We start from the raw sequence: 142,284 nt of genomic DNA on the forward strand, positions 1-142,284 counted from the left end.
CTTAATTATGGTGTTTCAGTGTTTCACCAATGCACATGATATATACTTACTGTATTGCTGGTTGGTTATTACACAGGGAGATAATGACCACTGGTATCATTTGTATGTACAGGCTAGGATTGGAAACAAATCACAAGTCTATACTCAACATGCTTATATGAGACCGCTGGGAGTAGGTTTGTTTCTTGTTCTCTTCTTTTGGTTCTGTATTTTTCTTCCTTTTCTCATCCTCTCGCTATAGATTTATTAGTCGTGTTTTTTTTTTTTTTTACTGATAGTATCAGGTTTCTACTATGTTATTTTTTCTTGAAGTTGCTATGGTGTTGGGTGTTGATGAAGAGACCGGACCTCAACTCTATAAGTGTGAGCCAGCTGGTCATTACTTTGGTCATAAGGTACGTGCAATGTTATTTTGTAACTTGATCTGGAGAACAAAGTATGTGAAAAATTAATGATAAATGCCATCAGATCCTGAGACGTTACTGTTTTTGTAGTTTCATGCATGGAGAAATTTATCTCTTATATTTCTTATCTGGAGGAGTAGTATGTCTGCTTTAGTTGTCTAAGATGGTTTCAAAGCTTTGGATCAATGTTGATTTGTAATGTGAAAACCAAGTGTGGGTTCAAGGAGCGATCATAGGTAATTGACTTTGGACGATTTGTTAGTAAACTAGGAAGTTTCACCATATATTTAATTACAATTGGCGCAACAAGATTTAGCGCAACATACAGGTGCATGAAACTATCTAAATTGTGTTTTGCTGCTCTTCTCCTCAAAAGCTTTAATAGTTTCTCATTTTCATTATTTCTTCGAACATTATAATTTGGATGCAAGAACTTGCACCCTGTCCCAATGTAGTATCTTTGATAATGTAAGGGATACTCTTCCTTTTATGATTGTGGTGGATGGTTACATTGTACATTTGTCTGGTCTGGAAACCTCCATGAATATAATGATTTATTTATGCTTTGCCTACAATTGAACAGGGAATTTCTGTCACTGCAATGGGAACATAACCTGAAGGATTCATGGTGGTCCAGAATGAGGAGATCAAATCACCTTTAAATTCACTCCCAGATAAGTGGCGAAGTGACTCAACATCAAAAGTTTTGGATCTGCTTTAGAGAAGTGACATAGTAGTTTTATTTTTTATTTTAGGGTCCTTAACCCAAAGCACCAAAATAACAAAAAATTATCCCACTTACCTCAGCAACAGATTTTTATTTCCACTAACCCAATTTACAGTAAAATGACTATTCTGCCCTCAACCTAATTAAATAACTACTATCCTGCCATTCTCTCTCTCACTCATCCTTCCAAGCTGCTCTCTCTCTTTCATTCTCCCATTCTCCGATCTGCAATCTCTCTCTCTCTCTCTCTCTCCCCGCCATGGAAGCTCTGGAACCGGAAGACAAATCTGATCGCCTCGCCTCGTCTCGCTTGACGGCCCTTCACCTCCCACTCGTACCAGATCGAGCTACTCTCTCTCTCTGCCATGGCTCCTACCAGATCGAGCTACGTATGCCAGCTCGTACTAGATTGAGCTACTCAACGGAGCCCCACATGGCTTCTCCTGAACTAGGCCGGAGTCAAATCGGAGAACCGAGTGATTGCCTGAGGATGACTCGACTGTTTCGGTGGTGATGGATGTGAAATGGAGTGAGGAACAGGGTTTGGAAAGCTTGGGGAGGAGTCCAGCCAGCTCAACTCAACTAAAGACCTCAGAGTTCAGTTCATGTATGAGGGATGGGATGGCGAGGAGCTTGGTTGATTAGCTGACTTTGCCTGTAGCATGCAGAAAGATGCTGAAAGCACTGGGTGCCCAAATTTTTTTTTTTTTGGTAAAATTGAGGCAGAAAGCCGGGGAGGAAAGAAAAAGGTAAAAACAAGAAGTTCTATTGGGGCAATAGACGTATGTTAAAGCGTCTATTGGACGGCAATAGACGTCTGTTGGAGGGTAATAGACACCTGTTGGGGGCAATAGATGTTTTGAATTGATATAATCTCCTTGTTTTTCTTCTGTAATGAAAGTTTTATTTGTCTAAATTTAGGAAGATTAGTTCCCATTCTGGCAACTGAAAGTCCTATTGGGGGGCAATACATGGCTGATAATCGTTTATTGGGGGGCAATAGACGTCTATTAAGGGGCAATAGACGTCTATTGCCCATCTTTTAGGGGGCAATAGATGTCTATTGGGGGCAAAAAGCTTTTCGGTGAGATTTTCAGCAAATTCCGGTGGGCGGCTGCAGGTGACTGGAATCCGGCGACCGGTGACCGGCTCCGGCGAAGTCTCTTATGGTTTCTCTCTCTTCCATTTTCTCTCTCTCTCTTTAAGTAACAAAGGGTGAGGGGTAAAATGGTATTAAAATTTTTTTTTTTTTAAAAAAAAAATCGTAATGGAGTATTAAAGAAGACTCCTTATAGTGTATTGGGTAAGAGGGAATTAAAAAAACTTCATGGGGTTAGTGGGAAAAAAATCCCTAGAAATTGGGTAAATGGACAAAAATCCTTTATTTTATTAAGATTTGTATCAATAGTACACAAGGTAGGAAAACTTGTTGGCTGAGACAATGCAATAGGTGTGTAATTTTATGAATGCCACATTGTTTTTTTTATTGCTTTTAGATTATTAAGAGTGTATTGTAAACATTAATGTGAAAAGTATAAGAGAATAAGCGAGCAACACTCACATAAGCGACAATTTGTTTGATGGGAGGCATACTTTTCAAGAGAAAAAAAAACCCTAGCAGAGCGCCGTGCGTTCTGAGCAAGTTGGAAAACGGCGCTTGACGGCGGCCGTGCTCTCCCATGGCGGCTTTCAGGATTCTCGCTTGGAACTGTCGGGGAATTGTGGGTGCTTACAGACGTAGGGCACTGGTCGACCTTATTAGACAAGAAAAACCATGTATTCTGTTTCTTGCTGAAACCCTATGTGATGCGAAACAAATGGAGACTTTGCGCATCAAGGTTGGGTTTGATAATTGCTTATGTGAACCAAAGAGTGATGAGTCGAGAGGAATTGCTATGTTATGGATGAACGATGTTCCTCTACATGTTCGTAATTATTCAGTCAGACATGTGGACGTATCGATTGGGGACAGAGGCTCTGCTGATGAATGGAGGTTGACTGGGATTTATGGATATGCACAGACGGGCGATCGTCATGCAACCTGGGCCTTGATGCGGCAACTTGCTGCTCAATCTTCTTTACCATGGTTAATCTGTGGAGATTTCAATGAAATTCTTGACAGTACGGAGAAATCAGGTGGAGGGGTGAGAAGGCCCCTACAAATGCAAACTTTCAGAGAATGTGTAGTAGATTGCTCTTTAATTGATATGGGATTCCGGGGAAGCCCTTTCACTTGGTTAGATTATCAAACGAAAGAGCGGCTGGACCGCAGTCTATGGACAAATGGCCTGCACAGTCTATTCAGTCATTCTACGACGACTCATTTGCACCCTAGTTCCTCGGATCATAGCCCTTTATTAGTAGAGATTTGTAATGCACCACCTGTGCAAACTGGCAGAAGGAAAAAGATATTTCGTTTTGAGCAATTTTGGGCGCAACACAGTGAGTGTGAAGAGGTTATTAGATCAAGTTGGCAAACAGAGGCTGAGGGGGACCCTATGAACAAAGTATGCCAGAAGATTAAGAAAACAGGTGCCGATCTCAATACATGGCAGCGTAATACCTTTCAATTCAGACAGGTTGAGATGCGAGCGGTCAGAGAACGTCTCAATGACCTAATGCAGGAGCCCTTTGATTCTAGTAAAAACCAAGAGAAGCAAGAGTTGCATGTCCGTCTTCAAGAATTATTGACGCAGGAGGAGACTATTTGGAGCCAACGTTCAAAGGAGTTGTGGCTAAAGTTTGGGGATAGGAACACTGCTTATTTCCACAGAAGAGCGTCGAATAGAAGGCAGAGGAACACTATTAAGGGGTTGCATGATGACCAAGGTAATTGGGTCACAGAGGCAGTTCATATTGAAAAAGTTGTGAGTAATTATTATCGCGACATGTTCTCTACTGAGGGTACAAATGAGACTGCAATGAGCATCATTTTGCAGACAGTCCAACGAAAGGTGACTCCTGAGATGAATAATGACTTGTTAGCTCCGTACACGGATGATGAGATCCGAGCTGCTGCGTTTCAAATGCATCCGTCAAAAGCCCCAGGTCCAGATGGCATGTGACCATTTTTCTTTCAGAAGTATTGGGATACAGTTGGCAACAATGTTTGTGCTGCTGTCAGATCTTTCCTAACTTCTGGGGATCTTTTACGGGAGGTAAACTTTACTCATATAACTCTTATCCCAAAAGTGAAAGAGCCAAAGGATATGACTGATCTACGGCCCATAGCCTTATGCAAAGTCCTCTATAGGATTTGTTCAAAAGTGTTGGCTAACAGGTTGAAGAAGTTATTGGGGACAGTGATCTCTCCATTACAAAGTGCTTTTGTCCCAGGGCGTTTGATCTCTGATAATACGTTGGTTGCAACGGAGGTAGCGCATTTTTTACACAATGAGAGAAGAGGAGATGCCGGGCACTTTTCTTTGAAATTAGATATTAGCAAGGCTTATGATAGACTGGAATGGAGTTTCTTGCAGAATATGTTACTGAAGTTGGGTTTTGCTGAGGAATGGGTAGAGATTGTAATGGCTAGTCTTCGAACGGTCAGCTATTCTTTTCTCCTTAATGGAGAAATTAGAGGATATGTGAGGCCATCACGAGGTATCAGACAAGGCGATCCTCTTTCGCCTTACTTGTTTATCTTGTGTGGTGAAGGATTGTCTTCTCTCATTACACACTTTGTAAATCAGCAATGGATACGGGGTATTCAAATCAATCACCATGCACCGGTTCTACATCATCTGCTATTTGCAGATGATAGCTTTCTGTTTGGAACTGCCATTGAAGAAGAGTGTCACCAATTTCGAAATATCTTGCATACTTACGAAATAGCTTCGGGACAAAGGGTTAACTTGCAGAAAAGTGAAGTGGCTTTTAGTAAAGGCATGTGTTTGGACCGACAGGAGGGCTTGGCTAGTTTGTTGGGTGTGAAGCGTGTTGATAAACATGATAGATATCTGGGTTTGCCCACACATGTTGGTCGGACGAAAACAGCAGCTTTCAATTATCTGAAGGAAAAACTTACTAAGAAGGTGATAAGTTGGAGATCAAAATTGTTAAGTGGGGCTGGCAAAGAAATCCTTATCAAAGCAGTGGGACAATCTGTACCAATGTATGTTATGAATTGTTATAAACTACCGTTGGGCTTGTGTGATGATCTGCATCAACTTTGTGCTAGCTTCTGGTGGGGGATTCAGAGGAGAAGAATAAAATACATTGGAGATCTTGGGAACGTTTATGTATTTCTAAACAGGATGGGGGAATGGGCTTCAAAAATCTCCACTGGTTTAATCTAGCTATGTTAGCTAAACAGAGTTGGAGGTTATTGACCAACCCTACCTCTCTTATAGCCAGATTGTATAAGGCTATCTATTTTCCAGATGGGGAATATAGTACTGCCGAATTGGGTCGTACTCCTTCCTTTTCGTGGCGTAGTATACTCGAAGCAAGACAGGTTTTGTTACAGGGACTCAGATGGTAGGTGGGTGATGGTTCCCAAATTAATATTTGGCAGCATAACTGGATTCCGGATGTGTATCCTCGAGGTCCATCATCTCCTCCTTCTCAAGATGCGCCTAAATTGGTCATGGAGCTGATTGATCCTTTTACGTGGACCTGGGATATAAATGTTCTACAAAGGTATTTCACACCAGCTGATATTGATTTAATTTTGACCATACCTTTGAGTCGTAGTGCAACTTCGGATCAACAAATTTGGCACTTTAATAAGAGGGGTTTCTTTACTACAAACAGTGCATATTATGTGGCCAAGGATTTAGCTCTTGGTTTGGTTTTGGCTCCAAAACCGCCTGTCGACCCGCTTCGAGTGGTCTGGAACAAGGTTTGGAGTGCCAAAGTCCCTAGAAAAGTAGCGTTGCATGCTTGGAGAATTATGGGAAATATTCTACCAACTCGGATCGGCCTTAGTACTAAGGGATATAATGGCGAATTGGGGTGTGTTTTCTGCAATCATCCTCATGAAGATAGCCTACACTTATTTGTGAATTGTCCGTATGCTAAAGAAGTATGGAATAGGGCTGGGATACCAATGTTGGGGGCTGCAAGTACTACCATTCAAGAGTGGTTTACAGGGGTTGTCAACAGATTCACCAAGGAGGAATTGTGTAAGATCCTTATGTTGATTTGGGGAATTTGGAAAAGTAGGAATTCACAAGTTTGGGAACAACAAGGAAGGCATGCCTCTGAGACATGTTTTCTAACGCTTGGCTGGTATGAAGAATTTAAAAAACATACTGCCTCGTCATTGGTTCGACAAGCGAGGTCAATAAGATGGAAGGCACCAAATCCGGGCAAGGTAAAGATCAATGTTGATGGTGCATATCAGGTGGCCTCTCGACGAGGAGGAGTGGGATGTGTAATCCGTGCTAGTGATGGTAGCTTTGTAGCTGGACAGGCTCGGCCATATACCCTTCTCACCTCTCCATTTCATGCTGAATTACTAGCTTTGCGCGATGGACTCTTTCTAGCTCAAACACTGTAGCAAAATGAGGTAATTTTTGAGAGTGACTGTGCACTTTTGGTACAAGCTATTCAGTCTCCAACTTATGACCTTTCTACTATGCATATATTGATTGGGGAAGTCAGAACTCTGTTACAGACCCATCCTGGGTTCAGTCTTACTCATGTAAACAGAGAAGCAAATGTAGTTGCACATTTGCTTGCTTCTCATGCGTTGAGAACTAGTGATAGTCAAATGTGGCTTGTAACAGCTCCCGAAATTATAAGGGATGCCATTCGAAACGATGTAATCGTTATCTGATTCAATGAAATCTATTTTCAAAAATTAATGTGAAAAGTACAGGACAATAACACCACTGAAATGCTATTAGATAATGAACAATAGCATTTGAACAAAGGCTATGGATTATTTAAGCATAGCAATTGACTAAATGCTACGAAAAGTCTAACAATAGCTTTTGTGAAGTGCTATTGAAGCCTGTACAATAGTGCTTCCAAAACGCTATGGATGTTGAATTTTCTATAGCTTTTGCAGAAATGCTATGACAAATCCTGGATCTATTATAGCTCGGGCAGACATAGCGTTTACTAAAATGCTATGCTATCCTATGATAGCGTTTTTTAAGCGCTATAAATGAAAGTTTATGGTGTAGTGAGTGTATGATATATAAATATAGGTTTATAAAAAAAATTAGTATCTTTAAAGATTATGATTATTATTTATTTATTTGAAACGTAGTATCTTTAAAGATTTATTTGTAAATAAAGTCTGCAAGACCCGACCCAAAAAAGCCCTCAAGGCCTGCTTTATATGGACGAGTTTGGATCATTCGATTTAAAATAAAGCCCGACCAGGCCCGTTATTATTTAAAAATGTAGTAAGGCCCGACCCAAGCTCGCCACGAATGGGCAAGGCCTAGCCCGACCTGTCCCTTTAATGAGGCCTAGCTGCCCTTAAGTATCGGATAAGGAAAGGGTTATTAGTCAAAATACAATTGTGCCTTCTTTTATTTCATAATGGCATAGCACGTAGCGGAAAAGTTAACCGCATGTATTGAATTCAATACTTGGGTTTTATAATCCAGGTACCAAAATATGATTAGTATAAACTTTGAGCATGGGTATTGGGTCAATTTACCTCCGGTATACAAAACAAAGTTAATGTTGATGTTGAGGAGGTAAGTTCTGCTGCTTCTTCTTTTTTATCTTTGACTGCTTCTAAGCATTCTATGGTTACCTCTGATACTGTTGACGACTTACTGGTTCATGACACCGAGTCTGTGAATTTTCCTGATTTATTTTACACTTCTGAGAATATAAATCATGCTTCTGTCCATTATGCTCAGAAGGTTGATGCTCCTGAACTAGACACTCAAGTGAATACTGCTAATATTCCTGCTGAAGACTCATTCGTGATGCCTTTCCGTAGTCCCAGGTGTTGAGCTTAAAGTCCTTTTTGGAAAACTGAAAAGTTTTGTATTGCAGCATGCTTTTACCTTTTGTTATCTCCAATGTTGTCTCAGCATGTTTTTACTTTTCCATTACTTCCAATGTTGCTGTTGTAGCATGCTCAGCATGCTTTATGTCTAGAACTTTCTTTAGTCAGTATTTTAAGTGTTTTTAGTTGGTTAGGAACTGCAGAACAACAGCTCGTGCTGTGCAGCACTTCTTTGTACCCAGTTCTGTTCTTTGAGCAGTGAAGTTTATATTCAGCCATATTGCTGTGTGTGTGTATCTCTTTCTGGTTTGTTCTTCTTCAGTGTGTTATATTAATCTTGGGCAAGAGACAGATCTCTCTTCTGTTTTCTTTATGGTATCAGAGCCCCAAGGGTGGTAGGTGCTGTGTCAATCCCTTGGTGAAGAAGATCAACCAGTGTTGCTGCAAGAGATGGAGTCTTCAAGTCGGAGTGCCGGACTTGGCATAGAGCTGCTCAACCAATCAAATTATAAGATGTGGAGATCTTGTATGCAGTCTTATTTGGTTGGTGGAGAACTGTGGGCTGTTGTTGGTGGAGCAAATACAGCTCAGCCTGAGGATAATGCAGAAAACGTTGAGGACTTGAAGAAGTGGACAACTATGAATGCAAAGGCAGAGTTCGTGCTAAAGAAATCCATTTCTCCTGCATTGTTCGATCATATTATGAAGTGCACCTCAGCAAATGATATTTGGGAGACTCTCAACAGACTCTTTAACAAGAAAGATATCGGTCGTCTCCAAATGTTGGAGAATGAATTGGCAAATTCAAGCCAAGGTGATCTTTCTATCTCTCAATTTTTCCTGAAGATCAAGAACTTGTGTTCGGAGATTTCAGTTTTAGATCCAGATGAACCTATCTCTGAGGCTCGTATGAGAAGACATATTATTCGTGGGTTGAGAAAGGAGTACACTCCCTTTGTTACTTCAATTCAAGGGTGGGATCGGCAACCCTCCTTGGAAGAATTTGAGAACCTCTTGTCTTCTCAAGAATCTCTAGCCCGACAAATGGCTGGAATTTCAATATCAAGCAACTCCAACAACACAGGGGAGGCACTCTTTGCTCATGGAAGGAAGAATTTCAGATTTGAGAAGAAAGAGTTTAAAAGGCATGTGAATGAAGGAGCTGGTGAACCTTCCCACAAGAAAAAGTTCAAGTGTCATCGATGTGGTAGGCCTGGTCATATCAAAAGGTTCTGCAATGTGAAGCTCAACTCCGGAAATTATGCTAGGAAAAATGGTGGCTTTCATGACTCAAGTCATGGTGAAGATGAAGACAGTTGGGGGAAATGTTTTATGGTGGAGTCATCAACTCTCAATGCCATGGCTTCTATTAATTTCCAAAATGATTGGATTGTGGACTCCGGCTGTGGCCATCATTTGACAGGTGATGAATCAAAGTTCTCCAAGTTACAACCACACATTGGCAATGAAGCTATGGTGACAGCAGATAATACAGTTCACAAGGTTGAGAATGAAGGCACGGTAGTCATTAACAATGGAGGTAACGATTCTATCACCTTAAATAATGTTTTCCATGTTCCTGGCATGAAGAAGAATTTATTTTCAGTTCCAAATGCTGTGGATGCTGGTTATAGTGTCTTGTTTGGGCCACATGATGTTAAATTTCTCCGAAATGTTAAATTTATAAAGGCAGATGTTATGCATACTGGTAGGAGGGTAAAAGATACGTTTGTGTTGTCTACCGCTTCATCTTATATTGATAAAGTGAGCTGCAATGAGAATGCATCCTTGTGGCATGCTAGATTGGGGCATGTGAACTTTGATAAGTTGAAAGTCATGGTTCGGAAGAATTTGGTGAAAGGTCTACCAAGCTTGACAACCTTTCCTAGCAAAGAAGTGTGTGAAGGGTGCCAATTCGGTAAGTCTCATCGTCTTCCATTCGGAATTTCTCAATCAAGAAGCAAGGCTCCCTTGGAATGCATTCATGGTGATTTATTTGGTCCTACTAGAACTCCTTCATTTTCTGGTCTTCGATATATGTTGATTCTTGTTGATGATTTTTCAAGATTTACATGGGTCTATTGTATTAAGCAAAAATCAGATGCTTTCTCAAAGTTTCAAGAGTTCAAAGAGATTGTTGAAGGTGTTCTTGGTTTGAAAATTAAGAGGCTGCGAACCGACAATGGGGGAGAGTTCATCTCTGATGAATTTTTTTCTTTTTGTCGTTGGTTTGGGATAAGAAGAGAGTTGTCTTGTGCAGAAACCCCCCAGCAAAATGGCATCGCAGAATGGAAGATCCGGCATCTCACGGAGACATGTAGAAGCTGGTTACATGCCAAAAATTTACCCAAGGCCTTATGGGCGGAGGGTATGATGTGTGCAGCCTATGTAATCAATCGGTTGCATTTGAGTCCAAATAACATGAAGACACCTTATGAGCTGATGTTTGGAGAGAAGCCTAGTGTAAAGCATTTCAAAGTGTTTGGCTCAATTTGCTATGTTCATGTGCCAGACTCTAGAAGAGGGAAGCTGGATGCAAAGGCGAAAAAATGCATATTTATTGGGTAAGATGAAAGGAAAAAAGGCTGGAAATGCATGGATCCTATCACTCACAATTTTGTTGTGTCCAGAGATGTTGTATTTGATGAAATCTCTTCATATTATGTTGCAGCTGGTGGTGGAGATACAAATTGGCAAGAATCTGAAATTGTTGAATTGCCTACATCCTCAAATGCTCCTAGTATTCACTTGCCTTCATCTGATTTGCCGCAAGGTGAAAGGGGGAGCATTAATTCTGAAAATGAAGAAGAAATTGAAGGTGGAAGAGTTCCAGAAGATGGTGATGCAAGTGTTGGAGCAAATCAAAGGCCAAGAAGAAATATCACCAAGCCGGCACGATATCGAGACGAAAACTTCACAAGCACTTATTCTTGCTTCTTTACAGGGCCAATTGATGATGAAGAACCTTCTGGTTATGAGGAAGCTAAAGGAAGTAATCAATGGAGGCAAGCCATGGATGAAGAAATGAAAGCTCTCATTAAGAATGAGACTTGGGATCTTGTTCCAAAACCAGATCATGTGAATCCCATCACATGTAAATGGGTTTACAAGTTGAAAAGAAAAGCTGATGGAAGTGTGGACAGATTTAAAGCTAGATTGGTTGCTCGTGGTTTCTCTCAAAGCTATGGAGAAGATTATGAGGAGACTTTCAGTCCCGTTGCAAAGATGACATCTGTTCGTGTTGTGATTTCCTTGGCAGCCTCTCAAGGTTGGAAGCTATGGCAGCTCGATGTGAAAAATGCATTTCTATATGGTGATCTTGACAAGGATATCTATATGGAGCAACCAATAGGCTACACATGAAAAGCTCATCCAAGTTATGTGTGCAAACTCAAGAAAGCTTTATATGGTTTAAAGCAAGCTCCGAGAGCATGGTACGGGAAGATTGCAGAATTTCTACAATTCTGTGGTTATCATTCTACAGATGCAGATTCAAGTCTTTTTGTTAAGAAGGATGGAGACTTGCATATGGTAGTCCTTTTATATGTGGATGATATGATAGTAACCGGAAGTGATGAAGGTGAGATTGCAAAGCTAAGGGCAGAATTATCTACTCGGTTCGATATGAAGATTTTGGGTGAGCTAAGCCATTTTCTTGGTTTAGAAGTGAAAAATATGAAGGATGGTGTTCTGTTATCACAAGAAGGTTATGCTAAGAAGTTGGTTGAGAAATATGGCCTGAAACTTAGCAAGAGACGATCTACTCCACTTGACATAAGTGAGAAATTAAGGCGAGATGTAGGATCTCTCTTGCCAGATCCTAAGTCTTATCGTTCTCTTGTTGGTGGTCTTCTTTATTTGACAATCACAAGGCCAGACATTGCCTTTTCAGTTGGGCTCATAAGCCGATACTTGCAAGAGCCTCGGAAGCCACATCTAGAAGCAGCAAAGAAGATTCTCAAGTATGTTAATTGTACTCTTGATCTGGGTCTCTTTTACAAAAGAGGTGGTGGTTTCTTGTTAAATGGCTATACAGATGCTGATTTTGGTGGAGATTTAGACAAAAGAAGATCCACTTCTGGTTATGTCTTTCTGTGCAACAATACAAGTGTTTCTTGGTGCAGCAAGAAACAAGATGCAGTGGTTTTATCTACAACTGAAGCAGAGTACAAGGCTGCTACACTTGCTGCACAGGAGTGTGTTTGGCTTCGAAGACTTATTACGGATGTTTATCATCAAATTCATAAGGCTACTGATCTGTTTGGTGATAATCAGAGTGCCATCAAGCTTGCTTATAATCCAGTGTGCCATGCTAGAACTAAACACATTGAGATTGAGCATCATTTTATTCGAGAGAAGGTTCTTGATGGAACAATTGACAACAAGGAGGTGAGAAGTGATCTTAATGTTGCAGATATCTTTACAAAGACTCTCTCCAAAGGTCCATTCGAGTTTCTTCGTGCAAGGCTGGGGCTGATCTCCAAAAACAACTTTAAGGGGGAGTGTTGAGCTTAAAGTCCTTTTTGGAAAACTGAAAAGTTTTGTATTGCAGCATGCTTTTACCTTTTGTTATCTCCAATGTTGTCTCAGCATGTTTTTACTTTTCCATTACTTCCAATGTTGCTGTTGTAGCATGCTCAGCATGCTTTATGTCTAGAACTTTCTTTAGTCAGTATTTTAAGTGTTTTTAGTTGGTTAGGAACTGCAGAACAACAGCTCGTGCTGTGCAGCACTTCTTTGTACCCAGTTCTGTTCTTTGAGCAGTGAAGTTTATATTCAGCCATATTGCTGTGTGTGTGTATCTCTTTCTGGTTTGTTCTTCTTCAGTGTGTTATATTAATCTTGGGCAAGAGACAGATCTCTCTTCTGTTTTCTTTACCAGGAAGAGGGGTAGAGATTATCTGGAGAATCTTAACACAGAACCCTCTTCTTCTCAGCTACCTGAATGACTTTTTGCTGTTGGAATTGCTGTGGCTGTGCTCGGCAAGGTTTTCTATCGCAAGCCACCTTCCTTTGCTCACTGTTTAAATTTGACGCTTTTTGTTTAGTAGATACTATGTTATCGGAGGAGGAAGCAGCTAACTTGTTAGTTAAAAAGCTGTCTTTTAGTAACTATGTTTGTATTCCTCCTCAAGGTCACTCTGGTGGTTTGCTTTTGTTGTGGAATGATTCTGTTTATAAAGTTTCGGTGATATTACCACATGCCCGTTTTATACACTGTCATATCATGCATGTTAGTTCTGGCAATGCTTGGTTCATGACTTTTGTGTACATGTATCCTCAAAAACATAGACAACAAGACTTGTGGAATCAATTAGGTAACTTGCAAGTACCTAATAATCAACCTTGGATTGTTATGGGAGATTTTAATTGCATTTTGGATTTATCGGAAAAATCTGGTGGTCTACGTCAAACTAATAAGTTTATGATTCAGTTTAGAGATTTTTTAAATTCTAAGGCTTTGGTTTCTCTTCCTTTCACTGGCAATAATTTTACTTGGTCGAATTGACAAAAATAAGAACATCGAATTTGTGAGCGATTAGATCGTGTCTTAGCTAATATTGAGGCTTTGTCTCTTTTCCCTTATATGAGTTTAAATAATTTATCAATAATGGGTTCTGACCATGCTCCTATTGTACTAGCTTTTCATCCTCCTATTATTAGGCAGCGTAGGTCTTTCAAGCTAGATGTTATGTGGCTTCAGAATAAGGATTTCACTAGGATTGTCAATACTGCTTGGCTCTCTCAGCCTATAGGCAATGCTGTAGAAACTTTTGTTTCAAAAGTACATGCATTTCAAGCATTAGCTAGGAACTGGAATTACTCTGTCTTTGGTAATTTGTTCCAACGAATGAAACAATTGCATGCTGAACTTCTTTTTGTTCAGAATCAACTTAATCATCACCCTTCTGCTGCTTTATTTACTCATGAGCAGCAGTTGCTTCTTCAATTAGAAGATCTTTTTCGACAAGAAGAACTTTTTTGGGCTCAAATGGCCAAAACTAAGTGGTTACAATTAGGAGATAAAAATACCAAGTTCTTCCAAATGCAGGCTACAATTAAGAAGAAACGTAATCAGATTTTACGTATCAAAGATGACTTGGATAATTGGACAAATGACCAAAATCAGATTGCTCATGTACTAATTGCATCCTTTAAAAAGCGTTTCACTGCATCCACTCCTCCCACTAAGGATGCATTGGCGCACTTTCTCTCTTTTATTACACCTTGTATTTCAGAACAGGATAATTCAACATTGTTGTCTTCTGTTTCAATGGATGAAGTGTTTCAAGCGGTGCAGATTATTGGACCTCTGAAAGCTCCTGGACCTGATGGTCTTCATGCAATTTTTTATCAGACATACTGGACTCAGGTCAGTGAACCTTTATTTCACTTTGTGTCCTCTTTCTTTGATCACAATATTGACATCTCTCTCATTAATAGAACTAATATAGTTCTTATTCCCAAAACGGACAATCTTGAAAATGTTAATCATTATCGCCCTATTAGTTTATGTAATGTCGCCTACAAAGTTATTACAAAGATTATTATAAAGAGATTACGCCCTCTACTAGAGAAGTGTATTTCACAAAACCAAGGAGCCTTTGCTCCGGGTCGATCAATTTATGATAATATTCTTATAGCTCATGAGGTCTTTTCTGTTTTAAATAAGAAAAAAGGTAAGACAGGATGTATGGCTGTTAAGTTAGACCTTGAGAAAGCTTATGATTTTTTAAACTGGGATTACCTGCTTGCTTGTTTGAAGGCATGTGGCTTTCATGATAGATGGATTCATTTAATTCATTCTTGTTTGTCTAAGGTTTCTTTTTTCATTTTACTCAATGGTTATCCTCATGGTATGTTTCAACCTACTCGTGGTATTAGGCAGGGAGATCCTCTGTCTCCTTATTTATTCATCCTTGCTATGGAACCTCTTATTAGATCACTTAATGCTTTTACTCAGAAATCTCGAAGTCAAGTGGGCATTCTTACTTCATCTCAGGGTTTTAAAGTTTCTAATCTTATGTTTGCAGATGATTGTCTTATCTTTGCTAAAGCTACTCATTCTGCAGCTAAAAATATTCTTAATACCTTGAATCTTTTCTTCGAAGCTTCTGGCCAACAAATCAACTATCATAAATCTATTGTTACTTTTCTAATAATCTTTCTGCATCAGTAAAACGGGATATTTCAGCTTGCTTGGGAATTACTCATAAGGCCTCTATCGGTAAGTACCTAGGTGTTCACTGTTCAGAATATTGTTTGTTGGAAAGACCCTTTAAATTTGAATGATCTAGTTGTTAAAGTCCAAAAGAAACTTGTTGGTTGGAAAGCCCATACTCTTTCTCATGCAGGTAAGTTAACTCTTCTAAAGGCAAATTTGTCTGGCATGCCGAATCATATTATGTCTTGTTTTAAATGTCCTAAGTCCCTCAGCACTAGAGTGAATAAAGAATTTAAAACATTTTTCTAGGGAAAGTCACATTCTCGAATTGCCTGGAATCAAGTTTGTTTACCAAAAGTTGGGGGGGGGTAAAGCAGCTCTTGCTAAGCTTGGATGGAAGATATTAACACAACCTGACAACTGGTGGGTTCAAATCGTTGCGAAGAAGTATTTAAAACATAATCATTTCCTTAATGTTCCTAAGAAATCCTCTTATTTTTTAGCTTGGAAAGGCATTCTTGATACTAGAGATATACTTACTCAAGGTATGCGCTGGATAGTTGGTGATGGTCGCTCCATACTTTTCTGGTCTTTTAATTGGGTTATGCCCTTTCCTTTGTGTTCAATTATTCCAAAAGACCAAAGATGTATCATTGATTGGTCCCTTACAGTGGATCATTTCATACAGAATATGTCTTGGAATAAGGATGCTCTCCTAGCTCTGCTTCCTGAGGAGATTGTTAATGAAATTATCGCTATTCCGCTACCTATTCATCCTATTCTGGATATTTTTGTTTGGGGTTCAGGTAAGTTTTCATTCAGACAAGTTTTCCTTCAGGTTCAGGTAAGTTTTCTATTAAGTCTGCTTCTTTCATTCAGACTCAATCGATGTCTCCACATTCTCGTACTTCATTGTTATCTAAGTTGTGGAAGTTAAACACACCACCTAAAGTTAAAATTTTTGCTTGGATTTTAATTCGTCACGGCCTCAAAACAAGAGATAAAATAGCCTACTATAATCCACATATTTCTCCTTTGTGCCCATTTTGTTCTCAACATGTAGAATCAGTTGATCATTTATTTATGCAGTGTTCATTTGCTAATAATGTATGGTCTCAGTCTTTTTCCCCTAAGCCTTTCAATTGGAATACTTCTTTCATTGATTGGCTGGAACATCTTTCACATCAACCCAATTATACAGAACATCTGTCTATGACCTTACTTATTGTTTGGTCCATTTGGAATTCACGAAATAAATTGATTTTTCAGAATCTTAATATCTCTCCTTCTCAGTGTTATGTGCAAGCTGTAATGTTTGGATCAAATTATGCTAGAGCAAATATTACTGGCTATCATCCAAAACTTTCGAAATATTTTCATATTAGGTAGTAGCCACCCAATGATAATCAGTTTAAACTAAATTTTGATGGTTCAGTTCGCAATGGTAAGGCAACTATTGCCTTTGTTATTAGAAATGCGGATGGTAACCCTCTGGTTGCAGCTCATAAGAAATTAGGAAAGACAAATTCTCTCGTGGCTGAAGCAACAGCGTTAAGAGATGGATTACATACAGCACGAATACATATGTACCAAGATGTAGTAGTTGAAGGCGACTCCAAATTACTGATCGACTCCCTCACGGGTAAATGTGAGGTTCCTTGGAGAATTTGGATCCTCGTGCAGGACATCAACACTCTGGCTCGACAATTTATGTCCATCATTTTCAGGCATATATATCGGGAAGCTAATTTTGTTGTCAATCATCTAGCGTAATTAGCTCATACAGCTCAGAACAATGTTGTTTGGTTTTTTTGTTTGCCCTTATCTGTGTTCCCAGCGTTCTAGTTGGATCAGCTGGGAGGCAGAGTAAATAGAGGGTTTGTGTTTTAGTTGTTTCTTTCTTTTGTCATCGAAAAAAAAAAAGTTAAGTATTTCGACCAAAAGAAATTTATTTATTTAAATTTTTTTTTTTTTTTTTTTGGGTCTTGTGAAATTTTTTTTGTTAAACCCAAAAGAAATATATAGAAATGTACAAAAGAAGGAAAAAACAGAAAGGCGCCACGTTTTACTTGTGCGGACACCTTTTCTGCTTTTCAAAGCTTCTCTCTCATTGTCTGTTTGCCAAGGAGGAGAAGAATCAAGACTTCCAGAGAGCTCCATTGGTAAGCTACCTGGCATTTCTGTTTCTACTATTTCAGATCATTTTCCGAAAGGAAACAGAAATCTGAGAAATTTAGGGAAAGGAAACTTCATTTGTTTACTAATTGTTTCAGTTGGGCTTTTTGTTGATATGCCTCTTCTTTGCTTATGTTCCACACTAGTGAAGTAGTGATTTAGTACGAAAACAGAAATATGATTTGGGAAGATGAAAGTTGAGTAAAAGCAAAGGGTTGTGCACTACTAGCATATGCCTTATAGAGCACTTTAATTTTTCTGTATCTTTTGCTCTAGAGAATATGGATAACCGTATCAAAAAGTCATTAGGTACGGTGCAGCCACGGAATGAAAAATGGTATCCTCTATTGCAGGCTCTAGTAAGCAAAAGCCACGCTTTTGACTTTGGTGTCTCTATTTTTTATTTTATTTTAAATGTTATATTAATGTTTTTCTTTCTCTCTCTTTATTTTCTTTTAATTTATATTTATATATTAATCAAAATATAAAAATACTGATTTTATACGTATACGATACAAAATACCTTAATATTTCATTTAATATTATAAATTTTTATCTGATGTTAATTAAGCAAAAAATCAAAGAATCTTCTTCAGTATCCATCATGCGTTGGATACCCTATGATAAAGGTATCATTTGAATTTTTATATTAAAAAAAAAAATTATTGAAACCTACCATTAATATTCAGAACAAATTTTTTTTTTTTAAAAAATCCGTTATTATGAAAATTCAAATTAGTAATAATCTAACATCTCATTATCAATTGTTTCATGATTACAACCATTATAACACCGCTGCAAAGAAGAACCTCAATGAAATATTCATATTTAAAATCAAATCCACTAACATTTAAATTTTACCAGAAGTACATAAATAGTTTTGTTATTTTAAATATGAATATTTAAATGTTTGAATAAATATGAACTGAAATCCTAATCTAGTACCGAATTGAAATCCTAACATGACATTGAATTGAAATCCTAATAGTCTTGAAGCAATGACCACCATCTCCACAAGATTAGCTCCCGTTCTTGTTGCATAATGGCTGATAGGGGCATGATTCCTAAACATATGGACCAAGTTAAAGACGAGTTACTACTCAGAGATAGCATATGTACAAAATCATAATATGAACTGTAAAAAAGTTCCAGATCCAATAAATATAGTCAAAATGCAAAGATAAATATATACTTACTTGATTAATCAATTTGCATATTGGGGCAATCAAATGGCATTGTAGGACGGTAAACATCATCATCTGGTGAAAAAACAACAGTCGACGGCCTTTGAGACGTGTCACGAGCAAACTGAGACATTGTTTGCATGACATCTTCTTGTGTATCCACTGATATTCCGCATTGTTTAAACATCTCTCCCATTTTTTGGAGTGCCATCTCTACGCATCTTACTTCAAGCAATTGTTCCATCCGTTTTGTTTGGTCAGCCATTTTGCTTTGTAGTTCCTCCATCATGTGTGCTTCTCTCTCTTGTGCCTTTTTCGCTTGCTCTTCCAATTGCTCTCGCAACAGTTTCACTTCTCTTGATACTCCTCGCTCTTCAACATGGATTCCAGGGACTTCATCCCAAGTAACCCCTGCTCCAACACCTCTCACTCTGTTCCCCTTCTCCTTACCAAGAACTTCAGCATACATTTCTTCACGGATTTCTGGAGCAGTGATGTCAACATTCAGGCTTAGCCTCTTTTGTTCAGCCTCTTCAAAATCCGCCTACAACAAATGTAATGGATAGACCATAAGGAAATGAGACACGAAATATCTACAAGTATAATAAAACTAAAGATAAATTAGCTTACAATTGCCTTTGCAGATGCCGCATCGATTGGTTCTTGGGACCCTTTCCTTTGATGAGTTAATTTAAATAGCTCCCACCTATCTGGCTCTTTACCATGGGAAATTTCCTGTGCAATAGATTGTATATATATTCAAAATATGGACTAGATATACAAGAAGGTGGGCAGGTAAGAGAGAGAAGAAACAAAGATACAAAGAGTTGAAAACAAATGTTATTGTATCTTGTGTCATAGAAGTTTTAAAATTACTACTTAGATTAATCCCAAAAGAGTAAAGCTAGATATCTCAAAAGTGCAGTAAGTATTGATTTTGATTTCAGTGACAAGATTTAAGTTAAAGTTTTGAATCAGTGGCGCAATCCCTAGAGCCTGCAAGTCAAGCTTTAAAGCTTCACACGGTGTATCAATGTTTTCTTCGAGTCTTATTTGGGTGATCAGTACTCTTTTAGCCATTTGCAGGTTGGATTGAGCTCCTCTGCAATAACTATGTGAATTTCATAAAATCATAATCCTCTAACTAATCCTATGGTTTTTTTTCCCCTCCAATTTGGTAGATAACGGAGTTTGACATTGGTTTGAGAAGGAAAAACCCAAAACATGAAACAAGCTGATGTGGCAGCGATCTGACCATTAGAATATTTCAATTATGAAGTTCATAACTTCACAGATATAATCAATGCAGATCCTTTCAGGCTACCTGATAATATCCTTTCAGATATAATCAATTAGGACATGCTCTAGCAAAAAATCACTTAAACTAAAGATTTTACCAACAGAAACAAAGAAAAAGAAATTATTACTGTCCATATATAGTCTTTGATATAGCTCTGTCCAGTGTTGAATAGACTTAAAGTTGTTCTAACATAACATTTAAGGTATGCACTGAAGTTTCACTTACATATTCATGAGCGACATTTGCATATGTTCGAGTCCCTGTTGATTGGTTCATCTTCTTTTGAGACCGATTTCTTTTGTTGATGCTTGCTATTCTCTGTGTTCCAACATATGAACACCAGTAAGTAATATTAAATCTAGCCTACATGAAGAAGATGAAATAATTGCTTTGTACCTGATGCTTCTTCTTGTCCATGTTTGCAACAAAAATTTTCCATTGACGCTCATTTACACGATCATCATTAGGCTTTTGAAACCTACGTGGTGTGTTCATGAATGGTTTATACCATTTTTTGCGCAACTCAGACTTCCATTGCTTCCACCGTTCATTTAACTTGCTCTTCACCCTTTTCTTGATTTTACCTTCCAAACTTGCAACCCAAGGATTAGACCAATCAATAGTTTCCTGCACAGATTGTTTACACGCATCAATATAATGGAAAGTCACATATAAGACAATGTTAACAAAGGATTGAAACATTCAACATATACCTTAACACGATTCCAAGCCCTTTCAAGATTGTCACTAGCATTGAAATGCCGGTAGTCAGGTGTACTAATTGGAAAAAGTGTAAAGTCTTTTGCCAAAATACCCAAGAATCTTGAGAATCTTGCCACCTTCAATCGTGGACCCTTAGGAAGTCCAAAACGATTCCACAAGAGCTTTTCCCGACCCTCCATTGCCCAATTCTTCTGGTTTGGACCACGGTGCTTCTTTATTCCCCCAGGCGCCTCTGATGAAACATTGACGTCATCTTGCTGATGAAACATGCCACCAACATCTTGTGTCTCGTTGTCGTCGTCTTGTTGAATATTAAAGTCACCACCAACATCTTGTGTCTCACTATCGTCATATCCATTTTCTTCGTAATCCTCTTCATCCTCATATAGGTGACTCATCTGTCAAAACCACAAAAATCAATAAAAACAATCATACCCATTCTCCAAACGAATAGTAATTAACAGAGATAAGCAAACCTCCTCCAACTGAGACCAGAGAGATGAGAGAGATGGAGAATTGATTGTTAAACCTGATAGGGAATTGACCTCCACTTCTACAGACGTGGTTGTTTTATATGCGTATCATAGCAGAACCACGTCTTATCCATTTGAAAGTTCGAAGGGATTTTAATACACAATTGGCGGCAACACAATCTTTTGTCCCTCTCAATTTCTCTTTTCCATTGTTTCCCTTTTGATTTCAGGCATTTTGCTCCCGCTCTCACTCTATTTTGTCCCACTCTCTGCACCCGTGAAGGTCCCCCAATTGAAAACGTGAAGTTGTGGTGGTTTTCTAATTGACTGCAAACTCTAAACAGCCTCTTTATATAATTCAATTTAGTTGATTTCTGAATAAAATAAAAGGAATATAGTTTCTACCTCATCAGGTTCTTTTTTTCCGCTCTACTTGAAAAGGCACAAAAGATTCTTCCATAGCCTTCTTCCCCATTAAGGTTACAACCAAGTTCCCCAATGTTGCAAGAGCGTTCTCAGAGATTTCTTGCATTGTCCAACATGGTGGATAGGTTGTGAAGTGCACCCAAACATCACTGTTTGGTTTCGACATTGCTCGAATCTGACTCTAGAATGCCAACTAGAAAAGGGACAATTTCAGATGAGGGCAGAGGATCAAATTTAATGATGAAGAACAATCTATAAACAAATAATTAAACAAATTGAGAATGTAATACCTTCATTCCCCAATACTCTTCCATTGCCTCAAAATCCATAACAATGCAGATCATAATCAAATTGAATCCAAACCAGATCATAACAAATAATAGGACCTGATACCGATACAATATTACAAATCTGTAAATCCCCAACCTTTAACAAAACCCAGGTAGGGGTATGAGAAACACGATGAATATCATGCACCATATACCCAGTTGTAAAATGCAAACAAAAACAGAGCTTCGTACCTCAATCAATTCGTTGTAGTACTGCGTTCTTCCTCTTTAACTCACAAAAGCTCCAGACCTGCTCATCATGTCCAAGGAAGCTATACACTCTCTCTCTCCGACCGATCTCAAATAGAAGCGATTTTACCGTCTCTCTCCCTCCAGCACCCTTACTGTCTCTGTGTGGAGCAAACACGTAGAGCTCCATCAAAACCACATGGCAGCAGGTAGAGGCTAGGGGGTAATTACGTAAATAGCAGGCCTGAGCTTCTTTTATTTTTTTTTCTTTTATATGCTTTGGAATACAAGAACAGGGCCACCATAATCACGTAGATCAAATAATGCATATTAAATAGCCAATGAAATCATTGCACACGAACAATTCAAAAGCTTTAAAAGTCTAAAGCTGATCATGAACCATTTCTGCCTGCTTAATAATCAACAGAACCTTATATACATAACTCAATGACCAAAATGGTAAAGACCTGTACCTCTAATCAGTCAATTATTTAAAAAGAGGTTACCAATTACGAAGGTTGCTAGATAACACCCTTTAAACAGTACCAAAGTTGCAACAAAATAATTACCAAAAAAAAAAAAATTTGTTAAAAAAAAAAACATCTACTTCAATTTCATTCTATGACATCATTCACTAGAACACCGTCCATGTCTGTTCTTGCTATTCCGTCATCGTTAATCCCTACAATCAAATTTTGGGCATCATAAGGCTCCGGTTCTATGTCTGTGCCCATATCAAATAAATCTCTGGGTCGGGTTCGGATCACTGTGTGCCAATTCGGTTCAGTTGGGTCTTGAACATAGAAAAATTGCACTGATTGTGATGCAAGAATGAGAGTGTCCGGTTTAGGAAGTAGATGATCAAAATTTACCAAAATGAAGCCATACTCATCCATTTTGACGGCTCTATTGCGAACTCTATTATCTGCCCAATCACAATCGAATAATAAGACTTTCCGACCATGGTGATAATCTAGCTCAATGATGTCTGTTAGTACACCATAGTAGTCTTTTACACCATCTCTTGGTCTACGATCTCCCGCAGTAGCATAGCTACTCACCCCAGCTTTAACAAACACACCGCAGTTTTGAGTATTTGATTGAGCATCAATAGATTTAACAAAAAAGCGAAACCCATTCATGATGTACTTGTTGAATCGCCTTGCCTTTTTATCTGGTCCTATAGCCAAGGCTCGAATGTCTGGGTCGACAAATTCTTTTCGTTGTACTCTTCTCTCAATCTGTATTATTAAAATATGATGCTTCATTTGTATATATGACACAAGTGTTATAAAAAGATATGCTTTATATAGAAAAAAATCTTACCAATTCCTGAAAATATATCGAAAATGTATTATTTGCTTGTCTTTCAGCCTCCATCAAAGTTGTGCGTCTATTCTTAGTCCGCTGTGTGTTTGCCACATGGTTGCTAACAATGTCAACAATGATTGGTTAGTGATACATGAATTATGTTTAATCAATGGTAGCACAATAATGAACAATTATTATTAAATAACTTACTCTAGATGTTGCTTAATCTCTGGGCAATTTATCAACACATGTGTATGTGCGCGTTCCCACTCAAGGTCAGTTAGTGTAAACTCGTGTCCTGGTTCTATAGATCGTCCCATCCCGACAAATAATGGTAATCCTTCACGAGGAACAATCCCAGGGTCATCAGCATTACGACCAATTCTTGTTCTTTTTGACTCAACTCCATCTGACAGATACATTGTGCAAAATGATAGGCATTCTTCAATTATATAACCCTCTGCGATGCTTGCCTCAGGCCGACTCCTATTGCGTACATACTTTTTTAAGTCATATAAGTATCTGGCTCAAAAGAAAATAGGAAAAAGAAAAAAGAAAAAAAAAGGTTAATTGTTAGCTATGATATCATTCATAGATTCACTCCTTATGATGAAATTAATTGTAGCTCAATCATAAAAAAAAAATATATGATATATATAGGGTAGCTATATAAATATAAATAAATATATATATATATATATATATTCACAAGCGTTAGTAAAGTAACTATAAAGTAAATTGAATGGCCTGTTAACAGTCAAATTGTTTATGTAATTAAATGCTAGAGTCGATACACATATATATCATGTTGTCAATATATCTATATAACTATAACATACGTCGACAACTAAATTTCTTTTTTCATATATAAATCAGAAATTAAAACGTATAAATGTTTCCAAAAAAAAAAAGCTATTTGACGTCAAAAAATTTATTTGACATACCTTTCGATTGGGTACATCCATCGAAATTGCACAGGTCCTGCAATTGCTGCCTCGTCTGCTAAGTGTATTAGAAGGTGTACCATGACGTCAAAAAAAGATGGTGGCATTATCATCTCTAATTTGCAAAGTGTTTCAGCAATCCGATTTGACAAAGCACGAAAATGGTCTACGGTGCCAACTTTGGTACATAATTGTTTGAAAAAAGCACTGAGTTCCAATAATACCTTGGTTATGTCTGGTTTTAGTGAACGACGGATGGCCACTGGAAGTAGATACTGCATAATTATGTGACAATCATGACTTTTAAGACCAACCAATTTTCTTTCATCAACTCGTACACATCTACGAATGTTTGATGAAAATCCATCAGACACCCTAACCGACTCAAGTATTTTGCACATTAGTGTCTTCTCGTCTTTGGATAAAGTGTATTTCGCCGGGGGTAGCCATGTTCGGTCACCACGTGCCTCAGGATGGAGCGAATGCTTAACACCCATTAAGACCATGTCAAGGCGTGCCTTTAAGCTATCTTTATTTTTTCCATCAATTCCAAGCAAAGTCCCAATGACACTCTCTGTAACATTCTTCTCAACATGCATGACATCGATATTGTGACGCAATAATAAGTCCTTCCAATAAGGTAGTTGAAAAAAAATACTTTGCTTCCTCCACGGTCCTGTGTATTTTGTGTTATCATTATTTTGAACTCGTTTCCTTTTACGACTAGAGCTTGTTTCCTTTCCCTTTCCAAACTGGAACTCCAATGCACTTAACGCCCTCAAACAATCTAAACCTGTCATTGGTTTAGGGGGTTTACGATGCTCAGTTGATCCATTGAAGTTATTATACCATGTGCGAAAAATATGGTTATCTGGCAGCCACTTTCGATGTCCCATGTAGATTTCTTTCTTACCGTGATGCAACCTAAAAGAATCAGTCTCTTCACCACAAGTTGGGCAAGCTTTAGATCCTTTTGTGCTATATCCAGACAACATGGCATATGCTGGGAAGTCATTTATAGTCCACAATAATGCAGCTCTCATCTGAAAAACCTCTTTTTTGAACGCATCATACGTAGGAACCCCTTCTATCCATAGAATTTTCAATTCATCTATCAAAGGTTGCAGGTACACATCTATGTCATTCCCTGGACTTTTAGGGCCTGGAATGAGCAACGATAACATCATGTATGACTTTTTCATGCATAACCAAGGAGGGAGATTGTAAACAGTAACGATAACAGGCCAAGTACTGTGGGACAAGCTCATCATACCGAAAGGATTGAATCCGTCACTGGCTAGACCCAAACGAACATTTCGACCATCAGAGCCAAAATTATTGTCAATTTTGTCTAATTCTTCCCAAGCAAGAGAATCGGCTGGATGACGTAGAACCCCATCTCGTGGTCTCTTTTCAGAATGCCAAACCATAAATTCAGAGGTGTGGCGAGACATGTACAACCTTTGAAGCCTTGGCCCTAATGGAAAGTAACGCAAAACCTTGGCTGGTACCTTCTTTGTAGGGGAGGTGTTCTCTTTGTACCGACATGTACCACGTGGTTGCTTTTCATGTAGGTATCAAATATAGTACAGAGATGAGAAGTTGTAATCCGTAGTCAATTGCTTTGCTCATTTGTAAGTTGTGAACAATTTATGGCTGATCTGATGAAAATAAACCATTTTCTTTTGTCATATCCTTTGTTCATCATGGGAAGCAGTTCTCAGTTAGCGAACCCATGTTTTGTTTTTTGGTTTGTGAAATGCATTTTAATTATGTGATAGTGACTTGTGAGGAAGGGAAAGGATTGCAATCTTAAGTTGGAGGAAAACATAGTAGTGGAAGTAGAGGGTTTTGTTTGAAATTTTGAATGCAGTCCTTGTTAATTAATTGGTAGGTTCTGTATCGAGTGTCATTGATCTTTATAGACCACAGAACTAACTGGGTTGTGTTTATGGGTTGCAGTTTGAAGATGGGCCACGCAAAATACATCTTTCCTGCTGTGTTGGGATCATTTGCAGTGGCATATATGGGCATTTGACCATTTTGTTGCTGACAAGAAGATATTTGGAGGCAAGTTTGTTGGTTTTCATTTTTGAAGAATCTTGATCCATATACTTACAGGCCCGCTCACCTACGGGACGAAAATAAAGGGACAAAACGGGACAAAACCATCCCAGCTGTTGGATCTTAATTCAGTTGATCAAACGGACAAAACGGCAAACCATTAAAACAAATTTTTTTTTAACCTATTATCCAATCCCGTTTAGTCTCAACCAAGACTCTACGTTCAGTTTTGGGTTCTTCCTCCTCCCTTGTCTCCACGTTCAGTCTTGAGTTCTTCCTCCTCCCTCGCCTCCCATATACCATTCTTGATTCATCCTCATCCTCATCATCATAAGATTGGCCTATCTTGAAGGTATTTTTCTTAGATTTTACTCTCTCTCAACTTTCACAAGGTGTAATTGATGAGGCGTCTCTTTCACAAGAAACAACAAAATATTTCACAGACGGACTCCATTCCCTTCGCCTTGGTATTAAAGAACTTCTCTCAAATCTGGGTGTTGAGGAACTTCCATCCACAAAAAAAAAAGAATACCTCAGGAAATACTCATTGAAGAACCATCTCAATCAAAGGCAAAAGGAAGTGGGAAGAGGTTGAAGTCATCCAAAGAAATTGCAATGAATAGGCAGAGAAACTGTGGAAAATGTGGTAAAACTGGGCACAACATAAAAACATGTGAGAAGCACAATGCTAATGGGTAATAACTTTATTTACTACTAACACTTGCTTTTATTTCTTGATGTGATCTATTTCATGCTTATTAATGTATCATTGATATTGTATATGAGCAGGTCAAGCATACAAATCAACCCCACTGAGCAATCAAATGAAGCACCACTTAGCATGTAAAGGATGAAGTTGATCTTTCTTCTGTTTTGTTTCAGCATAATCACAAGTTTTTTTATATGTAATGGATTGTAATATGCATCAGTTGGGTTGTCATTCAATGAATGTTTTTTCATTCATCCACTGCCCAGAACTTGTGTATATTCTTTTGCATTATGATTATAACTTGTGATTGTGAATTGGGATGTCTGTTACATGTTACTGACCAAGTAACTGACCATGTCACTGACCAAGTAACTGTAACTGGCCATGTAACTAGTCACGTAACTGACCATGTCACTGACCAAGTAACTGCCCATGTCACTGACCATGTCACTGACCAAGTAACTGCCCATGTCACTGACCAAGTAACTGGTCACGTAACTGACTATGTAACTGACCATGTCACTGACCAAGTAACTGCCCATGTCACTGACCAAGTAACTGGTCATGTAACTGACCATGTAACTGACCATGTCACTGACCAAGTAACTGACCATGAGACTAAACGGGATTGGATAATAGGTTAAAAAAAATTTGTTTTAATGGTTTGCCGTTTTGTCCGTTTGATCAACTGAATTAAGATCCAACGGCTGGGATGGTTTTGTCCCGTTTTGTCCCTTTATTTTCGTCCTGCAGGTGAGCGGGCCTGCATATACTTATTTCTAACAAGATACTACTGAGGTTGTGTAAATCTGGCTCAATTCTTTAATTTCTTTTGACTGCTTAGGTTTTGGTTGTGTAAGAGGTTCCTCCTTGTAATTTCTTTTCTTGTATTGAAAAGAAAAAGAAAAAAAGGAAGATACTACTTAGACATGCAGTAGATAGTATATGACATATCATTCATTCAGTGATAAAAGTTGTAAAGAGATTTGGTGGTTATAAAAAAATCTTGTAAAGAGATTTGGTGAGCATTATTGTTGCAGGAGATAGATATGTAATCGCTGCAAATAGTAGTCTAAACGTGATGTGGTTGTGTTGTGGATTTAGGAACTACTCCATCAACTGTTGCAAACAAAGAATGGTGGGAAGCAACTGACAAGAAGTTCCAGGCATGGCCTCGCACTGCCGGTCCACCTGTGGTCATGAATCCCATCAGTCGTCAGAATTTCATTGTGAAGTCGGGCACCGATGAATGAATCTTCAACATCTTCACTTACTTTATCTCTGTAATGTAATGTGATGACACTTTTTTAGTGTGGTTTGGTTGCTGTGAATTTTGAATCCTCTAAATCATAGTGTCACTTAAACAAATCCTGAATCACGAATAAATGATCTTTTTTATTTGTTTCACCATCAAATCATAGTTAGTCACCAGAAATTTTGCCACTAACTGATGTGGTAGATGACATGCATGATTGTATCTTAGGCTTTGCTATTTGTAGCATTACTTTTCTACCAAATTTTGGCACTTAGACTTGATGAGGAACTATGAGAAGGGGTGAAAAACTGTGCTTCCTTGTTGAAACCAGATGTTTAGTGATTCAACTTTAAACCATAAGAAATCTAAACCTTACATTGTTTCTTGAGTCGGTTGCCTCTAAGGCATGGATCTTGGAGCCCATGAACACAAAATTGTATTAAATCCAACTAATTGCAATCTTCTTCTTCAAACAGAACATGCCTTTCCAGTTTTGAAGACAAAATTTTCAAAAAAAAAAAAACAGTCCTCTGTTTGGACTCTCGTCACATGATGATCTAAATGATTTGAACTCAGGCCATACTAGTTTTTTCTTTTCATAAAAGTTTGAACTGAACTCAGGCCAGACTAGGTTTTTTATTTCATAAACGTTTGAACTTGATTTAAACACACTGCAAATCGTGGTTGGCATTGAGATTTTGAAACCAGGAATTACAATGATACAACAGGGGACCTAATATGTAACAGGAGAAACTCAGAGCAGTCCTTCCCTATGGGAGGAAGGACTCTCAGTGCATTAACCAACCACCTTTCAACTCAAATTGATTACTGCCACTTCTTCTGCAGAAGCAAGTGGATGGATGATCTGAAGAACCCCGCCTGAATAAACACTGAGGATAACAATTTTTTATGTCTTCGATTAGTTGTTCTAATCGAACTGTATCTTTGGAAGATTCTGCTTCATCATAGAGTTCATAAAGCTTTTTTGCTCTAAGCATGTTTACTGGTCTATTTAGATCAGTTTCTAATTCTTCTTCGGTGATAGGATCTGTTGGTTCTTCTACAACAAATTTAGTGCCACTAGTACTTGCTTCTCTAGTACTGCTGCATCTTCTAAAATTTCTGTTTATCCTGATATTTTCAAGACCTACATCACTTTTTCTGTGATCATCAAATTTTAGACTGATATCTCCACTCTTTCCGCTTTCATAAATTGCAGCTTTCGCACTTTCTGGCTGTTTCTTTAGACCAGATAATTTGCATTCACTAGGAAAGGTTACTTCATTCCAAGTAACTTTATGAATTTGTTGTGAATGGTTTTTTTGGCTGGTGAGGAATCCAGTAGTAAGACCTGGAATATTTGATTTTTGCAAGATTCTGCTTCATCATAGAGTTCATAGAGCTTTTTTGCTCTAAGCATGTTTACTGGTCTATTCTGATCAGCTTCTAATTCTTCTTCGGTGATAGGATATGTTGGTTCTTCTACAACAAATTTAGTGCCACTAGTACTTGCTTCTCTAGTACTGCTGCATCTTCTAAAATTTCTGTTTATCCTGATATTTTCAGGACCTACATCACTTTTTCTATGATCATCAAATTTTAGACTGATATCTCCAGTCTTTCTGCTTTCATAAATTGCAGCTTTCGCACTTTCTGAATATTTCTTTAGACCAGATAATTTGCATTCACTAGGAAAGGTTACTTCATTCCAAGAAACTTTATGAATTTGTTGTGAATGGTTTTTTTTGCTGGTGAGGAATCCAGTAGTAAGACCTGGAATATATGATATCCTTGTCTTAGGTTCTATTGTGGTGCTCATCTGTTTATAGTATATTTTGTGTACTATTGCAAGTTCTTGCATATTTTCTTTCATTGTAAATTTGTAATGCCATATGTCTTGACTCTCAATCTTAAATAGTGAGCAGCATCTTTCAAGATGGTTGAGAAATTTAGAAAGCAGTTGAAATATGCCACTTGATTGCATAAAGATGCTTCAAGTGTTCCCAACAGGCTAGGTTGAAAATATGTTAGTCTATTGTCTTGTAAGACACATAGAACTGAACAGTTTATGCCTTCTCGGACAACAAGTTTTATGCCTACTTGGACTGCTCTAATATGCATAAATTGATAATTTTTTTCCTTGGCTCTGGCAACTTCTTGAGGGGTGATCATTAAGAGATCTATTTCTCCTATTGTGGAAAGGGTTTGTGAATTCTAATAATTTGAAATGATGGCTATCCATTAATTCAAACTTTCCTCTTTTATAGATTTGTTTAAAATCTAATTTTGGAATTGCGAAGCTTTTTACCTCCTGTTCTATTTCATTGTATTCCAATTCTTCTGCCTTTAGGAGTTGTACTCCTTTCTTTTTCCCAAAGATGCTCATCATTTTGACATCTCTTGCTATCAAGTGTTTTGGTTTTTCATATTTGATACTAGTCAGACTAGTAGAGGGTTCTAGAAAAATCATGTTTGGGGTAGGATTCTTCTCAGGTTTCTCTAATGGTTTAAATCCATTAGATTTCTTGGATTTGACTGGAGGCTTTTTCTTATCCGTCAGTAAATTTTTCATAGAATCCAGCATTTCTTGCTGTTCACTGATTTTCATGCCAACACTTGTTAGTTGTTCTTGTTCCCTTTTTGGAAATTCTTTGATATAATATAGTTTGTATTCCAATTTTTCCAATTGGGAGATTATATCTGGTACTTTTGCTAGATGATCTTGACATCTAGATAATTCTTTTATCAGATTCTGATGCTTCTCATCAAAAAATTTTAATAGAGAATTCAACTTCTCTAATATTAATTCAGACATTGTCCCATTAGGGATTCCGTTTTTGACCTTTTTCAGCAAGCTCGAATACCAGTAAATTGCGAATCTAACTAATGCTCAAATAATCAAGAGGTTTTTGTTCCTCTTTAAGAGTATATTGGATATTTTCAATATCCTTTTCTATTTTATAAATTCTTTCTTGGACTGTGAAGATAATATCCCAGTAACCTGGAGTATCCCTTCTAAGTCTTGATCTAAAATTTTTAAACTTTTCTTTTTCTTCTGCTAATTCGTTACTAGTTCTGCTACAGATAGCAAGCAAATCTAATCTAGAAAGGATTGAAATTATGAATAGTGAAAATTAATTGTTTACCTTCGAGTATGGAAGATAGGTTTATACCTGCAGTATGTTAGATAAACAAATTCAAGATTATGGGCCCACTACGCTCCATCTATTTTTAATTTTACTAAAGACAAAGAAAAGGGTTAAAGAGGAAGCAAAATTACCACATAAGTAAAATGTCCTTTAGTGTAAAATTTTGTCCTTAAGTGTTTAAAGCCAAATGTTGTGGAGTTTTTTGTGTTTTGGAATTTTATCTAGGGGGTATTTGTAGTTTGCTAATTTTTCTACTATCTCGTTTTCTTTAGTTACATCAATTTCTAATAGTATTCCTTTAGAATTTAGTCTCAAAATTCTTAGAAGCATTATTGATAGTAAAAAAAAAATCTTATTAGAACGCCTTAAATTCAGCCCACTCCAAATATACATCCTGGAATATGATGACAAAAACCAACTTAGCTGTTAATAAAATATTACTTATAAGTTGACCAAAGTCAATGGCGAAAAAATTTACTCTGCTAGAGTTTTTTCTTTGGGTATTCTGGGTGGCCTTCGTCATTAAATGGAGAGATCCATGGCATGCCCTGGATTCCATCAAATTCGACGTTGACATTCTAATATTTCGTTTGCAAATATTGAATTTCATGCTCCTTTCGTGTTTGGTGGGGAAGAGGAGTTTGGCTCCACTTCGGTATCGAGCGAATTTGGGGCTTTTACATATTTCACCATAGTGTTATCCAAGTCAAATTCCTGCAATCTAGTTGTGGTTGATATCACCAGACGACAATTTTTTGCGACAACTGTGGTTGGATTCTTAGTACTTTTTGATTGGGTGAATCTCCTGAAATCCAATTTCTTTACCATGTGCCTCCTCAGCTATGTGCCACATTGTTTACGTGTTATTATATTCAAACATTCGATTGTTATTGTTACTACTACTGAGGATAACCTGAAGGACCCATTTGTTTTGTGAATTGTATCAATGAGGATATGTAGTTGGAATAGCCAGGGAAGTTCTTGGCCGGGTTTTCTTGCTCAAACTCAGTTTATATCACTAGTTTCAGTCTAGACATTTTGTGTATCCTGGACACTAGGATCTCAGATGAAAATCAAGCTAAGAAAATTGCTTCTCATTTTGCTTGCTACTTTGATCACTCTAGCTTTGTGTTATCTAATGGCCAATATGGTGGTATCCTCATTTTATGGAATTCCTCTACTGTGAATTTAGAAGTGATTACTTCACATGCTAGATTTATTCATTGTCAAATTACTGATGTTGCTAATGATGAAACTTGGATCACTACCTTTATTTACGCCTATCCTCATAAACCTTTACAGAATAATCTGTGGAATGATCTTAAGAACATTCATGCGCATAGTAATTTCCCAAGACTTTTGATTGGAGATTTTAACAATGTCATTGCTTCTGAAGAGAAAATTGGTGGGAATTCCCCTTGGAACGTATATATGCAGAACTTTATTAGAATATTTTTGAATGATATTCAAGTTACTTCCTTGAAAGCTGAAGGTCTCCCCTTCACTTGGTAACAAAGATCACACTATAATCTTTGAAAGATTATATAGAGCTATTGCCAACTCTTGTTGGCTTAATTTATTTCCATATTACAGACTTGAGAATCTGCCGATGGTGGGCTCTGATCATGGCCCAATTATTTTGACCACTTTGTCTAGCATTAGTATTAGAAAAAAGATGTTTAAATTTGAAGCAGCTTGGTTGTCTCTTCCTGACTTCATTGATATCACTAAAAGAATTTGGTCTAATAGAATTGATTCGGATCTAGAATTTTGTTGCTATTACTAGTGTCTTTGGTCACCAACTTACTCTATGGAACAGACATGTTTTTGGTTGCATTTCTAAGAAACTTAAACAATTGCATAATGATGTTAAGTTCTATCAGGATCAACTCATGCTTTTTCCTCATTCTTATTTCCTTCAGGAGAAGGTGTTTAAACTCAATAATGATTTATTAGAGATTCAAAGAAAAGAAGAGATTTTTTTGGGCTCAACGAGCTAAAGCTAACTGGCTAGCTCTTGGTGACAAGAATACTAGATTTTTCCAAACTAAAGCTACTATAAAGAAGAATACAAATAAGATTAGTAAAATCAAGAATGATGCAGGATTTTGGCTTGAGAACCATAACGATATTGTTGATCTCTTTGTGCAGGATTTTCTGAAAAGATACAAGGTTATTAACCAAGCTTCTGCAGAGGATATCTTTAACTTTGTCAATATTATAGAACCAATTATTATAGAGGAAGATAACAATAGATTATTAAAAGAAGTTTCTCAAGATGAAATTCTGAATGCAGTTAATTCTATTGGTGCCCTGAAGGCCCCAGGACCTAATGGCATTCACGCCATATTCTAGCAGAAACATAGGGAAGTAGTCAAGGGAAGTCTCTCTTCTCTTGTTTGTGATTTATTTTTGAACAAGTCTTCTTTAAACTTGCTGAATCATACTAATATTGCCTTAATCCCTAAAGTTGAAAAACCTGACCTAGTATCTCGTTACAGACCAATAAGCCTTTGCAATGTGGCTTACAAGGTGATTTCAAAAATTATAGTTACTAGATTGAGGAAGATCTTAGATAAATGTATTTCAAAAAACCAGGGGGCTTTTGCTCCTGGAAGATCTATACTAGATAATATATTAGTGGCCCATGAGATGTTCTCAATTTTAACAAAACCAAAGCGAATGATGGAGCAATGGCTGTTAAGCTTGATCTTGAAAAAGCTTATGACTATCTAAATTGGGACTATATTAGATGTTGTTTGGTTGTCATTCTAGTTGGATTGAGATTGTTATTGAGTGCATTTCTTCTGTTTCTTTCTCTCTTATTATTAATGGGAAACAAGAAGGACACTTTACCCCTTCTAGGGGCTTGAGACAGGGAGACCCTCTCTCCCCTTATATCTTCATTAAGTCACATTGGTCTCCTCTCCTTTGCAGGAGGATTAAGAATTTCTAATTTAATGTTTGCTGACGATTGTTTAATCTTGGCAGGGCCACTTCGTCAGATGCAAATAACTTAAAGACTATTCTAACCAGATTTGCCAAAGCCTCTGGACAGAAGATCAACTTAGATAAGTCTTCGATCTATTTCTCTAATAAAGTTTTGGCCAATAGAAAAGTTGTTATTTCCAATATCCTTGGGATCAAACACATATCTACCATTGGTAAATATTTGGGTATCCATAACATTATTTTTTGGAAAGATCCAGTGAATGCTAAGGAATTGTTACTCAAAGTAACTAACAAGCTTAGCGGTTGGAAGAGTTCTACTTTGTCTAGAGCTGGGAAACTAACCTTGATCAAATCTAATATTTCGGGAATTCCTAATCATGTTATGTCATATTTCAAATTCCCTACTAAGGTAACTAATGCTTTAGATAAAGAAGCTAGAAATTTCTTCTGGGGGAAGGATGTCCATTCTCCTCCAGTTGCTTGGAGTCAGGTTTGTCTTCCTAAATCTGCTGGAGGTCTTGGAATTAGACCTGCTGCCTTCTTCAACAAGGCTGCTTTAGCTAAATTAGGATGGAAAGTCCTCACCAGCCCTAACAACTGGTGGGTTGAGCTTGTCAGGAGAAAGTATCTTAGGAAACATTCGTTCTTTACTTTAAAAAATCAAGCCAATCACTCGTTGGCTTGGAAAAGTATTTTGGATTCTAGAGATCTTATCTTAGAGGGTATGAGATGGATTGTTGGAGATGGTCACGATATTATGTTTTGGACATTTAATTGGGATTTTCCTTTTCCTCTTATTAACCTTGTTGATACAAATGTTAGATATCGTGTTGATTTGAATGAGAAAGTGTGTGACTATATTCAGAATGGTTGTTGGAATGTTCCTAAACTTGGACTTGTTTTAGATCAGAATGCTATTAGTACTATTCTTAGTATTCCTATTCCTTTTAGTGATTTTATGGATGAGTTTGTTTGGCGCTAGCAGCCAATGGACAATTTTCTATAAAATTTGCTACTTGGATGCAATGTAGTGATATTCAACCTCACTTGAATGCCAAGATTATGAATGTTATTTGAAAATTAAATATCCCTCCCAAGGAAAAAAAATCTTTGCTTGGCTGCTTGTGAGGGCTAGATTGAAAACCAAAGTAAGAATTGCTCGTTTTAATAACAGCTTTGATACCAACTGTGATCATTTCGGTTTGGAAGATATTAACCATTTATTTTGCTCTTGCCCCTTTACTGCAAGAGTTTGGAATCTGTCTACACTCACTGTTGATTCCAATTAATCTTCCTTGCAATTTTAACAATATCTCTAATTGGTTTCATCAGATTTTTAACATTTTGAAAAATCTCACCTTTATTGAGAATGTTATTGTGCTTTGTTGGAAAATATGGCTAGCCAAAAATAATCTTATCTTCAGGAACATATCTGCTAACCCGAACATGGTGGTGCATGCTGCAGCTGCAGCTGGGAATTCTTATAGAGCTCACAATCCTTCCCAAATGAAGAGGTCTGTTAACAACTATGGACTAATCAGGTGGCTTCCCCCCTTAGAGAACAAATTCAAACTCAATTTTGATGGTTCTGTGAAGCATGACAGGATGGCTGCAGCTGGTTTCGTCATTAGAAACCATGCTGGCTCCCTTGTGGTGGCTGGAACTAGGAACATTGGCTCCATTACTGTTCTTGTGGCGGAGTGTAGCGCGCTCAAAGATGGTCTCCTCCATGCGCTGCATCTCAACTGCTCTAAGATTCTAGTGGAGGGTGATTCAAAGCTGGTGATTGACTGTGTTAACAAGATTAGTGATCCTCCTTAGAAAATTTGTTCTCTTGTTCATGACATCCAAGGCATCTCGAGTATATTTGAGGAAATCTCTTTCTCTCATATTCCTCGTGAAGCAAATTTTGTGGCGGACGCAATTGCCTCCCTTGGACATCAATCTTCGAATGCGATTATATGGCGAGACAAACTTCCTCTTTCAGCTAGCTCGGCTTTTAATTTAGACCAATTTAGTTTTGGTGTTGTTAGAGGCTTTGTGTTGTAATTTTCTTTTCCTCTTCAAAAAAAAAAATATATATATATATATATACACATCCTGGATCCACCACTGCCCACGAACCTCATCAGCATTTGGCCTAGTCATTCGACGTCTTGAAATTCCAGAAACCCTAAAAAGAAACAAACCATTTAAAATTCTCAAAAATTACACAAACAAAAAAGAAAATTACTTGAATTTAAAAACCCCAAGAGCTATTGAACTCCTAGGGAACACAATTAGTAGTCCTTGAAAGCACTAATACATATCATCGCGTAAAATTTAAGCAGAATAATCTAAATTTAACCAGGAGCTATTGTAACAGTTACCGCTGTACTAAGATTTTGATCTTTCCACGACTGGAAAGGAATATCCCTACAATGGAATGTAAATTCTAGGGTTTTCTTAGACAAACCTTTTTGACAGACGACCTCTGGAGAAAACGTTTAATTAATATGGACTGATTGAAATGTTTTAAACCATAATTCGGCCGAAATTGAACACCAATTGCCAAGTCGCCGGTCTTGCGAAATGACATCATTTGCTGTTGGGCCTCTATCCAAAAATCTAAATCGGTGCAAGTTGTGACGAGCTTGAGAGGCTCTAATTGTAGAAGAACCTAGCTTTCAGAAGAAATCGGACTGCTATGAACAATAGCACTTTCAAACACTGCGACTTTAGGAAGGTGAAAAGGAAAAGAAGGAAAAGTAAAGAAAACGCGTCTAATTACTTTCCTACACTGTAAAGTCCTGGAGTCCACACCTTGAATTGCCAACCGAAGGAGAGTAAATCCCTGCACACTTTCTTGTTACCATATACCACTTAAGTCCACACCCTGGCCAGTCAAAAACCTAAAGAAGAAAAAGGACATAACTCCACACCAATTGCTTAACAAACGTAACTATAGGACAGGGTTTGACATGTTTTCAATGTTAGTCTTCATTTTGAGAAGTCACTAAAATATCGTGGAACTAGTATACACCCCCTTATGTTATGAGACTGTCCTAAATTCCTGTGGGGGGTCTTAATCTGCACCAATTTTTAACCATGTTTGGTATTGCATGGCATTAGAAAGTAGGATTATCAAAATACTGATATTTAATGGTGTGGGATTGTATTGGGTTATAATATATTTTACAATACTCTATATTAATTTTAAAATTGTAAAGACTCACAGCTCAAGAGTTGAAAAATAGGGTGGCTAGTTTGTACATATTTTCTTCTAGCCTGATATGGCTAGCTGAAACACATTACAGTTTGAATACTGGTTGTAAGATTAAAACGTAAACAAATTAGAAACAAAGAGGAAAGAAAGAATGTGTAACTCCAAGCCACAACAAAGTTTCATTAAAAACCCTACTTTCAAAAGATTTACAAGTCACTACAATCAATTTAATAGATAATTTAGTAGTTACAAACTTACAAAAGCTCACAGATGAATGTGTCATCGAAAAAAAAAAAAAACGTTCACAGATAACTGTACTATGATCAAATGAGTCAGTCATACGCCAAGGCCCACAACTTTAGGAAGGCGAGAAGAAAATGTAGGAAAAGTAAAGAAAACGCCTACTTTATCACTACGCGGTTTTCCAAACTCTTTATCTCTACTTCCCTACACTTGGTGGCCATTCACTTTTCATTTTTCAGAGTTCATGATTTCCTCTGCAACTAGTTTTCATTTCCTCTTCCAGTTTCCACACTTCACAGTGGTTTTCCCTCAACCTTAATTTTTGATCTTGGTGGTTTCAATGGCTTTGAGCACCCACAGAGCCTCCCCATCTCTTGCTTGGGATGAATCACCTCCCCATTGGAAATTCGACGTCTTCTTGAGTTTCAGGGGTGAAGACACCCGCTGGGGTTTCATCTCCCATTTATACCGCGAACTGGAGTTCTGGCAAGCATTCAAGATATTCAAGGACGACAGAGAGCTTGAAATCGGAGCTAGTATCTCTCCGGAGCTCTTGAGCGCTATCGAACAATCACATCTCGCCATAGTTGTTCTCTCACCCAACTATGCTTCTTCCACTTGGTGCTTGGATGAACTTTCCAAAATTATCGAGTCCATGGAAAAGGGAAAAAAGAGAATTCTGCCTGTTTTCTTTAATGTGGATCCATCCGACGTTCGACATCAAAGGAGCAGCTTTGCTGACGCCTTTGCTAAGCACGAAGTGAAGTTCAGTGATCAAATAGAGAAGGTGGAGAGGTGGAGAGAAGCTTTAAGAAAAGTGGCCAATCTCTCTGGATGGGATGCCAAGAATTATAAGTAAGCTCTACAACTTCACCCCTTGTTTGTTGTCTTCTAAGTTTTGACTTGTCATAGAACTGTTCTACTATATACATATATATTATTAGCCTGATGATTGTCTATATTTCTGTTAGATGTGAAAGAGAGCTTATAGAAGTCATCGTGAAACGTGTGTGGGAGAAAGTGCGTCCTACAATCATATTGTCAGATTCTGAAGAAAAGTTAGTCGGAATTGATTTTAGACTTAGGCAGATGCGGTTGCTTTTAGCTCCTGAGGAAAAGGATGTTCGATTTATTGGAATATGGGGTATGGGTGGAGTGGGTAAGACTACCCTTGCTAGGCTAGTGTACGAGAAAATTTCCCATCATTTTGATGTGGCTGAGTTTCTTTTTGATCATGGTCCACTAATCAATCTTCAAAATCAGGTTCTTTCCCAAATCTTGAAGGAAAATATTTCCCCAGTTTGGGATGAGTACAAAGGAACCATTTTCATTAGAAAATGCCTGTCTAATAAAAAGGTTCTTCTTGTTTTTGATGATGTTGATAGTTGTGACCACCTAGAAAAATTGGCCGGACATAAATCTTGGTTTGGTGAGGGAAGCAGAATCATCGTTACAACTAGAGATAAACGTCTCCTCACCGAGCGTCGTATAGAATTATCATTTGAGCTAGTGCGGTTAAATGACAATGATGCTCTTGAGCTCTTTAGTCACAAAGCCTTCGAAAAAGATCAGCCAGAGGAAGGGTTTTTAGAGCTTTCCAAGTGTTTTGTAGATTATGTCGAAGGGCTTCCCTTAGCTCTTAAAATTCTTGGAAGTTCTTTGTACAAGAGAGATCTAGAGGCATGGAAAAGTGCATTGGACAAACTAAAGAAAGGCTGTGATGCAAAGGTTTTTAATTCACTCAAAATAAGTTATGATGCACTGGACTACATGGAGAAAAGCATTTTTCTGGACATTGCATTCTTCTACACAGGGGTGAAGAAGGGGCGAGTAATTGAATCGCTAGAAAGTTGTGACCTTAGTGGTCATTATGGGATAGAACTTCTCATTGAGAAATCTTTGATAACTATCGATCAGCACAACAATGTTCGGATGCATGGTTTGGTACAAGAAATGGCATGGGAAATTGTTCGTCAAGAATCTCGTGAGGAGCCCGGTCTTCGCAGCCGCTTGTGTCATCGTAATGACATCTTTCATGTATTCATGAGAAATACGGTAAGAAGTTATACAGATAATCCAAGTATAAATTTAAAAATAAAAAATACATTTTATTTTTGGATGCTATATATTAGACCTGTGTGGAACTAACTTTTCCTTTGTTCTAATGAATATCAGGGAACAGAAGCGATAAAAGGTATACGGTTATGTTTACCTCGTTTAGAAGAGGCAGATTCAAGCTGGAATTGTGAATGCTTCTCTAAGATGCCCAAATTAATGTTTCTTGAATTTCATAATTTAATAATTAGTTCAGGCCCCAAATCCCTCCCAAATTCGTTGATAATTCTCAATTGGAATCGGTATCCTTCCAAATCTCTTCCAGCTGGTTTCCGGCCAAATATACTTGCTGAACTGAAGATGCAAGAAAACAATCTTGTCCGGCTTTGGGATGGAAGACAGGTAACAATGTTGATAATGTTTTCTACTTCAAAACAGAGTTTTATGTTTTCCAAAGGTAATTATTACTTCCATGTGTTGTACAGGACTTGCCTAACTTGAAATATATGGATCTTAAGTGGTCCAAAAGCTTGAAGGAGACCCCAGATTTCACAGGTATTCCGAATCTTGAGGAGTTGGATCTTGCATGTTGTGACGGTTTAGTTAAGGTCCATCCATCCATTGCAGTGAACAAAAAGCTTAAACAGTTGACACTCTATGGATGTAAAAATGTCAAGGTGTTCCCAAGTAAGATAGAAATGGATTCTCTCGAGTTTCTCAGTCTTGAAGACTGCTCAAAAGTAAAGATTCCAGAATTTGGAGAAGGGATGAAAAATTTATCTCTAGTCTACGCATCTGGGACCGCTAGTGAGGAATTACCTTCATCAATTGAACATCTGGTTGGCCTTACTTGTCTGTTTATAAATGATAGCAAAAGTCTCCAGAGTCTTCCTGGTACCGCAATTTTTAAACTGAAGTCTCTTAGAGAACTCGGAATGTCTGGATGCCCAAAGCTTAAGAAACTTGTAGAAAATACGGGGGAGACTAAAGACAAGCCGCCAGCCTTGCGACAAATTTTTGGTGGATCATCTATGAAAAGGAAGCTTTACATGGGCTTTACGGGCTTATTTAAAAAAAAGGGTCCAGAGCCTGTGTGCTTGGCGTTGCCATCTCCAGGGGCTTTATCGTCTTTGCAGGGGTTATTTCTAGATTATTGTAATCTGTGTCAAGGAGGTATCCCCGACGATATTGGCTACTGCTTGCCGTCTCTAGAATGGTTGCATCTTAGTGGAAATAATTTTGTTAGTCTTCCTCCAAGCATTAAATGCCTTTCTAAGCTTCGGTTCCTTAATTTGAAGAGATGCAAAAGGCTTCAACAATTACCGGATCTCCCATCGAATGAGGAATTATCAGTATTTGCAGACGATTGCGATTCCTTAAAAATGTTGTCAAAACCATCACAGCAGGGCAGATTCACCGAATTGGTGTCCTTTCGTTTAACAACCGTCAATTGCTTTGGATTGATTGACAATGAAGGCTTGAATAATGGAATATTTTCAATGCTAAGTAGATTGGCCGCTCAGGTATGCTCTCTCTCTCTCTCTCTCTCTCTCTCTCTCTCTCTCTCCTATTAAACATGATCCTTTTGGTTTAGGGCATCTCTCCCTCGTCTCTCTCATTAAGCGGTGATGTTTTTCGTCCGCCATTCGATATTGTAAGTCCTGGAAGTAAAATTTCAGAGTGGTTCGATATTCAAAGCGAGGGAGATTCATTGACTGTGGAGCTGCCTCCGGATCGGGAATCAGAGTGGATGGGCATTGTGTTTTGTGTTGTTTTTGCCAATCAGAAAGATCAGTTTGATTATTTTCAAATTGAATGTTCATCGCCAGGGATTCGTAGAGAATACTCTGTGCCGATGGAAAAACCAGGGATTCGTAGAGATCATCTTTGGGTGTCTTTTATGCCTCGTGGTCAAATCCAGGATACCACAAGCTGCTCTATTAGGTTCTCATTCGTCGCGCATTTTTACACGATTAGTGGTTGTACTCCAAGCTCGAATTGTGTGAAGAGGTGTGGGGCTAGATTGTTGTACGAGCAAGATTTGAAAAACCTCCTCGATGGAAAAACCAACATCTTGAAGCGGAGTCGTGAATATTGTGACTCGGAGGAGGCCGAGCCAGGGGAAGGTCCAAGTGCAATTGCAATTGGTAGCTCTAACAAAGAATCGGTTTTTAAAAGACTCAAGGCATGAATACTAAGCAATCGATGGAGAGGTATGTTTTTGTGATTTATAAAAATGGTTTATGTCTGATGTAGGTTCCATTAACTGATTAACTCAGCCCCCTAATTTATATGTATATAAAAAGTTCATCAATCAGTGAAGCTTTTAGTTTGAGATTGTCTTTATATGTAGCTCAAATATCAAAAATAAATCAACTTGTGTATTTCTCAAAAAAAAAAATAGTTGGGTAAATTTGGCTAACAATACCATTTTGAGTAATACAATAAATTGTTTATGTTAAACATGTTTTTTCTCATTGACATGCTTATTCTCATTTAGACTCCTGTAACTTTTGTTTTGTTTCAGAAAGCATATCTTTGATTGGTGTGTATTTATCCATGCATGCAAGCCCTTTCCTTCTTAAGGAAAAAGCATTGACTCATCAAGTTTTGTTTTAAACCACAAGCATTGCTGCATTGCTACTTTGCTAGGTATATCAATGTGGCAAGGGTTCTTACATTCGTTTAAGTATTCTTTATTTATGGACAATCTACCCAAAACATCGTTGTCCAGTAAAAGAAAAGTTGTATGTAAAATTGCATCCACGAATAAACATGTCTTGGAGCCTTACAATCCAATAGTTGAGATTCATCACTCCCATATTCAAGGTTGATCATGCTACAACCAACATACTAACAATGTGATGACATCAATTCAAGTTGTGATTAGTTTATAGTTTTTACTTTATTTTTCATCTTTTGTCAAGGATTATTAGTTTGTACTCTATAGCAAACAGTATTTATAAGTTATGGGATATATATGTGGAAAATAAATTTGCCCGTAAAGAGTTGTATTCATCTCATGCTATAGGAACTACCCATTTCTTCTTCTGGTTCTTGTACAGCTGGGCTGCTAGTGGTCTCTTTGGCGACAATGGTCTTCCACTGTTCTTCCTTTGAGTACTTGAGGAGCCCATTCACAACAAGATTTGTGGCACATTGGCCAGGGCTATCTCTGATGCCATGTTGATGTTTTTAAGATGAGGCTGATCAAGATGTCGCTTTGATTGGTTTGAAATTTCTCTTCCATATTCCTTTTCATTTGTTGTCCTCATTCCTTCTACGCTCATATTCATTCCTACAAGTAGTAAATTATTTTTGCAATTTTAGTGTCCTGTAAATTAATTTTCTATGAGTAGTAGAAGATTAGAAGTAGAAGTCCAAGACCGTGATCCAATTCAATACTTTCTATGTTCTCTTTCGCAAAATGTTAATGCATAATGCCCGTGAGATATCATTACATTGGTTACTAACTTACTATTTTTATCGTTCCTCTTTTTTTTTTCTTTTTTTTTTTTGGATATTAATGAAGCGTCATTAATAATTACCAATGGGAGTAAACCCAATGGAAGGTGCCCAAAACAAGGCCCAAGTACAAATAAACCCAATAAGGAAAATTACAACTCAACCATAATCCACATGGATTGGGCAAAAAGTGTAACCCTAAAAATTAAATAAAACATCAACTCCTACAAAACTAACACAACCGCCGCCGCCCAAACTCTTCCGAACAATTGCCACCGCCGCTTCCAGAAGCCAAAAGGATGCGAGAAGTGCTAAATCGAGGTGATGAGTACCGAATAACCGTTGCCAGAACAATCCTAAAAAGCAGATCCAATCAAAACCAAAGTTAAAGGGGATGAGAGAAATGAACCAATACCACACCACACATTGACTCTCTCTTCTCCACCAAAGAGACTCAAACCGAGAAGGGAACAAAGCCACCGAAATGGGACAGAAGCCAATAGCAAAGAAAAAATCCAGTGGTGAATGGGGGGTGAAACACCCATGCGTGAGCACCCATACTCCTTTTGGTAAGTGATTCTCACTTTTACGAGGTAGCCACGAAATCCTTCATGGAACAGGTGTTTGGTAGATGGAGGGGAGCTGGTGTGAGGTGATGAGTGAGGGGAATCATGGAGTTTTTTTTTTTATCTGAAAATTTTTTGGGTTGATCGGCAAATAAAGGAGGAACAAAGTCCTCTAGAACTGGACATGAGCCAGCAAAATCACCACAGGGGTGTGAGAAAAGCAAGAGAAAAAGATGAAGAACAGAGGAATTGAGAAAACAGAGAAGCCAAACGAGAGAGGCCTCCCCCAACTCTCAAGCCTTCGATCTAGATCCGGAGGGATCAAGATCTGGCAAAAGAGAAGGGGGAGGGAGATGGGTTTTTTTTTTTTCAGATCTGTTTTCTCTCTCTAAGTTTTAGAGAGAGACGCTCTCGTTAGCATTATAACCACTTTGATGCGAAGAGTTTTTTATCGTTCCTCTTTGATAGCTGCAATATGTAAATCATTCCATTTTGTCTCAGTATTTCTAGAATTCTTTTTTCTGTTAGCAACGAAATATGGAGAATGATAGTACTATGGCATAGGACTAAAGGCAAGGGTGTAGGGAGCATAGCAGCAGTGTACTCTGCTGCACCCCCTGAACCATAGGAGAGGGCAAAAACATACATATAGCTACTGATCTTGAATGTAATTTGTAGTTCTACTGAGGCATTCCGAGGTCTAGTCTTTGGTCGAGTGCTTCTTGTTTCTTGTAATCTTGAAATGCATCTGTATGGCCAAATATGTTGCGTTCATATTCTTGTCTTCATGCTCACTAATTTCTTAATAATGTGTTAATTCAAGTCAGATTTCTTACTTCTTAATTGGACCTTAGAAGTCTTGTTTAACCTAGAAATTTTTAATCTTTCTGGTCCAGAGTTTGTGCTTAAGGACATAGTCTTACTTGTAGACATAGCACCAGAGTAATCACCATTGATTAGTTTTGTATCAAAAAAAAAATCAACATTTATTAGCAATGGAAGAGGGACCATGCTCTGTTTAATACTTATTATTTCAATAAGGGAGAATTTTTCGAACACTACATAAACTAAAGGTCACTGTAAATTAACGTGTCTCACTTTACACTACACTACACCAAAAATCGCTTCAGACAACGGCAGAAAACCGATGTGGGATTTGGAGTCCCACTGTTATAGAGTGAGCTGTTGTCTGATGAAAAATCAGACAACGGTGGAACACAGTTGTGTGAAAAACATTCAGACAACAGGTATGTGTTATAACTGTTGTGTGATAGCTCGGCAGATGGCTCGGCATATGCGAAGCACAGCTGCGCAGCAGTTGAGGCGCTGTCTTCAGACAACAGTGTCAGCTTTAAGCTGTTGTATGTTAACTTGTTAAGCGTGTCAGACAACATATTTTTATTCTGTCTGTTGTCTGATTGATCTTCAAACTTCAGTTCTTGGACTATATCTATTGTGTGATTAACTTTAGGACAATAGAGTTCAATTGATTATGTTATGTGATTAACTTTTAGGACAACAGAGTTCAATTAATTCTGTTGTCTGAGTATAAATTAGAAGACACTGATTTGTTAAAAACCGATGTGTGATATGATTGATTACAATGTGTTTTTGTCCTATTTTTGTTACCTGATCATTGTGTGATCAGAATTAGGCAAAATTAATGCTCCATTATTACCTAAATAATGGTACGTCTAGATCGTTGATCAATTGGAAAGAAAACACATTGCAAATGCTCAAATGAGTAATCAAACCTATTTCATATATCTCTTAATGTTAAAAGCATTTCCCAAAATCTGATACAACTACGTAAAACATTCCACATATAGAGTTTGTGCAGGAACTTGGTTTCAATAGCCAACATATTGATACAAACTCGTCTTCCCACTATTCCAGGAACTTAGTCTGTGCAGCCATGGTGTCAAACCTTTAAAGTTGAAGTGAGTGGTTTGCAATTTCTGTCCAAATGTCCAACCAAAGACACCTCAGCCCAAAAAGCTAGTCCAGAACCTATATACAAACAAATAAGCTTCAGAAAGTTGAAATTCCTTTCTATCCATCAGAACACAACCTTCTGCTTGCCATCCAAAAGTGCATATATCCAATAGTTATGCTTATGATTTAAATATTGAAAGTTGCTAGTCAAGTTGTCCAAATAGAAGTCATATACATCTTTGAGCTGTATATTAGTAATTTGCTACACTCTTAATATGATTTGATTGATACATGCTAATATATACCAACCAATGTCACTTACAAACTTCGAATCGATATAGTGATCATTTATGTATGAAACAAAAGAAGTATATAGAGTTAACCATTCTGACCACAGACATCAATCTTCAGAAATTTCTCATAAAGAAGTATATAGAGTTATTTTAATAATTGGAACACATACTGATATTATACAGCATATCTCATTATCAATCGTCTGAACTCAAAGATAATATACATTCAAGAACTACTAAAGTACTATCAAACATAGCAGTTTAGGTAATGTCTAAAGGTCCTTCACAAGACGAATAACATATATCATTCATAATGTTATATCAGAAGTAAATATTATCTCAGAAAATAACTATCGAAGATATCTTAGTAATATTAATATTATCTCAGTAAGCCATTATATCCCTGGAGAATCTGAAAAGGGAGCACTTTTTTGCTATATTCAACCTCATAGTACTCATAATATTACCTTCGGTCGAACAATGACCAGAAAGTGAATATTCCAACCCAACATCCTCACACAATCTTCATACAGTTTAAAATTTACCATTTCATCAATAACTTTTATTGGACTCATTACCAATCTCATTCCAAACAAACAAGGCATACAAGAAAATAGCACGAGTTACACAACGGAGAACTACAGGAAATGAAGAAGGCCCGAGCATTCACATCACAGATGAAAGAATACTTCATCAGGCTATGAAAGAAGAAGACACATTCACCGAGTAATTAAATGAAATTTAGGAACGATACCAAGTTTATCTTCCCTTGCACAAGCGAAAAATCCCAAGCAATATACGAATTTATCGAGTCCACAGACAGAGAAACCTAAAAGAGTGATGAAATTACAAAATGCCATAAGTTTGGAGCAGTATTGCAATAATATTTGATAGAGAAACTGAATAGGATAATTGCAGGATTGTTTCTATACCACAAACCAGCTAGTTAAGCAGGTTGTTTCTGAACCTATATTACTTACTAAGTTTCTTCACTGCCTACTATACTAAGCTTGAGTAAATCTTATAACACATTACTCAGTTTAGATGGACAAGTTTTCAGATTTTTCTTACTCTCAATGTACTAGAATTGAAAACTTGTAGTTTTTTTTTTTTTTTTTACAAACACCAACAAATCATAAATCAAATAACACATTACCCAGTTACTTGGGGTTTCAGTCACACATTCAAAATGATCCCTCAATCACATCTGGACTAGATAAAGGGTGATGCTGATCCGAATGAATATAAGTAGCATCCACCCAAAATTAAAGGAGTCCAATAGATATGAAACATACCCCATGTGTTTTACCGGCAGGAACATTTGTCTCTTTGTAATCATCATTATTCCTGTACAGGAAGCGAATAAATATTATATATTATATATGTATATACATATTTTGAATGTAGAGAAGTGAAGCATGATAAGGAGAAAAAGAAAAGGAAAGAAAGAAAAAGAACAGAATCTAACCCTCCATCTAATGCACCAACAACCTCTGCTGAAATAAAGAAGGGCGAATTCGCAAAATCTCACTGAAAAAAATGCATATTACATTAACTGATATAGAAATAAACAGCTGAAAGTCTAGCGGCAGTGGGCAGTACATTTGAAGTCAGATTTGTGGCCCAAGAAGACAACACAACTTCATTTTGGCATTTAGCTATCTCAGTTCATGCAAACTTAAATGATGCATGATTAGAAGCAGCATACCATGAAATCTATTTGTCAATTTTCACTTTTACGCATTTTTGGGATGAAAGGGTGTAAAGAAATAATCAAACACTAGCTACAGGGAAAGGGTAGATAAATTGAAACTTTGAAAGTAATATGCTTTTTTTAAGAAGAGAGGGTGAAAAGAATCATTACCATAAATAATAACATCAACGTCTAATGTTACCAAGTCAACAGAGGAAATAGCATTAATACTTGATAAACCTAATAAACTTTCAAACTCAGTGATGTAGACGTCAACAGATTGTTCCAAGACAGCTACCTCTTTCTTGTTTCTGCTCATTATATGAAACAAAAAGTCAATGCAAACAAAAGTGCAACAGGAAAGATAAATAGGAATATGGTTTGGATAGAAAAACTAGAGATAAAAATTATGCAAAGTGTCTCACAATTTTCTAGTTTCAAACCGCCCCCGAGACAGCAAAATAGCCAGACGTATAAGAAGCACCAAAGTTGTAAGGCCGTACAAAGGTGGTCCATAACGCTGTCGTTGCTCTTCCATGGGCCTATTAATAAAGGATGCAGAAAGCCATTATGTTCCTATCGAAGATGCTATAAACTCTACTCCCCCAAAATAACTTACCCATCATCATCATTTATTTGGCGAACAAAATCTAGTAAAACCTGCACCGAAAAGCAAGTGTGCCAGAATAGTTACAAATTATCATAGTCTCAATGTGTAATATTACTGAGGTAAAGCATGCATTTAAAAAATATCTCAGAATAATGTACACTCTGAAACTGCATCAAAAATCACCCTCTCACTAGATAAATACACGAACAACATGAGAGAACCACAAAGGGAACCCTAATAGTTGGCACACCAAATCGTGAAGTGCTAATCAGACATTAAGAACAGGTAACTGTTGCAATGGACAAAATAGGAACTAGAAATAAAGGTCCAAACAAGGATAGAGTAATGACCAAACCAGCCAAAATAAAAGTGGTAGGCAAATGCCACAAGAGCATACCTGTGGAACCCCAACCAAGTACTTGACAAGGGTTTTGTAGACACCAGTAGCAGAAACAAACTGTGCCAACAGTCTCCTCCTGAAAGGCCGTGAACAACTAGTATGTAAGGTGGATCACAAGAAGCAACCTGACTGGATAAACAAAAATAAAAAAGCGAGGAGTCTCACCTCTCCATTTGTTGTTTCCACAGGAGAGCATAACGATCACGTTTACTTGCCCCAGAACTAATCATAGCATCAATCTCTGCTAGCTTGCTTATTCCTCTCAGATCACTCCCATTCCTCTCGGATCGCTCCCTCTACAGTCTAATAAGCCTCCACCGAAAATCTTGAGGAATGTAAGTCATAACTGCAAACATATTCACAATCCCATCCCAACTCCAAAACCTCAACATTAACAACAGGGATCAAACAAACCTGTATTGAACACACGCTCAGAGTTCTTAGCTTGAAACGATTCCAATGACTTCAAGGTCGTATGGAACTTATGATGCAGGTGAGTGAAAAAAGTAGCAAGCTGAGCATCCTCAGGACTCGATCGAGAGGGAATGACATTTCTTTTAGCTTTAGCTGCTGAATCCCGTTGGTAGCATTTCCTTAGTTTTCCTTGATCTGGTTGATAAGTTTCCCCCTTAAAGCTCTGATGCTTCACAATAATTCTAGCTTATTTTTCTTAACAAGTCAACTGTCTTCCTAAATTTTAATAACTTCCTACAAGACCCTAAGCATATCCTCGTGAGTGCAATGTCTCAAAAGTATACTAAATCAAAAATGGGGTGTGTATTCACTAAATATAACTCTAGCACAAGTTCAAGTACTTACAGGAGCTCCTGAGCTGGATGCTCCCTGCAAGTCAAACAATTTGGTTTTGCTGATCATACACAAAGCAACAAAAGGTTCAAATCTAGAACAAAGTAAGCACCAAGTCATCACTAACCTTCCAAACAAGCATGGCATCTTGATTGGTTCCCTTCTTGCCCTACTAAGTATACAAGTAAGCAACTTTGCTGCCGCCATTGCTAATCAACCTGCCAGGAATCTCAACTGATGACCTGCATCTCCTCTATCACCCACCTTTTCACCTCTGGTTTTCTTCCTCGTAATTCATCTCTTTGAGCTCTTTGGAGGAGAAGAAGTACCAACATCCTTCATAATGCTAAACTCCAGAGTATCAATCCTCTTCCCTAAATCAACAATTACAAATTCTGGGTAACCTGGAAATAGCCAAGAACTTAAATCAAACCTTCAAAATCAATAATTTGCATCGATTCAATAAATTTCAAACAAAACCCCAAATTTTCTAATCTAACCCATCGACCTGGTATTGCATTTATCCCCAAATTTCAACATTTTCCGTTTCAATCCCAAATCCATAGCTCCATATCTAACTCCGATACTCAAAACCACAAAAAATCCAAATCCCAACCCCAATAGCTGATTTCCGCAATCAAAATTACTTACCAGAATGTTATCTCGCCCTGAATCGCTATCGAAATCGGGAAGCCTTGTAAAAACTGAAGCGAATCCCAAACCCTAATTTTATCCGACTCCGATTACAGACCCCAGGCAATCTATTGAGAGCAATTTCAACGGAGGAAAATGAATGCGAAGCGATGAGAATCGAGAGGAGAGTCGAGTTTGCCAGCCTTAACTGTAAAAACTCGGTTGGGGGTTTCCATAGAGCTCTTTTGATTTAGGGATCCATGTACTAGCAACTCAGACAGGAGAACTCCAATGGAGAATCCCGACCCAATCACCAGACAACGAATTGAAATGGAGTTTCTAGAGAAAAACTATAAAACTAGGAGAATGAGAAATGGTGATGGCCGATTGTTTTGACTTTTGAGAAGAGGGTGTTTTCAGAATGATAGTGTTTTGCTAGAAGAAAAGGCCGAGTGTTTTGTTCTAGTGCTTGGAAATAAATCAAGTGGGAGACAAAAGTTACAAAACTCTCTAAGCCCAGCCTAGATAAGTTGTCAAAGGCGTGAGCAGCTGACTCCTTTTATTTTGTATTCATGAATCAGACAACACATAAATGAAGTTATATTGTCTGATTCTGAAGACATTTAATTTGAGCTAAGGCAGTAAGGAGGGAACATTGCCGCCTGTGTGCAATCAAAAAATCAATTTTGGCGCTGGGATAAACATTTCTCATTCAGACAACACAGATAAGTAATTACGTTGTAGGAGTACATATATGTAACTTACATTTCAATCAAAATTTGCTCGTTTTGGAGGGAAATGAATGACAATTTAGATGCACCTTCCTCACTTGGACAACAGAAAGAAAAAAACTGTTGTGTGACATTTTATAATCTACATTCATACAACATATATAACTATTATGTTGTACTATGTAGCAAAAAATCAGTGCATGTGAGGTAGAATTTGGAGCTGAATTTGAGTGAAGGTAGGAGGGAAATGTGCCGCTCATTTTTCTTTTCATTCACACAACGAACCATCCTTATAAGTGTTGTACAATGTTCTTCTATCTAAAAAATTATGAATTGTAACATCTTCGCACAACGGAAGCTCCTTAAACATGTTGTATGAAGCAATTTCCATCAACACACAACAGAAATTTTTTTTTCGTTGTGTGAAAAGCGTAGTCTGTTGAGGTTTTTGGCGTAGTGCTAACTACACTTTGGTCCTTGGATTATAAAATCCGACTACATTTAAATACATGACGTTAACTTTTCCATTACGGGGAAGCCAACTGACATATTTAGGGGGGTATAATAGTCCGTTCAAGTTTTCCCGCCTGTTATTGTACAGAGTTGTTGCCAGCTCATCCTCTTTCCCTCCAAAACTTGAATCCCTCCTACAAATCAAGAAACCCTTTTAATTTTCCCTTCAAAAAACAGAGTGCTGTTACTTTGTATAATCAACTCCAGCATTGTTGACCATGGAAAAGATGCAATCTTGGTATGAAAATAAAATGATAAAAACTGGGAAACATATCCATTCCAAATTGTGAAACCAACACATAATAACCGATGGTAATGACATTGTTCAAAATCAAAACACCAATCTTTTACACAAAACGATGAAGAAAACAAGTAGATATTTTAAGTCAAGATTTGGAAAGTAGTTCAAATAAATCTAGGCTTTTATTATTAGGAATCTTATTATTATTTGGATTATTTTTTTAGGATTCTTTAAGCATAGGGATATTCCTAGTTATTGTAGAATTGTTTGAGCCTCCCTATGTATAGAGGCCTTTGTAGTGTTTTATTTTCAGAGTTTAGTTAATAAAAATTGAAAGCTTTTACTTCTCTCCAGTTTTGTGTGATGCAACCTAACCTTAGGTGTGATGCCTAAGTCCTCTGGGTGTGATGCCTAGAAACCCTACTAGTGTGATGCTAGTAGTTTTATCCTAGAATCTTACTGGTGTGATGCTAGTACTTCTATCTCTTTTCTTCTTAAGTTTCTTATTATAAATTCCTTTGCTTTATTGGTTCTACATCATTTTGGCGCCGTCTGTAAACAAACAGTTTGATCCAATGGCTACACGATCAGGGAAAAACTTCAGGGGCCTTCTGACTGATTATCAGCGAGATGGTTTGTTGCTGAAGATTTTGTAACAACTTGAATCAATGGACACTCGGCTCACAAAAGTAGAAAGATATGGGCAAGCTTCCGCAACTAAGAAGGCAGATAAAGAAAAGGATACTATAGTCCAAGACACCAACACTGGCGACAAAGAAGAGACGGAACACCAAAGTCCAAAAGGAAGGTGGGGATGACAGTACCTTCGACTACGGAACTTATGATCCATCTGATCTAGAATAAGACTTAGATACTTCATTCTGTTCTATTGTTAGACGCAATCTAGCACCTCTTACAACTCACGATAAGGATTGGCGACGAACAGATATATTCCAGATGTTGGTTCGTTGTGGGGACAAGATCAAAGGCTGAGTATTGATGGTGGACGTTGGGTAAGTGTTGTCTCAAGTTCTACAACTGAGCGCCTCAAATTTCAAATGCAGCCACACCCGCAACCATACAAGGCGACACATATTCTTTATGGAAGACCGTGGTTATCTGATCAAGATGCACCATTGTGGAAAGGAAAATACATATTCTTTGCTCTTTAACAAGAAAAGGTTGGCTTCAAGGACAAATACAGGAGAATGACGCTCAAGAAACCTAATGCTACCCAAAGGAAAGTTCTTCACATTCTTATGTTGAAACGGTTTCAGATAGAGCCTGGTGGTTTGGGAAGGGGCGTCTACACCTTTAACTCGGTGGGAACTGGGGGAGAATGATGAAGAGTACAAGCAGATATTTTAAGTCAGGATTTGGAAAGTAGATATTTTAGTTCGTCCAATTTGGCTGAAATTTTGCAGAGATGATCTATAAATTAGTACCTAAAAACTGAACGGTCGAGATGTGGATATGAAACAGAAAAGTGACCCTAAACTCCAACCTCACATGTTAATTTCAGAGTGAGGCCTCACTCTGGATAGGATCTATATATATATATATATATATATATATATATATATCTCCCTCTCTTGATCTCGACTACCATTCTTCCAATCTCCCTAAACTATATAATAACCAAATGACATACTGGAGACATGGACTTCATCTCCAAGAATTAATATTTTCTTGCATGGTTTGATTGATTCTGGTTTTGTATTTGTTCTTCAATCACACACACACATACACGTGTGTGTGTGTGTGATTGAAGAACAAATACAAAACCAGAATCAATCAAACCATGCAAGAAAATATTAAGGTGTGTGTGTGCGTGTGTGTGTGTGGAAGTTCTCATATTTCTATATAGAATATGTGCATATATATTCTACATATTATGACGACGGTTGACCAATTTAATTGGATTTGAAAATATGGTGAAATTGGCTAAATTTTTTATGACACTCATAATTTATTATAATAATCTCAACCAACGGTCGGGTTTTAAATTTTCTTTAAATTGATAGGGGTTGCTCTTTGGAGTATATGATATATAAATATATGTTTATAAGAGTAACTCATTTTAACTTAGTTGATCGAATTTGAAACGAGAACCAAATTGGCTGGATTTTTTTACAACCACCATAAAACATTATAATCTCTCTATCTAGCGGTTCGTTTCTCCAAATTCATTTTCCACTTCGTGGTTGCTTTAGAATGAACCTTAATAATTTAAATGCAATGTATAAGTCATACAACTTTAGGAGGCAAATTGGTATAGGCCAACGTCTTTGTAATTAAAATTGAAAATTTTATCTTATGTCCACAAGCATCCATCGATGGCATATTTACAGACGTGATGTGAAAAAATAAGCACGTTTCATGGTTGTCAAGCCATCAGTCAACCAAGAAGACATACAAGTGACGACGGTTGACCAATTCGATCGAATTCAACAAAATGGTGAAATTGGCTAAATTTTTTACCACACTTATAATTTATTGTGATACTCTCATCTAACGGTCCATTTTTCCATTTTCTTTGAATTGATAGAGGTTGCTCTTTGGAGTGTATGAGATAAATATAGGTTTACAAGAGTAACTAAGTTTGACCTAGTTGATCAAATTCGAAACGAGAATCAAATTGGCATGATTTTTTTCAATCACCATAAAACAATACAATCTCTCCATCGAGTGGTTGGTTTCTCTAAATTCATTTTCCACTTCATGGTTTTTTACAATGAACCTCAACAATTTAAATGCAATGTATAAGTCATACAACTTTAGGAGGCAAATTGGTAAAGGTCAACGTCTTCGTAATTAAAATTGAAATTTTTATCTTATGTATACGCACATCCATCGATGAGATATTTAAAGACATGATGTAAAAAAATAAGCACATTTCACAGTCGTCACACCATCGGTCAACTAAGAAGACATACAAATGACAACGGCTGACCAATTCGATCGGATTCGAAAATATGGTGAAATTGGCTAAATTTTATACCACAGTCATAATTTATTGTAATAATCACATCCAATGGTCGCTTTTCCATTTTTTTTAAATTGATAGAGGTTTCTCTTTGGAGTGTATGATATATAAATATAGGTTTATAAAAAAATTAGTATCTTTAAAGATTATATTATTATTATTTTTTATTTATTTGAAACATAGTATCTTTAAAGATTTATTTGTAAATAAAGCCCGCAAGTCCCTCCCTGAAAAAGCCCGCAAGGCTCACTTTATGTGAACAGGCTTGGATTCTTCGATTTACAATAAGGTCCGGCCCCGCCCGACCCGTTATTATTTAAAAATGTAGTAAGGCCCGGCCCAAGCCAGCCATGAATGGGCCTGGTCGGGCCCGGCACGTCCCTTTGATGAGGCCTAGCTGCCCTTAAGTATCGGATAAGGAAAGGGTTATTAGTCAAAATACAATTGTGCCCTCGTTTATTTCATAATGACATAGCACGTAGCGGTAAAGTTAACGACATGTATTGAAATGTAGTTGGGTTTTATAAATCAGGTACCAAAATGTGATTAATGTAAACTTTACGCATGGATATTAGGCTGGGTCAATTTACCTCCGATATACAAAAAACAAAGTTAAGTATTTCGACCAAAAGAAAATTATTTATTTATTTATTTTTTTTTTTTGGGTCTTGTGAAATTTTTTTTGTTAAACCCAAAAGAAATATATTGAAATCTACAAAAGAAGGAAAAAATAGAAAGGCGCCACATTTTACTTGTGCGGACACATTTTCTGCTTTTCAAAGCTTCTCTCTCATCATCTGTTTGCCGAGGAGAAGAATCAAGACTTCCAGAGAGCTCCATTAGTACGCTACCTGGCATTTCTGTTTCTACTATTTCAGATCATTTTCCGAAAGGAAACAGAAATCTGAGAAATTTAGGGAAAGAAAACTTCATTTGTTTACTAATTGTCTCAGTTGGGCTTTTTGTTGATATGCCTCTTCTTTGCTTTTGTTCCACACTAGTGAAGTAGTGATTTAGTACGGAAACAGAAATATGACTAGCAATATTGCCCGCGCTTTGCTGCGGGGCTAATTCTCCCATGCGATGGTGCGGGTTTTTTATTTTATTTTTTAGGATGATAATTTTGAGCAAAGATATAGTTCAAGATTAAACTAAAATCAACCACCAACCACTAAATAATGGAATAATTACTTGCTTGGACCTAAGACTGAGAGCATAGCTTGTATACATAAAAATATGATGTACATCATATTACAATTGAGCAAGTAGAGAGAGATTTCATGGATTGCAGCTTTAAGAAAATCAATGAAGCCCATCATATTTATCAGTGTTCAACCCTTCGGTCTCCATACCCTTGTAAGTCATTGCTATGTCCATCTACAATAAAAGAGTAAGTATGAGTAGTTAGTTTTTTTGTATCAGATTCAATATATTAACTTAAATGGTAACTTTTTTTAACATTTTCAATTATACTCGTATCTTTGTTAGATAAATACTTGCCATGATTACAAAGGCCAAAATCAAAATTTTGCTTTAACAAAGATAAACAACATTCTTTATGGGTCATTAATCCTAGAAGCAGAATTCACAACTTCTGTATCTACAGTTATGAATAAGAGGTGCACATGAGATGCAGTAAATTTATAGTTGTGCTTTGTGTATTTGACTCACACAGTCACACATATAACATAGCACATCATAATGAAACGAAAAAAAGTTGTGCTTAACAACATATAAAAATTTTATACAATCTAAGTTCATACAAAAAAAAAAAAAAAAGCATATATAAACTCTCAGGTCAGATGAACAAAAGAACAGATATTCATTCCTTTCCTTGGATGAACAAGGGACTTTAATGAAATTATGAAGTAAAACAATTCCAATATAGGTTCCACTTTTCAGAGCGCAAATTCCTCACTGTCATCTATCTGAGTAAATAGTTAGTAAATCAATGTTCAGCTGGAGTTCACATTTGAGAACAGGTAATTGAACTGGTCATTACTATAACCATCAGCATCATCATTAGATTTTGATTTATAAAAAATAAAAAATAAAGTAAAAAAATTAGTTCCAAGAATTGAAAATTTTTGTGGAGAGAATAAGAATTTGATTCAAATACAACTTTTTTCGTTGAATTTTTTAATATGAAGAGTGGAATTAATAACTATTCACTAAGCAGATGAAATATATGCTTATGAGCAGATCAAGTGTAACATACCTTTGTAATATTGTATCTAACTGTTTTTCATATTTTTTGTTTAACTAACATTATTAATGAGTATGTTCTTGTGTGAAAGCACGGATTAATCAGATTTTTTTTTGTGTTGGAACAATCTGTTTATCATTGTAAATAGTTTTAAATACCTAGATAAGGTCATTAATGTTGAAAACTGACTGAAAATTCTGAATAATTTAGATAAATATATAGACAGATGTATGTAGCAACATGTTTGGGGAGATATATATATATATATATATATATATATATATATATATGTCTTGGTTTTTAAAATGGGAATTTACCTCAGAGGGGGAGTCTTTAGCTTGGGGAGACTGAAGCAATGGAAACGGAGAGGTGTCGGCGGCTGCTTTGGCTTTAATCTTTATATATGAAGCGAGACTTCCATTGCCTGCAAAATTCATATCTTCCATTGCCTGCAAACACAAAAATATGAAAACCCTTTCAATCACCTATCGAAATTAATAAATTAAAATGTCAATCTTGATCAAAATCAAAATCAATTGTGGTCAAAATTTTGATGTTTTATTGATAAGTTTGAACCAAATATCCAAAATTGGCCAAAAAATTTATATAATGAAGTTAGCTGATACCTTTAAAGATTGAAACTTTGAATGTGAAATGGAAATTCCAAAATTGGGAACAGACTGAAATCGACCAAGACATCCATTCCTCCTCTTTAAACTTTTCCTCAGCAAATCTTTTTTTTTTTTTTTCTGATCGGCACGGAAAAGTCCCCTCCCTCTTTGCTTCTCACTCTGTGCAAGTCCAGCAAAAGCTCTTAGAGATTGAATCCAATTACAGAATTCGAATCCAGACCCTCACCTAATTTTACACTATCGATAAGAAAAACATGTTGCCTAGCTTTAACAACAAAATCGATAAGATTAGAAACAAAGTGATCTTGTTTTGCTGCTATACACTGCAGAGATTGGAAAAACAAAAAAAAAAAAAACCGTTGATTGAGCAGAGAGAAAGCCCTACCAAGTTTTGATGGAGATCAATTGGGGTGGATGAGGCTGAGATCATCCATCCCAATAGACAGAAACAGTAGGCGGTGGGTGAGTGGGTGAGTGGAGGCTTCTGGAGTAGATAAAATGTTCCAAAGGTTAGCTTTATACTCAGTTATTCAGGGTAAAAGGGTAATCATGAAGCTCATCCCTTTCAGATACTGTTTCTGTCTATTCTGGAATTATCTGCACTCTTCTTTTTTGTCTGGATGCATACTAGTGACAGGTTGGACTGAATTGAGTGCTTGAATGAGCGATGAAGGACACAGATTGATTATCTCTTTCAAATTGCAGCTGTTTTAAACTCTGTTTTTCACCTTGATCTTCACTTTGAAATGAATTAACGGTTTCAATTTTTTTTTTTTTTTTTCCTTTCTTTGTTTAAGCATTTGACTTTTGTTTTGACTATATATTATAATTATTATTATATTATGATCTAAAGTTATAGAACAATAAAGGAAGCTCTTCTTTTCTGAAGTAACATATGGCACATGACTAATGTTAAATGTGTAAAGCTATCGGTGGACAATGTATATCATATATAGGTTACAATGAATTCGTCTTATATACAATTTATAAGTATGTACTAACAATATATATATACATACACTTCATATATACATACACTTCAACTAAAATGAGTCAAATTTTTTCGTCATGTTTGCAAATTTTTTTTTTTTTCTTTCTGTCTCTTACTGTTTCTCTCTCTCTCTCTTTCTTTTATCGACACTGATGATTCAGTAATACAAAATAAGCACATGCTTATTTATAAGTTTTGTAGTACATCTTTGTAAACTATATTTTTAGTATATATGTTTGGAATATCGTGGTCATTATTTATCAAAATTTTTAATCCATTTCTCGTTGTAACTCTTGAAAGTGCTACATATAACTGTCCATGAGTAAAGAGTGGTTCTGGCAAATATATTCCTACATGGTTTAATGATTGACCTTGACTTTTGTTAATAGTCATAGCATAACAGGGTTTTATTGGAAATTGGCGTCTCTTAAAAATAAATGGCCATTTATTTTCTGATGCAGTAAGAACTATTCTAGGTATGAAAAATTTTTTACCTGTGTTATTTCCTGTCAATATTTTTGCTTCAATTAATCGATCAAATAATTTTGTCACTATTAATCTAGTGCCATTACATAAACCAGATATTTGGTTTAAATTTCTCAGTAACATTATTGGCATTCCAACTTTTAAAATTAATTCATGTGATGGTAATCCATTAAATTCAAGTTTATTCAAGAATTCTATAGGGTATAAAGTATCAATATTTTCATTCTTTCCGGAGTTTAATATAATACTATCAAAACTTAAATAAGTAATTTTGTTACCTGGTAATGAATTTATAGCATAATTATTTATATCTCGAACTATAGTATTTCGTGGTGTAATAATTGCACGTTCTCTTAAATAATTAAAATCGTTATACTTTATATCAAAATTTGGATAAGTTGTCACAAAAATTGCTTCTATTGGATCTTTATAATTGTGGATGAGCAAATCATTTGTTATTTCTATCCAAGATGTATCTTCATCATCTTTATAATTAATTGAAGATATACGACCTTCCCCAATTTCCAGTAACCAATTTGCAAAAGTTGAAATATTTTTCATATCTTCTTCAGTCAAATTGTTTCTTGATAATCTCATATTTTCTGTTAAGTGAAATATTTTAAATGATGGCCATAGATATGAACTATTTAGTGTAACTTCAATTATTTCCTCTTTAGTTCCTCCAGTAATAACAGGTAAAATTTGTCTAAAATCCCCACCTAATAAAATCGGTTTACCACCAAACGGTTTATTAATTTGAAAATTATTTGAATTTGATAGAATATCACGTAGAGATTTGTCTAACGCTTCAAAACAATGTTTATTACACATTGGTGCTTCATCCCAAATAATTAAATCTGTTTTCTCAATTAATTTGGCAAGTTGTGTACCTTTTTTTATTGGACATATTGATAAATTATTAATTATTAATGGTATCTTAAATCGAGAATGAGTTGTTCGGCCGTTTGGTAATAATAATGAAGCAATTCCAGATGAGGCAACAGCTAAAACAATTTTTCCTTCAGATCTTAGTTTATTTATAATTGTATGTCATAGAAATGTTTTACCGGTTCCTCCATGACCATGAACAAAAAAAGTATTACACGTTTTTTCTTCAATTTCTTTAATAACCTCATTATATACAATTTTTTGACATGTATTTAATTGAGCAACTAAATTTAAATGTTGACGTTTTAATTCAAAACAATCATAATCTAATTCTTCTTTTAAGAGTTTGTTGTTTAAATCAAATATGATATTTATATCCGGCATTGGCAATTTATAATCTTTTAATGAACTTGATGATTTGTTAAACATTTGCTCTAATTCAAATAGCAATTTATTTTTTAGTTCGGATTCAGGTAAAACTAAATTTGGGTTACCAGTTTCAATTCTAGCTTTATACAAAATATCGTCTACCATATTTACCCAATACGAATCTAGTAATGTTTCAGGATTTGTAACATCACAAAATAACATAATTGTAACAAATAATTCTCTAATTTCAGAAGCAGTTGCAGCGTGTAAAGAATTTTCTAATGCTTCAATCCATTCTTTAACATCTCCCAATAAACCTAAGGCTTGACATGCTTCTTGAGAAGAAGGATATATAATACCATTAATTGTTTTTATTGAATCAAAATTGATACAACCTTTTTGAATATTTAATAACATTCTCATATAATATAATTCACTTGCTGTGGGATTAATGTTTGTTATTCGACCAATGCTTTCACTTTTTTTCTTGGTGTCCAATATTTTTTATGATCATCCCATACAAATTTAGTTGGAAACTCTGTATACATTAATTCCGATGCTTTTGGATAAATTATGTTTGCTTTAAACCATCCGGTAAGCGTAGTATCCTCCGTACTTTTTTGTTTTATTATTGATTCAATTGATTGACGTTCATTAAAAATTATATTTTGTTCTGATGGTAAATGAATTTGTAAATGTTGTACAGCAGGATGTCTAGAATGAATTGAATATTCAAATAATCTCCATACAGATTCATGAGGAGTTAAATATCGGCAATTAAGGTAGGTCGAAATTTCATCATTTAAATCTTCACGTAATAGAATTCGGGCTCGATCTGTGTGATGCCCCGGAAATTCGTAATTATTTTCCGAGGAATTTCCGGAATCTAATTTATGGTTGTTGGACGGTTTCGTGGCTCGTGGATGGAGCGGAAGCGTTTCGGACGAATTTCTATTTGAAAAGTGTGACTTTAGGGGTGCCGCAATAGTTGACTTTTTATTCGTTGGGATTCTCCAAAAACTTCCTTCACGAAAGTTGTAGAGCGCGTCGATACGAGTTCGTGGACATGTGGAATGCGAGAATAGAAGTTCGTATGAGAAAGTTATGAGCGTTTGAAGTTTTGGGAAAGTTCTATAAATGGGAGTTTCCATTTTCGGAAACTTACTATTTCCATTTTTGCAGTTTCCTTTTCCGGAAACCAGAAACGCTCCGTTCTCTCTCATCACCCGCGCTCGACCCGACCCGAACTCGGTGACCCGACCCGGCTTTTCCGGGGAGCTCCGGCCATCTTCGGCGACGAGACTTTCCAGATCAGCTCTACTCCTCCGTGCGCTCCTCCCTGTGGTGTCCTCTAGTACCGATTCTCGGTGGTAGCGGCGGTAGAAGGCGATGCAGGTTGGTGTTTTCGGACCCGGCCGGAAAACACAACTCCGGCGACTTCGTGGCTTCGTGTTTCCTTGGTTGAGTTCAGAATAGGCTTGCTGATCGATCTATGTGGTTTGTTTTGATCGGTTTACGTGGAAATCGGTTCAACTCAGTTGGGATTACTGTTCACGGTTTGTGAGGTAGTTTTTGATCCCTTAAGCTTGTTTTCTGACTTCGAGCTAGTTATGAGAATTCACAAGCATGCTTAGATGAAGAACTTTGATGTTGGGAGTTTTGTGAAATAATGACTTTTTGGCCGGCGGCGGTGCACCACCGTCTGTGGTGGCTTTCCGGCGGTGTTCCGGCCACTTAAGGAACTGTTTTTGGTATTATATATGTTCTACTCATTGATACGAGCGTTTCGATATATAATATGCAAATTTTGGAGTTCGTATGGAATTGTTATGATTTTTTGCAGTTTCATACCGATCGATTATTCTATCCGTGAGGATTTGAGCGTCCGATCGACTTGTGGTTTGGTCACATCGATCGTGGACGTATTCCAGAGACTTTGGGAGGTCTCGGATGTGGTTTCGCCTCGATTGGGGCCACTTTGGGGAATTTTAGTTCAAAACAGGGGTTTCGGACTTAAATTGGTTATGAATCGTTACTGATTTGAGATCACTGGTGAATAGGTGCTTCTAAAAGGTGAATTGGACGAGTTGTTGGTGATAGTGTTAGTTCGGTTCTGTATAGAAGACGCAGCGGGATCCTGAGGTGAGTAATCTCACGAAGTTCATTCACGAACGGGAATACCTTATTGTTTTGAGAGTTATTAGTTAACTGCAAACTATAGTTGGTATTAGTAGGCATTCCTGAGCGGATGACTACATATAGATATGTATTTGCGTGAAATATATATGTTTTGGGTGGTTTGTGGATTTATGAAAACAATATGCATGAAATGATGCTTTTTATTGTTTTGGGGTGTGGCTTTTGGAAAACAAATGATTTGTGGAAATGATTGATTTCGATTTGTTTTGAAAAGCGTTGAGATTTGAGAAAAGTGTTGAGATTTGGGTATGAAAACAATAGGCATGAATTGATGCTTTTTATTGTTTTGTGTTATGGCTTTTTCGGAAAACAATGATTATGGAAATGTTGATTTCGATTGTTTTCAAAAGCGTTGCGATTTGTGTAACATTTTGGGTCCTGTGCGACTTCATTAATGTTTTGCTCCAAGGGACAGTGCGGCCCGAGGATCGAAGGTCTAAGACCTTGGGCAGAATCTCAGGTGACCACGTCTTTGGCCGGACGAGTGGTTACGTTTTCAGTTAGAGCTCTAATCTGTCTGCCATATAGGTAATTCATGGGGTAACGGGAATTGGTTATTTACAACTCTTGACATTACGTATTTTTAGGGAACAAGGTGTGAGTTGCTTTCTTATTAATGGTTTTTAAGGGGACAAGGTGTCAGTTGTTTTCCTTATTAACGTTTTGATAGAAATCAAGGTGTGAGTTGCTTTCTATGGTACGATTATGGTACATTTGATAGGAAACAAGGTGTGAGTTGTTTTCTATGTTTTACTGATAGAAATCAAGGTGTGAGTTGCTTTCTATGGTACGATTATGGTACATTTGATAGGAAACAAGGTGTGAGTTGTTTTCTATGTTTTACTGATAGAAATCAAAGAGTAAGTTGCTTTCTATGTTATATTGATAGAATTCAAGTGTGAGTTGTTTTCTATGTTTCGTTTTAAAAGAAAACAAGGTGTGAGTTGCTTTCTTTTATTTCGATTTGGAAGGAAAGTAAAGTGTGAGTTATTCTCCTTTATTTCGTGTTTAGGAATGCAAAGCGTGAGTTGTTTTCCTTATTTTGGCGTGAGTTGTGCATGTGTGTTTGAGTTACTCATACGGGCTTGCAAAACCTTACCGGGTTTGTTGTGTGGCAACCCGGTACACTATTCAAACGGTGTAGGGGTTAATCCTGCAGGTTAGGATAATCGGGGCTGAAGCTGAGGTAGCGCCTTTGCAGCTTTACGGTAGGAAGCCATTTTTGTAACTTTACCGTCGATAAGGACTTCCGTTGTATAGTTAACTTTGAGCAGCATTTACGTTTTATTTTGTTGTTGACAATTTAATTCGTATGCTTGTGTAATATATAACTCTATGGACGAGTGTATATTAACTTTGAGGGTTCAGGGCATCAATATCTGTGTAAGTTAAAGGGAAAAGATTCCAGGTATTTTGTATTGATGACTGGACGTTCACGCATATATAATTATGGGGTTATATATATCGATTTTCATGTGTGTAAAATCAGGGGCGTGACAATCTGGTCCTTTGTTTATATATTTAAACAAATATTTAATTAACATAGATTGAGAACATAATTCAACATTTATATGAGCATTATATCTTAATAATAAATTCGCATTATAAGGGACAACAAAATTATTTCCAATTTGAATACCATTTTTTAAAACATATTTTGCGGGATCATTACGACGTCTATATACTGTAGGTGTATTTAACTCAAATATAGTGTTTACATTAAATGACTTTGGAAAAAATTTTGAACATTTTCCATTTCGCATGCAAGGGGATTTTATATTTAACTCTCCGCAAGGTCCGTGAATCATAAATTGACTAACAATTTCAAAGAGTTCTGGATTTGTATTTTTATCTGGTATTTCTGCTGAAATGATAGAGTCAATGTCAGCTACTGTATAACATTTATAAGCCTTTTTCAGCCAGAAAAACATATGAGCATGAGGAAGTCCTCTTTTTTGAAATTCTATTGTATGAACATATGCATCTATTTCTCCAAAAGGTTCTCCAGATTTAATATAAGTAATCATATCTTCTAGTTTGATTTTAAAAATTCTTGAAATTATATCTGGCCTATCCTCAATTTTATACTTAGGTTTATTTTCAAAATATCTTTGAATTTCTATCCATTTAACGTTGCAAGTAAAAGTTATAAATAAATCAGGATTACCATATTGTCTACAAATTGTCATAGCATCTTGATAATTATTAATCATATCTCTTGGACTTCCTGTATGAGAGCTAGGTAAAATAATTTTTTGTCCTAAATCGCTAGCTTTATTAGTTGTACTTGAAGCTGCATTATAAAAAATTTTCAAAATTTCACTGCGAAATTTTTTTTGATTTTTTCTGATCCAATCTAAACGATTTTCTTCAACAGTTGCATAAGAATCCACTAAAAATTGTTGAAATAATCGTCCACCTTTTAATAAAGTACTTAATTCGTTGTTTCGATCTTGAATTTGGTATGCTATATATTCTCGCATAGATATTCTCTGTCTCTTCTTCTGAGAATTCCCTTCAAGTTGTTGTATTAATAAATCAGGTCTATATCCATCTTCACCGTACGGAAAAAGTATTGGATACTGTAATGACATATACTTGGGATGTATTTTAGAAATTCGTTGCAAACCACTATTTTTTGATTCAATGATTAAATCTTTATTTGAATCATGTTCTCCAATATCACCTACAATTAAACCACCAATTTCTTCACTTGTAGGTAATTCATATTGTTTGCTATCAGTTGGTTGACGATCAAGTATAGTCATATTTAATATAGGCATCAAACCATTTTCAAATCTATTCCTTATTGTACGAAATTCTTTTACTAATTCATTAGTTTGATCAAACATTTTTATGAGTCCTTCAACAATATCTAATCTAATGTTTTCATTTACGTGATTCGGATCAATTGCATTAACACGATTTAACACTTCATTTTTCGTATCATATATATATAATTGAGCATATTTAGGAGATTCTCCATTAGAAGGTAATATAGATCCCATTAAATGATGTACTTGACCGCTAATTTTAAAAACGTAAGGACCTGATCCAGTATTTATTTTATGATCAATACATGCTCCCATCGATGTAAAGGAAAACATTGAATTATAAACTCTTATATTTTCTCTAAATAATCTGCTTTCTGGGCTATTATCTGGATTTAATAGATTATCAAGAAATAACGGTGTTGGCTTTGCTTGTTCAAGTTTGATTTCGCCTTTTCTGCAACAATTTGTATAAGTCATGGATGCATTAGAGGATGGTCGTTTAACAGCTTCTCCACGCCCGAATCGTGCACCACAATGCTCACATCTATAGCTGTTATCACCGAAATCTTCATATCTGACAGTTGATCCTGCAACAAAAATGTTTCTTTTTGTTAAATTATTTCCAATCAGAACCATTTTTTTTTTGTTTATCTTCCTTGGCATGAGAATATATATATATATATATATATATATATATATATATATATATAATGGCTTCACAGGAATAACCTTGCTTCGTGTCACGAGCCGCGCTTAGGAGTAGTGCTACCGTGACACTTTGTAAGGGAGATGCCGAGAGGGGCGAACCTTGAGGCGAGGAGATGCCGAGAGGGGCGAGCCTTGGGACAAGGAGAAGCCAAGAGGGTCGAGCCTTGGAAGCCCAAGGGCGAGCTTGAAGCTAAAGTGAGGACGAGTGGCATTGTCGTAATTATGTGGAAGTTCGGGTTCGAGGTACTTCGGCTTGGAATTTGGGAAAACTCAAAACACGAGAAATGTCCGGGACGTCGAAACGAGTTCAACGCACTTGACGGCATGTCATTTGGATTTTCTATGAATTAGTTATGGACAATTAGTCTCCTCGACTATTTTGATGTTTCCTCCTGCCAAGTTCATGTAAGCAAGATATGCTCTATAGGGGGAGACATGGTGTCAAGCTCTCCACCACCCCCGGTGCTGGCCTTCATGGGGCACTAAGTGAGCTTCTCCCGGGCACCCGTGGGGGCCTAGGGGACCGGGCATGTGTCGTCAGAAAGGGGCGGCATATGTTTCCACGAGTCAGGATGTCTCGTGGACGGTATTGGCCGAAAGGCCGATATTTCGGGTTGACGTCGGGGACGAGGTTCGGATGAGGGCGATCCTTATGCCATCGGCGTTAGGTTATAAGCCGCAATATCGGTTGATAAAGACGCATTCTCCTTGAGAATATAAGCCGCGAGAGGAGCGCATTTCTCCAAGGAAGTTATAAGTTGTCATTCTCCTCGAGACTGTAAGCCGCGAAAGGAGCGCATTTCTCGAAGGATCCTTGAGATCGTAAGCCGCGAGAGGAGCGCATTTCTCCAAGGAAGCTAAAGCAGTTCATTGTTGCTCCGGAGATGTTCGAGTTCATGTAAGCCACAACGGTTAACATGAGTGGTCAGCTATCATATCAAGAGAAAGTGAGTTAAGTAACCTTTCTTCTGGTTTCAAGTGAGCTTATGCAATGACCAAAGTGGGTCGGGCAAGCGAAGATCAGAGGCCATGATGGTCAAGTTTGTGAGAATACCGCATGGACATTAAAAGAAAGAATTATACAAGGGGTAACTTAGATGGTATTGTTCAAACAAGTTTCAAATGAGAATGTCGAAGAAAAGTGGGGGAGCCCACCAAGGCCACAAGGGCCACAAGACAGGAAGAGAAGCAGACTCTGAGCAACTGAGTGGGTGCAAGGAGGTCTGGAACCGAAGATGGTTCAGAGCGGCAGACAACCCACAAGGGGCAACCGAGAGAGTGTAGGGTGTCTGGCCAAAGATGATTTGAAAGGAGTGAGAAAGAGAAGCTTGGAGTTCAAGAGAGGAACCAGCATGATTAGGGAAGAAGGTAAGAACACGTGCGGTGGTGGAATATGTACTCTAGATGGCTGATGCAGAAGTTGAAGCACGCGAGCAGCTCGTTTGTTGTCTCTGGCCAAGTTCACCAATGGGCGGAAGAAGGTTGTGGGACAGCTGTCATTTGCCAAGTTCACAAGTGGGCGCGAGAAGGCTGTGACGTGAGTGTCATCTGCCAAGTTCATGAGTGGGTGCGAGAAGGTTGTGACAGAATCCATTTGCCAAGTTCATGTGTGGGCACGAGAAGGTCGTCACGAGAAGTGATCCCAAGGATGGGGGGGGGGACAGTAGTCAATGAATGAAGCATCTGTGTTTGCAAGCCTATAGAGCATCTTGAAGAAAAGAAGGAGCGCACGTCAATGAGGGCATTGACATTATAAGTGGGGGAGGATGTCACGAGCAGCTCTTAGGAGTAGTGCTACCGTGACACTTTGTAAGGGAGATGCCGAGAGGGGCGAACCTTGAGGCGAGGAGATGCCGAGAGAGGAGCGCATTTCTCCAAGGATGGGCACATGCTGTCAAGTAAGGTGCGTAAGTGATGCACACAAGGTTAAAGTAAACGGGCATGGGTTGCCCTTGAGCTGAAGACTGAGTGGGTCGCATAAGTGATGCCTATGAGGTGAAATATGCAAGACATGTGTTGTCTTGGAGCTGAGTGGGTGGTGCGAGAGATGCCCACGAAGTGATGAAGGTGTGCAAGCTACTAAGGAAGGACTCATGGAAGAAATGTGAATGCCAACTTGGTCTCGGTACACAGTCATGCTACTTGCTATCGACGTGCAGGACGCACGCGGGTCAGAAGTGGGCTGGCTCAAGCTGGGATGAAGCCTATCGATTGGGCGAGTGTCTTGGAAGACAACCATGACACAAGGAAGCGATCGGTTAGTCACAAGATGTGAGACTCATGCGGGAGTAGCTTTCGTTGGTAAACCTCAACAAGTAAGAGGATGATGTCGAAGGGGGTCAAGTTGACAAGAAGAAGTACACCGAAAGAAAAAGAAAAATGGAGTATCAGGGAAGTAAGGAAGATAGGCTGGCCTCGGTTCATAGGAACCTTGGCGCCTCACGGGCTAATTCCACTGCGTATAAAGTCGGCCCGTGACACTTCGCCTTTTGATATGACGCTTGACCAAATGATCGTTGGCATTGACCTGCATATAATATTTGAAATCAGTTTCTACATATCGGAAACAATTGTGTTCGTTTAATTCTGTTGATAGATCTGTATAACAGCTCAAAAAAAGTAAAGTCAGATTAAGATAACACCTAAATAAAAAATCTTAAATTGACACATTATAATAAACAAAGCTGTTATTTATCAAGATATGTATTACGTTTTCATTTAGTTATGAAAGGAAACGTTTTCATTTAGTTATGAGAGGAAAAAAAAAGACAAAAACCAAACAGAAACTTTAAATCCAGTAGTTTATCAACCTAGCAACCGAATTCTATCATTATAAGCTGGAATTTGAAATTAACTTTTTGAATCTTCTGATAGCCATGGCAGCTGAGATGAGCTAGGGTTTACAAAGATCACACAGAAATTGAGAGAGAAGAGTCGAGAGAAAGATTAGGAGCTACACTTCAATTAACCAAGCTTTTCGTTACAGGAAAATGAGAGAGCTCAGCTATTTATACTACATAGCTAACTAACTAACTAATACAGCTGGAAAGAATGGAAATCCTATTAAGGTTCCAAATCCTATTAAGCTTCACAATCCTATTAAGCTTTACAATCCTATTAAGCTTAACAGATTCTATTAAGCTTCCAAATCCTATTAAGTCTAATAACATATTCTGTTAAAAGGACTAACAGCAAGGTCAACACGATTTTACATCATGGTCAACACCCTCCCTCAAGCTCAGCTAGGGTGACTAGTCTGAGATTGACACAGTGAGTTCGAAATATAGGTGAGGCTAACCCCTTTGTCAGTACATCTGCAGTTTGTTCTGTAGTGGAAACATACTCAAGACGAAGATCATTGTGTTGAACTCGTTCACGGACAAAATGAAAATCATTGTCCAAATGCTTGATCTTAGAATGGAACACTGGATTGGATGCCAATGCTAGAGCAGACAAGTTGTCACACTTAAGCAAAGGAGCACAAGGAACTCGAATCTTCAAATCACACAGAAGATGTCTAAGCCAACTAATTTCAGCTGCAGTATTGGCCAGACTCCTATACTCTGACTCAGTAGAACTTCTGGAGACACTACCTTGTTTCTTAGACTGCCAAGACACAGGACATAGTCCAAGATAGACAACAAAGCCAGTAGTAGATCGTTTCTGTATCACTTCTCCAGCCCAATCAGCATCACAAAATGCCTTGATATTCACAGCATCATGCAAAGCACCACAAGAACGATAAAAGATACCCTTATCAAGTGTTCCCTTCAAGTATCTTAAAATTCGTTTAACAGCAGCATAATGTATATCTGTAGGGCTTGTCATGAACTGACATACAGTATTAACTGCATATGCTATGTCTGGACGAGTGAAAGTTAAGTATTGTAAAGCTCCTACTATACTCCTGTACATAGTGGGGTCCTTAAGAAGAGTACCTTGATTTGATGTCATCTGAGAGTGGGGAAGACAAGGTGAGGTGCAAGACCTAACAGACTCCATTCCTGTTTTAGCAAGCAAATCTCTAGCATACTTAGATTGACTAAGTAAGATGCCTTGTTGAACTTTGGTGACTTCTAAACCAAGGAAATATGACAATGAACCTAGATCCTTCATGTCAAACACCATGCTTAACTCAGAGATGACTTCATGAATACCAGCAGTATCTGAACCAGTAATGACTATATCATCCACATATAGTAATAATGCAACCAGTCCTGCAGATGAATGTCTAACAAACAAGCTTGGATCAGAGTGAGAAAACTGAAAACCTAAGCTTGGTAGAAAACTGGTAAATTTCTCATTCCAAGCTCTTGGAGCTTGTTTCAAACCATAAAGAGATTTTCGTAGTAAGCAGACATGATTGGGATATTGAGGATCAACAAAACCTTGCGGCTGAGACATATAGACTTCTTCTTTTAGTTCCCTATGCAGAAAAGCATTCTTGACATCTAACTGCCTCAATTCCCAACCATTCATAGCAGCAAGTGCAAGTAAAACTCTCACAGTACTATGTCTAACCACAGGACTAAAAGTTTCCTCATAATCTAGCCCCTTAGCTTGACTAAACCCTTGAGCTACTAACCTTGCTTTATATCTAGAAATACTGCCATCAGGATTTTTCTTGATTTTGTATATCCATTTGCTGCCGACAATATTTCTATTTTGTGGACAGGGAACAAGAGTCCATGTACCTTGCTTCTGTAAAGCCTTAATCTCTTCCAACATTGCTTGATCCCACTCACTTTTACCAGAAGCTGCTCTAAATGATTTTGGTTCAACAATTTCACTTATATCAAACACAGCAGTAAATCCACTAAAGAATGGAAGCTCAGTGTATAGTTTTTGTTGAGCAACTGCAGAATAACAGTAAAAGTCCTCAAAACTTTTCTGCTTGACAATGCCATTCTTGGCCCTAGTCATCATGGAGTGGTCATTATAGTTTTGGTGAACAATGAAATTAAGTTCTTGAGGAAGATTATGATCTAGATTTCCACCAAACTGCAAAGCATTCACTTCATCATTATTAAGTGCAGAAATATCACCTGTCACAGTATCTGTAGACTCAACATTGTTCATTGTATGATGAGGGACTTCTTCAGCAATACCATTCATTGTATGATGAGGGACTTCTTCAGCAATACCAAGACTAATCTCAGTAGGCTCAACCATTTGATTCACATTATCAGCATCAGTGAGATTTTCACTTGTACTCTCAGGGACATCAACATCTGAATGACTATAATTATCAAAAGGGGTAATTCCCGTTTGCCCAAAATTCTTAAGTATTGTTCCCAAATGCACCAAACCTTCCGTATCTTACTATTTGCTTAGGAAAAGACTAAAAAGGGTTTGTTCCTATGCTATTTTGAATTTTTAGAGCTTTTGCCTCCCTTAGAGACTCTATTAAAAAACAAAGACGAAAACAAAACTAGCCTTCAACATGCCTCATTTTCTCCTAACGGCTTCCTGCCTAACGGATACTTTAACAGGCGGAATCACTGCTGCTTGTCTCAATCTTAGTTTTAAAACTGGTTTCGTCTGTTTAGCAAAAACTTTTCAATTTTCAAAAGGCAAATAGGAAATGGATGGTGATGTTTGTGGATGGTATGCAGGAATGAGAAATAACTACAGATAGAACAAAGACGTAAAATAGAAGTTTAATAAAGGTTTTTGACAAACCGGGTGGGTATCTCTTATTTATTCAACAGTAATACATGCTAATAATTCAGAGCCTCATCCTTAGGTAAACAGCAAAAACTGTTTAGCTAGCCATAAGAATGAGATCAGATACTTACTTGTAATGAAAACACACTATTGCTGAATGAGAAACACACTGCTACTATGGCTTTCTTACTTCTTGAGTGAAGACTCTTCTCTCAATTTTCTGATGCCTTACAAATGGAACTTAACGCTCTATATATAGAGAGCGGAACTCAAACTAGAATTCAAAACATAAAATCTACAGGACAGCTCCGTGAACCACTTTTGCTTTTCTAAGTGCTCCTGCTGGTGGAGGTCGGGAAGAGAAAAACAAAAGGCAGAGGTGAAAATTGGTGAGTGAATTGCTTTCCGTCATTTCTTTTGGAAAAGTAGCTTTAACTTTTCTCAAAGTCAAAAGTGCTACAGTATTTTGCTTTTGGACAATTCACCTGTTTTTCACCCGTGATGCTACATGTTCTCGTCTGTTTCTGAATGATAGCCAAAGACAAAGGAGCTGTTGTCCGTCTGGGCCATTCTAACAGTGGTAGCATTGTCTTCAACGTCAGTATCAACATACATCTTATAGTGGTTGTCAATGTCAAGCTTTTCCACCCACCGCATGCATGCCATAGTTGAATCTATCTCTTTTCTGGTGAGAGATAGGAATAGGTCACTGCTGACTACGTCAGGATGATCGTAAGCAGTGATGATTATTTTTTCTCCTGCTGCCAGGAAGGTGTTGCTGATGTCTTCAGAGATGATCTTTTTTATGTATTCCAGAGCCATAGCTTTCATCCAAGGAATGCTTGAATTTGGTTGACCATTGTATGCTACACAGGCTGGTTGAAGATATTGTCTTTGAATAATTCGTACATAATGGTATGGAGGAATATATTCAACTTCTCCGTTTGCCTTCTGACTCCATTCTGGGGGAGTAGATCTGAACTTCAGCCGAAGTGTACAGTCATTTTTCCGGATGTTCTTGACTGTGTTGACAATAATAGGTGGCAAACCCTTTAGATCATCATTAGTTTTAGTCCACAGATTATGGACAAAACCATTTTCAACAAGCCAAAGCTTGTGTTCTTGAGGATGTTCACTCTGAACATTTACCAAGTATCTTCCAACGTAAGGTCCAGCAACAATGAAGAGTGTTGGAGGAACTAGGTCTTCTGAATTGTGCCTTCCTATCAGATTGTGGAATTCATGCCACTCTGATTCATTAAGTGCCATGATAGGGACTTTAGCACTTTCTGGACTTTCGAGGAAGGAAATCTTTTCTTTTCTTACAGCACTCTGCTGTATATGGATTTCTTCAGTTTGTGGTCTGGCATTCTCATAAAGTTCTTCAGCTAAGGCAAAGAGAGCTGGGAACATTAGACCACTGCTTCTTTCTTGAAAGGCAAATAAAAGATTATCCAGGATTGCCTTCTGGTGATAAGCTAGTCTCCTGCCAGTTCTGAACACAGGAGTATCAAAAGTTCTTAGTTCATAATTAAAAACATTTATAACTCCACTAGGAGTTGGTCTGCTTTTTGGCAAAGCAGCAGCCATCAACGGTCTTGACGAGCCTTTACCGTCTGCCGTTTGAGACGGGCTAGCCAATCCTTTACCCTGGGATTGATCAGTTGAGGCCAAGCCTTTTGAGCTTAGCAGAAACCTTTTAAGGATTTTTTCTTTGGTTTCTTTTGGATCTTCTTCAGGTTCTTGTTCTTTCCCAGGTCTTTTACTTCTGGGATTACGACCTTCGTCGTCTTCTCTTTGGCTGAACATTGCCAATTCTCTGGTCAATGCGTCTGGTAGATAGTTCTTGTTTCCTGCAATTAATTCAACAGTATAATCATATTGGTTAAGAAATAATTGCCAATTTGCTAATCTTCCTCTGTCAGCAGCTTTATCAAGTTTAAAATTTTTGAAATTCTTTACTCTAGCACAATCGGTGCGAACAGTAAAGGGTTTTCCAAGAAAAGCTGGAGAATTTAAAATCGTTTTCTTGACAGCTAAGATTTCCTTTTCCCCTGTGGGATAATTCAGTTCTGCAGGGCTGAACTTGCCGCTACAAAATTTGCAAATCTTTTCAATGTTGGTTCCAGGCGCTTTTGCCAAAACAACACCAGACCAATAATTATCACTCGCATCAGTTTGGAGGATAATCTCATCATTCTCTTCTGGTTGTTGGAGAGGAGGGAGGTTTTTGCAGAGATTTTTTATCTGCTTCACGATCTTTTCATCATCTTCTGTGAAGTTCCATTTTCGTTTGGAGCTTGTTTTGGGAGATAACATTGCTGTTAATCCTGAGATTTTAGGGATGAAATCTCTCCCATAATTTATGACACCAAGGAATCTTTCTAGACTCTTAGCATCAGGAATTCTGTCTGGGAACTTCCAGATCTTTTCAAGAATATGAGGTTGGAGTTTTATTACTCCATTCTTGATGTTTATCCCTAGGAAATCTACCTCATCAAGGATAAAGAAGATTTTCTTTTCTCCTAGGATAATTCCATGCTGAACTATCAGCTTTGTTACCTCATGGAGGTGTTTCATGTGTTCTTCTCTGTTTTTGGAGAAGACCAGGATGTCATCTATGTAGACGACGCAGAACTCCGATACATGCTTGAAGATGTTGTCCATCTTTCTTTGGAAGATTGAGGGAGCTTGCTTTAGACCAAAAGGCATTACTAACCATTCGTAATGGCCTTGTGGTGTTCCAAATGCAGTGAGAGGGATACTCTCTGGATGCATCTTGACCTGCCAGAAACCCGACTTTGCATCGAATTTCGAAAAGACTTTGGCTCCTCTGAGTTGGTTGATCAGGACTCTGACTTGAGCGATCTGATAGCCGTCTTTGACAGTCTTTTTATTGACATCTCTATAGTCAATTACCATTCTAGCTTTTCCTCGTAGATTCTCTGCATGATTTCTCACATAGAATGCTGGAGCATGATGAGGGCTAGTGGAATGTTGAATTAATCTCTTTTTCAGGAGATCTTCAATATCACTTCTGAATTCTTTTTGATCTTCCTCTTTATACTGAGGAATGGCTTTGACATGGCAGATGGCGTTCATGTCATGCAATCTTAATTCACAGACCACTGGGTCTTTTTCCCAAAACTTTTGAGGATTCGTATCCACATTCTGCTCGAGTAGTTTCTTGATTTTGTCAAGAGTGGGAGTTTGTTGAGACTCAAGCTTGTTCTGAAAGTGCTTGAGGTTATGCTCGAGGATGAAACTAGCTTCTTCGTCTTCACTAGTTTCTTCTTTTTCTTCTTCTGAAGATTCTTCAACAAGCAGTTCTTCTTGTTGTTTGATTTGGAGTATAGGTTTGAATTTGGGTTTGTATGGGGTAAGATCACCACTATTCTGTTGCGATCTCTGATAGTGCACCTTAAAACCGGGACCTACCACACTGAATGCATGTGTGAGCCGGTCTGCCCAGAACACCCGTTCTCCTTTTCTGAAGCCTATCGCTTCCTCATCCTGAATGAAACGTTGTTGGAGAATAAAATCATTTCCCAACAAGAAATCAGATCCTTGGCCTTCAGATTGCCAAACATTCTGGATGATAAATGTTCCTCCACCAATGGTGATATGAACATTTTTTGCTACTTTCTTCATGGTGAGATGGCTTCCATCAAATGTAACACCAGTAGCTGACTTTTTCTTATCTTCTTTCCAGAGTTCATCTGGTATTGCAAATCTCTTTGCAACAGTAAATCCCGATCCATTATCTACAAAGGCATGTAGATGATATTTTTTATGATCAGGGAATTTTAGTCCAATTTCTATGTAGTTGCTGTATTTACTTGTAGAGACGACTTTTGACTGATGAAGCTCACTTTCTTGAGCTTGTTCTGTTGGAGTGAATGGTTTGCATTCTTCTTCTGGAAATCCCTCTTGAGTGGATGACTTATCATCCCAATCTGTAGGAATTATTTCTTTGTTGTTTGGATCTTTGAACCAGCTCGGAGGATCATATCTGACTTTATAATCAAACTTGCCCGATGGTTGGCCTAGTAGATCCCATGTGTCAGTAGTCTCTTGTCTTTCCAAGAGATGAACTGTTTCTGGTGGTTTTACCAGTTCAACATTTTCTGGTATTTCAACCAGTTCAATATCCTCATCGATTTTTTCTTCATCGATGATTTCTTCCTTTTTCGAGGAAGAAGGTTGTTCCATGGTTTCCCGGAACAGAGTTTCTACTTCTTTTGCCTTTTGTTCGGCAAAATACTCTTCATATTCTTGTTCAACCAGCTGGCTGACAAGACCATTCTTGGTTTTTCTTCTTGCTTCAGCTATGAAGCATTCTTTATGATAAGTCTTCTTAGACTCTTCACAGAACATAGGAAGACCATTCTTTTCGTGACATAAGCAGTAGTCACAAACAAATGAACCAGGGTTCACCTGATAGGAAGACATGAAGGATTCTGTCTTGCTTCCTTCCCAGTTTTTGATTTTCAAAACATTCATTTGTCTGGATTCGAAGTACCCTACTTCAGAATCATTCTCAGACTCTGTTGATGAAGTTTCTTCTTCAGACTCTTCAGACCAGGCAGAATAGACTGACCTGCTGTCTTCTTCATCATCAGAATAGGCTATTTCGTAGCCTTTCATATTTGCTACTTCTACTATTTGCTCATATTCTTCAAAGAGAGCTTTAGTAGATCTTTTACCCTTTTCTGGGCATTCATTTGCATAGTGTCCTTCAGCTTTGCACAACCAGCATCTGCAAGCTTTCTTGCTAGGTTGTCTATGCTGAGAAGAATTCTTCTTTTTCTTGAAGAATTTCTTTTCTGGACCTTCTTTTTGTTGCTTCTGGTAATTGGAACTTTTCTTGAACTTCCAATTCTTCTTCTGATTACTCTTTTTAAATTTTTTAGAGTAATATTTTTCTTTTTTCTTTTTCTTGTGGAATTTGGATTCATGACATCCCCAGTTTGTGGGCATATCAAGTATTCCATAGCAGAAATTTTCAACTCCTTTGAGTTGTTTTTTGGCCATCTTAGCTCTAAGATTGGCTTTGCATTGCTCCTTTAGTAGTTGCCGGATTCTATCGGCAATTCCTCCAACTGAAAATCTTTCAATTGGTTTTTCAGCTATGCTTTCTCTCACAGCTGTTCTCCATGGTTCAGGGAGCTTTCTGTGCAACAGGTTGACTAGATCAGTATTCTCTAGTTCACCAATAGTACAGTAATATTCCTGAAACTCATTCAGGTATTCTTCAAAATATCTCATGTCACAGATTTTGAGAGCATAGATATTTGATTTCGCCGTTTCTTTAGCTTTATCACTCAGATTTGAGAGATCTCCACAGAACTGATCGTACAGGGGTACTGCAAAATCATACGGAGATTTTGAATTTTTTATCTCTTCAAGCCAGTCTCTTCCTCTGGCAGTTTCTTTGAAAGATAGGTAATACTTTTTTGCTACTCCAGTGAGAGTAGTTTCATAGTATACCTGCAAATCTGGTGCTTCAAATTTTCCAAGGGTGAGTGCAGAAGCCATCATCAGGCTGTCTACCCATTGGTCAATAGTTTTTCTTTTGTCTAAACTCTTGTCTAGATTCAACCAGATTCCGTAGTTGGTGATAGGAACTCTGGGCAGATTGTCCTCTGGGACAAATCTTTGAGAATTTCTTTCTCCTTTTCTACCCGTGGGGGCCTTTTGGAATGGGAGTTTTGTTTCCCTTGTTTCTTTTTTGATGAAAGTTCTGGAGCTTTCTCCATCTTCCATTTCAATATCTTGATAAGGAAAGACTTTTCTTGTCTTTCTGAATTTGAATTCTTTCATTTCTTCGATTAGTTTTTCTAATCGTTCAGGATTTTCACAATTCTCAGCTTCTTCATAAAGATCATAGAGTCTTTTGGCTCTAAACATATGGACTGGTCTGTTTAGATCGGCTTCCAGATCTTCTTCTGATATCGGCTCTTCTATAGTGGGTTTTGTACCACTGATACTTGCTTCTCTGGTGCTGTAGCTTCTTCTTAGAAGATTGCTGTTTATCCTGAGGTTCTCAGGACAGACATCACTTTTTCTGTGATTGTCGAAGTTGAGGCTGATTTCTCCTATTCTTCTACTCTCGTAGATTTTTGCTTTTGCTCTTTCCGGTTGCTTTTTTGGACCAGATAGTTTCCATTCAAGAGGAAATGTTACTTCATTCCAAGTAACTTTGTGGATCTGCTGTGAATGGTTCTTCTGATTGGTGAGGAATCCAGTAGTAAGACCTGGGATATTTGTAATCCGTGTCTTAGGGGCTACTGTAGTACTCATCAATTTATAGTATATCCTATATACTATTGCTAGTTCTTGCATATCTTCTTTCATGGATATGCCATCTGTCTTGACTCTCAGTCTGAGACAATGAGCTGCATCTTTCAAGCTGGTGGTGAAGTTGGGGAAGCAGTTGAAATATGCCACTTGATCACATAAAGATGCTTCGAGTGTTCCCAACAGACTAGCTTGGAAGTCTGTTAACCTGTTGTCCTGTAGCACACAGAGGACTGAACAGTTTATACCTTCTCGAGCAAGCAGATTTATGCCTACTTGGACTGCTCCAATATGCATAAATTGATATTTTTTCGCTTGTGCTCTGGCAACTTCTGCTGGAGTGATGAGTAGAAGATCAGTCTCTCCACCTGCGGTTGCTGGGGTTGTAATCTCCAGAAGTTTAAAATAATGGCTATCCATTAAATCAAACTTTCCTCTTTTATAGATTTGTTTAAAATCTAACTTGGGGATTGAGGAATTTTTTACTTCTTGTTCAATCTCATTGAACTCAAATTCTTCAACATTTAGGAGTTGTACTCCTTTCTTTTTTCCAAAGATGTTTAACATCTTCATTTCTCTTTTTTCTGGGTTTTCATACCGGATACTAGTCTGACTAGTAGATGGTTCCAGAAAAATCATGTTTGGAACACGATTTGTGTCTGGTTTTTCTAATGGTTTGAATCCATTAGTTTTCTTTTTTACTGTAGGCAATTTCTTGTCCTTCAGTATAGAATCCAGCGTTTTTTGCTGTTCTTTGATTTTTCTACTAACACTTGTTAGTTTTTCTTCTTCCGTTTTTGGAAGTTCTTTGATATAATCCAGTTTGTTTTCCAATCTTTCTAATTGGTGGATTATAGCAGGAAATTTTTCTAGAGTCAACTGACATCTAGATATTTCTAGTAATAACTTCTGATATTTCTCATCAGAAGATTTCAGTAGAGAATTTATTTTCTCTAGTAACAATTCTGACATTGTCCCCATTAAGGAGGGGTTCTCCTTGAGCTATTTTACAAGCTCTGATACCAGTGAAGTGCGGATCTAACCAATGCTCAAATAGTCAAGAGGTTTTTGTTCCTCTTCCAGAACATCTAAGAGATTATCTATCTCTTCTTCTATTCGATAAATTCTAGTCTGTAGTCTATAGATAATATCCCAATAGTTAGGTGACTCTCTATCAAGATTATCTCTATAGGTTTTTAGTTTTCTCAATTTTTCTCTTTCCTTTTGCAGTTCTTTGCTTGTACTTTTACAGATAGCTACTAATTCGAGTCTGTCAACAATCGAAATTATGAATAGTAAAGTGTACTGCTTACCTTTAGGATAGAGGATGAATTCGTATCATGCTTCTGTTTAAATAAAAAATGGGCCCACCACGTTTCATCAAAGATTAAAAGAACAGAACATACTATGCAAAAGATATTTTAAAGGATATGATCGGGAGAGAAAAGGAAGAGTTGGGTGAGAAGGAATGAAAAGGACAGAAGTCTGGGTGGAGAGGAACAAAAATAGTTTAGTGGGGTCTTTGGGAAGTATTTTATCAGAAACCGGGTGTATGAGCATTATCCCTTATCAAAACCTACAGAGTCATTACCAGAATTATTTTCTTCTACTTCATGAATTCCTGCTACATCTTCAAGGTCATGAGTGTCATTATTAGATTCATGAACCCATATATTTTCTGCACAAGTTGTCCTATCAGCATCAGTAGTGGCCACATAGTCTGTGTTAGCACCATTGCTAGAAAAGGGCAGGCCTGTTGTTGAAGTAGATGTATTGATACTAAGAGTAGTATCTAAATTTTCATTTTGTAATGCTGAAGTAGATGGGACAGGCACCCAGGGATGAAGAGTAGTGAGTGAGGAAGAAGATGGAAAGAAAGTAACAGGATCAATGGGAGATGGCTCAGGTGGAGATGAAGAAAGAAAGGGAAAAACATTCTCATCATGAATGACATGCCTAGACATCCAAAGTTTATTTCTAGAAATACTATAGCAGAAGACTCCTTTGTATCCTAGAGCATATCCTAAAAAGACACACTGTGTGGTTCTAGGATCTAACTTGTCATGAGCATAAGGTCTGAGATAGGGATAGCAAGAAGAACCAAAGATTTTCAGCTGAGAGATATCTGGAGGTTTATGAAATAGAAGCTCATATGGTGATGACATGTTTAAGGATTTGCTAGGCATTCTGTTTATAAGATAGCAAGAATGAGCAACACTATGGAACCAAAACTGTTTAGGGACACCAGCTGTAGATAACAATGATATTGCAGTTTCTACTATATGTCTATTTTTTCTCTCAGCAATTCCATTTTGCTGAGGAGTGTGAGGACAAGTGATTTGATGTAAAATGCCTTTGGATGAGAGAAAATTATGAAAAGCTTTACCATTGAATTCACCACCACCATCTGTTTGAAATTGCTTAATTGTAGAACTGAACTGAGTTTCCACAAAGGCACAAAAATGCACAAATTTGGCAAGAACATCAGATTTATTAGTAAGTGGAAAAATCCACACAAACTTGGTACAATCATCTATGAAAGTAACATAGTATCTATATCCCTCAATGGATAAGCATGGAGCTGGTCCCCATACATTAGAATGCACCTTGGTAAAGGGCACAGATGTTGTTGTCACAGAATCACTAAAAGGAAGTCTGTGCATCTTGCCTTCTAAACAATAAGAACACAAAGACCTAGAGGCTGAACTAGGTTCTTTTATTTGTGAACTAGACAACATTTTAGACATGACAGGTTGAGAAGGATGACCTAATCTTTGATGCCATACTGGAAATGATGAGGATGAGCTGACAAAAGCAGATGGAGATGGCTGGGATATGGATGATACTGGTGGAGACTTGAAGAGAAATAAACCTTCCTCACTACTCTTTCCTTGATAGAGAACTGTTTTGGATGCCTTGTCCTGCACAGCAATATTAGCTTCATCAAGAGTTATAAAACAACCATTGTCTCTGCATAGTTTGGTGAAAGATAACAAATTCATAGCTAAGTCTGGAACATGCAGAACTTGTTTCAATTGTAAGACATGATCAGCAGGTTTAATGCAACTAGAGCCAGTGTGTGCCACATTCAAACCTGTACCATTACCAATGGTTATCTTGTTGTCAGAAGAATATGGTTGAGCAATTGTGAGATTTCTCAGTTTTGAAGTCATGTGGTGAGTTGCTCCAGAGTCTCCTATCCAAATTTCACTGTTTGAATGAGTGTTTGATGGAGCAGCCAAGTTATTGGATGAAGAAGCATCACTGCTAGGATGAAAACCACCAGGAAAACAAGAGCTGGATGATCCATTAGATACCAGACATCCTCCTCCTTGAGTTTGATGAAACACACCATTAACACTACCTGTTGATTGAGCAGTTAGAGCAGCCAGAGAAGCAGGAGGATCAGAACCTTGATAAGCAAAGTTGGTTCTATGAGAACAGTTCAAAGCAACATGTCCTTTGAGGCCACATATTTGGCAGGTGGGAATAGACAAAGATGGATGTCCCTCAGGAACATTAGTTCTGTAAAAACAGTTAGCAGCTGTGTGACCTTTCTTAGAACAAATTTGACATTCAGGAGATGGTACAATGCTTGAAGGCCTGAATTGTGACTGAGAAGTTTGTTGAGGTTTGTAGTCAGGGTTCTGATAGCAAGTACTTGTAAGATGACCATGTTTGCCACATATTTGGCATTTATGAACACGAAAGCATGTGTCCACAGTATGACCCTTTTTACCACATACAGAGCACTCAACACCATTCCCATTATATTTAACATCTTTATTTTTCCCTCCACCCTTGTTATCCCAGCCTCTACTACTTCCATCTCTTTCTCCAGTCCTTGTCTCACCTCCTTGAGCTAACATAGCACTCATGGTAGACAAAAGAGAAAAACTTCCTTCAAGTCTTCTTTCTGCAGCAAGCAATTGAGACCTCAAATCTCGAAGAGAAATAGGTGTTTCTCTGCCTTCAACAACAGTTCTAATAGTGGAGTATTCATCAGGGAGACCATTCAAGATGACAATGATAATGTCTTCATCTGGAATAGAAACTCCTACTGATAAGAGCTGATCTCGAGCATTCTTAACACGTTGCAGATACTTCTCAATTGTCTCACTCCCCTTGCGAAGTGTTTGTAACTCAGTTTTAAGCTGCATTATACTCACTCTTGACACAGCAGAAAAACGTTCTTGAAGAGCAATCCAAGCTTGTCTAGAAGTTTTGCAACCTATTATCACATCTACAATATCTTCATCCAAAGTGGCCATGAGTAGGCTAAGAAGAGCCATGTCTGTCTGCTTCCATGCTCTATAGGCTGTAGTTTCTTCCTTAGTGACTTCAAATTCAGAAGTAAGAACATATCGAGGAGGGGCAACTTCTGAGCCATCATAAAAACCAAACAATCCATTTCCAGCAAGTGTAGACTGGAACTGAAAACTCCATTTGATGAAGTTTCTTTCTCCAAGTCGCATAGTTATGATACTCAGTAAAGAATGAACATCAGAGTGAGAAAGACTAGGAGTAGTTACACCTTGAGGAGCCATCTGTAACCTTTATGTTTTACTGCAAAGAGATCTTACTGAATAAAGTTCTGTTTGTAGCAACTTCCAGCAGTACACTTCAAGAACAGTATTACTTGAATCAAAGAAACTCATAATCACACACAGTAGAGAGAAATCAGCTCAAAATTTACTTTGCTCACTAATTGCTTCAATTTTGACACAGATATCACATATGGATAGCAGTTTTGCTCTATAATCTTGAAGTATGCACAGTTTGCAGTGAGATTTTGCTCGATAATTGTTCTATAGGCTCCAATTTTACTCTGATTTGCTCTATATACTCCAAATTTGCTATAAGGCTAAAATACACAAAGATTTTGCTCAAGAATTGCTCTAAATGTTCCAAGTTTACTCCGATTTGCTTTGATTTACTCTAGATACCTCAAACTTTTTTACTAGAAAGCTCAAACTCATAAAGTTCATAGTCCTAAGAAACAAGATCAAGATCGAATAACCTGAGGAGAAGATGAAGACCAAAACCAAGCTTCGATGAAGATCAAAGCCACAAATCCAAGAGTTGAAGATGAAGATGATCAAACTGCAACTCGCACCAGAATTGAAGCTGAATCTGAGTATACAAGTGACAGAGAATCAATTAACCTTGAGTGCGGAAGCATGACTCACAGGTCCAGGAGCTATGGAGCTTTGATACCATGATAGCCATGGCAGCTGAGATGAGCTAGGGTTTACAAAGATCACACAGAAATTGAGAGAGAAGAGTCGAGAGAAAGATTAGGAGCTACACTTCAATTAACCAAGCTTTTCGTTACAGGAAAATGAGAGAGCTCAGCTATTTATACTACATAGCTAACTAACTAACTAATACAGCTGGAAAGAATGGAAATCCTATTAAGGTTCCAAATCCTATTAAGCTTCACAATCCTATTAAGCTTTACAATCCTATTAAGCTTAACAGATTCTATTAAGCTTCCAAATCCTATTAAGTCTAATAACATATTCTGTTAAAAGGACTAACAGCAAGGTCAACACGATTTTACATCATGGTCAACATCTTCATCTCATCAAATTCAAATCATACTCCATGCCAACAGTTAACCAATATTGCAGTTTCACAACTTCGGTCATCTGCATTAGGTTATGAATTGCTCAAATGAAAAGCTTTCAGAGATACCATTGTGGCCGGATCAATCTTACTGTGAAGGACTATATGCAATTAACAGGTCTATAATTCTTGAACTAAACATAAACACGGGAAAGTTACTAACTCAACTTCCTTAAATAATGCACATACTTCGCTTGATAGCAATTCAATCACTGATAAACCTTCACAGGAAAAAGAAGAGTAAACTTTAACACTTAAACAGCATCACCTAAGATAATATTAGAACCAAACGACAAAGAAGGTGTTGGTAGGTATGATCTCGTACTGTAGATAACTTTCATCCCCTGAACTATATTCTTTATTATTACATCAAATTCTTAAGTAAAGAGAAAAGACCAAACAATACACTGAAATATAATTACCACAAAGAATTGAGTACTTTACATAACTGATTTAAAATACCAAACTGACATATAGGAACAAACATTGCCACCTATAGTAAAGTTTTCCTTCACAAAGATGTTTTATTACAGACTATAAGTGAAGATAGCAATCGTATAGAATAACCATACTACCATAACAAATAACAACAATACATTCAAATCGTCAACAAAAAGCACACAGCAAACCCTCCACTGAAACAATATTCCCCAAGATAACATAGAAACCAAACAACAAAGAACATAATAAATTGGTTAATACATCGTTTCACTGTCATTCCCCAAACTAATATATGCAAAAGGTACAGCAGGCTTTCAGATTTAAGAAGACTTGCAAATGTAAATTGTCATCACTACATACATTTACATTCCAAGCCACAAAATAAGAATGTAAAATCAAAACTGGATCACCCAAATCAGTCGTAGGTTTGCATTTCACTTTCTGTATCTAAAAACTACAAATAGATGAAGAGATTTTGATTTATACCTGGAATACTATCTTTATCACCATCTATAAGTTGACTTCCATTCTCACATTCATTAGATCCTTCAGTAATGCTTGGACAAAACACTGTAATGAAAAATGAAACAATATGAATTAACTTATCTTTCCACATAAACATACACGCATAAATATCAATTTTTAACAAAGTTATACTTACTTCTTTTCAATCTCTTTGATCTAACATGACTGGATTCAGTTTTTCCTTCATCAACTTTCTCACCAGAAGATTGTTTTAAGAACTTTTTTCTTCCTCTCTTGGTATTTTTAGCTGCCATATTTGTGACTGCACATAAAATTAAATTAACATTTTAAATTACCATGCTCATGCATAATAATCTGGCATTGAACTTCAACATAAATGCTCCATATTGTTAAAATAACTTATTCACAACCAATTATATCCAAGTAAATAAATGCAAACTCTCTGATTGAAATGTTAAAAAAATGAATGAATTAATTCAGTTCATACAGTTGAATGAATGAAGAAAGGAAAAATTCCTTTTCAATATGCTCACATTATGTGAGTGATTTGATTAAAAACTTGTTTAAACAAAGGACTGCCAAGAAGTAAACAAAGTAAAAATATATAATTAAGAATCTTTACTACCATCAGTTGGGAGCTGTTGGAAAGAATTATTTTCATTTAATTCCACCAATGAATCTGCAGGTAAAACAGGGAAAAAAACTAAAGTTAAATTAACATTCATGTTACACAGAAAATGTTAAATTAATATATAATAATCAATCAAACAACCACTCATTCAAAATCAACAATATGTATGATACACTTATAATATGTTTTTGTTTAGTACTTCCAGTTTTTGCTCTGTATCCCTAGGTAGTCTACAGAAAACTATATTCAAGTCAAACAATTACCATTTATATTTTTTACACAGAAAGCCAGAAACTAAGAACCTAAAACAACCACCGAATCAAGCAAAGCCCACTCATAGAATACACGTTCACAATTACAGCTTTTTAGACACATTAAATTTTTTCAATTACTGTGTATCAACTGTTTAAAATCAATCCTTTCACACCTGCAACATGTATAATGGGAATGATACATGAACATCATTTACTCACAATACTAAAAAAAAAAAAAAATTGAATACATAACAAAAGAATTCATGTCTCTGAGCAAATCATTTTTAAAAAATTTGACAAAGCAAAGGAAATGTATAATAGAAAATCGTACATAAACCACAGATTACTAATTCAGTATTCTAAATCAACACCAACAACAAATAGAAACTTACATCAAGAACAACAGAAGTACACAAAGAAGAAATAAAATTTAAAAGTATTGATACCGATTCTTTGTCAGTAACTTCATCAAACAATCTCTGGATACCAAGCCTCCACTAATCTCTAAACCAAAGCATTACAGAAATAATCAAGCAAAATCTTAAACTCTCATCGATAAAGAGAAAATGCAGACCAACAACATAAACACTTAAAATTGTGATTTCTGACCCTCTAAACTTTATTCTATGGCAGCCATTAAGCTCAATCCAATTTGAACAAATTAGTTTACCAATACTGACTCAAAAACTAACAATAATGAATACCCACGCCAGATACAAAGTAGCCTGTAAAGCTTCCATCTTTACCTAAATAAATCAAACATCCAGCCATAAACAGAACTTCATTATACCTTGACTGACATTTTGATCATCATCTCCTGATTGCATTTCATTCTGACATTCATTAGATCCTCCTGCAATTTCTGGATGAAATACTGTAACCAACAATGAAACAATATGAATTAATTTACATTGCACAGACACAATTATTTTTCTTCACACCACTTATAAATGTCAATGTTTAAGAAAGCATCAAAGCTATACTCACTTGTTTTCAATCTCTTTGATTTGACACAACTACATTTAGATTCTCCTTGATCAACTCGATCACTTGTGGATTGTTCCAAGAACCTCTTTATCCCTCTCCTGGCATTCTCAGCTGCCATCTCTGTAGTTACATATATAATCCAATTAAAATTTTAGATCATAATCCTCATTCATAATAATTTATCAATCAACTTGATTCCAAAGAAGGTCATTAAACATGGAAAAAACAAATATTATCACTTAATAAACAAATATTAAGAATATTGTAACAAACTAAGCACAAATTGCATAATAAAAGCATATGCGACGATAAACAGAGAAAAGAAAAACCTGCCTTTGAAAATGATCTGACGTGAAGAAAAAAAAAAAATTCATTTGAACTCAAAAAGAAAAGCAATATTAATAATCTAATAGTCTAGCTGCCACTATATGCAGCTAATTAGTCAAATCTACAGAGTAAAACCCCAAGATTAATCAAAGCGGCTACAAAGAACTGCAATTTGCAGAATTCACTCTATACCCAAACCAACTTTAGCATACAAAGACAAATCTAAAGTCTCCACATTTGGAATTTTCCAACTGTAAAACTCTAGAAACTAAAAACCCAAATGCTTACACGACTTGGACTAAATCCTAATATCAAAAAGACAATGAAATTCAACACTGTGCTGTAATAGATTAATTAATACCCATAGAGGTTTACCAAATTCTTACTGTGATTTCAATTCCCCCGCCGAGGTCGGTTGAATATGAAGCTCGATTTGGATAAAGGCTGCCTGATTGGGAGCTGCAATTTGGGTATTTGGGTGTAACAGTAGAAGAGAAAGAGATACAGTCGATGAGACGAAGGTTGAAGTCCGTGGAAGCAGAGGTCGGTTGCAACGCTTGGTTTAATAAGGATATTTGGGTGTAACGGTAGACGAGAAAGAGATATAGTCGATGAGACGAAGGTTGGAGTCGGTTGCAGAGGTCGGTGGAAGCAGACCCAGTTCTCTATATTGCCTCAAGATAGAGACCTCAGGAAAAATATGAGGAGGTCGGTTGCCTCATATGGAGACGTCCGGAAACGTATAGAAGCATGGCAACCCGTAATTAGAAGAAGAAGAGAAGGGCAAAAGCGTCATTCAATTGGGGGCTCAATGAACAGTAACGCCCGGAATGAACAGTAGAACAGTGTATCTTCCTTTAGTATATAGTAAGTATAATTTGGGAAGATGAAAGTTGATTACAAGCAAAGGGTTGTGGTTGCTTTTCATGTAGGTATCAAATATAGTACAGAGATGAGAAATTATAATCCGTTTAAGAAGGTTTTGTGTTGAAGCAGTAGTCAATTGCTTTGCTCATTTGTAAGTTGTGAACAATTTATGGCTGATCTGATGAAAATAAACCATTTTCTTGGGTCATATCCTCTGTTCATCATGGGAAGCAGTTCTCAGTTAGCGAATCCATGTTTTGTTTTTTGGGTTTGTGAAATGCATTTTAATTATGTGATAGTGACTTTTGAGGAAGGGAAAGGATTGCAATCTCAAGTTGGAGGAAAACATAGTAGTTGAAGTAGAGGGATTTGTTTGAAATTTTGAATGCAGTCCTTGTTAATTAATTGGTAGGTTCTGTATCGAGTGTCACTGATCTTTACAGACCACAGAACTAACTGGGTTGTGTTTTTGGGTTGCAGTTTGAAGATGGGCCACGCGAAATACATCTTTCCTGCTGTGTTGGGATCATTTGCAGTGGCATGGACATTTGACCATTTTGTTGCTGACAAGAAGATATTTGGAGGCAAGTTAGTTGGTTTTCATTTTTGAAGACGGTATTTCATTTATTTAAATCTTGATCCATACTTATTTCTAACAAGATACTACTGAGGTTGTGTAAATCTGGCTCTATTCTTTTGACTGCTTAGGTTTAGGTTGTGTAAGAGGTTCCTCGTAATTTTTTTTTCTTGTATCGAATAAAAAAAAGAAAGAAGAAGGTACTACTTAGACATGCAGTAGATAGTATATGACATATCATTCATTCAGTGAAAAAGAATGTAAAGAGATTTGGCGGTTATAAAAAATCTTGTAAAGAGATTTGGTGAGCATTATTGTTGCAGGAGATAGATATGTAATCGCTACAAACAGTAGTCTAAACGTGATGTGTTTGTGTTGTGGATTTAGGAACTACTCCATCAACTGTTGCAAACAAAGAATGGTGGGAAGCAACTGACAAGAAGTTCCAGGTATGGCCTCGCACTGCCGGTCCACCTGTGGTCATGAATCCCATCAGTAGTCAGAATTTCATTGTGAAGTCGGGCACCGATGAATGAATCTTCAACATCTTCACTTACTTTATCTCTGTAATGTAATGTGATGACACTTTTTTAGTGTGGTTTGGTTGCTGTGAATTTTGAATCCTCTAAATCATAGTGTCATCACGAATAAATGATCTTTTTTATTTGTTTCACCATCAAATCATAATTAGTCACCAGAAATTTTGCCACTAACTGATATGGTAGATGACATGCACGATTGTGTCTTAGGCTTTGCTATTTGTAGCATTACTTTATTACCAAATTTAGGCACTTAGACTTGATGAGGAACTGTGAGATGGGTGAAAAACTATGCTTCCTCGTTGAAACCAAATGTTGCTTATCATTTTAGTAATTCAACTTTTTTCTTTTTCTTTTTTGTTTGAAAGGTTTAGTGATTCAACTTTAAACCATAAGAAATCTAAACCTTACATTGTTTCTTGAGTCGGTTGCCTCTAAGGCATGGATCTTGGAGCCCATGAACACAAAATTATATTAAATCTAACTAATTGCAATCTTCTTCTTCAAACAGAACATGCCTTTCCAATTTTGAAGATAAAATTTTCAAAATAACAAAAAAAGTCCTCTGTTTGGACTCTCGTCACATGCTGATCTAAATGATTTGAACTCAGGCCATACTAGTTTTTTCTTTTCATAAAAGTTTGAACTGAACTCAGGTCATACTAGGTTTTTCATTTTATAAACGTTTGAACTTGATTTAAACACACTGCAAATCGTCGTTGGCATTGAGATTTTGAAACCAGGAATTACAATGATACAACAGGGGACCTAATATGTAACAGGAGAAACTCAGAGCAGTCCTTCCCTATGGGAGGAAGGACTCTCAGTGCATTAACCAACCACCTTTCAACTCAAATTGATTACTGCCACTTCTTCTGCAGAAGCAAGTGGATGGATGATCTGAAGAACCCCGCCTGAATAAACACTGAGGATAACCATTTTTTATTTCTTCAATTAGTTGTTCTAATCGAACTGTATCTTTGCAAGATTATGCTTCATCATAGAGTTCATAGAGCTTTTTTGCTCTAAGCATGTTTACTGGTCTATTTAGATTAGCTTCTAATTCTTCTTCGGTGATAAGATCTGTTGGTTCTTCTACAACAAATTTAGGCCACTAGTACTTGATGCTTCTCTAGTACTGCTGCATCTTCTAAAATTTCTGTTTATCTTGATATTTTCAGGACCTATATCACTTTTTTTGTGATCATCAAATTTTAGACTGATATCTCTAATCTTTCTACTTTCATAAATTGCAGCTTTCGCACTTTCTGGGTGTTTCTTTAGACCAGATAATTTCTATTCACTAGGAAAGGTTACTTCATTCCAAGTAACTTTATGAATTTGTTGTGAATGGTTTTTTTGGCTGGTGAGGAATCCAGTAGTAAGACCTGGAATATTTGATATCCTTGTCTTAGGTTCTATTGTGGTGCTCATCAGTTTATAGTATATTTTGTATACTATTGCAAGTTCTTGCATATTTTCTTTCATTGTAATGTCATCTGTCTTGACTCTCAATCTTAAGCAGTGAGCAACATCTTTCAAGCTAGTTGAGAAATTTAGAAAGCAGTTGAAATATGCCACTTGATTGCATAAAGATGCTTCAAGTGTTCCCAACAGGCTAGGTTGAAAATCTGTTAGTCTATTGTCTTGTAAGACACATAGAACTGAACACTTTATGCCTTCTAGGACAAGAACTTTTATGCCTAATTGGGCTGCTCTAATATGCATAAATTGATAATTTTTTTCCCTGGCTCTGGCAACTTCTTGAGGGGTTATCATTAAGAGATCTGTTTCTCCTGTTGTGGAAGGGGTTGTGAATTCTAATAATTTGAAATTATGGCTATCCATTAATTCAAACTTTCATCTTTTATAGATTTGTTTAAAATCTAATTTTGGAATTGCGGAGTTTTTTACCTCCTGTTCTATTTCATTGTATTCCAATTCTTCTGCGTTTAGGAGTTGTACTCCTTTCTTTTTCCCAAAGATGCTCATCATTTTGACATCTCTTGCTATGAAGTGTTTTGGTTTTTCATATTTGATACTAGTCAGACTAGTAGAGGGTTCTAGAAAAATCATGTTTGGGGTAGGATTCTTCTCAGGTTTCTCTAATGGTTTAAATCCATTAGATTTCTTAGATTTGACTGGAGGCTTTTTCTTATCCTTCAGTAAATTTTTCATAGAATCCAGCATTTCTTGCTGTTCACTGATTTTTATGCCAACACTTGTTAGCTGTTCTTCTTCCCTTTTTGGAAGTTCTTTGATAAAATCTAGTTTGTATTCCAATTTTTCCAATTGGGAGATTATATCTGGTACTTTTTTTTAGATGATCTTGACATCTAGATAATTCTTTTATCAGATTCTGATGTTTCTCATCAAAAAATTTTAATAGAGAGTTCAACTTCTCTAATATTAATTCAAACATTGTCCCATTAGGGATTTCCTTTTTGACATTTTTTAGCGAGCTCTGATACCAGTAAATTGCAGATCTAATCGATGCTCAAATAATCAAGAGGTTTTTGTTCCTCTTTAAGAGTATATTGGATATTTTCAATATTCTTTTCTAGTTTATAAATTCTTTCTTGGACTGTGAAGATAATATCCCAATAACCTGAAGTATCCCTTCTAAGTCTTGATCTAAAATCTTTTAACTTTTTTAACTTTTTTTTTTTCTTCTGCTAACTCGTTACTAGTTATGCTGCATATAGCAAGCAAATCTAATCTGGAAAGGATTGAAATTATGAATAGTAAAAATTAACTATTTACCTTCAAGTATGGAAGATAGGTTTATATCTGCAATATGTTAAATAAACAAATTCAAGAGCATGGACCCACTACGCTCCGTGTATTTTTAATTTTACTAAAGACAAAGAAAAGGGTTAAGGAGGAAGCAAAATTACCTCATAAGTAAAATGTCCTTTAGTGTAAACTTTTCTCCTGAAGTGTTTAAAACCAAATGTTATGGAGTTTTTTGTATTTTGGAATCTTATTAAGGGGGTATATGTAGCTTGCTAATTTTTCTATTGTCTTATTTTCTTTAGTTACATCAATTTCAAATAGTATTCCTTTACAATTTAGTCTCAAAATTCTTAGAAGCATTATTGATAGTAAAAAAAAATATATTATTAGAAAGCCTTAAATTCAGCCCACTCCAAATATACATCCTGGATCCGCCACTGCCCACAAACCTCATCATCATTCGGCCCAGTTATGTGAGCGAGTTAGAGAAGGGCATGGTAGCTAGCATATGCATTCTCAGCATCTGGTTTTGAGTTTGACAAATGCAGCTAAGGTGCATAGGGACCGTACCCAATTGTACTCTGCCATATACCATGAATTTGAAGGGCAACACTACTGTGTGCCCGATTGTCTGGGGGCATGCGGACCCTTCCTGCAGTGTCCGGCATCTTGAAATTCCAGAAACACTAAAAAGAAACAAACCATTTAAAATTGTCAAAAATTACACAAACAAAAAAGAAAATTACTTCAATTTAAAAACCCCAAGAGCTATTAACTCCTAGTGAACACAATTAGTACTCCTCGAAAGCACTAATACATATCATCGCCTGAAAATTTAAGCAGAAGAATCTAAATTTAACCAGGAGCTACTGTAACAGTTACCGCTGTACTAAGATTTCGATCTTTCCACGATTGGAAAGGAATATCCCTACAATGGAATGTAAATTCTAGGGTTTTCTTAGACAAACCTTTTTGACAGACGACCTCTGGAGAAAAAACGTTTAATTAATATGGACTGATTGAAATGTTTTAAACCATAATTCGGCCGAAATTGAAAACCAATTGCCAAGCGGTCTTGCGAAACGACATCGTTCGCTGTTGGGCCTCTATCCAAAAAACTAAATCGGTGCAAGTTGTGACGAGCTCGAGAGGCTCTAATTGTAGAAGAACGTAGCTTTCAGAAGAAATCGGACCGCTATGAACTAGCACTTTCAAACTCTACAAGACTACAGGAAAAGAAGGAAAAGTCAAGAAAACTATTCAAACTCTACAACTTTAGGATGGTGAGAAGGAAAAGAAGGAAAAGAAGAAAAACGCGTCTAATTACTTTCCTACACTTTAAGGTCCTAAAGTCCACACCTTGAATTGCCAACTGAAGAAGAGTAAATCCCTGCACACTTTCTCGTTACCATATACCACTCAAGTCCACACCCTCGCCAGTCAAAAACCAAGAGAAGAAAAAGGACATAACTCCACACCAATTGCTTAACAAACGTAACTATAGGACAGGGTTTGGCATGTTTTCAATGTTAGTCTTCATTTTGAGAAGTCACTAAGATATCGTGGAACTAGTATACACCCCCTTATGTCATGAGATTGTCCTAAATTCCTGTGGGGGGTCTAAATTCGTCATTGATTATGGTCGTCTCTCATCATAAACTGTGAACTGTGATCAGTAGCAATGATTACACTTGAGGGGTGCGATACTATTCCATACTGTTGGAGTAAACTAGCGCTAAATTATAAGGCTGCATAATAGAAATGATATGACCAACTCTATACATATATCAAAGTCTGGGTGGTTCTGTACTACTTTCCCTTCAATGACCTGGAAAAGTCCCCTAGTCTTTGCTGTCAATTACAACTTTAGGAAGGTGAGAAGGAAGGGAAGGAAAAGTAAAGAAAACGCGTCTAATTATGTCACCACACGATTTACTTTCCTACACTTACAGCGCAGTTTCTTAATTCCACACTTTGAATTGCCAACTGAAGGAGAGTAAATCCCTGCACACTTTCTTGTTACCATATACCACATAAGGTCTTAAGTCCACACCCTGGCCAGTCAAAAACCAAAAGAAGAAAAAGGACAGAACTCCACACCAATTGCTTAACAAATGAAACTATATGACCGGGTTCCGCATGTTTTCAATGTTAATCTTCATTTTGAGAAGTCACTAGGATATCGTGGACCTAGTATACAACACCTTATTTTCTGAGATTGTCCTCAATTCCTGTGGGAGTCTTAACCTACACCAATTTTTAACCATGTTTGGTGCTGCATGGGATTAGAAAGTAGGATTATCAAAATAATGTATTTATATGGTGTGGTATCGTATTGAGTTATAATACATTTTACAATAATCGATGTTAATTTTAAATTTGTAAAGAGCATAGCTCAAAAGTTCAAAAACATTTATATATTTCCTTTTAGCCTGATTTGGTTAGTTTAAAAACATTACAGTTTGGAAACCGATTTTAAGATTAAAACGTATCAAATTTGAAACAAAGAGGAACTTCCCACGGCAGCAAAAGAATGTGAACTCCAAGCCACAATAAAGATTCATTGAAAACCCTACTTTCAAAAGATGTACAAGCCACTACGATCAATTTAATAGACAATTTATTAGTTACAGACTTCCAAATCTAAAAGTTCACAGATAAATGAATTATGATCAAACGAGAGTCACGACGATGTATACGCCATAACGCCAAGGCCCACAACCTTAGGAAGGAGAGAAGAAAAAGAAGGAAAAGTAAAGAAAACGCGTCTAATTCTCTCTCTCTCTTCCATGATTTACTTTCCTACACTCTCTGCCCATTCACTCTTCATTTTTCAGAGTGGTTTCCTCTGCAACTGCTTTCATTTCCTCTTCCAGTTTCCACAGTTCACAGTGGTTTCCCCTAGACCTTAATTCTCGGTCTTGGTGGTTTCCAATGGCTTTGAGCACCCACAGAGCCTCCCCATCTCGTGCTTGGGCTGAATCACCTCCCCGTTGGAATTTCGATGTTTTCTTGAGTTTCAGGGGTGAAGACACCCGCACGGGTTTCGTCTCCCATTTATACCGCGAACTGCAGTACCGGCAAGTATTCAAGACTTTCAAGGACGACCGAGAGCTCAAAATCGGTGCTATTATCTCTCCGAAGCTCGCGAGCGCAATCGAACAATCACATCTCGCCATAGTTGTTCTCTCACCCAACTATGCTTCTTCCACTTGGTGCTTGGATGAGCTTGCCAAAATTATCGAGTCCATGGAAGCGGGAGATGAGAGAATTCTGCCGGTTTTCTTTTATGTGGATCCATCCGACGTTCGACATCAAAAGAGCAGCTTTGCTGAAGTCTTTTCTAAGCATGAAGTAAAGTTCAGTAACGACCCAAAGAAGGTGGAGCAGTGGAGAGAAGCTTTAAGAAAAGTGGCCAATCTCTCTGGATGGGATGCAAAGAATTATAAGTACGCAGTACAACTTCACCCCTTGTTTGCTGTCTTTTAAGTTTTGACTTGTTATAGCAATGTTCTACTATATACATATATATTATTAGCTTGATGATTGTCTATTTTTCTGTTAGATGTGAAAGTGAGCTTATAGAAGCCATTGTGAAACGTGTGTGGGAGAAAGTGCGTCCTACGATCACATTGTCAGATTCCAAAGAAAAGTTAGTCGGAATTGAATTTAGACTTAGGCAAATGGGTTTGCTTTTAGCTCCTGAGGAGAAGGATGTTCGATTTATAGGAATATGGGGTATGGGTGGAGTGGGTAAGACTACCCTTGCTAAGCTAGTGTACCAGAGAATTTCCCATGATTTTGAAGTGGCTAAGTTACTTGTTGATGTCAGGAAGCGTTCACTAGTCGATCTTCAAAAACAGGTTCTTTCCCTAGTCTTGAAGGAAAATGTTTGGGATGACTACGAAGGAACCATTTTCCTTGAAAAATGCCTGTCTAATAAAAGGGTTCTTCTTGTTGTTGATGATGTTGATAGCTGTGACATCCTAGAAAAAGTGGCTCTAGATAAATCTTGGTTTGGTGAGGGAAGCAGAATCATTGTTACAACTAGAGATAAACGTCTCCTCACCGAGCGTCGTATAGAATTGTCATTTGAGCTAGTGCGGTTAAATGACAATGATGCTCTTGAGCTCTTTAGTCACAAAGCCTTCGAAAAAGATCAGCCAGAGGAAGGGTTTTTAGAGCTTTCCAAGTGTTTTGTAGATTATGTCGAAGGGCTTCCCTTAGCTCTTAAAATTCTTGGAAGTTCTCTGTACAAGAGAGATCTAAAGGCATGGGAAAGTACATTGGGCAAACTAAAGAAAGGCTGTGATGCAGATGTTTTTAAGTCACTCAAAATAAGTTATGAGGCACTGGACGACATGGAGAAAAGCATTTTTCTGGACATTGCATTCTTCTACACGGGGGTGAAGAAGGGGCGAGTTATTGAACTGCTACAATGTTATGGCTTTGATGTTCTTATTGTGATAGATGTTCTCATCGAGAAATCTCTCTTAACTATTGATCTTTACAACAATGTTGGGATGCATGGTTTGGTCCAAGAAATGGCACGGGAAATTGTTCGTCGAGAATCTCGTGAGCAGCCCGGTTTTCGCAGCCGCTTGTGTCATCGTAATGACATCTTTCATGTATTCATGAAAAATACGGTAAGAAGTTATACAGATAATCCAAGTATAGATTTAAAAATAAAAAATACATTTTATTTTAGCATGATATATATTAGACCTGTGTGGAACTAACTTTTCCTTTGTTCTAATTAATATCAGGGAACAAAAGCAATCAAAGGCATACGGTTATGTTTACCTCGTTTAGAAGAGGCAGATTCAAGCTGGAATTGTGAATGCTTCTCTAAGATGCACAATTTAATGTTTCTTGAATTTGATAATTTAATAATTAGTTCAGGCCCCAAATTCCTCCCAAATTCCTTGATAATTCTCAAATGGAATTGGTATCCTTCCAAATCTCTTCCAGCTGGTTTCCGGCCAAATATACTTGCTGAACTGGAGATGCCAAGAAGCAATCTTGTCCGGCTTTGGGATGGAAGACAGGTAACAATGTTGATAATGTTTTCTACTTCAAAACAGAGTTTTATGTTTTCCAAAGGTAATTATTACTTCCATGTGTTGTACAGGACTTGCCTAACTTGAAATATATGGATCTTACGATGTCCAAAAACTTGAAGGAGACCCCAGATTTCACAGGTATTCCGAATCTTGAGAAGTTGCATCTTGGATATTGTGACGGTTTAGTTAAGGTCCATCCATCCATTGCAGTGAACAAAAAGCTTAAACGGTTGACACTCTATGGATGTGAAAATGTCAAGGTGTTCCCAAGTAAGATAGAAATGGATTCTCTCGAGTTTCTCAGTCTTGATGGCTGCTCAAGAGTAAAGATTCCAGAATTTGGAGAAGGGATGAAAAATTTATCTCAAGTCTTGGCATCTGGGACCGCTAGTGAGGAATTACCTTCATCAATTGAACATCTGGTTGGCCTTACTTATCTGCTTATAAATGATAGCAAAAGTCTCCAGAGTTTTCCTGGTACCGCAATTTTTAAACTGAAGTCTCGTAGAGAACTCGAAATGTCTGGGGAGACTAGAGACAGGCCGCCAGCCTGGCGACAAATTTTTGGTGGATCATCTATGAAAAGGAAGCTTTACATGGGCTTTACGGGCTTATTTAAAAGAAAGAGTCCGGAGCCAGTGTGCTTGGCGTTGCCATCTCCAAGGGCTTTACCGTCTTTGCGGTTGTTATCTCTAGATTATTGTAATCTAGAAGTTATCCCCGACGATATTGGCTACTGCTTGCCGTCTCTAGAATGGTTGCATCTTTGTGGAAATAATTTTGTTAGTCTTCCTCCAAGCATTAGATGCCTTTCTAAGCTGACGGTCATTAATTTGAGGAGATGCAAAAGGCTTCAACAATTACCGGATCTCCCATCGAATGATGAATTATCAGTATTTGCAGACGATTGCGATTCCTTAAAAATGTTGTCGAAACCATCACAGCAGGGCAGATTCACCGAATTGGTGTACTTTCGTTTACACACTGTCAATTGCTTTGGATTGATTGACAATGAAGGCTTGAATAATGGAATATTTTCAATGCTAAGGAGATTGGCGGCTCAGGTATGCTCTCTCTCTCTCTCTCTCTCTCTCTCCCTCTCTCTCTCTCTCTCATATTAAACATGATCCTTTTGGTTTAGGGCATCTCTCCCGTGTTTCTCTCATTAAGCTGTGATCGTTTTCGTTCGTCATTTGATATTGTAAGTCCTGGAAGTAAAATTTCAGAGTGGTTTGATATTCAAAGCGTGGGAGATTCATTCACTGTGGAGCTGCCTCCGGATCGGGAATCAGAGTGGATGGGCATTGTGTTTTGTGTTGTTTTTGCCAGTCTGAAAGATCCTGACCCTCTTGAGTTTGATGATTTTTTAATTGAATGTTCATCGCCAGAGATTTATAGAGAACACGATCTGCGGATGAAATCCAGTATGGGAGATCATCTTTGGGTGTCTTTTATGCCTCGTGGTCAAATCCAGGATACCACGAGCTGCTCTATTAGGTTCTCATTCGACGCGCATTATTACAAGTTTTGTGGGAGAACTAAAGCGTGTCGAATTCCATGCTCGAATTGTGTGAAGAGGTGTGGGGCTAGATTGTTGTACGAGCAAGATTTGAAAAACCTCCTCGATGGAACAACCAACATCTTGAAGCGGAGTCGTGAATATTGTGACTCGGAGGAGGCCGAGCCAGGGGAAGGTCCAAGTGCAATTGCAATTGGTAGCTCTAACAAAGAATCGGTTCTTAAAAGACTCAAGGCATGAATACTAATCAATAGATGGAGAGGTATGTTTTTGTGATTTATATAAATGGTTTATGTCTGATGTAGGTTCCATTAACTGATTAACTCAGTCCCCTAATTTATATGTATATAAAAAGTTCATCAATCAGTGAAGCCTTACGTTTGAGATTGCCTTTATATATGGCTCAAATATCAAAAATAAATAAACTTGTGTATTTCTCAAAAAAAAAAAAAAAAAGTTTGTGTAAATACCATTTTGATTAATTGTTGTTAAACATGTTTTTTCTCATTGACATGCTTATTCTCATTTAGACTCCTGTAACTTTTGTTTTGTTTCAGAAAGTAATCTTTGATTGGTATGTATTTATCCATGCATGCAAGCCCTTTCCTTCTTAAGGAAAAAGCATTGACTAATCAAGTTTTGTTTTAAACCACAAGCATTGCTGCATTGCTACTTTGCTAGGTATATCAATGTCGCAAGGGTTCTTACATTCGTTTAAGTATTCTTAATTTATGGACAATCTACCCAAAACATCGTTGTCCTGTAAAAGAAAAGTTGTATGCAAAATTGCATCCACGAATAAACATGTCTTGGAGCCTTATACTCCAATAGTTGAGATTCATCACTCCCATATTCAAGGTTGATCATGCTACAACCAACATACTAACAATGTGATGACATCAATTCAAGTTGTGATTAGTTTTTACATTATTTTTTATCTTTTGTCAAGGATTATTAGTTTGTACCTATGATGCACGGAAACGCGAAAATGCCCGCGTTTCCCGTATCGAAACGGGAAACGGGTCGGAAACGCCTCGGAAACGCTCGGAAACGTGTATCCGGGTTTGGAAACGATTTGGAAACCTCCGTATCCAATGCGGAAACGCCAGAATGTAAATAGGAAACGTGGAAATGTCCTAAACCGAGCAAAACCCGAACCGATTTCGGTTTCACGATTCTTCGGTTCCATTTGTGGAAGTACCTCTTGCACTTGAAATTCAGGAACAGGAAACCTAAACCAAGCCACAACTCCAGTATTAGTGATGGAGCCGATGAGTATAGAAATCGATCACAGAGAGAGAGAGAGAGAGACGGAGAGAGAGAGAGCTGCAATTAGGCTTTGGTGTTTAACCTGAGAATAGGAGTGGATGAATCTGATGCCCCTACCCGGCTAGATCTCGGCGCCACTGAAGCGGCAAAGCTCATTGAGAACCATGGCTGCTGCTTGCTTGGGCTCTATAAGACTGAAATAGTTGAATACGAAGAAGAAGTGAATAAGAAGGAGGAGGAGGAGAGAGGAAAAATAGTTGCTGCTAAATAGGTGAAACCGTGAAGAATGATTAAAAAAGAATAAGAGAATAAAGAAAGCAGGTGGTGGGGGCCGAGAGACAGAGGGAGATGGGAGTCAGTGGTTTGCATTTAATTAGAGAAAAGATAGTACAAATAGCCCATTAAAAGATAGTATAAAGGCAAGTCTATCAGAGGTTGGCTTCAGGTTACCCATTAAAATACTGCCACCTAATTATATATAGGAGAAAGTGTAATTATACATTGCACTGGTAAAACGAGAAACAATGGTTGAGAAAAGATAGTACTGGTACCTTGTTTCATATTTTTTTCTTCTAATTATATATATATATATATATATACTTAATTGGCGTTTCCTTCACGTATCCGTTTCCTATTACATTTAAAATTTGCCGTTTCCACGTTTCCGATCGTATCGTATCCGGAAACTCGTACCCGTTTCGGTGCTTCTTAGGTTTGTACTCTATAGCAAACAGTATTTATAAGTTATGAGATATATATGTGGAAAATAAATGTGCCCGTAACGAGTTGTATTCATCTTATGCTATAGGAACTACCCCTTTCTGCTTCTGGTTCTTGTACAGCTGGGCTGCTAGTGGTCTCTTCGGCAACAATGGTCTTCCACTGTTCTTCCTTTGAGTACTTGAGGAGCCCATCCACAACAAGATTTGTGGCACATTGGCCGGGGCTATATCTGCCTCCATTACGATGCCATGTTGATGTTGCTAAGACGAGGCCGATCAAGATGTCGCTTTGATTGGTTTGAAATTTCTCTTCCATATTCCTTTTCATTTGTTGTACTCATTCCTTCTACGCTCATATTCATTCCTACAAGTAGTAAATTATTGTTGCAGTTTTTAGTGTCCTGTAAATTAATTTTCTATGAGTAGTAGAAGATTAGAAGTAGAAGTCCAAGACCGTGATCCAATTCAATACTTTCTATGTTCTCTTTCGCAAAATGTTAATGCATAATGCCCGTGAGATATCATTTCATTAGTTACTAACTTATTATTTTTATCGTTCCTCTTTGATAACTGCAATATGTAAATCATTCCATTTTCTCTCAGTATTTCTAGAATTCCGTTTTCTGTTAGCAACGAAATATGGAGAATGATAGTACTATGGCATAGGACTAAAGGCAGGGGTGTAGGGAGCATAGCAGCAGTGTACTCTGCTGCACCCCCTGAACCATAGGAGAGGGCAAAAACATACATATAGCTACTTATCTTGAATGTAATTTGTAGTTCTACTGAGGCATTCCGAGAATCCGAGGTCTAGTCTTTGGTCGAGTGCTTCTTGTTTCGTGTAATCTTGAAATGCATCTGTATGGCCAAATATGTCGTGTTCATATTCTTGTCTTCATGCCAACTAATTTCTTAATAATGTGTTAATTGAAGTCAGATTTCTTACTTCTTAATTAGACCTTAGAAGCCTTGTTTAATCTAGAAAATTTTCAGAAACTTCATTGTAGTGTGACATGATAACAGAATGTCTTGTAACCTCCCGACTATGAGGTTTTGAGTTTTTTACTTTACGTGATACCTCCATTAATGGTGTTTTTCCTTCTTTAAGCTTAGCCAAGTTCTGTAGTAATGGGGTCTGGCTTAGTAGCTAGGTTTAGTTTTGGGTAGCAATTTTGGGTGTTTGAGTAATTTTGAATCTCTCTGGTCCAGAGTTTGTGCTTAAGGACAGTCTTACTTGAAGACATAGCACCAGAGTAATCAGCATTGACTAGTTTTGTATCAAAAAAATAAATAAAAAATCAACATTTATTAGCAGTGGAGGAGGGACCCTGCTCTGTTCAATACTTATTATTTCAATAAGGGAGAATTTTTCGAACAATACATAAACTAAAGGTCACTGTAAATTAACGTGTCTCATTTTACACTAACTACACTTTGGTACTTGGACTATAAAACCCAACTACATTTAAATACATGACATTAACTTTTCCATTACGGGGAAGCCAGCTGGCATATTTACAGGGGTATAACAGTCCGTTAATGTTTTCCCGCCTGTTATTGTACAGAGTTGTTGCCAACTCATCCTCTTTCCCTCCAAAACTTGAATCCCTCTTACATATCAACGAACCCCTTTAATTTTCACTTGAAAAAACAGAGTAGCTGTTACTTTGTGTAATCAACTCCAGCATTGTTGACCATGGAAAAGATGCAATCTTGGAATGAAAATAAAATGATAAAAACTGGGAAACATATCCATTCCACACTGAAACTAACTCATAATTACCGATGATAATGACATTGTTCAAAATCAAAACACCAATCTGTTACACAAAATGATGAAGAATACAAGCAGATATTTTAAGTCAAGATTTGGAAAGTAGTTCAAATAAATCTAGACTTTTATTATTAGAAATCTTATTATTATTTGGATTATTTTTTTAGGATTCTTTAAGCATAGGGATATTCCTAGTTATTCTAGAATTGTTTGAGCCTCCCTATATAGACGCCTTTGTAGTCTTTTATTTTCAGGGTTGAGTTAATAAAAATTGAAAGCTTTTGCTTCTCTCCAGGTTTGTGTGATCCAACCTAACCTTAGGTGTGATGCCTAAGTCCTCTCAGTGTGATGCCTAGAAACCCTACTAGTGTGATGCTAGTAGTTTTATCCTAGAATCTTGCTGGTGTGATGCTAGTAGTTCTATCTCTTTTCTTCTTAAGTGTCTTATTATAAATTCCTTTTCTTTCTAAAAATCGAGACTGCTGCAAATAAACCCTAGTTCTAGAGTTCTGCTTTATTGGTCCTGCATCACAAAAGCTTTATTGGTTCTATATCATTTTGGCGCCGTCTGTAAACAAACAGTTTGATCCAATGGCTACACGATCAGGCAAAAACTTCAGGGTCCTTCTAACTGACTATCAGCGAGATGGTTTGTTGCTGAAGATTTTGGAACAACTTGAATCAATGGACACTTGGCTCACAAAAGTAGAAAGACATGGGCAAGCTTCCGCAACTAAGAAGGCAGATAAAGAAAAGGATACTATAGTCCAGGACACCAACACTGGCGACAAAGAAGAGACGGAACACCAAAAGGAAGGTGGGGATGACAGTACCTTCGACTACAGAACTTATGATCCATCTGATCTACAAGAAGACTTAGATACTTCATTCTGTTCTACTGTTAGACGCAATCTAGCCCCTCCTACGACTCACAATAAGGATCGGCAACGAACAGATATATTCCAAATGTTGGTTTGTTGTGGGGACAAGATCAAAGGCTGAGTATTGATGGTGGATGTTGTGTAAGTGTTGTCTCAAGTTCTACAACTGAGCGCCTCAAATTTCAAATGCAGCCACACCCGCAACCATACAAGGCAGCACATATTCTTTATGGAAGACCGTGGTTATCTAATCAAGATGCACCATTGTGGAAAGGAAAATACATATTCTTTGCTCTTTAACAAGGAAAGGTTGGCTTCAGGGACAAATACAAGAGAATGACGCTCAAGAAACCTGATGCTACCTAGAGGAAAGTTCTTCACATTCTTATGTTGAAATGGTTTCAGATAGAGCCAGGTGGTTTGGGAAGGGGTGTCTACACCTTTAACTCGATGAGTTTGAGTCTTTCAACAGGGGGAGAATGATGAAGAATACAAGCAGATAATTTAAGTCAGGATTTGGAAAGTAGTTCGAATAAATCTAGGCTTTTATTATTAGGAATCCTATTATTATTAGGATTATTTTTTTAGGATTCTTTTAAGCATAGGTATATTTCTAGTTATTCTAGAATTGTCTGAGCCTCTCTATATAAAAAGGTCTTTATAGTCTTTTTTTTTTTCAGAGTTAAGTTAATAAAAATTGAAAGCTTTTGCTTCTCTCCAGGTTTGTGTGATGCAACCTAACCTTAGGTGTGATGCCTAAGTCCTCTGAGTGTGATGCCTAGAAACCCTACTGGTGTGATGCTAGTAGTTTTATCCTAGAATTTTACTAGTGTGATGCTAGTAGTTCTGCTTTATTGGTCCTGCATCACAAAATCTTATCAAAAGCATGGCATTTCAAAGTTTAAGCCCTATGAAAAAAGGAAAAAAGATGAAAATGCCATCATTACAGATTGTTCCACATGACCTGAACAGTCTGACTGCTTTGAGAAGATGCTTCAGTAAGCCGGGCTGATTTTTTTATCTTTAGCTTGATCCTTCGTGCCGGCATCTTGTACCTCTTGCCTGATGAAAATGGTCCAACTGATCCTCTCTAACATTGCAATAGTCTAGGAATGTAACACATAATTGAGTAAGCATTCAAACATGAAAAGTTATAACATTTTAAGCTGACAGCTTCAAAACTCATACACAATTATGGCCTACATGACTGTTTGGTTGCACCACATTGTTGTTAGCTTGAGAAATCACAGAAATGTCACATTCACCTTCAACATCTACATTGACTCTAAAATTGACATTCAGGTTCACATTGACATTCTCAATCCCCTGTTGATTGACATTGTTCTGATTTGGGAAAACTGATGAAGCCTGAAAGTTTGATTCTTGGGTTGGCACTTGATCCTCAGTTGTCGGCTGCTGTTGATAAGGCACTTCATTTTCAACATTAGCTTCTGCCACAGGTGGTTTCATTAGCACCCTGCAATCAATTTCATTGCTCAACATTAGCGATTGAATCATACAATTGAACTCCCACAATAATTTATAAAATTCACAAAATTGAACCTGGTTTCTTCTTGTACAAGTTCTTTTGTTATGTCCTTTCTTTCCACATACCCCACACTCTACTTGATTATAATGGCTTCTTGGCAATTTTTCAGTTCCACTACCTGGTGGCTCTTCACCTACATTCAAAATCAATCAATATGGTTAAAAAAGTAATAGGTTGACCTGCAATTGAACTATAACAAAAGTGTAATTACCTAGTTCCTTAGTTCTCTTGGTCCTGGGCCTTCCTGGTTGCCTTCTGTGCAATGGTGGTGCAATAGATCTCTCTATAACTTCTCATTCAGCAGCACCAGCAATTGGTTGTAGCATCACTTCATATGCCTCCATAATTTTCTTCTCAGTGTACCATTCAGATACAAAATCATCTGGAGACCATCCCCTTGAGTAGATAGCTGCAATTGCATGTCCAAATGGGATTCCAAACCTTCTACATGTGCAGGTCTGCAAATCCAACTGTACTGAATGCTGAGCAATCACTCCACTTTGACAGCTTACACCTCTGCTATGCAATTCAAATCTCCATTCACTTGACTCTATTGGCCTGTACTCAGTGGCCTATTCTACATTTTTCTTCAACAATTTCTCTATTCTGCCTACCTTCACTACTAGAAAAACATGATTTAAGGACATTGAAACAGTGTCCTTAAATACATACAAGGACTCTTTAAAAAAAGTCCTCTATCCGAGAGTCATCATAAGTCCCAAACAAGGACACTGAAAATGTGTCCTCTTTTCTGTGTCCTAAAAGCTTTGGACGAGGTGTCCTTATATCCATAAGAGAACACCTAAATTGCATCCTCATATTATCTAATATGTGTCCTCTTTTCTATACAAGGACACACAAATTGTGTCATAAAAGCTCAGGAAATAGAGTCCTTAAATCCATAAGAGGACATAAAAATCCACTCTTATATGTGTCCTCTTTTCTATACTAGGACACAACTAGTGTCCTCAAATATTTAAAAATGGAGTCCTTAAATCCAAAAGAGAACACAAAATACATTCTCATATGTGTCCTCTTTTCTATACTAGGACACAAATTATGTCCTCAAAGTTCTGGAAATGGAGTCATTCAATCCATAAGAGGACACAAAAAATACGCTCTTATATTATCAAAACTGCATACATATGACACATCAAACAGTTTCTCAGTTTACCTTTCAACTGTTAGTGATATATATTATAGCTTTACCTTGTTCTCTTTTCTTCTCATGCTAAATAGTATAACAACTGATGCTACAAACTAAATAGCAAATCCACTAACTGCTGCTATTATGGGAATGAGTACATTGGCTTTCTTCCTTTTGCATGGTATTGCTGCACATATGTTTTCATTTTCTCTAACCCTAGGATGAATAAGGTTGATACATATCAGTCATGGAAATTTAGTCGATAATATAGTATTCAATTTGTATAGTATAAAAACAATGCCAAACAGTATAGAACTTTTTCCACATCAATAATATAAGAATTGCAACCGAAAACAGAAGGAAATACTTTGAATATATTAGATAATGGCTTTGGACAGAAACAGACCTTAACAATAATGATCCACTTGTCGATTTTTCAATAAGCATACTCAGAAGTGAACCATTTGAGCTTGTTCTTCTCCAAGTTATTGCAAAGATAGAGCAAATTTATAAACCTATTCTAAATAAACAAGTATCTGCAGTAACAATTCAAATCAAAATACTCACAAGACTTTCAGGTTTGGCAATTTAGTCAGAAATTTAGGTGTTGAGTCAGTTAATCTATTGTTAGATAAATTTCTAAATCCAGTCATATACATGCATTAATTTATAATTTCAAGTACTAATTACTAATTTATATATGCACAGATAATGTTAGCTATTGCTAAGTTATCAAGCTTGGAATACTTACAAAGATGTAACATCTCATGATTGGATATATATATATATATATATATATATATATATATATATATGAAGTTATCTCTCCTGTCAATCCACTTGAGGACAAGTCCCTAATTGCAAGTTTCAAGTAACTCATTAAGTGAGTCATGGTGATATTAGGATCCCCTGTAGTAAACAGATTGAAAACACCAAACTTGTTCAAAATCTAAGTTTTAGTCTCTTATATTAATTGTTGCTATCATTCCCCTTGAATCTTTACCAGAAAGAAGAACCCAAGCAAGCAATCATTTTAAGTCCAGTTACTAAGAAGCATTAAACTCTAATTCTTTTCCTTAATTTCTTGAACTTTCTTAAGCATATGTCAAGAGTTCAATTTCAGTTACGTATCAAACCCAAAAGAGAAGATAATATATCACCTACAGATATGGGCGCTGTGCTCCTTTTGTAACTGTACAAAATTTAAAGATGGGCAATTAGGTATGCAACTTACTCAGCTTCTTTACAACCATATATAGCAGAACAACAGAAACAGAAAATAAAAAGGTTAATTGTTTCTTAAGTTATTCATTCCTTAATTAAGGAATCCAAAGCAAGAAAATGAAGTTGAGAGTGAAGAACAGGTAGAAAACAAAAACAGTAAGATTAATTACAAATATCTACAGATTCTATGGCTCATCAATCATTATCAACTCCAGGCTTTAACATTTTTCCTCACGAGCACATCCAAGGGTTAATACTAAAAATCTAACATTTGAACTGTAGTTACAATTAAGCTGCAAAGTTACTTTACGTATACGCATGTGGGAAACCTTGAACACTCACTTAAAGGAAATTCACACATCCAGCTCATAACACTATGATTTCACGGACAAAAAATTGGGTTGTAGTTACAACTACCATCAACACAAGTATTTTTCAATTGAAAGAGAGAACAAATTAAAAGCTAGAACAATAGCAGCTGAAACTTAGAAATAATAAACCCAAAAAGATATTGGAATCTAAATTGACACGGAAAACAGAAACCGAAATAAATCGAAAAGTGATCGTATAAAAAACAGTCCCCAGGAAAGTGAAAAGTTAACAGACCGGAAAAGTTAACATCATTTTAGTTCTAAAGCAAGAAACTAAACATTATCAATTGAATTCATAGGAGGAGAGCAGTACATTGACCATAGACAAACTAGAGGCTACCAATACGATGACATAAAATAGCAAAACCCAACAATAGTTGGAAGTCACCGAGTAACAGAACATTTAACCCAGTAGCAAGGAAGTTGTCAAGATTCATAACTACACTCTGATTGAATTTCAAAAAATGAAAAGGAATGTCGTTTTACTGAAGCAGAGAAGAATCTTGAGAGCTATATTAAACTGTGTCCTAACCATAAAATTAGTTGGGAATCACAAGTTCACTGGACTCAGAACTATAAGATGCTATAAGAAAATGCTGAAAAAAGCTTAGAACATATAGCTCAAATGTTAAAAATACTAATAATGCAACGAGCATACACAACTTTCTGACAGTCTTTCATGAATACTTCAGTGAATCAAAATTTCCATTCGCATAGTCTTTACCAAAATAATATTCATTGACACATAAGTTCTGTGATTAAACATCCCAAACAATCCATGGACGTGACTACATGATATGAATGCAGGACCACACACAGCTGATAGTAAATGTAATAACCAGCTATCTCTGGTCTGCAGGTTAATTAGTTCTTATCCTGAGAATGCCCCAGTTGAGCAAGGAGCCTCCAGGAAGCAAGGAAAACTTATATTTCTAGTGAGAATCACTGCAAGAGGAGAAGTGAGAAGGAAAAGATTGGCTAAAAAAAGCTAAAAGCTAATCAAAGAATCATGATTGAGCAATTGCATAAGTGTACTCAACTGTTCTGGAAAAAGTTTATCCAATGTGAGAATTGAAGAAAGTCCATTGGGAATGGTGCCTAGCTCTAAATGAGTTGATGTAAGCTTCTCTGACAAATTGAGTAATCGTGAGTGGAAGGTAGGAGAAGACTTTTGGCAATTTCCATTTTTACCGTCTGGTCTCTATCCTCTTGCTTCCATATAAATATTCCTCTGGTTAATAATGGAGTTTTAGACTGGTATCCTGGAAATTGAGTCCATACCAGAAGTGCTGATAATTCTAATTTAAATCTCTACGTTCTAGATGAGAATCTAACATATCAACATAGCAATGTCTATTTTGGTTATACTAGAGGATGAACTTCCCCATCACAAAATCTAGTACTTTTACAGAAAGAGAAATAATGGGACACAAAACATGAGGATAACTGATCATTTAAATAACAAGATGAAAGTGATAGAGGGAACAAGCACATTATACTTTACCTTTGGAATATAAGAAGTCAGCACCCTCACGCAGGTTGTCCTCGGTGCTTCTTTTGTTTGCATAGCTTCCACTTTAGGTGGATACTTCTCATTCTCATAGATGATGCTGATTAACACCTGACTCCAAGAAAGTTTAAAAGGTTACAATGACAATACAAATTATGAATAAATATTGAAAGAAAGTAATTAACAAATGATCCTAGTAGGCTTGCGTCGATAAATGCGAAGTTCATTAAGCGTCATAAACGAATGAGGACATAGTTCTGGAGAAATTTCTTTACCAAGTCACTGCACCACTGATTTGAGATAACTCAGGATGCAGCTAAAAGAGATCTAATCCTCGTAAAATCAGCCAGGGATGATAAATGCAAATGGCAATCAGGCCCTTGACTATTAATCAAACAGGGTATTGATATATTTTTATTTCATCACAAATTCCTTAAAGAAAGCAACATGGCAAATGATCCAACACAACATTTCTTGGAGAAGATGTTGAATTCTCAGCATTTCTGAAGCTTCCCAAAACCTGTGGCATAACTGTGAGTTAGGAAAGAAGAAAAATGAGACATAATAAGAAAGAAATTTGTAGAAAAAAGAAAAATCAAAAGAAAACAGATTGATTTGGTCAGAACATTACAGTCAAGTTTTGGGATGTGAGAAATCTTAGGGTATTCGAGGCCATTCTCCTTGGTGCATCTTTCCTCGAGCAGAGGGCATCTCTTAATGGAGAGTACCTTCAATTTGGTGAGGCTTTTCATAGCATCTAGTCCAAGCAGGTACTGGAGATTCTTACAGAACCAGATAGTCAGAGCCTCAAGAGATGTAAGATTTCCCAACTACTCAGGAAGAGCCTCTAGTCCCTTAAAATAATATATCCAGAGAGATTTTAAACAAGTATAGTGCTGAATTTGTTGGGACAGAGACTTGACCTTAGGTCGCACACATATAATACTGAAATTGATACTAGACTAGAGCAATCAGTTATTTCTAGATTCTGAAGAGAGGTGCATAATTAGAGCCCACTCAGTAGGCTTAATAATCTCTGAACATCAATAATTGATATTAGATTATTACATTTCATTACCTGCAATTGCTGAAGAGAGTTGCAGTAGTCGATCCCAACTAGGCTTGATAATCTCTCACACGATCTGATATCCAATCTCCGAAGAGACGGCATGCACTGTGTGATTGGAATTGACATCAGATTAGGGCAATCCCTTATGCACAAGTACTGAAGAGAGGTGCAGTTATCGAGCCCAATTCTAGGCTTGATAATCCCTGACAACTCTAGATGTTCAATTCACGGAGACGGAGAGATGCGATGCCCGGTGTGATCTGAATCGACTCTAGGCCGGGGCAATCACGTATTCAAAAGTCAAAACCCCTTAAATCTGATCGCTACTCCATGTATATACTCCTTGTTGCTGGGATTAAAATTCCCTCCTGACAATCAAATACTAGTTCATTCTCTCACAGAGCCTTCTCCAAACTTTGTAACACACCAGAACATTCAACCCAACAATAGCAAAACAAAAAATTAAAAAAAAAATCTGGACTCGAGTAATCTCACCTTACACTGAAATTCTTCCCAGAATCTGTCAACCCAGAGAATGTCTAACACCCAGGAACCTCACTATGACTTGAACCCTTGTTATGAGCCGCCGCCTCCTCCGCCGACTCGAATCAGATCGAATCTGTTTTCGGCTCGAGTTTTTTTTTTTTCCCTATCACAACTCAGAACTGGAAATATAGTGAATGAATCATCTTTCTCTATTTGGGGAGGGTTTCAATTGAAGAGGGAAATCGAAAATTGGGGGAGAGGGAAACGAAAATGCAAAGTATACCTACAGTGCCGCGCGTTTTCTAATTTCAATATTTTAATTGTTTAGTTGGAGCCCAATATTAGGACATGTTGCATATCCTAAACCGGGTGTCCTTGAAAGACTCTCCACCCCTTAAAAATTTTCAATTCAACAGTGTGTGTCCTTAAAGACCTTCAAGGACTCCACATAAAATATGTGTCCTTGTTTGGTGTCCTTAAAACTGTTTTTTCTAGTGGTGCTTTGACCTCCATCTTGGTGCAGAGTTCCTTCTACTTGCTAACCAACCCTCATTTCCTCCAAACATGGTATTATTGGCTTCTTCCTAGCATTAAGGATGCTCTTATTGAAGGACTCACTGTGATTGTTCAACAGAACATCACATTTCAGGAACTCATCAAAGTGAGACCTTGACCAGTGAACCGCAGGCCTATCATTACACCATTGCCAAGCTGTGAAGGAAACATTTGCCAAATCATTCATAGCGTTTGTGTACTGTGTCATAATACTTGCTCTTGCTATAGCCCACAGCCTTTGCTTTAACTCCATCTGACTTGAAATTATTATGCAAATGCCTCACACAATGCCTATGGTGTGAGTGAGGAAATAGATCCTACAACCAAAAAGAAAACATTAGTAGGCAAACACTAGCATGTCAAGAATTGAGTTCAAATTCCATGTCATGTTGAAATTACCTTGATGGCCTAGTCAAGCCCTTTCTGCTTGTCTGATATAAAGGCATAATGCACAGAATGATGAATATCCAAGTCTTCTCTGAGAAAATTGAGAAACCAAGTCCATGAATCCATGTTTCTTGCTCAACTATGTCCCATGGTTCCATCTATACCAACTGCAGAAAGTAATTGACCCTTGTGGACTCCTTTCAGATGATAGCCATCCAACCCGATGATGAGTCTGCATCCAGCCTTCCATCCTTCTCTTAGAGAAGCAAAGCAAATGCAGATCCTCTTGAACCTTGTAACTTCACCATCCAGCTTAGTTTGAATCCAAACCGAGGTCCCTAGATTTCTCTTCTTCAATTCATTGGTATAACTTTCCAACATATTGTATTGATCTTCAATACTTCCCTGTGCCTGCTTCAAAGCCCTTGTCTTAGCCCTATAGCACATATGATACCCCACATTCATACCAAAATCCTTGTTAACTGCATTTTTAATACCCTCTCTAGACCATTTACCATCTGCCATGAACTGGTCTTTGTACTCTTCCGCTAAGAAAAGGGCATGAATGGCAATGATAGACTCTCTTCCCAATTGAAGAACACTGGTGAAGTGGCATGTATGTCCTAATATGCAGTATAGGATTATTCTCATCCAGGCTGCTGGCATACAACTAAAAAGGGCAACCTGGGCTAGTCCTTCATCTGACCAAAACCTTATGTTTTGTGTTTCTTGGAAACCGAATCTCTTTCTTGGTCGACACTGCATGCTTGAAGACATCAGAGTTGGGGAGAATCATTCCAAGCTTAAACTTGGGATTCTTCATATATATCTTCACATTGAACTCCGACCAACCCGAGAATCTCTTCTTTCCCTTGACCCTGAAAGTTTCAGTATCCTCTCCCTCATCATCTGTATTATGAACATTGTATTCCATCTGAATCATCACCATCACCTAATATCTCGCCACCGAACCACATTTCTTCATATTCTGGCACCTTATTAGTGTCCCCATCAACATTCCTTTGAAATAGCTCCTCGTCTTACTGTTCATCTAAGTCATAATCTGAGTCTACAAAGTCTTCATACTCTGGATCATTCGAATCAAAACTCTCTGAACTCCATTGTTGAGCAGGTGCAACACTTGAACTCTCATCACCACTTCTAGTATTATATGTCCTCTTCAGCTCTTGCCTAGGCCTCCCCACTTTTCTTTTTGGTTGCTCAACAACCTTCTGTTTGCCTTTATCCTTGTCCTCGATAACCTTAGAAGTAGGAGCTCGCCTTGGCTGATCATCGCTTGGCTGTGGCTCCCTAATCTGAATTCATGCACTTGGTCTTTGTACTCTTGGCCCGTCGCTATTCAAATTTCTTAGCCCAGCCCTGTTCACATTCCTTGGCCCACCTCTGTTGACAATCCTTGGCCTACCCTCTATTGACATTCCTTGGCCCATCAAATGGCTGGCTGCTTCCACCTACATCTGGCCCAGGTCCAATACCAAAACTCAACTGATTAACTTGAGCAAGGTTGAAAACCTCTTCCAAATTCACCTCCTACTCATCTGCCATTACTTCCTCATCATCTGTCAAGGGCAGGTCCTCAATAAAGTGACCGAAATAGAGCAAGTGGTCAGGTGGTCAGGATCCCCATCGTTCCAATCCAACTCCCATGGTGTGAGAAAAACTTCCTTCCTGTTGGAAAGAACTGTAACATGTCAACTGCATATGCATCATTCACTATAGGCAAGTACCTAGTCCCTGGTTCAGACCCAGGTATTCTAAACTAATAAGCTATTATGCCTTGGGTGAAACCCAAACCAAAAGCCCAATAATTAAGCCTAGTAAATGCAACCTTATATGGGTCAACCCCATCCATATAAACAACAGCTTTTGTTGTTCTGTACTCCATATTCATACCACTTCTACTATAGTTACTACCTCCATGATGGATGGCAACAATAAACACATCCATGCCTGCAATCACAAAACAACATTTTTTCATCAACAGAGCACTTTTCCAGTGTCATTCAATACTCCATCTAACATCACCTATCTATTTCGACTACCCTAAATTGCTATCAACAACTATCAAGAAACCATAAAAACCTCGTCAACCCAGAAACCCTAATAATTAATTCAGTTCAAACTCTATTTCCCTAAATGGAATTGCTGTTTAATTAAAAAGAAAGAACACGACAACAAGAAAACCATTGTATATGTACAGTACCCCAAAACCCTAGAAAGTCAAACTTTGACTCGCATAAACAAATCAATTCAATGGACCACCAGCCACCCAAAACCACAATACACAGAGACAAAACCCCCAAAAGGAAACATAGCACGTTTTCCATACCTCTATATATGGGTGGATCTCCATCAAGCCTAAAATAACATAAGTAATTCGCCATTCTTCAATAAAGGGAAAGATTCCTTCAGCAAAAAATCTCCTTTATCAGATAACAGATTTATTTTCCTGTTACGCCCTGTATCGGATTTACCCTTTTACTGTGTCTAAGTGAATTACTATACGTTTTACCGTCCTCGGTTTCAGATTTTATCTTTTAGGGGAAGTGCTAGAAGTTGACTTTTATGGGATAACAATTTGAGAAAATTCTCTTCACGAAAGTTGTAGGGGACGTTAAACCAAGTCCGTGGACATGTGGTACACTTAAATCGGAGTTCGTATGTAAAAGTTATGGCTTAAAACGTGGAAGTTATTGTTCACGGTAACTTTCTATATATACATAGAAAGTTACTGTGATAGGTTTCCATTTTCGGAAACCTACCCCGATTTTCTCTCTCTTCCTCTCTCTCCATCCCAGCGTCAAACCTCCCTCCTTCTCCCCTTCGTTTTGCCACCGTCCGGCCACCAAACAGCGAACCCCTGCGGTGGTCGACTCATCTCCTTCCCCCCTACACGCCTGTGGTCGTGGGTTGTCGTGATTTGGCCGGAGAAGTGAGATATTTAGCTGAGAAGATTACTATAGTAGATCAAAGTTTCCGGCGATTTCTTCTGATTTCGGCCATCTCCGGCCACCAAGCTAGGTCTAATAGAAGTGCCTCGAGCCAGTGATCATTTTCTCTCAAGCTTCTAGCTACAATTTGCAGTGTGGAAGTGAATCGAAGGAATTCCCGATTCTAGGTTTTGGGAATTTCTAGAAAATTTTCATCGGCCAATTCCGAGTACTTCAAGGTAAAATTGGAATTTGTTGTAGTTGACAAAAGTCTTGGGTTTGTTGATTAGGTGTTGCTGCCAAAATTTGGTGGTCATCCGAGGTGGTGACCGGCGGCGCGTGGGGCCCATGCTCCGCCACTGTGGGTGGCGCATGGTGGTGCGTAGGGCGGAGTTTTGGTTCCTGTTTTTAGCTAATTAAATTGTACATTAGTTGTAGAAGTTGTAAATGTGATTTTGGTGAAGATTGGAGAAGTTGTGAATAGATTATGAATTTTTGAAAAGTTAGATTTTCGGTTATTGAATTTCGAGAATCCGACTGTCGGATTTCTCTTGAAATTTTGCCTAGAATTTGTAAACTGACGAACCGACTTTATTGGTGTAGTTTGGATGGAATCCAATGTGGATTGAAGGAGTTGGGTTTAAGGGAGATGTTTAGAATTTCAATTTCTAACTATTGTAAATTTAAATTCCCGTCCTGTAATTATATTTTTACGAGTGCTATTCGTACAGGACGAGAGGAGTCTCCATACGAGGAGAACACCGATCGGCGACAGGACTAGCCGAATACTGTGAGTGGACTTTTGTTTTAAATAATGATGCATGAAGTTATTTTCCCGAAATGATGATTGGTTGATTTAGTTATTTATCATTTTATTTATCGAGCATAATATTTTGCTTTGGATTATAATTTTGGCTTTGTTTCACATGAATTTCGGATATGAAATTGTTATGCTCGGATTGGGATTTATGAATTGTTGTCGGTAATATGAATTGATTTTGGAAAATAATTATGTTTTATCTCAATTATGTTTTGAGAATATTTTTGGCGTGCGGGGCCACGTCATTGGAATATATTTATTTTTTCTCGTGAGAAATTGGGGAAGCCTTTAGGTTTTACTGGATTTTGAATGTTTTCCTCATCATACTCGGGTCGTTCTTGTTTGGACCCAAAATGAGCATTTTGGTCTGACAAGGCATGTGTTGGAGAAATTGAGCCAATGTCAGTGGCTCAAGCTATATATTGTCGACAAGCTCGAAATATAGTACTTAGAGGCTAAATAAAGCCTACTATGGAGAATTATGCGAGCTGTAAGAAAAGGAAATGATGGAAGCATGGAAATGATAAGTCAACTTTCGGCTAGGAGAAACCGAGCTAAACAAGGAAAGAGGGGCGGAAGACTAACCAAACAAGATCCAAATAAGTTGAAACTTTCCAGATTAATACTAGACATCCCAAGGATAATTTCTTATGAGAGTGCAAGATCTACTTTCAAGTGGAAAGCCTTCAAACAATCAGCCCAATTTTCTACAGAAGCAAAACTGGAAAACTGGACCTGTAAGAGGTCCAGCAGCGTTTCTGGGCCAACCACTGTACCAAAAGCTCTGAAATTTTACCAGAATGATCTACACTCATAGTGGAACATTTGTTATGAAGAAGTCACAGTCAAAATCTGAATTCTTGATGGAGATATAATTGAAGGAATAAAGGAGCCGAAAGTGCTTCCTTATCTCCAAAATTCATCATTCCTTATCTCCAATTATGCTTCTTTATCTCCAAAATTCATCATTTCTTATCTCCAATTAATGCTCCACTATCATTTGTTTAATGCCAACTGCTTTGGCATGGTAGCCTATAAATAGAGGTTACAAATTCATCACAAAGACACATTCACAACATCAAAACATCTCTAAGATGATCTAAGTTCTCTCTAGAGCAACCTCTCTAAGAGCAACTCCTCTCCTTCTCTTTCTCTTACCGGTGATCACACTCCTAGTCCTAGTCTTCTCAGAAGCCGACTTTCAGTGCCACCAAACCCTCTGCCAACGTACTTCGGTCCTAGTCTCCTCGGGAGCCGACAGTAGTGCCGCAACCACAACGGTTACAGAACCAGCCAAGCAAGGGTAACGCCCTAGCAACCCAGCCAAGCTAAAGTCACGCTTTAGCAAGTTCTCCTCACTTCCTAGTGGTTCTCGCTCTGCTCGATCTACAACATCGAGTATCGATTGTGATTTTCAAGAAGCTCAGCAAAAGTCCTCGCCACGAGGCACAAAGAATCCCGCGACGAGGTTGGTGCTCTCCTCGTCTACAATCGCTAGACAGAAGTCAGGTCAAGGGACACCCCCGACGACGGCACCCGACGGTGCTGGCACGCCCGTGCAAGAAAAGAGACTGTTGACCAACTGCAAAAAAACTGGAGCCAAACAGTTCTGTTAGTGTCTCCTCCTCACTTACTTTGTGTTTGTGAGTGGCAGTCGAGGTGATTTATTCTCCTCCTCACGTGAGTGGTAGTTGAGGTTATTGGTTCTCCTCCTCACACAATCTATGTGTGAGTGGCAGTCGAAGGTAGAGCTTAAGGGGCTCCTTTACCCGTATGGTGATACTTCTTCTCCATATTAATTGTTTAGTTTTAACCAGCGGGGGCTGGATTATTTATTTCTTTCTTATGCTTTTTTTTTCGAAGTTAAGAAAAAAAATTTTCTAAATCTTGCATGCATCGGAAATTTATTTTGTTCCAAAGTTAAATTGTGAGAAAGTATAAAATTCTTTTCTTTTTCCTTATGTTAATTATTAACTTTTTGTCCACTCACGCTAAAGTTTTAAATGCTTTCCCCCTGTGACCTTCAGTTTCAAATGCCCAGTTCATAGCGTTGCTGCTCGGCATATTAGGAGTGAGCTATAGTCGTCTCATATTGTAGGTTACCTGTTTAACCTACTGCACTTTATATCAATTTCTGTTTTTAGATTGCTCTGATTACTATGGGAATTGTGACCCAGACTTGTAGGGAATTATATTTGAGGTCCATGACCTAACTTTGGTGAATTGTTGTATTTAATTATGGAGCTTTGTTGGACTTTAAGTATTTGAAATACTATTATTATCTTTGATTTTGAGTTGGTTTGGAACATGGGAGCAGGGTGGCTCCAGCAGGATACGGTTGGGTTATTAAAAGTGTTTTTGGTTTCTTACAGGTTTGGGTTGCCTACTTTTAGGGGAGGTTCTGCCTAAATTTTTCAGTAAAATCTTCTTTAAAAATGGGTCCCGCAGGGCTACTTCGGATTTCATGGTGAAATTTGGGGTCGGCCCTGAAATTTCCTCTATTCACTCTACCCTTATTCTCTGCACTCTTTGTTTTCCACAGACGAGGTAAGGACAAAGGTAAGATTCGGTGTCCTTCGGTGTTTGAAAGGGAAGAGAAAAGGGTTGACTTAAAATGACCCCAGCTGCCCTTAAGACTCATCAAAAAGCCCGCGGATCAAGTGGGCCGATGGAGGCCCGCAGGCCCGCACAAAAAGCCTGCAAAAACCCAGGGCGGCCCTCCAAAAGCCCGTAAACTATTATATATGTGTTATATATATACAGATCCTATCCAGACTGAAGCCTCACTCTGAAATTAACGTGTGAGGTTGGAGTTTAGAGTCACTTTTCTGTCTCATATCCACATCTTGACCGTTCAGTTTTTAGGTACTAATGTATAGATCATCTCTGCAAAATTTCAGTTAAATTGATGGTCGTTAAAAGGTATCCAACTCACTTACATTTAAGTCGAACTGAATCTGTCCACCCTGAACCATACTAGCTTTAAGGCAGGGTCTTGCGGGCTTTTTCAGGCCGAGTTTTGCGGGTTTTATTTACAAATAAATCTTTAAAGATATTACGTTTCAAAAAAATAAATAATGTAGTAAGGCCCGGCCCAAGCTCGCCACGAAAATGAGGCCTAGCTGCCCTTAAGTATCGGATAAGGAAAGGGTTATTAGTCAAAATACAATTGTGCCCTTGTTTATTTCATAATGGCATAGCACGTGGCGAAAAAGTTAACGGCATATATTGAAATGTAGTTGGGTTTTATAATTCAGATATCAAAATGTGATTAGTGTAAACTTAGCCCATGGATATTGGGCCGGGTCAATTTACATCCGCTATACAAAAAACAAAGTTAAGTATTTCGACCAAAAGAAATTTATTTATTTATTATTTTTTTGGTCTTGTGAAATTTTTTTTTGTTAAACCCAAAAGAAATATATTGAAATCTACAAAAGAAGGAAAAAACAGAAAGGCGCCACGTTTTACTTGTGGGACATCGTTTCTGCTTTTCAAAGCTTCGCTCTCATTATCTGTTTGCCAAGGAGGAGAATCTCTTCCAGAGAGCTCCATTGGTAAGCTACCTGGCATTTCTGTTTCTACTATTTCAGATCGTTTTCCGAAAGCAAACAGAAATCTGAGAAATTTAAGGAAAGGAAACTTCATTTGTTTACTAATTGTTTCAGTTGAGCTTTTTGTTTATATGCCTCTTCTTTGCTTATGTTCCACACTAGTGAAGTAGTGATTTAGTACGAAAACAGAAATATGATTTTGGGAAGATGAAAGTTGATTAAAAGCAAAGGGTTGTGGTTGCTTTTCATGTAGGTATCAAATATAGTACAGAGATGAGAAGTTATAATCCGTTTAAGAAGGTTTTGTGTTGAAGAAGTAGTCAATTGCTTTGCTCATTTGTAAGTTGTGAACAATTTATGGCTGATCTGATAAAAATAAACCATTTTCTTTTGTTCATCATGGGAAGCAGTTCTCAGTTAGCGAACCCATGTTTTGTTTTTTGGGTTTGTGAAATGCATTTTAATTATGTGATAGTGACTTGTGAGGAAGGGAAAGGATTGCAATCTTAAGTTGGAGGAAAAGTGGAAAACATAGTAGTGGAAGTAGAGGGTTTTGTTTGAAATTTTGAATGCAGTCCTTGTTAATTAATTGGTAGGTTCTGTATCGAGTGTCATTGATCTTTACAGACCACAGAACTAACTGGGTTGTGTTTATGGGTTGCAGTTTAAAGATGGGCCACGCGAAATACATCTTTCCTGCTGTGTTGGGATCATTTGCAGTGGCATGGGCATTTGACCATTTTGTTGCTGACAAGAAGATATTTGGAGGCAAGTTAGTTGGTTTTCATTTTTGAAGGTGGTGTTTCATTTATTTAAATCTTGATCCATACTTATTTCTAACAAGATACTACTGAGGTTGTGTAAATCTGGCTCTATTCTTTTGACTGCTTAGGTTAGGTTGTGTATAGAAAAAAAGAAAAGAAAAAAAAAGAAGGTACTACTGAGACATGCAGTAGATAGTATATGACATATCATTCATTCAGTGAAAAAGAATGTAAAGAGATTTGGTGGTTATAAAAAATCTTGTAAAGAGATTTGGTGAGCGTTATTGTTGCAGGAGATAGATATGTAATCGCTGCAAACAGTAGTCTAAACGTGATGTGTTTGTGTTGTGGATTTAGGAACTACTCCATCAACTGTTGCAAACAAAGAATGGTGGGAAGCAACTGACAAGAAGTTCCAGGCATGGCCTCGCACTGCCGGTCCTCCTGTGGTCATGAATCCCATCAGTCGTCAGAATTTCATTGTGAAGTCAGGCACCGATGAATGAATCTTCAACATCTTCACTTACTTTATCTCTGTAATGTAATGTGATGACACTTTTTTAGTGTGGTTTGGTTGCTGTGAATTTTGAATCCTCTAGATCATAATGTCACTTAAACAAATCCTGAATCACGAATAAATGATCTTTTTTATTTGTTTCACCATCAAATTATAATTAGTCACCTGCAGAAATTTTGCCACTAAATGATGTGGTAGATAATATACATGATTGTATCTTAGGTTTTGCTATTTGTAGCATTACTCTACTACCAAAATTAGGCACTTGACTTGAGGACTGAGAAATGGGTGAAGAACTATGCTTCCTCGTTGAAACCAGATATTGCTTACCATTTTAGTAATTCAACTTTAAACCATAGGGAATCTAAACCTTGCATTGTTTCTTGAGTCGGTTGCCTCTAAAGCATGGATCTTGGAGCTTATGAACACAAATTACATTAAATCCAACTAATTGCAATCTTCTTCAGACAGAAAATGCATTTCCAGTTTTGCACATAAAATTTTCAAAATAAAAAAATCAGTCCTCTGTTTGGACTCTCATCACATGATAATCTAAGATTCTAAATGATTTGAACTCAGGCTATACTACATTTTTTCTTTTCATAAAAGTTTGAACTGAACTCGGGCCATACTAGTTTTTTCATTTCATAAACGTTTGAACTTGATTTAAACACACTGCAAATCGTCGTTGGCATTGAGATTTTGAAACCAGGAATTACAATGATACAACAGGGGACCTAATATGTAACAGGAGGAACTCAGAGCAGTCCTTCCCTATGGGAGGAAGGACTCTCAGTGCATTAACCAACCACCTTTCAACTCAAATTGATTACAACCACTTCTTCTGCAGAAGCAAGTGGATGGATGATCTGAAGAACCCAGCCTGAATAAACACTGAGGATAACCATTTTTCATGAACAAAAGAGCCTCAAGTCTGGTGGGTTCATGACTGACTATCTATCCATCAGGTTTACTTTATTTCTTGAAGCATTTCCACAACCTTCTTCATTTTTGGCCGTTTGGCCGGGATGTTGTCAGTGCAGAGTAATGCAATCTTCAGTGCTGCAAGCATTTCTTTCCTCCAACCAAAGGAAACCGTGCTGAGCCTTGCGTCAAGAATCTGCTCTGGGGTTTCCCCTCTCATAGGAGCATTATGCACCCACTTCACCAAATCTACTCCCTCATCGAAGGCCTCATCTACTGGCAATTTTGTAGTAAGGATCTCCAGCAAAATAACACCATAGCTATAAACATTTCCAGGAGCTGTAACTTGCATTGTATACGCATATTCTGATAGCAGACAGGCAATACAGAAAAAGAGTTAGAACTGAGGGCAAGTTAAAAGACTAAAAATCTAATAAAGCTAGTAATAAAAAATGATTACCTGGAGGAATATAACCAAAGGATCCAGCAACTGCACTAATACTGGCTGTGCCTCTGGATGGATCCAACAGCTTTGAAATCTCAATCTCTCCAACCAGAGGCTTGAAGTTACCATCCAAAAGAACATTGCCAGAAGATATATCAAGGTGGATAATTGCCACATTATGAAGAAAAGCCAACCCTTCTGCTACTCCAATGGCAATAGAAAGTCTTGTTGGCCAGTCGGGTTCATATTCAGGTTTCTTGGAAGATTCATGAAGAAGCTGACATAATGTCCCATAGGGCAAGTAATGATGCAGCAAAAGAGCAACATCTTCATAAATAACAAATCCAATAGGGCGCACTAGGTTATCATGGCAGAGTTTACTCAGCCTTTCAAGCTCTCTAATCATCTTGTTCTGGTGATGAACTATTGTCCTGTCCATGGATTTTAGTCGCTTCACTGACACAATCAGCCCAGATGGCATTACAGCCTTGTAAACAGTGCTAAAAGTCCCAGTACTGACCTTGTTTGAATCCTTCAATGTTGCTTTAACAGCACAATCAAGATCAATTGCTTGTCTGAGATTCTCAACAAAAACACTCCCTGCTACTATCACTGGTACGTTGTTGGCTCCTTCATCTTCAGTTTCAGCAGCTCTCTCTTCCTTCTCCTGCTTCTCTCTCATCATAAACAGCAGAACAACTACAGTTACAGAGACAAAAATTGCCAAACCAGAACCAATAACTGCGAGTATGATTCTGTAAGAAACCCTGTGATGGTAATTATCATGGTCAGCACTGTAAGAACTTCCACATGAGGAGCTCAGTGGCTCTCCACATAGCCCTTTATTTCCCAGAAAACTTGAATTTGGACTTTTCTGAAATGGTATGAATGTCGGTACTGGACCAGTAAATAGATTGTTCGAAAAATTAACCTCTATCAAGCTCAGCATTCCCTTAAATGCAGATGGAATAATATCGGAAAGCTGATTATTGGAGACATCAAGAGAAACAAGCTTGTCAAGTTTCCCTAATTCAGGGGGAAGAGGCCCACGGAGATGGTTGAAGCTCAAATTTAAGGCTATCTGCAAGTTTTTGATATGACCAATTTCTGGAGGGACATTGCCAGTCAAATAGTTTCTTCCCATTTGCAGCTCCAGCAGTTTAACACAGTTCCCAATCTCATGAGGTATCTCTCCCCTTATCGAATTCTGGCTCAATAGCAAGTATTGCAATCTTGACATGTTACAGATATCATTCGGTAAGGTACCATTGATTCTGTTGTTGCTGAGATCCAGCTTGTTAAGATTCTTGCACCTAAGAATTGATTTGGGAATATCTCCATATAGACTGTTACCAGAGAGAATCAACTCCTGCAGATTCATAAGCTGTCCAAGCTCTGGAGGAATCCTTCCAGTAAATCCATTTGAGGCTAAATTTAGGAGGGTAAGATTTGAGCAGTTGGAAAATTCTGGAACAATTTCACCAGAAAGATTGTTGTTGTCTGCTTCAAAGTAAGTTAGGCCACTAATATTCCCAACTGTGTGAGGAATGCTACCTACAAGATCATTGTTCCCGATTCGGATGCTAGAAAGACTACTGCAGCTTCCTATTTCTTGAGGAATATCTCCACTTAATCTGTTCTGAGTCAAAACTAAAAACTCCAGCTTCCCTGAAGCAAAAATGCTCTTGGGGATTGGGCCTTCTAGCCAGTTGGAATGTAGATTCAACGATTCAAGGTCAGAAACAGAGCCTAGATTATCGGGAATTTTACCCCCCAATGCATTCTCATAGGCAGTAAAAACTCTCAAATTGGTCAAGTTCCCCACCCAAAGTGGGATAGAACCATTCAGCTTGTTACTAGATATTTGAAAGTCCTCTAACTTATGTAGGCCCTGAATTTCATTTGGTATTTGTCCTACAAGCAAGTTATTGGACAGGTTCAAAGATCTAAGGTTTTTGAGGTTACCCAGCTCTAGTGGAATTGAACCTTCAAACTTATTCAAAGACAAATCAAGAAACTCAAGCTGAGATAAATTTCCAAGAGCAGAAGGAATGGATCCATGGAAATCATTAAAAGAGAGGTCAAGCCTCCTCAAAGCTTTGAGCCCAGAAATGATAGTCACATTACCTCGAAGGTCATGATGAGAAAGATCAAGCCTTTCCACCATTGAATGGTTCAAACCGCAGCTAATGCCAGGCCAAGAACAGTAGTCTGAGTTGTTGACACCACCCCACCCAGGCAGTCCTCCAAGCTCTTCATTAATGGCTAACAATGTGGTCTGATCATGAAGCTGAGCGCCCACAAGCTGAGACTGAGACTGGGATAAGAACCCGGCTACAAAAAGGAGCAACAACCACAAAAATGCCATTGCTGGTTGCCTTCTTTTGCAGGTGTCTGTGGAAAAGAACTCAAATTTCTTCTCCAAACTCCCAAACTGAGAAAAGGGCATAAACCCCTTAACCCAAGACCAAGTCTTACTTGTTATAGTACCTAACAACAAAACCCAATGTCAGTTTCCCATTTCTTGATCAGAGAATCAAAACCGAAAAAACCATGAAAGCCACCCACCATCAAAATGCCACACAAAACCCAAGACCCCAAATCAGTTCTCAGTTCTCCGACTCTTTCATTTCAGATTCCTAGAAAGTAGGGCATTGCATCAGAGCAAACCAATCCCTTGAGTTTGAGGGGAACAAGAAAAAAACAAAGTAGACCAGCCAAAGCTTGAGGATTAGAAGTGAGAGTTAAGACCCAGATGAAAAGAACCAAAACAAGAAGAAGCAAACAAAACAGCTAGAAGCAGGATTGCATTATGGAACATGGGTTGTATTGTACATGGAAAATGCCCATATCATATATCATGGAAACTAAGAAAAGAAAAGGCCAAAAGAAAACAAGAAATATGCTAGAGAGCAGGCAAGGCTTGTGTTAATGAATAGAAGAGTAAAGTGACGAGAGAAGCAATAGTAGAGAGTACAATGGTTGGGTCGGTTTCACGGACCAGGTGTTTCTCTCTGTCTCAGAAATACAGATTTTTGTGGGTCTTAACTGAAAGGAGAAGGCGAGTAGAGCAAAGGGATGAAAATTCTTTTGTCTCGTAGGCTTCTTTTCACGAGAAATGGGCAGTGATAAGTGAATGAACAACCTGAGGCCGACCCATCCTGCGTTATCAGACGCTGGCTCATACGCCCACATATACCCTGTCATATGTATACAATACACGTGAAGGAATATTTGGGGCTTAAATTTAGGGGATCGAATAGTGACAAACACACTCCTGTCTTTCATTTTTTGGGAGAAATTTCATGAAAAAAAAAACACTAAAAAAGATGTATGAATTGTAATATGAATATTATCTTTCTTTTTTTATAAGAATGTGTTATTTCACCTCATAAATTTATAACTATGAGACTTAATCTTTCATCTGGATCCCAATTTGACTCCTATCTTCCTATTCTTTGTGAGTCGATGCTAGCATACTTCTTTTTTTTTATTTTCTTTCTTTCAAATCAGTTAAATTGAAAATGATCCAATGTTCCAATGTCATCAAATAAGTCTAATTTGTTGGTTGGTAACTAAGCAAGACTTTAAATTAAATGAGATTTGATTGTATCTGATGAAGTCGTACTAATCACGTCTCAAACTCTCGGATTAGTAGAGTCACTCATCTCCTAATGTGTGGATAGCAAAAGTAATTATTATCAAATAATAAACTATCTGCAAACTGTTACATTCTTTCATAACTCGTCAGTTTATTTCGTTTAATAACGGTTACATTCTTTGACAACTCGTCAGTTTATTTCGTTTAATGAAATGTGATTTTAGTCACACATCCACAAATTATACGTTATTCACACATATATTCAACATTTCTATTCATACTTTGTAAGGTGCTTTGTGGGAATATGAATAAATTAGGGCTAGTTCTCTACATGTTTCTAATCTTTCTCTAGCTAGTAGCATAAGATTAGGATAATTTGCATTTTAAGTTGTTTTAGAGCTATTAGAGAATGTCTCAATCTTGTCGTAGCTCAACTTTTGATTGAGCTAATTTTTTGTGATATTATCTACATGTTACGACTAATGAATTGGCACCCACTTCATTTTACCTCCGTACATACCTCCCTACACCAACTCATCACAATCAAAGCAAACACCCCCCCCCCCTCCCCCGGGGCCAGTTGTACCATTGTCTTCTTAACACCCACGCGGCCTACAGCTCTGTTCTTAGCATCCATCCATTAATGGTCCACATTAGTTACAAACATGCAAGAGAAAGGGAGAGTGGACTGCCTGCAAGAAGGAAGATGACGAAGCCTAAATGCCCCCAAAAATATCTTAACTTAACTACGTCGGAGTATGTTACTACCGGACCTCACGACTCACGAGTTCGGTAATCATGAACTTTCCAGCACGGTATGTGTCTTCTGTCACTAGGGAGCTCCTCTTCTCAGCAACACAACGACAAGCCTTTATGACTTCCTTACTAGAAGGAAAAAAAATATATACTGGAACACACCCATTACGTCGGAATCAATCCACCTGGAACCGGTCAAGCTTGACGTACATTACCCTTTACTACGGTACCTGGCATTACCTGAATGTATCAAGCCACGAAAACTCTCCGACTCTACACATGATAGACTATCGGGAATATTTTTCAGATTTTACAGAGACAACTCTACACATCTATACCATTCAAATAATATCTCTCGTCTGTACCATGACGTATCATAATCGATCCTACAACTTTTATAATGGTGAAAGATTTGATACTCCATTTATTGGCTCATTATATATAAATAATCCATTTTCTGAAGAATACAATTTCATAGAATCACAATCTAATGAAAGGATGATGACGCCCTGCAGGATCATGTAGAAGCGGCCAAGAGTAAGACTCATCGGGGGAGAAGCATAAAACCCAGTAATATTCCACTAGGTATTAGAGCTATGAATTTTGGCATCAACAAGGCATTGGAGAATGGTCACACAGGTGCATGTTAGTATCATCCGACAAAAGAGCTCTAAACCCATTTCATCTGGAGTTGGAAGACGGTGCATGTTATTATGGCAACATGTTTCAGACCACAGAAACAGAAGGAAAAAAAAAAAGAACCATAGATCGTTTGTGTCGAACAACCAAGTCCTAGAAGGTGTAAGTGTTATGTTTCTCTTGACAGTTACAACTGAGAGTGCTACAAAAGACGACTAAGCAGATCCAAGCAGAGAAAACCATAATTCTTAACCCCACCTCACTCATGATACCAATATAAATTAAACCAATAACCTTCACACCAACATGTCATTGTTCACTGGCCCTTTCATCTCTTTGAATAATTTTTGTTTTTTATTATAGTACGAAATTGCTATCAAAATTTTCCACTACCACAGTACCACCTCCCTATGTTATTGTACTAAATATAGATTCTTATTTTACATTTTAAATTAAATTTAACATGGTTAGGTAAAGTACTTGAAAAGTTGAAAACATGTAGGTCCGAATGTACGAAACTGTGAGCATATATATTGTGTGTTAATTCAAGTCGGCACCAGCTTTCAAGGAGCCTCACCATTCAATTTTGAATTCAGTTTTTTTTTTTTATGACAATTTTTAAATTCAGTTTCAACAACCAAACCAAACCAAACCTTCCTTATTGCACGCCCAGTTATTCTTGTACAATTTTCTTCTCCTTAATTGCTACATGATATTTCTAGAGTAGCAAACAAGTTCAAATTTCTCCAAGCAGAATAAACCTAGGATTCCTTCCAGGATGTGTATGTAGAACCCCAACCCTAAATATATAATGGACATTTCAATCTTTTGGGTTCCAACTTTTGACACTGATAAAGTAATGATCAGTAGTCAATTGCAGGTGTATCTTGAGGAACCTGCAACATTATAATGAGGAAGGCAAAAGAGAGTTGAAAGGCAGAAATGCTGGGATTGAAGGGTCCCAATACGTGAAAAATGGTATCTGATCGTAATGGACAAATAGCAGAATGATTAGTTATGTCTCTCTTTTTCTTTTTTCTTTGCTCAAAATGATTAAGTATGTCTCTCTTTTTCTTTTTTCTTTGCTCAAAATCATACATTAAAACAGGGAACGGATAGTGTGCATAAAATCAACGGTACATAAAACCAATAACATTTACTCACCTCATCTAGTTCTTTCTTTTGGTCCCCCCCATATTGGAAAAAAAAAAAAATTAAATCATTTTATTTTGGTAAAAAAAAAAAATCACTTGATAAAATGAATAAAATTGTCTTTTGGTCAATTGCAGATTTTGTGGAAGTCCACCTACTCGTTCCTCATAGGTCATCCACAAATCGACATGAATGCCGTCAAAGGTGTCCGACCTACATAAGCATTTTTTTTTATGGGAAAGACGACAAACTATATTAAGTGAAACTGAAAAATACATGGAGCGATGCAAAAAATATCGAAAGAAAAACGAAAAAAACATAACAAGATGCACAGACGCATCTGTAATGTAGGAAAATAATAAAAGATAACAAGATGCACATACGCATCTATAATGAAAGGTAACCATGTGACTTGATGCCGAACTACATCGCTGCACTGCATATGTCACGAGAGCAGTGTAAATGTAAGAGTAACCGTAACAGTAACCGTAACCGGTGATATGATCACCTAAGAGAGGTGATTCGCTAACCGAGAGATCGAAAGTAACCGAGGGTGTCAGAAACTCGTAAATTAGCAATCGAACTCCTAAGAACCAGAATAAATACCAGATCAAAATGAGCAGCTGTCTCAGATTCAAGATCCGGATTTGATTACGACCTAGGTCCCAAATGAGGATCCAAATCCGGCCTGAATCCAAGATCAAGTCTGACTGGTCAAACTTGACAAAGGCCAAGGCCCAACATAATCTGATATGGGCACCCTGGCTTCAGCCCGATGTCCGGCCATCCTTCCAGATCTGCAACGCCGGAAATCTCTTGTCTCGGTTTTGTCCACACGACTCCAAGCGCCACCACCCAAAGGACTGCTGCACCGTCGTCGGTCTCTGACATGAAATCTCTGGTCGTGAACTCCCTCTGGTCCGATCTGGGAACCAGAAACCAGAAAACCATTTCGACACCCGCGGTCGTTCCAACAACTGCACTCCGATCTGGGTCGAAAACCTGCTCATCTCGAGCCCCTCCCACAGCCGTACTCCAAAAAATTCCAAGGAGTCATGGCCAAAATTCCAAGAAGTCCGCATAGTCCCTGGATCCCAGATTCGGATCCTACCCAAAACCTCTGATATCCCACCGGAAGGTCGCCGACCACTTGCCTAGACCAAACTCAGCCTTGAATCCCAAGTTGTGAAGACCTGAGAGAGAAGGAAAACATCGCAGTCTGTCACCGCAAGAGGAGTCTTAGACCACGCTTTTAAAAAGCAAATTGGAAGAAAAGAAGAGACGGTTTGCACCGCACTCGAGGTATATGACACAAGTAGATGAGCCGTAGCAAAAATCTAGACATTGAAAATCTCATTCAGCCTAATAGGGCTCAGTGGACTAACAAACCCTTGCTTCGATATTATATGGGAAACCCTTGCCACCACCAAACATGTTGCCCTTAATCAACCAAACTAGCTATATCTAGCTACACAACCATGTCGTCCTTGACCAGTGCCTAAACGTTACTAAGAAATTGGCCACCATGAAAAAGGGCCATATGGCCACAATGAATAGAACACCACCACCCTCATTGAACCTTGTTGGAGTTGGTAACAAACCGGATTGTAAGTGTTCCTAAGAAAAACACATGCACATAAGAGAACCGCTCACACTAACGCAAAACAACACCCCAACAATCACAATAACCGAAGTCTACATGAACTTCCGCCGTTGCCTCACAACCCAACAATTAGGCATCATTTTCCACCAATATGTAGCAGAAAAATATGGGTAAGGTGGCCCTAGCAACACAATGGGTGGAAATTATTCTATGCACCGACGGTGTAAGTGACCCAACACTTATAAAATAATCTCAACCCTTGATATTTATTATCAACTTTATTTTTAATAAACAAAAAGTGTATTTAATGCAATCTAACCATTCATTTATGTTGGTGCAAGTGCACGGCGGTGCTCTGAATAATCTCTCCACAATGGGTAGTTTGATTATAAATTTTTAAAGATATACTTTTAGATTCTGTAATTAGTTATCAAAATTCTTATATTTTTTTTATGATTACATTAACAAACTCAAACTACAACTTGTCTCACATGAGTTAAACTCACAATCTTTCCCTTTAAAAAAAAAAAGAAAAGAAAAAAGAAACTAATACGGTTTTCCAAAACAAAAAAAAAACTAATACGTATAACTATACAAAATGATATTGGCTTGTATTTAGTTTTCTAATTGTATTAAAGATATAATTTTTTAAAAAAAAATTTTCTTATATCTTCTTCAAAGATTTTGGTATAATTGCATTTCGATATTTACAAAAGGAAATGAGCTATGCAATGTGTTGGGAAAGATTTATTGATCAAAAGAGCAGTTTTTTTTTCTTGATAAAAAAAAAGTGTTGGGAAAGACAGTCTCTTGATTCTTGAACCGAGGAGAGTGAGAGTTAGGAATCAGATGCACAGTTTGATTGTGTTATTAATTTTTTTTTGGGTCTGATATATTGACATTGATTGTGTTATTAATTGGGTTGAATGATGAGATATGAGATATGGTGACAGGTTCAAAACAAGATGGGACAAGTTGGAAGAGGGACTACAAATGGGGCAGAGTCCTATGTCTGCCTTACCAGCTTTGTTTGGAGTTGGTAGGATCAATCTTTCAGAAAAGTAATGTTACCCTAGAAGATGCTCCATTATTTAAACATTCTTAGGTGTTATAATTTTCAAACTTCACTTCGGAAAGCGCACTTTGAATTGTCTCTCAATCTCTTGGTTCTTTGCCTCTGTGTTATCATTCCTCATTATCTTTATCTGTCTTTGTGATCTGTGATCATTCCGGCCACACTCGCATTACATGCACCGAACGCCTGCTCAAAGTCTATAACAAATGAAATGGAGGTTTGAAATAGGAATACATGCCGCTAGGCGCTAGAACTTCATCATTTGATTAGGGTTCTCTTCACTTGGTCATCAATGAACATGAACTACATTTCATACTATGATTCAATATCTCTTCTTCCATGTAAAACTTGGGGATGATTCAGTGCACCGACATAAATGGATGGTTAGAATATATTAAATACACTCTTAGGTTATTAATAAAAAATATTAATTATAAATATCAAGGGTTTTGATCATCTTATAAGTGTTGGGTCATTTGACGGTGCATAGAATAATTTCCAGTAAAACTTAACAAGGAGAAAACCCTGACCAATCTTGAATTCTCATCATATTGTGTTGGTTATTAATGAGACGAAAGTTACATATAATGATCAGCTTTCTAATCCTGCGATATAAAGAGATTTATTACTTCATGCTAAGCTTCATCGGACAAGAGGATCGATTCAATCGAGCAAGAGCTGATAAAGTAATTTGGGGTTCACATCCAAAACAAATTGGCAATGGATGGAGTGGCTCAAACCCTTATAAACCCATAGGCAAGGTCCCATTTTTCCCATGTGGGATGTATATATTCTCAACACGCCCCCGCACGTGTGGCGAATTTTCAAGCCATACACGTGGACAACTTTTTGGGTGACGTGGAGCCCGTGTGGCCGTTAGGCATGCACACGTGGGTAACCTGCTCTGATATCATGATAAAGTAATCTGGGGTTCACATCCAAAACCAATTGGCAATGGATGGAGTGGCCCAAACCCTTATAAACTCATAGGCAAGGTCTCATTTTTCCCATGTGGGATGTATATATTCTCAACAAGAGCATCTCTCTCTCTCTCTCTCTCTCTCTCTCTCTCTCCCTCCCTCCCTCCCTCCCTCCCGAGAGGAAGAAATGTACAAGTTGATATATGTGAAAAGTTTTTTTTTATTTTTTGGGTTGGGGGCAAAAATGTTGAAACAAAAGAAAAAATTTTGGGTAAAATTATTAAGAATAAAAAGCGAAAAATATACTTAATGAGAACATGTTATCTATCTATACTATTATTAAGAGAAGAGAGCTTGCTCTCCAAAACAGAATTTTTTTTACCAATTTAACCTTTATATATTAAAAAACTATGATATATAATTAATAAATAAGGATAATATGGTAAATTATAAAATAGAAAGAAAAAAAAATAAAAACAGAAAATGTGGTAATTGTACTGGAAATTTTTCCACTACCTTTAACTTATCTATACTATTATTAAGAGAAGAGAGTTTGTCAGCTAAAACAGAAAAATTTTACCAAAATATCCCTCAGATATTAAAAAACATTTGAACTAAAATATTTGAGAAAGACAAAATGGTCAATTCACAAATAAAAGAAAAACAAAATAAATTTAACAAAAAAAAATCAAAAACAAAATATGTGCAGCAGTTTTCTCCACATTTTGTGGAATAACTTTCCACGTAATTATCCACACCCATAGGGTGTGTTTGAAGTCTGGTTTTAATAAAACTAAGAAAGAATAGTTTGTGGTAAAATTAGACTTTTGAGACATTATCTTATTAGTTATAACTAATGAGGTGATCACACATATGGTCGTGACACAAAGAGTTTCCTCCTAAATTATTTACATAAAAGTACAGACACTATAAAAAATAAAACATAAAATTAAGAACTCATAATCAATTTTTTTTTTTATGCTGAATGATCGAGGATAGGAGAGGGAAAAAAAACCTCTTTATCACTGCATTTTATTAATCAAAGAAGAAGAATAAAAAGAGGGGGACAAAAACGAATATATACCTCTAAAAAAATAACAGACTAACCAAAACAAAGTTGAGAAAGGCCTCTAATGTCGATATTACAATATGATACTATAAAAGGTGGAGACTCACCTCACCACACTAAATTAGAACAAGATATACCGTGATTTGCCAAAACATCAACTAACTTATCATCAATTGCTTCATGCTAAGCTTCATCGGACAATACTTTGCTGTCAACGAGCAGTAGGTAGCACAAGCTAGCTCTTTTAATACATGGCTGCCTAAAATCTACTCTAATGAATAAAAATGTAGCACTTTTCCGTTCCTAAATCTGAAATCCGTTAAAAAAAAGAAAAAGAAAAAAGAGGGAGACCTAAAGGCAATCTTTGAAGAAGCTCCATCTGCAACATCATGATGGCCCATGCAAACTGTGCAAATAAATTGTGTCAATTTCGCAATCAAAGTCGATCACGACTATTTCTTGGCGGGAAATAAGAAAACTAGTTAACAACCTAATGGGAAATTAGAGAAGAACAAGAAACCTTAAATTAAGGCGGGCTTTGTGCAGAGAATACAACCATACTAAAAGCAATCCTGGTCAATCTTTAGCTAGCCACTTTTAAATTATGTCTATATCAAAAAAAAAAATTATATCAAATAAACAATTTATATACAACAACTAGTCTATTGTGAGTCGAATTCACGACTTCTTATTTATAAAATGAAGACTTATGTAAAAGGGCTAATATTGCTTGCAAATTCTTTATTTCTGCTGGATTGGATTGCTCTCTGACCTAGAGCGCTGCCCATCTAGGTCTCTTCAGTCAAGGCTCGTGCCCTGTCCGACGGCATGCCCTTGCGGCGGCGGCGTCGAACGGGCCAACGGGGACTTCGTGTCCGGTGATTCGTCCAGTCGATGGAATGGCAGCGTGGGAGATGATTCGCTAGTTAGAACGCTTGGGATTTTTGCCAGGGAGAGGAAGGGGTGGCTGGTGGTGTGGAGCTCGGAGTGTGGTACGTGGACCGATTGGGTGGCGCATGATACGACGTTGCCGGATAGCGATAGGCGTGTGGCGGCATCGTCTGAATTTGTGGTGCGCAGATCAGATCGGCAGATGACGATCTGGTTTGGGTTGCTAGAGTTCGATCCGAGGATGGTGGATGGTGGATGGTGGATGGTGGATGGTGGATGGTGGTAAGGATGATATTCCTTACTAGTGGTCTAAGATTGATGGCGGGATCTTGGCACAAAGCAAGGGCTGCCGGTGATGTTGCCGGTGGTGGGACAACACGGGACTTGCAGGCGGGCTGGAGGTGTGGCAGAACTGATGCTGGTCACCTTCGACTTGGGCGTGGAGAGGTAGTGGCGAGGCAGTGGGGTGATGACGATGGTGTTTGCCGGCGGTGGGATTGGTTGTTTGCAATGCTTGGTTGCTATTGGGGGAAGTGGGGTCTAGGCCGGGCCCCTGTCTTTGGGCTTTGGTGTCGTTTGGTTTTAGTTAGGGTTTTTAGTTTAGTTTGTTTAGGATTAATAAGTCCCTACTCTACTGAGCTAGGATTGGTTTCCTACTCTCTTGAGCTAGGAATTGGTCTAGGTGTTATGCCATGTAAATGGTGTCATTCCCGAGGACGAGGACGATTTTGTTCAACTCTGGTTTACTTTTGTTGTCGATTTGCTGATAAGCAATCCTTTACACGTGGTCTAGTACCTTCGGACACGGTGTTGAAGAGGACATTGTCTTCTTCGCGGTTGATTACGAGGTTTTACTGAAATTTTCAGGTTTATATGCTCAACGTAGCCTTGGAAATAGGCGTTTGGTGGTTAGAGTTTGGGCCCTTTGGCCTAATGGTCTCTATAACCGCGGTTTCTTGGGGTTTTGGTTCATGTCCCCCCCAATGTAAGCTTTGTTGATTAATGGTATTTTCTCTTCTCAAAAAAATTAAAAAAAATGGAGACTTATGCCACCAGATCAAACAGTATCAGACTGTTTGCATCAATTCTCTCTATTTTAGATAGTTTTTAATTTATCTTATTTATTGAATGATGAAAAATAGTTAAAATGTATTTATAAACTATATATAGTAACTTAAAATGATTTTTTAAATTAGCAAAAATAATAAAGACCCTCATCTTATTCTTTATATTTAAAAGCGAGATAGCTAAAAGTTAAAATAGAGAGTTATCTTATTTTTTGTCGTCTTTCGGTGAAGTTGTGGTTTTTGTGGAAAGCAAGGAATGATAAAGTGTGGGAGAATAGAATTGTGAGCCTCGATCTCTCCTACTTAGTGCTCAAGTTTGGCATGCCAATTATCTTCACGCAAATATTTCACCCCCCAAGGTCCCACGCAATAAGCATGTCTAGACGAAGCCTCCTATTGGTTGGTTCAGTGTTTGCATGGATGGAGCCTTTGATGTGCACTCTCATTTTCGTGATGTAGGAATAGTGGTATGTGATTCAAATGGTTCTTTTATTTGTGGGATGACCATTACTTTTGATCATATTTTTTCTCCTGCTCAAGTGGAGGCACTAGCTGGTAGAGTAGCTTGCAGGCTGGTTCTTGACCAGGGTTAGTTCGTCTAGAATCGGACTCCTTATTGTTAGTACAAGCTATGCATTCTATCCAAGATTCTTTTATTCAGCTCCAGGTTGTTTATGAGGACGTTTTGGCTCTCTTTTCTCAACTGCCCGGAAGTACTTTCTCACACTTGTATCGAGAAGAGAATACTGCTGCTCATTCTCTTGCTCGTTGGGCATTATGTAATAGGCCGTGCAATGTTGTTTTTACTTCTACACCTCCCTTTCTACAGGAGATTATTTCTAGAGAATGTACTTAATCTCTTCGCATCAATAAAATTGTCGTTTCTTCTCAAAAAAAGAAAAGAAAAAAAAGAGTCATCTTATTATTTATATTTAAGAGTCTGGTGCAGCTAATATAGTTGATAAAAAACTAAATATGCTCTCTAACATAGCTAAGAAGTTAAGATATAGAAGATGATTTGCAGATGGAAAGGGGATGTTGGAGAATGAGCTATTCCAATTTGGTGGATTGCACGTGCAGTTCACAATCTGTATGGAGTAGTTCGAGAATTTGTGGTGATCAATGGACCAACAAGTATAGACTGCGAATTTTGTGGTGCAAATCGGCGTGGAGATGAGTGGTTGAAGCCGCAGACTGTTATTGGCATAATGTTTCAATCTATGGACAAATATAATAAGGTGGTAGCTTCTTTTATAGCTATAATTGTTTGTTTGAGGTTTTTAATTGTCTCTAGTTTTTTTATCCGTGTCCCATCCTATTTCGAGTTAGGTAATAATTATCTATTTTGGTCAATTTGGCTATGTCAGTTGCTCAATCTTGTTCTCGTTGTTAGATCTATTAACATATTAGTATGTGATTTTCCAAGCAGATGTAGCATTATTTAATTAAATTTCTTTATTTATGAATGATTATGCTATATTTGCTGCTACATAAGGAGTACTATAATTAGTACACTAAAAAACAGTTCACCTAGCATTATACTTGTAGTTTTTTGACAATATTATATTCAACGATTAAATTTGCATCTTAAAGCTCTATAACCATTAAGGTTCATTTACATCTAATTTTTTCAACTACAGTTAACAACTCCAAGGAATGATTGTATTAATCTCTGAGTGGAAGGAGATTTCAATATATTGATTAATTGCATTAGTGACACTTCCTCTATTCCTTGGAGAATGAAATGTGGTATTGAAGACATCCCTGAAAATTACCTCAACTTTCGTAGCAATCTGTATCAAGCACATGTTTGGAAGCTAATTTCACTGCTCATAGTTGGGCCAAGATAGATCACAATTTAAACTCAAAGTTGTTATTAGAACCGAAATGTTCCTTGGTCAGTTGCGTTGTTGTTATGAATGATGTAAAATTAACGTTCAATGTCCCAGTGTCTCGCTCTTTCCATGATAGCATTGTCCTTACCATTCTCATTTGAACATGATGGTCCGTCCTGTAGAGAAGCTGCACAGTCAAAAGGAAATGTGCTGTACTTGCATATATCATCAAAATCCTCGTCCTCTTACATTTGTTGGAAGAAAAAGAAAGAAATAGAATGAGGGATAAGAGGCCCTGCAATCACGTTTTCTGATGAGTTTGAAAGGACATGACTCCACTCCACTCTACTGTACTCCAGTACGAAGGGCATGTGCATGAGTGATGGTGTGGGGAAGGCAAGCAACCCACTTTAGGCGATTGTCATCATCCCCGTATACATTATATATTTCCTGCAGTATTAAAGAATAAATTCAAAAGAAAAGGACGACTGAAAAAGATTGAGATACTGGGCTGATCTGATCTCTCTTTACCAGACATGCATCATAACCCTTGCATCATTATATATCCTCCATTCTCGTCTCCCTTCTTTACTTAGCTTTGCATTTTGTTTCATAACGAAATTAGGATTAACTTTCATTTGAAGGAAGCAAATGCAAGCCCAAACCCAATGGTCTGTGCCTCTGTGGTATGGACTATGGACCAGCCTATTGCAACAGAAACAAACTAGAAATGTGAGTTCAGTGTCAGCGGTTTGTTTTTACAACCAAAACTGAAACTGGCCAGAAATTTTCCTTATCGGTTGACCAACATTTCGGTGCTGGGTGGATGCATTTTCGATTAGTTATTCAGACAAGAGTTATTATTTTTCTTGTTGTTTTGATGTAAACAGCTCATATATTAATATGGTCTTGAATGGGCAAAGAATAGTACAAAGTACACTATTCTATTAAGACATTGGTAGCTCAAAGTAGTATATGCTAACAAAAATAACTCGCCTCACAAGTAATTTATTTTATTTAACTCTAAATGCTGAGTGTGCAATTGTGGTATGCTAAAACCAAATACTTCTATAAAGATTTCTAGAGAATCTTCTATTAGCATAGACATTATTCTAACTAGAAAAATACTAGGCATTGGCAACCTCCTTTCCCTTTGAAGTGGAGCTGCCCATATCAGATGGAGTAGTAAACTCTTAACAATCCATTGACTAGTTTCTCCATTTTGTTTGGAGTAACAATCCATTGACTAGTTTCTCCATTTTGTTTGGAGTCTTAACTCCCTTCATTGGTGACGTCTTGACAGCCTTAACCTCGACCTTTGTCTTGTTCTTTGCATCTCTTGGTCTCCTACTTTTCTTGTAACTTCGTGTGGAGTCTGCACCACTGCTAATCCCATAGACACAGCATCAAGGTTAGCCCTGCCCACAGCAAGACTAAACCGAGGCTTATTTGGTGACACACCCTCATTATCGCTTCCTACGAGTTCCTGCAACATGTATAGTTTTGGAGCCACTGTCTTGCTCCTCATTGCTAACCTGCACAACCTGAGTGATTGTTTTAACATTCTTACCCTATGCAACTGCATCACCCCCATTGTCAATCACAACTGTGTTCTCCTACTCACCTTCAACAATTGTCACCGCCTCTTGCCCATCCTTTGCTGCTCCCATGCCAATCTAAATAGTCCTAATGTGTAGGGCTCATCATGACCTAGGTTTGGGCACCGGTTGTAGTGCGAACTTAGTCAATCTCTGGGTCTCTACTTCGATGGTTTGAGTGCCGAAGACCAAACTCGATCCAATAGTAATATCCTGCGCGCTTTACCCTGGCTAGTGCACACTCAAGGTTATGTTGTACAGGTGAAGTTGTTGCCTTCAATGGTTCTGTCAATGGTGGTCCTAAACATGGTAACCCTACATGAGTGAGCATGCCACAATCCCTGCACCTTCCGTATAGGTTCTCAAAGAAGAAATCGATGTCGATATCCAGGCCATCCTCTATCATGAAACATGGCCAGAAAACCACTGGCTACATCAGATCAACTTCAACTCAGATTCGGAGCCAGCCTGCCTCAAATTCTACCTTATCTTTCTGAATATAGCGCCCTAGTGCATTACCAATTCTTCAAAGGCACCGGTCAATATGAAAGGTCAAAGGCACCGATCAATATGAAAGGTCGAAGGCACATGATGAGAATCCTTTTGTTGTAGTGATGATCTTATAAATATGAGTAATCTTGTTTTCCTTAACTTGTCTCCTATTCTTAGTTTTTCTTTTGTTTGTTTGTTTGTTTGTTTTTTTTTTTTTTTCATATGTCAGTGAGAATCGAAGTCATGACCTTTACAATGTTGGAATTACAACTTACTAACATGTCACAGCTCACCAACGTCTCCTATTCTTAGTTACTATCAAGATGTAGCTTCACTTTGCTATGCTAACAAGGAACACCAAACTCTTATTTCCTTTTTTTTATTTAGTCTCTTATGCTATGTGATATATATCATTAGGCTACATGTGTGTGTTTGGTGGGGTGGTAGGACAATGATTTTCTATTTGTCAAGTAATGTGTTCGAGCCCCATTAAAGGTGATGAGGAGAGGGGTTAAAAAAAGAATTTCCATTTCTCACTTCTGCATGCCATCACGTCTTTTTAACTCCACAATCACAAATCATTTCATGACATGTGTATTTTTTCTTATATGGTACGGCTACCACAAGATGCTTTCCAACACATACTTTTGTGTCCATTAAAATTTTCTTTGCATCAAGTGCATTCGATGAACATCCTTACTGATATATGACTTAACGGGTCTGGTCTATTCATAGTCGGTCGGCGGAACGCGATCTCATTTGCAAACCGCTGTAAGGGACAGGTTAACGGGCTTACAAACCGCCATTGATCTGGCATGTTAACCCTCGACGCTTGGGCTAAATATGTCAAGCTCGCTACCCGATGCCCAATGCCTTAGTACAGCCTCCCTCTCATCAAATAACTCGCATGTTCAACGAGGGTCTTTTTTAGCCGGGGGAGTAGGACTCCCTATAAGGCCCAACAAGGGGCTCATCCCAAAGGATAAAGCTTGTTTAGCAAATGTGCATCGCACTCGTGCCAACTACGGTCGACGTATAGGGACACATGAATGTAACTCCCCACCTGACAGTACCTTCTTACTTGGGGACTGGGGGGACTTGTAGACGTAACCATGTGCTAACCGTGCGAATTGATGCTTAGTGGATAGCCTGAGACATATGCGCCCGCCTGCATGACCGCCAAGCATCGACTTCTAGAATCTCAATGCTTGTCCGCACACGTGTACGAGTGAGATTGCAGGGTGAGGGTCAGTTCAACAGCTATCATCGACTCTCAACAACCTTCGATGCTTATAAATAGGAGTGCATTTGCAAGGTAATCTTCTCTGAGCTTTGCTACCTCTCCTTTCTCTTCAAAAATGAACTCTAAGTTGAGCGTCGGAGGAGCGAAGACTGGATCACTCATGTCTTCCTCTTAATGACCTTGTGTTCCCTTGCAGTATTCAACAGACAGCGAAGCCCCTAATCAACCTCAGTGACTCATCCACAACGTTCACCTCCCCAACGGATTCCCACCTAAACACTTTCAATTTCATACCAAATTATGAAATTTTTGCATTTGCATACCCCAACTTAATTATCTCCGTTAAAATTTTTTATAGCCATGTACTAGGTTAGTAACTGTTAAAAAAAGGGGTTTTGACCATTTATCCTAATTCTAGGAACTTTTTCCCCTTTTGACCACTTATTTTTTTCCCCACTTACTATAATAACTCTAAAAAGGTCTTTTCTAATACCCAATTAAGTTTTTATTTTTTTATTTATTTTTGTTTATTCTTGAGACTATTTTGCCCTCACTCCTTTGTTATATATAGAGAGAAGCCATATGAGACTTCGCCGAAGTTCAGTCACCGATTGCTGGAATCCGGTCACCAATTGCCGTCACTGGACTTCTCTGAAAACCTCGCCGATGGTCCCCAAAGAGGTCGTCGGAGATCTCATAGGTCAAGGGAGAGGTGTATTACTCCCCAATAAACATTTATTTGGGGACAAGAAGAGTTTATTAAACCTTGCCGGATGTTCCAAAAGAAGTCGTCGGAGATCTCAAAGGTCACTGGAGATGTTTATTGCCTCCCAATAACAAGCAATAAAAGTTTATTTGGGGGGAATAATAGTTTATTGAGGGGAAGATAGGCTAATCTTTTAAAATTAGACAAAGAAAACTTTGATTGAAGAAAAAGATGAGGAGATCATATCAATTCAAAACTTTTTTATTGGGGGACAATAATACCTCCAAAGACGAATTCTAAAGTTCCTGCTTTTGAGAAAAAGAGTGTCCTACAATTATCCTATTGAGATGGAGAAACTGGACGTGGCCACAGATGATTAAAAAACATGCTATCTCATTTTAACAACACATTAAACAAAAAATGTACACAAACAAAAAAAAATTGCTATACCAAACCAAGAGTCACTACCCCAACCAAGTCATTATTAATAAACAAAACATTCACTAACTAGCAACATACCAAATTGAAATCAAATTTGGATTAAATGATTATTTTCATTATGGATAAGCCTAATTTTTTGGAGAAACAGACCACCGCAACAACATGGACGACGTTGGAGGAGCTCCTCCTCACTTGAGCTGTCTGCCGCTACGACTCTCAGAGCTGTGACTCTGTCGCTGCCCAACTCTGCAAGCGTAGTTCCAACCCCCACCGCCTCACTCCTCAAATATGCAAACGCAAGTTCTACTTCTAACGCTGCTTCAACCACCACAAAGACGCCTTTGCAACAACGTCGACTCCGATGTCGACGACGTATCCTCCCCTATTCCATGGCTTGATCAGTAGCAACAATTCCGCCTCTATGAACTCCGGCGCGAGGTCCAACGCTACAATGTCTCTGTACGACCTCTGACATTGTTTCCAAAGATTTCATAGAAATTTAAGATGAATATCAAGGCCTGAGTGCGAGAGGAGCAGCAGACCTGCAAATCAAGATGAAAATCTTCTCCGGCAATATGCCTCACTAGAAATGTAGGCCGACCTTGCTGGACTGGATGTGGCCTTCTTGGCCGCCCCAGATCCAATGCTTTCTCGACCCGCCATTGATAGATCTCGACAGAGATATTAGCGAAAGAGAAGGAGAAGCAAATCGAGAGGAACAATGAGCGAGTGGCATAGTATAATTTCAAAATTTTGGAGCCCATAATAGTCATTTAACAGTTAAATTAGGTGAGTGAGAATTAAAATCTTTCGTTAAGTGTGTTAAAGTAAATCCAGAATATGTGTCTGGCCCAAACTCTAGGTTACTTAACCTAGTTGTAATAGGGTTAGGAATTAGAGATATTCTTGGAGATGTTCATAGATATCCGATTAATTGTACGATTAACTTTCATTGTACAACTCTGATTCTATGTCTTGTAATCCTTTATATAAAGAGGCCCCTATTATCAATGAAAGCACAATTCAATTCTCTCCCAATTTTAGTTTTCCTTAAACACGTTATCAGCACAAGCTCTAACCCTAGTTTCTAGAAGCCTAAAACCCAAAAATCCTTCTTCCCGTTCGCTGCCATTCGCTATGCACCTCTCATACGTGCCCATGCGCCTACTCCTGCTGCAAGCCTCTGCCGCTACTCGCATGCCCCTGCAAGACCGCATCCACCTAGCACCGGCTTCGACCAGGATTGCAAATGATCAATAGCACATCTCTGCAGCCCAACGTCGCAAGACAGCAAGCAACACACCGGGCCTGCCCAGCGCGCAACCTGCCAGCAGTAGCCCTGCATAGCAACTAGGATTGATAGCAGTCTGCAATCCTATAATAAGGGTCGAAACGACACTGCAATCCTACAAATCGATTCGCCTACACTAGGACTGAAATTTATCTGCAATTCTACAAGTCTGTTCACCTAGGACTGAAGCTCGTTTACAATCCTACAACGAGGATCGAATACTCTCTGCAATCCTAAGAGGTATGTTTTACTAAAAGTTCTCGTTTTTGAAGTTTTTATTATTTTTCTCTTCTTTTTCTCCGGGACTTTCAAACTCCCTTCTTCTACCCCCCTTTTTTCATCATAGGGGAGACCTAATTAAGCCGAAGTGTGGGGGTTCGTGCTCACTCCAAGCTTAGAGCTTGTTGAGAATTTATGATCGACCACTTACGTCATTGTTTCGATCTAATCCAATACTTCTTGGAATTGAATTTCTTGGAAGCGATTACGCTCAGAAATTCATAATTTCTTGGGAGCTACTACGCTCCGAAATTTTATATGTTTTGGTGGTAGCCTTTTACGCTTCGAAACTAACCCTAATTTCTTGTTCTATTTCAGGATGAGTAACCTGAACAAATTGGACTTTGCTCAATTGGAAACAACTGGCTCTGGATATCACAGGTGGGTTTGTGATGTCAGCCAACATCTCAAGGTCGATGGAATCTAGGATATGATTCTCGAGCCTAGCCAGGACGTGCTAACTGTTGAGCAAGCTCAAGCTTTGGAAGCAAATAGAGCAGCCTTAGAGGCAAATAAGGCGAAAGTCATCATCATAATGGCTCGTCATATGGATGATTCGCTCTAGTACGAGTGTATGAATGAAGAAGACCCCAGAAGGTTGTGGGTCTCACTCGAAGAAAGATTTGGCAACGTCCGTGACTCCTTGCTTCCTGACCTA

General features: G+C 37.7%; 10 protein-coding genes, 1 long non-coding RNA gene, 1 other non-coding gene and 1 pseudogene across 41 annotated transcripts in view; 6 read left to right on the forward strand and 7 right to left on the reverse strand.

Moving 5' to 3' along the window:
* Positions 1-1,263, forward strand: part of LOC112194816 (proteasome subunit alpha type-6) — a 2,971-nt gene extending 1,708 nt beyond the window's left edge. For 4 of the 8 annotated variants that reach the window (XR_002934149.2, XR_005808624.1, XR_002934150.2 and 1 more), the window contains 3 exons: positions 113-176; positions 313-395; positions 988-1,263. Coding sequence is in view for 1 of the 8 variants with exons in the window: in XM_040516840.1 (XP_040372774.1) it covers positions 113-176; positions 313-395; positions 988-1,017 (177 nt within the window). In the remaining 7 variants the exon portion in view is untranslated. Of the gene's footprint in view, positions 1-112; positions 177-278; positions 396-987 lie in introns of all 8 variants that reach the window. The other 4 variants (XR_005808627.1, XR_005808625.1, XR_002934151.2 and 1 more) reach the window with 2 other exon arrangements.
* Positions 1,264-17,263: 16,000 nt separating this feature from the next.
* Positions 17,264-89,034, forward strand: LOC112191779. Of its 2 annotated transcripts, none has more exons than XM_024331190.2 (3): positions 17,264-17,377; positions 88,096-88,199; positions 88,580-88,974. In XM_024331190.2, exons 2-3 carry the CDS (start codon positions 88,103-88,105, stop codon positions 88,726-88,728), a joined length of 246 nt encoding a protein of 81 aa, XP_024186958.1. In that variant the 5' UTR covers positions 17,264-17,377; positions 88,096-88,102; the 3' UTR covers positions 88,729-88,974. The 2 variants fall into 2 exon arrangements, with proteins under 2 accessions (XP_024186958.1, XP_040372672.1); XM_040516738.1 differs by lacking the exon at positions 17,264-17,377 and adding an exon at positions 87,532-87,766 and having other exon boundaries at positions 88,580-89,034.
* LOC112194384 lies at positions 18,316-22,144 on the reverse strand. 5 transcript variants are annotated; one of them, XM_040516724.1, is made up of 9 exons: positions 22,018-22,144; positions 21,787-21,882; positions 21,127-21,689; positions 20,588-20,995; positions 20,271-20,501; positions 20,100-20,192; positions 19,205-19,309; positions 18,587-19,118; positions 18,316-18,454 (listed from the first exon to the last, which is right to left on the reverse strand). In XM_040516724.1, the coding sequence occupies exons 4-8, from the start codon at positions 20,993-20,995 to the stop codon at positions 18,591-18,593; spliced, it is 1,365 nt and encodes a 454-aa protein (XP_040372658.1). In that variant the 5' UTR covers positions 21,127-21,689; positions 21,787-21,882; positions 22,018-22,144; the 3' UTR covers positions 18,316-18,454; positions 18,587-18,590. The 5 variants fall into 5 exon arrangements, with proteins under 5 accessions (XP_040372658.1, XP_040372659.1, XP_040372657.1 ...); XM_040516725.1 differs by having other exon boundaries at positions 21,074-21,689; XM_040516723.1 differs by having other exon boundaries at positions 20,588-21,689.
* LOC112194385 lies at positions 22,629-25,723 on the reverse strand. Its single transcript, XM_024334634.1, has 4 exons — positions 24,270-25,723; positions 23,536-23,847; positions 23,341-23,443; positions 22,629-23,255 (listed from the first exon to the last, which is right to left on the reverse strand). The coding sequence occupies exons 1-4, from the start codon at positions 25,721-25,723 to the stop codon at positions 22,629-22,631; spliced, it is 2,496 nt and encodes an 831-aa protein (XP_024190402.1).
* On the forward strand, positions 26,239-28,449 carry LOC112191777 (annotated as a pseudogene).
* On the forward strand, positions 37,998-43,378 carry LOC112191769 (TMV resistance protein N). Of its 3 annotated transcripts, none has more exons than XM_024331171.2 (6): positions 37,998-38,701; positions 38,818-39,901; positions 40,022-40,303; positions 40,387-41,424; positions 41,496-42,114; positions 42,933-43,378. In XM_024331171.2, the coding sequence occupies exons 1-5, from the start codon at positions 38,187-38,189 to the stop codon at positions 42,090-42,092; spliced, it is 3,516 nt and encodes a 1,171-aa protein (XP_024186939.1). In that variant the 5' UTR covers positions 37,998-38,186; the 3' UTR covers positions 42,093-42,114; positions 42,933-43,378. The 3 variants fall into 3 exon arrangements, with proteins under 3 accessions (XP_024186939.1, XP_024186940.1, XP_040372653.1); XM_024331172.2 differs by having other exon boundaries at positions 42,967-43,378; XM_040516719.1 differs by having other exon boundaries at positions 41,496-43,378.
* Positions 47,897-49,877, reverse strand: LOC112191775. The gene is made up of 9 exons (XR_005808692.1): positions 49,798-49,877; positions 49,683-49,731; positions 49,278-49,500; positions 49,029-49,209; positions 48,861-48,939; positions 48,473-48,513; positions 48,279-48,395; positions 48,056-48,164; positions 47,897-47,944 (listed from the first exon to the last, which is right to left on the reverse strand). It is a non-coding gene; the product is annotated as an uncharacterized LOC112191775 (transcript).
* LOC112191774 lies at positions 55,911-58,152 on the reverse strand. 3 transcript variants are annotated; one of them, XR_002933116.2, is made up of 4 exons: positions 57,998-58,015; positions 57,607-57,838; positions 57,298-57,429; positions 55,911-56,151 (listed from the first exon to the last, which is right to left on the reverse strand). XR_002933116.2 is itself a non-coding variant. In XM_024331182.2 (4 exons), exons 1-4 carry the CDS (start codon positions 58,040-58,042, stop codon positions 56,077-56,079), a joined length of 417 nt encoding a protein of 138 aa, XP_024186950.1. In that variant the 5' UTR covers positions 58,043-58,152; the 3' UTR covers positions 55,911-56,076. The 3 variants fall into 3 exon arrangements, 1 of the variants encoding a protein (XP_024186950.1); XR_005808515.1 differs by having other exon boundaries at positions 57,607-57,877; positions 57,998-58,012; XM_024331182.2 differs by having other exon boundaries at positions 57,607-57,771; positions 57,998-58,152.
* Positions 65,577-66,243, reverse strand: LOC121052221. Its single transcript, XR_005808516.1, has 2 exons — positions 66,049-66,243; positions 65,577-65,906 (listed from the first exon to the last, which is right to left on the reverse strand). It is a non-coding gene; the product is annotated as an uncharacterized LOC121052221 (long non-coding RNA).
* On the reverse strand, positions 68,433-87,387 carry LOC112191773. 9 transcript variants are annotated; one of them, XM_040516732.1, is made up of 7 exons: positions 87,135-87,387; positions 86,422-86,560; positions 86,225-86,308; positions 85,175-85,252; positions 84,725-84,850; positions 84,550-84,633; positions 68,433-68,554 (listed from the first exon to the last, which is right to left on the reverse strand). In XM_040516732.1, exons 2-7 carry the CDS (start codon positions 86,537-86,539, stop codon positions 68,448-68,450), a joined length of 597 nt encoding a protein of 198 aa, XP_040372666.1. In that variant the 5' UTR covers positions 86,540-86,560; positions 87,135-87,387; the 3' UTR covers positions 68,433-68,447. The 9 variants fall into 9 exon arrangements, with proteins under 9 accessions (XP_040372666.1, XP_040372665.1, XP_040372662.1 ...); XM_040516731.1 differs by having other exon boundaries at positions 87,124-87,387; XM_040516728.1 differs by having other exon boundaries at positions 86,422-86,541; positions 87,110-87,386.
* A 5,179-nt stretch (positions 89,035-94,213) lies between the features above and the next one.
* LOC112191770 (TMV resistance protein N) lies at positions 94,214-100,584 on the forward strand. Of its 3 annotated transcripts, none has more exons than XM_040516721.1 (6): positions 94,214-94,916; positions 95,033-96,113; positions 96,234-96,515; positions 96,599-96,668; positions 96,741-97,594; positions 97,672-98,544. In XM_040516721.1, the coding sequence occupies exons 1-6, from the start codon at positions 94,402-94,404 to the stop codon at positions 98,287-98,289; spliced, it is 3,420 nt and encodes a 1,139-aa protein (XP_040372655.1). In that variant the 5' UTR covers positions 94,214-94,401; the 3' UTR covers positions 98,290-98,544. The 3 variants fall into 3 exon arrangements, with proteins under 3 accessions (XP_040372655.1, XP_024186942.1, XP_040372654.1); XM_024331174.2 differs by adding an exon at positions 100,127-100,584 and having other exon boundaries at positions 94,215-94,916; positions 96,599-97,594; positions 97,672-98,311; XM_040516720.1 differs by having other exon boundaries at positions 94,215-94,916; positions 96,599-97,594.
* Positions 100,585-118,219: 17,635 nt separating this feature from the next.
* LOC112191778 lies at positions 118,220-119,742 on the forward strand. 3 transcript variants are annotated; one of them, XM_024331186.2, is made up of 3 exons: positions 118,220-118,321; positions 118,983-119,086; positions 119,440-119,742. In XM_024331186.2, the coding sequence occupies exons 2-3, from the start codon at positions 118,990-118,992 to the stop codon at positions 119,586-119,588; spliced, it is 246 nt and encodes an 81-aa protein (XP_024186954.1). In that variant the 5' UTR covers positions 118,220-118,321; positions 118,983-118,989; the 3' UTR covers positions 119,589-119,742. The 3 variants fall into 3 exon arrangements, with proteins under 3 accessions (XP_024186954.1, XP_024186957.1, XP_040372671.1); XM_024331189.2 differs by lacking the exon at positions 118,220-118,321 and adding an exon at positions 118,351-118,397; XM_040516737.1 differs by lacking the exon at positions 118,220-118,321 and adding an exon at positions 118,519-118,657.
* A 562-nt stretch (positions 119,743-120,304) lies between these two features.
* Positions 120,305-124,154, reverse strand: LOC112191772 (leucine-rich repeat receptor-like tyrosine-protein kinase PXC3). Of its 2 annotated transcripts, XM_024331176.2 has the most exons (3): positions 123,537-124,154; positions 120,984-123,458; positions 120,305-120,889 (listed from the first exon to the last, which is right to left on the reverse strand). In XM_024331176.2, the coding sequence occupies exons 2-3, from the start codon at positions 123,415-123,417 to the stop codon at positions 120,570-120,572; spliced, it is 2,754 nt and encodes a 917-aa protein (XP_024186944.1). In that variant the 5' UTR covers positions 123,418-123,458; positions 123,537-124,154; the 3' UTR covers positions 120,305-120,569. The 2 variants fall into 2 exon arrangements, with proteins under 2 accessions (XP_024186944.1, XP_040372656.1); XM_040516722.1 differs by having other exon boundaries at positions 120,984-124,154.
* Between the last annotated feature and the right edge of the window lie 18,130 nt (positions 124,155-142,284).

Source organism: Rosa chinensis, chromosome 3, assembly GCF_002994745.2.
Source record: "Rosa chinensis cultivar Old Blush chromosome 3, RchiOBHm-V2, whole genome shotgun sequence".
In the NCBI taxonomy this organism is placed as follows: Eukaryota; Viridiplantae; Streptophyta; class Magnoliopsida; order Rosales; family Rosaceae; genus Rosa; species Rosa chinensis.

Excerpts from the sequence above, each read along its gene's own strand:
- LOC112194384 (XM_040516724.1), bottom strand. The coding sequence starts at position 20,995 with ATGAGTCACCTATATGAGGATGAAGAGGATTACGAAGAAAATGGATAT. Across the intron at positions 20,193-20,270 it reads TGGACAAGAAGAAGCATCAG|AGAATAGCAAGCATCAACAA; the intron begins GTACAAAGCAAT and ends GTTGGAACACAG. Across the intron at positions 19,310-20,099 it reads CAAATGTCGCTCATGAATAT|GAAATTTCCCATGGTAAAGA; the intron begins GTAAGTGAAACT and ends TCTATTGCACAG.
- LOC112194385 (XM_024334634.1), bottom strand. The coding sequence starts at position 25,723 with ATGTCTCGCCACACCTCTGAATTTATGGTTTGGCATTCTGAAAAGAGA. Across the intron at positions 23,848-24,269 it reads TGGATGTACCCAATCGAAAG|ATACTTATATGACTTAAAAA; the intron begins GTATGTCAAATA and ends CTTTTGAGCCAG. Across the intron at positions 23,256-23,340 it reads CGATATATTTTCAGGAATTG|ATTGAGAGAAGAGTACAACG; the intron begins GTAAGATTTTTT and ends TTAATAATACAG.
- LOC112191769 (XM_040516719.1), top strand. The coding sequence starts at position 38,187 with ATGGCTTTGAGCACCCACAGAGCCTCCCCATCTCTTGCTTGGGATGAA. Across the intron at positions 39,902-40,021 it reads ATGTATTCATGAGAAATACG|GGAACAGAAGCGATAAAAGG; the intron begins GTAAGAAGTTAT and ends AATGAATATCAG. Across the intron at positions 41,425-41,495 it reads TAAGTAGATTGGCCGCTCAG|GGCATCTCTCCCTCGTCTCT; the intron begins GTATGCTCTCTC and ends CTTTTGGTTTAG.
- LOC112191774 (XM_024331182.2), bottom strand. The coding sequence starts at position 58,042 with ATGATCTCAGCCTCATCCACCCCAATTGATCTCCATCAAAACTTG. Across the intron at positions 57,772-57,997 it reads TTGATCTCCATCAAAACTTG|AGTGAGAAGCAAAGAGGGAG; the intron begins GTAGGGCTTTCT and ends GGACTTGCACAG. Across the intron at positions 56,152-57,297 it reads CTAAAGACTCCCCCTCTGAG|ATGGACATAGCAATGACTTA; the intron begins GTAAATTCCCAT and ends CTTTTATTGTAG.
- LOC112191773 (XM_040516728.1), bottom strand. Across the intron at positions 84,851-85,174 it reads CCAACAGCTCCCAACTGATG|TCACAAATATGGCAGCTAAA; the intron begins GTAGTAAAGATT and ends TTTTATGTGCAG. Across the intron at positions 68,555-84,549 it reads TGATAAAGATAGTATTCCAG|GTCAATGCCAACGATCATTT; the intron begins GTATAAATCAAA and ends TATTATATGCAG.
- LOC112191779 (XM_024331190.2), top strand. The coding sequence starts at position 88,103 with ATGGGCCACGCGAAATACATCTTTCCTGCTGTGTTGGGATCATTTGCA. Across the intron at positions 88,200-88,579 it reads TGACAAGAAGATATTTGGAG|GAACTACTCCATCAACTGTT; the intron begins GCAAGTTAGTTG and ends TTGTGGATTTAG.
- LOC112191770 (XM_024331174.2), top strand. The coding sequence starts at position 94,402 with ATGGCTTTGAGCACCCACAGAGCCTCCCCATCTCGTGCTTGGGCTGAA. Across the intron at positions 96,516-96,598 it reads GGCTTTGGGATGGAAGACAG|GACTTGCCTAACTTGAAATA; the intron begins GTAACAATGTTG and ends TGTGTTGTACAG. Across the intron at positions 97,595-97,671 it reads TAAGGAGATTGGCGGCTCAG|GGCATCTCTCCCGTGTTTCT; the intron begins GTATGCTCTCTC and ends CTTTTGGTTTAG.
- LOC112191778 (XM_024331186.2), top strand. The coding sequence starts at position 118,990 with ATGGGCCACGCGAAATACATCTTTCCTGCTGTGTTGGGATCATTTGCA. Across the intron at positions 119,087-119,439 it reads TGACAAGAAGATATTTGGAG|GAACTACTCCATCAACTGTT; the intron begins GCAAGTTAGTTG and ends TTGTGGATTTAG.
- LOC112191772 (XM_024331176.2), bottom strand. The coding sequence starts at position 123,417 with ATGCCCTTTTCTCAGTTTGGGAGTTTGGAGAAGAAATTTGAGTTCTTT. Across the intron at positions 120,890-120,983 it reads CTTTGGTTATATTCCTCCAG|AATATGCGTATACAATGCAA; the intron begins GTAATCATTTTT and ends GTCTGCTATCAG.